The sequence below is a fragment of the Vidua chalybeata genome, chromosome 30 (genome assembly GCF_026979565.1).
Source record: "Vidua chalybeata isolate OUT-0048 chromosome 30, bVidCha1 merged haplotype, whole genome shotgun sequence".
Taxonomy (NCBI): domain Eukaryota; kingdom Metazoa; phylum Chordata; class Aves; order Passeriformes; family Viduidae; genus Vidua; species Vidua chalybeata.
Genome location: NC_071559.1, coordinates 2,327,362 through 2,458,764, shown reverse-complemented (window position 1 = coordinate 2,458,764; position 131,403 = coordinate 2,327,362). Strand labels below are relative to the sequence as shown.

The 131,403-nt window shown below is 61.4% G+C and overlaps 13 protein-coding genes and 2 non-coding genes across 27 annotated transcripts in view; 8 read left to right on the top strand and 7 right to left on the bottom strand.

Annotated features, from left to right (window-relative positions):
* Window positions 1-3,927, bottom strand: part of SLC11A2 (solute carrier family 11 member 2) — a 26,218-nt gene extending 22,291 nt beyond the window's left edge. For 2 of the 3 annotated variants that reach the window (XM_053967516.1, XM_053967520.1), the window contains exons 1-3: window positions 3,530-3,927; window positions 1,543-1,603; window positions 1,277-1,448 (exon numbers count right to left, since the gene is read on the bottom strand). The gene's annotated coding sequence lies outside the window, so the exon portion shown is untranslated. The remainder of the gene's footprint in view (window positions 1-1,276; window positions 1,449-1,542; window positions 1,604-3,529) is intronic. The other variant, XM_053967517.1, reaches the window with a different exon arrangement.
* A 52-nt stretch (window positions 3,928-3,979) lies between these two features.
* On the top strand, window positions 3,980-15,337 carry LETMD1 (LETM1 domain containing 1). Its single transcript, XM_053967602.1, has 9 exons — window positions 3,980-4,167; window positions 4,519-4,697; window positions 5,912-6,027; window positions 7,907-7,989; window positions 8,624-8,810; window positions 10,132-10,233; window positions 11,985-12,137; window positions 12,359-12,455; window positions 13,573-15,337. The coding sequence occupies exons 1-9, from the start codon at window positions 4,058-4,060 to the stop codon at window positions 13,641-13,643; spliced, it is 1,098 nt and encodes a 365-aa protein (XP_053823577.1). The 5' UTR covers window positions 3,980-4,057; the 3' UTR covers window positions 13,644-15,337.
* Window positions 15,338-16,509: 1,172 nt separating this feature from the next.
* On the bottom strand, window positions 16,510-18,973 carry LOC128801580 (forkhead box protein J1-like). The gene is made up of 3 exons (XM_053967577.1): window positions 18,761-18,973; window positions 17,695-18,242; window positions 16,510-17,560 (listed from the first exon to the last, which is right to left on the bottom strand). The coding sequence occupies exons 2-3, from the start codon at window positions 18,184-18,186 to the stop codon at window positions 16,745-16,747; spliced, it is 1,308 nt and encodes a 435-aa protein (XP_053823552.1). The 5' UTR covers window positions 18,187-18,242; window positions 18,761-18,973; the 3' UTR covers window positions 16,510-16,744.
* A 4,677-nt stretch (window positions 18,974-23,650) lies between these two features.
* ANKRD33 (ankyrin repeat domain 33) lies at window positions 23,651-28,243 on the top strand. The gene is made up of 4 exons (XM_053967538.1): window positions 23,651-24,961; window positions 25,237-25,366; window positions 25,995-26,135; window positions 27,174-28,243. The coding sequence occupies exons 1-4, from the start codon at window positions 24,437-24,439 to the stop codon at window positions 27,947-27,949; spliced, it is 1,572 nt and encodes a 523-aa protein (XP_053823513.1). The 5' UTR covers window positions 23,651-24,436; the 3' UTR covers window positions 27,950-28,243.
* Window positions 28,244-32,314: 4,071 nt separating this feature from the next.
* On the top strand, window positions 32,315-42,870 carry ACVRL1 (activin A receptor like type 1). Its single transcript, XM_053967551.1, has 10 exons — window positions 32,315-32,592; window positions 35,463-35,533; window positions 36,743-36,967; window positions 37,232-37,431; window positions 37,530-37,629; window positions 37,912-38,058; window positions 38,594-38,869; window positions 39,681-39,878; window positions 40,937-41,067; window positions 41,153-42,870. Exons 2-10 carry the CDS (start codon window positions 35,464-35,466, stop codon window positions 41,285-41,287), a joined length of 1,482 nt encoding a protein of 493 aa, XP_053823526.1. The 5' UTR covers window positions 32,315-32,592; window position 35,463; the 3' UTR covers window positions 41,288-42,870.
* A 3,809-nt stretch (window positions 42,871-46,679) lies between these two features.
* Window positions 46,680-65,412, top strand: ACVR1B (activin A receptor type 1B). Its single transcript, XM_053967543.1, has 9 exons — window positions 46,680-46,823; window positions 55,743-55,982; window positions 56,909-57,157; window positions 58,227-58,457; window positions 59,075-59,242; window positions 59,752-59,908; window positions 60,350-60,474; window positions 61,080-61,210; window positions 61,781-65,412. The coding sequence occupies exons 1-9, from the start codon at window positions 46,700-46,702 to the stop codon at window positions 61,904-61,906; spliced, it is 1,551 nt and encodes a 516-aa protein (XP_053823518.1). The 5' UTR covers window positions 46,680-46,699; the 3' UTR covers window positions 61,907-65,412.
* Window positions 65,413-67,511: 2,099 nt separating this feature from the next.
* TAMALIN (trafficking regulator and scaffold protein tamalin) lies at window positions 67,512-71,375 on the top strand. The gene is made up of 8 exons (XM_053967618.1): window positions 67,512-67,652; window positions 69,377-69,426; window positions 69,828-69,882; window positions 70,208-70,310; window positions 70,395-70,488; window positions 70,560-70,626; window positions 70,704-70,770; window positions 70,852-71,375. The coding sequence occupies exons 1-8, from the start codon at window positions 67,512-67,514 to the stop codon at window positions 71,274-71,276; spliced, it is 1,002 nt and encodes a 333-aa protein (XP_053823593.1). The 3' UTR covers window positions 71,277-71,375.
* Window positions 71,376-74,843: 3,468 nt separating this feature from the next.
* NR4A1 (nuclear receptor subfamily 4 group A member 1) lies at window positions 74,844-80,621 on the top strand. Its single transcript, XM_053967509.1, has 7 exons — window positions 74,844-74,909; window positions 77,125-77,930; window positions 78,170-78,299; window positions 78,411-78,562; window positions 78,969-79,171; window positions 79,247-79,425; window positions 79,514-80,621. The coding sequence occupies exons 2-7, from the start codon at window positions 77,127-77,129 to the stop codon at window positions 79,768-79,770; spliced, it is 1,725 nt and encodes a 574-aa protein (XP_053823484.1). The 5' UTR covers window positions 74,844-74,909; window positions 77,125-77,126; the 3' UTR covers window positions 79,771-80,621.
* Window positions 80,622-82,731: 2,110 nt separating this feature from the next.
* Window positions 82,732-85,332, top strand: ATG101 (autophagy related 101). 4 transcript variants are annotated; one of them, XM_053967661.1, is made up of 3 exons: window positions 82,732-82,818; window positions 83,654-83,942; window positions 84,498-85,332. In XM_053967661.1, exons 1-3 carry the CDS (start codon window positions 82,772-82,774, stop codon window positions 84,900-84,902), a joined length of 741 nt encoding a protein of 246 aa, XP_053823636.1. In that variant the 5' UTR covers window positions 82,732-82,771; the 3' UTR covers window positions 84,903-85,332. The 4 variants fall into 4 exon arrangements, with proteins under 4 accessions (XP_053823636.1, XP_053823637.1, XP_053823638.1 ...); XM_053967662.1 differs by having other exon boundaries at window positions 82,794-82,818; window positions 83,657-83,942; XM_053967663.1 differs by lacking the exon at window positions 82,732-82,818 and adding an exon at window positions 82,920-83,002.
* Window positions 85,333-87,173: 1,841 nt separating this feature from the next.
* On the bottom strand, window positions 87,174-101,818 carry FMNL3 (formin like 3). The gene is given in 28 exon segments (XM_053967446.1): window positions 87,174-87,731; window positions 88,766-88,865; window positions 88,964-89,075; window positions 89,170-89,259; window positions 89,348-89,449; window positions 90,538-90,698; window positions 90,779-90,908; window positions 90,990-91,070; window positions 91,196-91,264; window positions 91,344-91,578; window positions 92,602-92,804; window positions 92,872-92,996; window positions 93,359-93,427; window positions 93,546-93,600; window positions 93,602-93,790; window positions 93,869-93,970; window positions 94,082-94,231; window positions 94,307-94,417; window positions 94,498-94,572; window positions 95,035-95,128; window positions 95,207-95,283; window positions 95,362-95,470; window positions 97,135-97,287; window positions 97,628-97,711; window positions 98,754-98,830; window positions 98,933-99,013; window positions 99,093-99,176; window positions 101,638-101,818. Coding segments are annotated over 27 exon segments (3,057 nt in total). The 5' UTR covers window positions 101,785-101,818; the 3' UTR covers window positions 87,174-87,731; window positions 88,766-88,773.
* A 321-nt stretch (window positions 101,819-102,139) lies between these two features.
* TMBIM6 (transmembrane BAX inhibitor motif containing 6) lies at window positions 102,140-105,642 on the top strand. The gene is made up of 10 exons (XM_053967647.1): window positions 102,140-102,237; window positions 103,548-103,649; window positions 103,739-103,847; window positions 103,943-104,063; window positions 104,176-104,224; window positions 104,349-104,446; window positions 104,541-104,620; window positions 104,728-104,828; window positions 104,907-104,979; window positions 105,081-105,642. The coding sequence occupies exons 1-10, from the start codon at window positions 102,140-102,142 to the stop codon at window positions 105,102-105,104; spliced, it is 855 nt and encodes a 284-aa protein (XP_053823622.1). The 3' UTR covers window positions 105,105-105,642.
* A 95-nt stretch (window positions 105,643-105,737) lies between these two features.
* Window positions 105,738-114,047, bottom strand: NCKAP5L (NCK associated protein 5 like). 6 transcript variants are annotated; one of them, XM_053967440.1, is made up of 13 exons: window positions 113,974-114,047; window positions 110,873-110,914; window positions 110,672-110,778; window positions 110,265-110,333; window positions 110,118-110,156; window positions 109,915-110,034; window positions 109,714-109,827; window positions 107,544-109,276; window positions 107,315-107,468; window positions 107,159-107,237; window positions 106,791-107,075; window positions 106,529-106,668; window positions 105,738-106,179 (listed from the first exon to the last, which is right to left on the bottom strand). In XM_053967440.1, exons 3-13 carry the CDS (start codon window positions 110,771-110,773, stop codon window positions 105,943-105,945), a joined length of 3,072 nt encoding a protein of 1,023 aa, XP_053823415.1. In that variant the 5' UTR covers window positions 110,774-110,778; window positions 110,873-110,914; window positions 113,974-114,047; the 3' UTR covers window positions 105,738-105,942. The 6 variants fall into 6 exon arrangements, with proteins under 6 accessions (XP_053823415.1, XP_053823418.1, XP_053823417.1 ...); XM_053967443.1 differs by having other exon boundaries at window positions 110,672-110,775; XM_053967442.1 differs by lacking the exon at window positions 113,974-114,047 and adding an exon at window positions 111,445-111,538.
* A 453-nt stretch (window positions 114,048-114,500) lies between these two features.
* On the bottom strand, window positions 114,501-129,308 carry KANSL2 (KAT8 regulatory NSL complex subunit 2). Of its 3 annotated transcripts, none has more exons than XM_053967507.1 (10): window positions 129,256-129,308; window positions 127,450-127,707; window positions 125,237-125,415; window positions 124,254-124,368; window positions 123,019-123,182; window positions 121,454-121,620; window positions 120,532-120,628; window positions 117,496-117,749; window positions 115,607-115,792; window positions 114,501-114,918 (listed from the first exon to the last, which is right to left on the bottom strand). In XM_053967507.1, exons 2-10 carry the CDS (start codon window positions 127,698-127,700, stop codon window positions 114,796-114,798), a joined length of 1,536 nt encoding a protein of 511 aa, XP_053823482.1. In that variant the 5' UTR covers window positions 127,701-127,707; window positions 129,256-129,308; the 3' UTR covers window positions 114,501-114,795. The 3 variants fall into 3 exon arrangements, with proteins under 3 accessions (XP_053823482.1, XP_053823483.1, XP_053823481.1); XM_053967508.1 differs by lacking the exon at window positions 129,256-129,308 and adding an exon at window positions 127,802-128,980; XM_053967506.1 differs by lacking the exon at window positions 129,256-129,308 and having other exon boundaries at window positions 114,507-114,915.
* On the bottom strand, window positions 114,977-115,104 carry LOC128801675 (small nucleolar RNA SNORA2/SNORA34 family). The gene has a single exon (XR_008435230.1). It is a non-coding gene; the product is annotated as a small nucleolar RNA SNORA2/SNORA34 family (small nucleolar RNA).
* Window positions 120,328-120,455, bottom strand: LOC128801674 (small nucleolar RNA SNORA2/SNORA34 family). The gene has a single exon (XR_008435229.1). It is a non-coding gene; the product is annotated as a small nucleolar RNA SNORA2/SNORA34 family (small nucleolar RNA).
* Window positions 129,309-131,403: the final 2,095 nt, after the last annotated feature.

Sequence of the window (131,403 nt, the reverse complement as noted above, 5' to 3'; positions counted from 1 at the left end):
CCCAGTTTGAGTCCCCAGGTCCCAGTTTGATGCCCCAGGTCCCAGTTTGAGTCCCCAGGTCCCAGTTTGATGCCCCAGGTCCCAGTTTGAGGGCCCAGGTCCCAGTTTGAGGCCCAAGTCCCAGTTTGGGGTCCCAGTCCCCCAGTTTGGGGTCCCAGTCCCCCAGTTTGGGGTCCCAGTCCCCCAGTGCAGACCCTGAGCCCTGGAGGGGGGGTTGAGCCCCAGTGAGGCCCCAGGAGGGTCCCCAGACCCCCGCGGTGGGGGGGGCACACCCCAGGGAAGGGCTGGAGCCGGGTCAGGAGAGGTTTAGGGTGGGTATCAGGGAAAGGTTCTTCAGTGCTGGCACTGCCCAGGCTCCCCAGGGAATGGGCACGGCCCCGAGGCTGCCAGGGATGCCCAGGGTGGGATTTTGGGATGCCCAGGGCAGGATTTTGGGATGCCTGTGCAGGGCCAGGAGCTGCCCTGGATCCCCTCGTGGGTCCCTTCCAGCTCAGGGCATCCCTGACTCTCTGATCCCCCCGGCTCCCCACTCCAAGCTTTTCCCAGCAGTGCCTCTTTCCACCCCAAACCGGCCCCACTGGGAGCCCTGGAGCTGTGCTGGGGCCTCGCCTGCCCTGGCACTGCTCCTCGTGCCAAAACCCCAATTCCTCCCTGAGTTTCCTGCTGCAGGGGCCCTGCAGTGCTGCTTTGGTTTGTCTCTGGTGTTCCCAGAGGCAAATGCTGCTCCCTCATCGTGTTCCTCATCCTCATCCTGCCTTTCCCTGGGATAACTGGCTCAACCACCCCTTCCTGAGAGCCAGAGCTGGGATTTAACTGGGAATTGGGGCAGCACTGGGCAGGAGCAGCCTGGCTAAATGGCCAAGTCCTGGGAAAAAAAGTGAGAAATGCAGGAGGTGGGAGACTCCACCAGCCCAGCCCTGACCTGCCAGTGCAGGAATAACCCAAAATAAAAAAAAAATAAATACTCCTAAAAACAGGAACAACCCGACGGGAGGCCTCGCTCCCCACCTGAACCCCGGCGGCAGCAGGAGCTGGGAAACCACCCCAAAGTGCCAAATGTGCTGGGGGCAATGCCAGCTGCTGCCAGCTGCTGCCAGCTGCTGCCGGGGGCTCGGGTACTCACCCAGCTGGCAGGGCAGGGTGGGCACGGCTCCTGCAGCACCCTCGGCATCCCGGGCAGCGTCCCAGGGCTGACCCCTCCCTATTTAAGCGGTGTCCCCCTCCCTGCCCCCTCCCCCCCACCCAGAGCAGAGTTCCCCAGGGAGCTCCGGGGCACCTCAAAGGCTGCGGCGCGTCCCGGTCGTTAATTAATTAAGTGCCCCATTAAGGCGCTTTGATGAAGCGGTCAGGCGGAGCGGCGGGGGCCGGACTCTGCTCGGGCAGCCCCGGGACGTGCGGCCGGGACCGTCCCGGGCCATCGCCCCGGCCTTATCTGCAGCGACGTGCCCCTGTGGAGGGAGTAAACAAGTTACCCTTTGTCCCCTTAAAAAGGAGGAAAGGCCCAGAAGTTTCTCTGCTCAATTCGGTTAAAAGACACCTCACCTTGGGGACTTCGCCTCAAACCTAAGGACACCGAGCTGCAGAGTCCCGCCCGAGCAATTCCCTGCCAAAAGAAGAGAACAAAAGAAGAAAATCGCTTTTGTGAAGTGGTTCAGCAGCAGCAAACTCGGGTTTTTCCCTGTAAAGAGAAACTGAGGCAGCTGAGCCATCAGTGCTTATCTCGGAGAGCTCCTGAGACCTGGCTGGAAGAGAAAAAACATTTCTTATCGGGGTCAGCGCTCACCCAAGAGCACCTGGGCACCGAGTGAGCACCTGGGCACCGGGTGAGCACCTGGGCACCGGGTGAGCACACCTGGGCACCGGGTGAGCACACCTGGGCACCGGGTGAGCACCTGGGCACCGAGTGAGCACACCTGGGCACCGGGTGAGCACACCTGGGCACCGAGTGAACACACCTGGGCACCGGGTGAGCACACCTGGGCACCGGGTGAGCACCTGGGCACCGAGTGAGCACCTGGGCACCGAGTGAGCACACCTGGGCACTGAGTGAGCACACCTGGGCACCGGGTGAGCACCTGGGCACTGAGTGAGCACACCTGGGCACGGGGTGAACACACCTGGGCACTGAGTGAGCACACCTGGGCACCGGGTGAGCACACCTGGGCACCGAGTGAGCACCTGGGCACAGGGTGAGCACCTGGGCACCGAGTGAGCACCTGGGCACAGGGTGAGCACCTGGGCACCGGGTGAGCACCTGGGCACCGAGTGAGCACACCTGGGCACTGAGTGAGCACGGGGGCACAGGGTGAGCACACCTGGGCACAGGTGGGCTGAGCCCTGGCACGTCCCAGGGGCAGCAGGAGCCACCCCGAGGGTCCCCAGAGCTTCCTCACTCACTTTTTAAAACTCTAAAAGTTCAGTAATGATGATAATGATAATAATAATGTGGTTAGAAAAGCAGGCATGCAATTAGAGTAATAAAAGTTTTAGAGTCAGGACAGTTATGGAACAATAAAAAGCAGAGAATTGGGGATGCTCACTTGGTTTTTAACCAATCACTTGGTTTTTAAGATTTTTAAAGTTTAATAATATAAAAATAGTGATACAATTAGAGGAATACAAATTTAGAGTTAGGACAATTAGAAGACAATAAGAAGCAAAGAATTGTGGATGTCCAGATGCTCTCGGGCCCTTCAGCCACGACAAGCCTCGTGAACCAAGGAATCACCTTAAAAGCAAGAGCCTGTTGCATATACAAAACACTTCATGGTTATGCATATATTTTATTAAAAACAAGAAATTCCTCTGGTACTTGTCAAAAAGTTTCTGTTAATCCCCAGGTGCCTTTGAGTCTCAGTCAGGCTTGAAGAAGTTCGTTTCTGTTGATAAGGAAAGGCAAAAATCCCTCTCCTCTGGAAGATTTAGGGGTTTCTGTAATTGATATCCTTGTGCAAAAATTCCTTGATTATCTCATCCCTTTCTTGAGCTGGTTAAAAAGTATCTTACATAGTATAGTTTCTACTTTAACATTGTGTTATAACCTAAAAATACATTCAGCACACTACTGGAGAGAATTAATCCAGCGTAACTTTCCGACATTACACACAGAATATTCATTGTAACTCCTGCGAAAAGCCAATCCCAAAATGTGCATTTTGCACACCCTGGGGCACTGAGCCGTGGCAGGCAGCCTTGTGAACAAAGCAATCACCCTCAGCAGCAAATGAAAAACTTTCCTGGGTTTTGTCAACTTCTTCCCCTTAATCCTGGTGGTTCCATAAAGAGGAAGAAGGTGAATGTTTGTCTTTTCTGATGAGGAGCCTGTAACTCCTCACGGGCCCTCCCTGCCAGCTCTGTGCAGAGTTTCGTGATTATCTCATCTCTTTCCTGAGCTAATCAAAAAAAGCACCTTACACCTGTTCCAACGTTATGTTATAACCTAAAAATACATTAAAAATGCATTTATCACACTACCCAAGAGAATTAATGCAGCGTCACTTTCCAACATTACACACAGAACGTTTAATACTTGCGAAAAGCCGAAGGTAAACCACGGATCTTTCACGGTGAGGAGCTGCGGGAATTCCTGCGCGTTTTCCCGCAGGAGGGCCGCGGGCGTTCCCCGAAAATCCCCGGGCAGGGTTTGCTTCGTCCCGGCGCCTGGAACAAACACGGCCCGCGCGGGGCTCCCCGGGAGGGAGGCGAGGAAGGAGCCACGGACCGGGGGCCTGGGAGAACCGGGAACACCGGGAGAACCGGGAGAACCGGGCTGCGGGTCCCGGCCCCTCCGCGGGGTGTCTGGGCTCCTGCACGGCACTGGGAAAGTTTCAAACCCCGGGGAAACGGGAGGAGGGTCCCGGCTCACCCGCCCGGGCAGCCGGGACAAAACCGGGCCAGAACCGGGGCGAACGGGCCCGGTTGGACCGGGGAAGGCCCGGGGGGAACGGAAATGCGGGGGGCTCAGGCCGGGCCCGGAACCCTCAGCATGGGCACTTCCGGCGCGGCAGCCAATCAGCGCTCGGAGCCGCACGTGATCGCCGCCCTGTGACGCGCCAAGATGGCGCTGTCCAGGGCCGCGGCCCGGGGCGGGCTCTGGCGCCTCGGCGCCGCCGCCCTGAGCCCCCCTCGGGGCCAGATGCAGCCGCAGCTCGCTCTGGGCGTGTCCAGGTGAGCGGGGACCCCCGCGGGGCCGGCCATACCCCGTGGCACCGGCCGGGACGCGCTCCCCTTAGGGAGACCCAAACACCGACGGCAGCCCCCGCTAAACACCGACCGCAATCGTGATTCCTCGCCAAATATCCCTCTCCTTTACCCCCCTCGTCCTCTCCGGCTCCCGCCGGTGCTGGCCGTGTCCCCCCCCGCGCTGTTCCCGAGCCCCCGGCGCGCCCCCGTTATCTCACGCCCTCTCCGTTACCGCGCTGCCGTTCCCTGCCAGTTCCCCCAGTTCTCCCAGTTCCCCTCTCCGGCGGCGCCGGGAGCCTCGAACGGGCGGGAGCTGAGGCGGGGGCGGGGGCGCAGCTCCCCGGTGTGTTCCCAGCTCTGCCGCTCCCAGCTCCGTTCTCTCTCGTCCCGCGCCGCCTCCCGCGCCCTCGTGGCCGCCGCGGCCGCCGCAGCGCGGCGGGTGAGCGCCAGGTACGAGCGGTTCCTGGAGAGGAGCTTCCCCCGCTTCTACCTCCTGCACAGCACCTTCAAAAGTGGTCAGTGCCCGCCGAGGGGTCCCCAAAAAGCGGGGGCTGAAAGAGGGGTCCCGACAGGGGAAAAGAGGGTGGGGTGTCCCAAAAAGAGGGGGGCTGGTGGGGGAGTGCAAACATCGTGGTCCCAAAAGTGGGGTCCCAGCAGGAGGGAGAAAACCCCACTTTTAACGGGGTGTTCTGAAAAGGGGCGTCCCAAGAAAATGGGGTGCTGAGGGGGGAGTGCAAACGTCTGGGTCCCAAATGGTGGGGTCCAAAAAAGGGGGCCTGAAAGAGGGTGGGCTGTTCCAAAAAGGGATATCCCAAAAAAAAAAAAAATGGGGTGCTGATGAGGATGTCCAAACATCTGGGTCCCAAAAGAGGTCCTGAAAAGGGGTCCCAGCAGGTGGGTCCAAAAAAATGGGTCTGAAAACCCCACTTTTTTTGAGGTTTCCCAAAGAAAATGGGGTGCTGAGGGGGGAGTGCAAACGTCTGGGTCCCAAATGGGGTCTCAAATGGGGGGTCCCAGCAGGAGGGTCAAGAAAAGGGGGTCTGAAAACCCCACTTTTTTGGGGCTGTTCCAAAAAGGGGTGCTGATGGGAGGGCCCAAACATCTGGGTCCCAAATGGGGGGGGGGGGTCCCAGCAGGTGGGTCAAGAAAAGGGGGTCTGAAAGAGGGTGGGGTGTTCCAAAAAGCAAAAAGGGGTGTCCCAAGAAAATGGGGTGCTGATGGGGGAGTGCAAACATCTGGGTCCCAAAAGAGGTCCTGAAAAGGGGTCCCAGCAGGTGGGTCCAAAAAAATGGGTCTGAAAACCCCACTTTTTTTGAGGTTTCCCAAAAGGGGTGTCCCAAGAAAATGGGGTGCTGATGGGGGAGTGTAAACATCTGGGTCCCAAATGGGGGCTCAAATGGGGGGTCCCAGCAGGAGGGTCAAGAAAAGGGGGTCTGAAAACCCCACTTTTTTTGGGGTTTCCCAAAAGGGGTGTCCCAAGAAAAGGGGTGCAGATGGGGGTGCCCAAACACCTGGGTCCCAAATGGGGTCCCAAAAGGGGGGTCCCAGCAGATGAGTCCAAGTAAATGGGTCTGAAAACCCCACTTTTTTGGGGGTGTTCCAAAAAGGGGTGCAGATGGGGGTGCCCAAACACCTGGGTCCCCAAAGAGGCCTCAGCTCTGGGAAGGAGGACACGCTTTGCAATCCTGTGCCTGGGGGACGGGCTGCTGAGGGAGCGCTGTCCCTGCAGGAGTGCAGGCGCTGTTCCTGGAGGTGCAGGAGATCAGGAGGATCAGGGCCAGGATGTCCCAGCTGCAGCTGAGCCCTCAGCAGCTCCCGTACCGCGACATGGAGCGCCTGCGCCAGGTCAGCTGGGCTGGGCTGAGCCTGGGCTGGGCTGGGCTGAGCCTGGGCTGAGCCTGGGCTGGGCTGGGCTGGGCCTGGGCTGCGCCAGGTCAGCTGGGCTGGGCTGGGCCTGGGCTGGGCTGGGCTGAGCCTGGGCTGGGCTGGGCTGAGCCTGGGCTGGGCTGGGCTGAGCCTGGGCTGCGCCAGGTCAGCTGGGCTGGGCTGAGCCTGGGCTGGGCTGGGCTGAGCCTGGGCTGAGCCCGGGCTGAGCCAGGCCTGAGCCTGGGCTGAGCCCGGGCTGAGCCAGGCCTGAGCCTGGGCTGAGCCTGGGCTGGGCTGGGCTGAGCCTGGGCTGAGCCTGGACTGAGCCCAGCCTGAGCCTGGCCTGAATCCTGCCTGAGCCCTGCCTGAGCCTGGCCTGAGCCCTGCCTGAACCCTGCCTCACTTCCCTTCTGCCTGAGCCTGGCCTGAGCCCGGCCTGAGCCCTTCCTGAGCCCGGCCTGAGCCCTGCCTCACTTCCCTTCTGCCTGAGCCCGGCCTGAGCCCTGCCTGAGCCTGGCCTGAGCCCTGCCTGAGCCCTGCCTCACTTCCCTTCTGCCTGAGCCCTTCCTGAGCCCAGCCTGAGCCCTGCCTGAGCCTGGGCTGAGCCCGGCCTGAGCCCTGCCTCACTTTCCTTCTGCCTGAGCCCTTCCTGAGCCCGGCCTGAGTCTGGGCTGAGCCCGGCCTGAGCCCTGCCTGAGCCTGGGCTGAGCCCGGCCTGAGCCCTGCCTGAGCCCGGCCTGAGCCTGGCCTGAGCCTGGGCTGAGCCCGGCCTGAGCCCTGCCTCACTTTCCTTCTGCCTGAGCCCTGCCTGAGCCCTTCCTGAGCCCGGCCTGAGCCCTGCCTGAGCCCTGCCTCACTTCCCTTCTGCCTGAGCCCTGCCTGAGCCCGGCCTGAGCCCTGCCTGAGCCTGGCCTGAGCCCTGCCTGAGCCTGGGCTGAGCCCGGCCTGAGCCCTGCCTGAGCCTGGGCTGAGCCCGGCCTGAGCCCTGCCTGAGCCCGGCCTGAGCCTGGCCTGAGCCCTGCCTGAGCCCTGCCTCACTTTCCTTCTGCCTGAGCCCTGCCTGAGCCCTTCCTGAGCCCGGCCTGAGCCCTGCCTGAGCCTGGCCTGAGCCTGGCCTGAGCCCTGCCTGAGCCTGGGCTGAGCCTGGCCTGAGCCCTGCCTCACTTCCCTTCTGCCTGAGCCCGGCCTGAGCCTGGCCTGAGCCCGGCCTGAGCCTGGGCTGAGCCTGGCCTGAGCCCTGCCTCACTTCCCTTCTGCCTGAGCCCGGCCTGAGCCTGGCCTGAGCCCTGCCTGAGCCCTGCCTCACTTTCCTTCTGCCTGAGCCCTGCCTGAGCCCTTCCTGAGCCCGGCCTGAGCCCTGCCTGAGCCTGGCCTGAGCCTGGCCTGAGCCCTGCCTGAGCCTGGGCTGAGCCTGGCCTGAGCCCTGCCTCACTTCCCTTCTGCCTGAGCCCGGCCTGAGCCTGGCCTGAGCCCGGCCTGAGCCTGGGCTGAGCCTGGCCTGAGCCCGGCCTGAGCCTGGGCTGAGCCTGGCCTGAGCCCTGCCTCACTTCCCTTCTGCCTGAGCCCGGCCTGAGCCTGGCCTGAGCCCTGCCCCATCCCTGCCTCCCTTCCCTTCTGCCTCATCTCTGCCTCTCCTCAGCCCCAACTCAGCCCCAACTCTGCCTCCCTTCCCCTCCCCTCTGCCCCATCTCTGCCCCTCCTTTGCCCGCAGGGAACGGCTGCAGCTCCTCTGGGACGCCTTCCCTGCCCAAAACCCGGGGGTGGGAGCTGCAGCCAGCACGGGCAGGGGAATTTTTGGGGTTTTTTGGGTTTTTTTGGGGTCTGGTGCTGACCCTGCTCCCCCTGCCCCCCCGGGCAGTTCCGCAGGGACGTGCTCAAGATCATTCCCATCGGGATCATCGCCATCCCCCCCTTCGCCAACTTCCTGGTCCTGGTCCTGATGTGAGTACCCAGCCCTGGGCTCCCCGAGTCCCACATTCCCTGCAGGGGGGTTTCTGGGGGCAGGAGCCCCTCACTGTAAGAAGGATTATTATGGGAAATCCAGGGCTCCTGAGCAGCTGGCCGGTAGGATGGAGCAGAAGGTGTTTATTGTTTACACTCCACAGGCGTTGGTGGATTCCACGAGCACAGCACGCACTTCTTGCTGGGTGCCTTTGTCTTGTTCCCTCCTTCTCTGCCTGCATTTCTCGGAGGGTGTGGTTGGTTACATCCAGGTGTTTCACAGCCCTCTGTCATCCAGTTCTTGTGGCCTTGCTATTCTCAATTTCTCGGCCTCTTCTTTCTTAATTTAGCACAAATTAGGTCCCAATAGCCTTGATGAATTCCTGAGGCTTTGGTCACAAACTCAGGAGCGGGCTGGCCGGTGCCCACGGTGGCCTGAGCCTTGCAGATGTGTGTCATAAGTGTCCATAAAAGCGATGGGTTCCTCAGTGATGACATTTCTAATGCACAGATTGATCAGCATTAGCTCTGTGCACCGTGGAGTCGATGCTCATCATTACCCAGCCTGGGACGCCCTGCAGCGACACCAAGCAGCCCCCCCTGCCCTGCCTGAACCCCCTCTCTCTGCTCCCAGGTATTTCTTCCCCCGGCAGCTGCTGATCAGGCACTTCTGGACGCCCAGGCAGCAGGTGGAGTTCCTGGGTGCCTACGACTGCCGCCGCAGGGCCTCGTACCCGGCCGTGCTGCGGGGGCTGGCGCGGGCGGCGCGCTCCCTGCCCGAGCCCCAGCCCCGGCAGCTCCTGCTGCAGCTCTGTGCCCAGGTCTGTGCCCACACCCCGTCACTGTGCGCTGCTTTAGAACAGGAGAAAATTTAGGGAAGTAAGGTAAAAGGGTTTTTTGGTTTTTTTTTTTTTTTTTCATTAATAATCTGTTGAGTTGTTGAGGAGCTGAAGACGTCTTTGTGAAAAATATGTGATAAAGATGAAAGAAATTTTTTTTGGGGGGTTAAGAGTGAGGTAATATGGGTGGTCTTTGTTATGGGGTTTGTTGTGGCGGGGGAGAATGGGTTTTTCTTTTGGTTTTTTTTTGCAGGTTTCTTTGGTTGGTTTTTTGGATAAGAGAAGAATTGTTGTGGGGCTGGTCTCGTTCTGGGAAGTTTGTTTATTTTAGCAGTTATTAGGTAGAAAAGTAGGGGAGGCTGTGGAGCTCTGGATGGAGTAGGGAGTGCTGCAGGGCTGGCCCCCGTTAATTTTAAAATTTAAAAAAAAAATCCTAAATTTGCAAATGAAAACCACCACACTTAAAGCATTTGCAGCATGGTGTGGCAAAAGCTGATAGGCCAAGAAATACTTATAGTGTATTGTAATTAAGAAGCTATTAAATTAAGAATTAGTGTGATGACGTCAATTATAACATCTGTATTGTCTCGCCCTTCACATGAGACTGAAAATAAAATTAAAATTCTCAAAATTCCTCTCAGTTACCCCATCTCTGAGTCAGAAAAAAGCTTAACCCAACATGGGAGGTGTTGTCACCTGGATGCCTTGAGAAGGCTGACCTAGAACAGAGACTGGACAGAGCTAAAGAATAAATAGGGATTTATTAAAAGAATATCCTCAATGGATCCACCTTGGGCAGCACAAGAGCCCAGCCAGGGCTGCACCCCAGGTGAACCCAAGATGGTCACAGAATGGACCCAAAATGGTCACAAGATGAGCCCAAAATGGTCACAAAATGAAGCCAGGATGAACACAAAATGAAGCCAGGATGAACCCAAAATGGTCACAAAAATGGACGCCTGGTCACGGGGTCTGTCACTTTGATAAGTTTTGGTTCATTGGCATATTGGGGTTAATTGTCCAATTACAGCTTTAGGTTATCCAGTCCCATCTTTCTTGTTTTTCTCTCTTCAGTCCATGTTGTTTCTGCTCTTGGGCCTGAGATTTCGATCAGTTGTCCTTGGTTCCCAGCTAGAGAAGGAATTGTTTTGTCTCCCTACTCTGTGAACAGAGCTCACCATCCCATAATACGAAGCCCAGACCCACAGAGTAAAGCAGCACAGGATCTGAAGAATAGAAAAGCCAAAGCCTGAGGCAGCAGCCTGTGTGAGGTGTCACCTGTGCTCACCTGGGGCTCTTTCAGGTGCAGGGAGGTGCCCGGCCCCACCTGGCCCAGCTCCTGGCTGTGAGGAGTTCGTTCTCGGGGTCTCTGCTGGTGCTCAACAGGCTCCACGTGGATCATGTGGTGAGTTCAGCTCAGCCCAGGTGTGCTCACCTGCTCAGGTGTGCCCCAAAACCAGCCCAGGTGCGGAGGAGAAGCTGCAGAGGGGTCCTGGGCAGCAGGTGAGGGGGGGCTCAGGTGAGACCCCACCTGCAGTGCTGCCTCCAGCTGTGGGGGGCCCAGCATGGGAAGGATGTGGAGCTGCTGGGAACGAACCCAGAGGAGGATTTGGGGAAGGAATTCCTCCCTGTGCAGGTGGGAGGGCACTGGGAGGGATTTCCCCATCCCTGGAAGTGTTCCAGGCCAGGTTGGAGCCACGTGGGCAGGTGGAAGTGCCTGAATGGGCATTCAGGGTACAATGGGAGCATCAGAATAGGCTTCAGATGATCAGTCAACTTCCAGAACCTTCCATCTGACACTGTTTGGGATTTTTGAAGGACACGCTGCAAACAGCAGGTTTAAAAATCATGTTTCACCCTTTCTGCAGAGATTCACTGCAGTGTGGTTAAGTAACCAAAAGCAGCAAAAAGTGAGGGATACCAGAAACAGATTCATGGCAATTCTCTTGGTTTGCAAAGCCAGGTGTCTGCTGAGGAAGGCAGGAGCCTCCCTTGAAATGGAAAAAATATAAACCCCCCTCCCTCTGAATTGTTACAAATTTGAAATTAAGGAGCTCTCAGGCAGAGATATGGGAGCAGGAATAACAGTTCTTTATTAGGGAAGAAAATAAAGAGATAAAATAAACAATGCAGTGAACCAGAACAACACGGACAGAGTCAGAATACAACCTGACAGGGTGTTGGACAGGGTGCTGGCCACAGCCCAGCTGGAATTGTGGCTGCAGTCTTCCTGCAGTGGAGGAGGCAGCTGCTCCTCTGGGAAATCCAGCGCAGGAAAAGCTGTGCTGGTGTCCCAAAACCCCAGATTGTATCCAGGTAGGAATGCTTGGCTCGTCCCCCTGGGCAGAGCCTCTCCCAGTGGGATGTTCCAGTTCTCCTCAGTCAGGCAGTGACACTCAGTGGCCCCTTAGCAGCAGATGTGTCCCTGGAGGGAGGATTGGTTGGGGAGGAGGTAAGGAGAGCTGCCCTGAACACAAAATAACTGCCACACTATGGCTGTGGCAGCACATTTCTCTTTCTCTCAGGATTTCTTTGTTATAACTATGCTATAATACATTAATTAATATACTATATAAAGGAGGATACTAAAACTACATGCTACTCTCTCTAACTACCATATCTAACTACTCACAACTTGTAACCCTGTTCTCCAGAGCCCAGCCACAGGTGGGTTGGATTGGCCATGAGGCCCAAACAATCCTCACCAGAATCCAACCAAGCAATCACCCCAGGCAAACAATTCTCCAAGCACATTCCACATGAGAAAATAAAGGAGCAGAAATAGAAATTGTTTTCTCTTTCTTTCTCTCTGTTCACCTCTATGAAAAATCCTGAGAGAGAGAGAAATGTGCTGCCACAGGTGGCAAATAGAGTGCATCTTGCCTTTCAGTCTGGGACACTGCCCCACCTAACAGGTAACAGAATCCACACTTACCTTGCAGCCAGGACAGCAGTGTGTCCTTGCCCAGTTGTTTCAGTGGAGGCTGATGAGGGGATTGGGAAATGCAATCAATGCTCAAGTCTCTGCCCCCCTCCCTTTAAACCATGGACAGTGACTCCAGCAAGCTCAGACTGGAACTTTTAGAAACTTTAGAAAGCCAGGCCTGTTTCAGGAGGGCTTGGACACCTCACAGGTGCCCTCCTTGTCCTGCACAGAGAGCCCTGAGCCAGGTGCTGTTCCTGACCCCGCACCTCCCGGCCTTCTTCCTGCGGCACCGCCTGCGCAGCCACGTCCTGGAGATCCGGCACCTGGACCGGGCCCTGCTGCACCTGGGCCTGGGGCAGCTCTCTGAGGAGGAGCTCCGAGCGGTGAGACCCCTCACGTGCCCGTGCCAGGCTGGTGGCACCTCGGCTGGCACCCGCGTGGCCTCGGGGCGCGAGGTTGCTCTTTCCCGGGGAAGCGTTTTCCACGCTGGGGTCACACCTGGGGTGGGGAACGGTTCCTCACTCCTCTTCCCCTCCTGGAGGGGGTCCTGGCGTGGTGCTGGAGGTCTGTGTGTCCTCCCCTGACCGTGTCCGTGTCTCCCCAGGCCTGTTACCTGCGTGGGCTGAACTCCACTCAGCTGGGCCAGGCCGAGTGCCGGGCGTGGCTGGAGCAGTGGCTCAGGCTCTCCTGTGAGCTCCAAGGTACCTGTGCGAGGGGCAGCCACACCCGACAGCCTTCCCTGGCACGGGCACTGTCCCTCCTGGGGAGTTCTGGGGTGGCTTTGTCCCCATCTAGGCTCACCCCCCACACCTGTGCAGAGCCTGTGCCCAGGTGTCCCAGCCCTGCAGAGCTCTGGTGGCACATTGCAGCCCCGAGGAAAGGAAAAAGGAGTGGGATGGAAATGTGGGATCAGGAGCCCAGGGCTCCCCCGTTCCCCTCCCAGTGCTCCCCGTGCCCATCCCAGTGCTCCCCTGTGCCCATCCCAGTGCTCCCCGTGCCCATCCCAGTGCTCCCCTGTGCCCATCCCAGTGCTCCCCGTGCCCATCCCAGTGCTCCCCCGTGCCCATCCCAGTGCTCCCCCCATGCCCATCCCAGTGCTCCCCTGTGCCCATCCCAGTGCTCCTCATGTGCCCATCCCAGTGCTCCCCGTGCCCATCCCAGTGCTCCTCATGTGCCCATCCCAGTGCTCCCCTGTGCCCATCCCAGTGCTCCCCTGTGCCCATCCCAGTGCTCCTCATGTGCCCATCCCAGTGCTCCCAATCTGCCAAGTTCCTATCTCAGTGCTGCCCAGTCCACCCAGAGCCCATCCCATACCCACCCAACACCCCCAGTGCCCCCCCAGTGCCACTCCCATCCCACCCCCAGCTCTCCCAGTGACCCCCAGTGCTGCCCAGTCCACCCAGAGCCCACCCAGTGCCCACCCCAACACCCCCAGTGCCCCCCCAGTGCCACTCCCATCCCAGCCCCAGCTCTTCCAGTGCTCCCCTGTGCCCCTCACAGGGCTCCCAGTGCACCCAGAGCCCACGCAGTGCCCACCCCAGCACCCCCAGTGCCACTCCCATCCCACCCCCAGCTCTCCCAGTGCCCCCCAGTGCTGCCCAGTCCACCCAGTGCCCACCCCAACACCCCCAGTGCCACTCCCATCCCAGCCCCAGCTCTCCCAGTGCCCCCAGTGCCCCCCACAGTGCTGCCCAGTCCACCCAGAGCCCACCCAGTGCCCACCCCAACACCCCCAGTGCCACTCCCATCCCAGCCCCAGCTCTCCCAGTGCCCCCAGTGCCCGTCCCAGTCTCTCACTGTGCTCCTGTGCTCCTGCAGCTTCCGAGGCCTCTCTGCTGGCACACAGCATGGTCCTGCTGTCCCTCAACTGCGGGCAGCCCCCGGAGTGACAGCCCTGAGCCGGGCACGGCGGGCAGCTGCGTGCCCTCCCCGCAGCCCGGGGCTGCCAGGGCTCCCCGAGCCTCTGCCCGGCCCCCCTTGGCAGCCTCGGCGTGCCCAGGAGCGGCGGTGGCTCCCTGCTTGCACTGATTAACTGCAGCTCGTTAATTGCGGGGGAGAGCGAGCGGCTCCTTGAGCTGGGATCTGCTGGATGTTCCCGTGGGATCTTTGGGATGTTCCTGTGGGATCTTCGGGATGTTCCTGTGGGATCTTTGGGATGTTCCTGTGGGATCTTCGGGATGTTCCTGTGGGATCTTTGGGATGTTCCATGGGGTCTCTGGGATGTTCCTGTGGGATCTCTGGGATGTTCCTGTGGGGTCTTTGGGATTTTCCTGTGGGATCTTTGGGATTTTCCTGTGGGATCTTTGGGATGTTCCTGGGAGATCTTTGGGATGTTCCCGTGGGATCTTTGGGATGTTCCTGTGGGATCTTTGGGATGTTCCATGGGGTCTCTGGGATGTTCCCGTGGGGTCTTTGGGATGTTCCTGTGGGATCTTTGGGATGTTCCCGTGGGATCTTTGGGATGTTCCCGTGGGATCTTTGGGATGTTCCTGTAGGATCTTTGGGATGTTCCTGTGGGATCTTTGGGATTTTCCTGTGGGATCTTTGGGATGTTCCCGTGGGATCTTTGGGATGTTCCTGTAGGATCTTTGGGATGTTCCTGTGGGATCTTTGGGATTTTCCTGTGGGATCTTTGGGATGTTCCCGTGGGATCTTTGGGATTTTCCTGTGGGATCTTTGGGATGTTCCATGGGATCTCTGGGATATTCCTGTGGGATCTTTGGGATGTTCCATGGGGTCTCTGGGATGTTCCTGTGGGATCTCTGGGATGTTCCCATGGGATCTGGTGGCCGTGACTCCCTGCTGGAGGGTTTTCCTCTGTTTCTTTTCTCTTCTGAGCAGTCTTAAATGTCCCAGCCCGCCCTCAGGGGTTGGGCAGCGCCCTGGAATTCCCAGCGAGCCTCCCGGATCCCTGTGGGATCTCCCGAGGGCCCCGTGGGGTGCTGGGGAGCAGTGGAGGGGGCTGAGAGGCTGGGAGGGGCCGAGGGGGGGGGTCCCAGGACTGCACCCCCCAAATTCAGCCTCGCTGAAGCCCCTTTGACCTCTCCCCCCCCCTGCATTTCCCACTGGGGGGACTTCGGGGGTTTAACTTTGCCCCCCCCTGCCCGAGGAATTCCTGCTGGCAAAGGGGGATTTGCCCCACGCGTGGGTGGTTTGTTAAAGCCCAGAGGATTTGGTGGCTCCGGAGGTTTTGGGGGTGGCTCTGGTGCCCCCCCCCCGAGGGGACACGGCCCGAGGGGACTCCTGCACAGTTTCCCTTTCCAAGCGTTTTTGGGGTATGAAGGGGTGGGGGCCACCCCCTTCCTGCTGGTTTTTTGTGGATTTCAGAGCCCCCCCCCCCGGAGGATTTCACCGCTGGGGGTGTTTAACCCCTTTTCAGCCACGACTCACATCTAATTTAACCGTTTGTTTTCTTTTTCCACCTAAATGTTCCCCTTAAATACAGCATTATTCAGGAAAAAGGAGCCCATTATTAACGTGCCCATTATTCCTGGGCACGGCTGGGGGGAAAAAAAAAGAATTGTAACGTTGAAGAGAAGCTTTGTATTCACAAAATTTGTGAAAATAAAAACAAAAAAATCCAGTGGGAGCCTGGAGGAATTTATGGGGACATTGGATTTTGGGGGGCAGGGGGACTCAAGCACCGGGATCAACCAGGATCTGGTGGATTAAGTCCAATAAAAATTATATTAAAATGCAAAGATACCCTTGAGTTGCTGCAGGAACATTGAGATCTGGTAAAAGTAAAATCAGTTCTGGTCTTTTGGGGCAGCACCATCCGGCCCAGTTTGCCCAGTGCCCCCCATCCCAGTGTCCCTGGCAGGTGCTGGGCACCCCCGAGGCAGAGGAGTGGGAAGTGCACAAAGGGTTAATGAGCTGAGCTAAGGAGCAGGAGGGGCGGCTCGGCTCGCTGGTGTTTTAAATCAGGAGAAATGATGATTTTCTTTCCTGAGCGCTCCGGGCTGGGCTCTCGGGGCAGGGCTGCTCCCAGAGCGCTGCACCAGAGCAAAGCCCCAGCCGTGCCCCGGGTGGTGGCACATGCTGGAGATCAGGAGTGCTGGAGAAAACTCCTTCACCAGGTACAGCACACTCCCCGTGCAGCTCTTCTCTACTTTATTTTTTAAGCTGTCTCTTAGAAATTGTTAACAACATGAAAAAATCAAAGTGGCCAAGAATCTGTGCGGTTCTTCAGCATCATTTCCCAAGCAAAAAAACACAAAACAGCAGGAAAAGGAAACCTCGTCCATAAAACCACCTGCACCCACCCCCAAAGCCCCTCCAAAGTCCACCTAATCTCATCTAATTTTATCTCATCCATCATCTACCACCTATCATCTATAATCTAAAATCTATCACCCATCAATCGTCTAAAATCTATCATTTATCAATCAGCTATCGTTTACCATCTATCATCCATCGATCACCTACCATCTATCACCGATCGTCCATCGATCACCGATCAATTACCGACCGTCTCTAACGGAGTCGCTGCCCCAGACGGAGCCACGAGGGCCCCGAAGCTCCTCAGAGCATCCCCAGGGCTGGGGTGGGGCCGGGTCAGCCCCAGGGGTGGGGAAGGGGATGGGCAAGGCCCGGAGCAGCTCCCGGGCGTGCGCTGGCTCGTGCCTCAGTTTCCCCCAGGGAATTGCCGTGCAGACATGGGAGGAGCTGAAGCTGCCCTGGGCTGGATGGGCAGGGCTGGGCTGGGCAGATCTCCCCGGCCTCCAGGGCAGAGCCAAGGGTGCTAGAGGGAAATCAGAAGGTGAAACAGGAGTTGTTCTCTGCTTTGTTTTCTTTATTCTATCTCTTAAAAACTGCCAATAAAATGGAAAAAAAATAATAAAATTAAGTGTCCAAGTATCTTCAGCATCATTCCCCAAGCAAAAAATAGAACAGAAAGCAGCAAAAAGAAACCTCACCCATTAAACCATCTACGGCCACCCCTAAAGCCCTTCCTAAATCCATCGAATCAAATCGAATCGAATCGAATCTAATCGAATCTCTTATCTCCCATCTCTAAGAGTCTTAAGTGGGCCAGAGAGTCCCAGCCCATGACATCCCCGCTGGGCAAGGAGGCCGGGAAGTTTCCAGCCCCCTGCTCCGCGGGGATGCAGCTGGAGAGGTTCCCGCTCATCTCGTGCCACGCAGCCTCCAGGAAAGCCGTGGCCACCAGGGTCTCATCCAAGCCCGGCCTGGCGGGGCTGGGCTCGGGGAGGACTTGGGGCCAGCCCAGGTGCTGCCCCCGCGCCCTTGTGGGGTGCAGGGGGAAGGTTCCGGGCTGGGTGGGAGGTGGGAGCTGCCCGGGAGCAGAGAAGTCTCCCTGCTCGGCGGGGGCGTCGAGCAGAGCTTCCCACTCGGTGCTGCCCTTCAGCTCGGTCAGCTCGCCCGGCCCCTCCTGGCTCCCCGAGGCACAGCTGGGAAGCCAAGAGGGCTCGGCCGGGGCCGCGGGCCAGCGCTGCTCGCACTGCTGGCCCGCTCCGTTCTCCGCGGGGCTCCACCTGTGGCTGCTTTCGAACTCCTCGAACTCTCGCAGCAGCCGCTGCAGCTCCGCGCCCAGCTCGAGGCAGCCCCGGGAGCTGCCGGTCACGGCGCCGGGGCTGCGGGCGCGCCGTGCTCCCGCCCGGGCTCTCCTGGCGGCCGCCGGGACGGGCTCCGCGACGGCCCCGTGCCCTTGGAGGGTGCTGCTCTTGAGCCACTCGGCGTGCTGGGGGTGAAGCTTCCAGAAGGCGCCTCTGCCCGGCTCCCCCTTCTTGCGGGGCACCTTGACGAAGCACTTGTTGATGCACAGGTTGTGGCGGATGGAGCTCTGGACGCAAAAGAGAACAAAGCCCGGGGCTGAATCCTGCCGGCGGCACCCAGCACGGCCGCGGGACGCCGCAGCCGGCAGCGGGGCTGTGCCGAGCCCCGGGCGGGCACCGAGGGCTCCAAACCTCCCCCTACCTGCCAGCTGCGATGGGCACGGCGGTAGTAGCAGAAGTTGTCGCTGATCCACTTGCAGATTGCTGCCAGGGTGAGTTTGGGCTGCTCGCTGGCTTCCAGGGCCATGCAGATGAGGGTGGCGTAGGAGTAGGGCGGCTTGACGTGCGCGTTGCTCCCGTAGTCGATGTCCCCCGGGAGCGCGGGGGGCCCGGGCAGGGCCCGGGCCGGGGTCGCGGCCGCCGCCGAGGAGGACGCGGGCGAGCGCGGGATGTCGATGTAGTGGCAGAGCTCCTCGGCGGTCAGGGGAAGGCCCGGGCACTGGAAGTCCACCAGGCTCACCAGATTCTCCCAGATGCTGCAGCGATCCTCGGGGTCCTGGGAGATCGGGGCCAAGCCGATGTGGGCTCCCGTGAGGTCGGCCAGCCACAGCAGGTCGGGCTCGCCACCGCGCCGCTCCTCCTCGCTGGAGCTCGGTGGTCCCTGAGCTCTGGGCACGGGGCTGGAGAACACCATGCCTCCCTCGGCGCTGGGCGTGTTCACCTGAAGGGGAGGCAGTGACGGGGCGGATGCTGCAGGAAGAAGGGGCAGAGGGTTGAGGTTCTGCGAGGTTCTTCTGGCACCTGGACAGGTGTTCCTGGAACACCTGGAACCTGGCTGTTCCCAGCGCCGCTGGGTGACACCAGTCCCTGGGCACTGGGCACGGAGCCGCACGCCTGCCCCGGGGGGTTTTACAGCCCTGAGCCTCGGGGAAATTCCCTCTAAGCCCCCTAAGCCCTCCGGGCTGGCACTGCCCAGTGAGGTTTTGGCCACAGAAACAAGGAAAGAAATCAACATCCCCTCCTGCCCTTAAACAACACAAACCCAGTCCTGCCATCCCACCAAGCGAGGTCGTTCCTCACTCCTGCCGCGGGTAGCAGGAGGGTCCAACACCTCAACACATCTCAGGGTCCAACACCTCGACCCTAAAGACCCTAAAACACTCATCCATCCCCTCCCGCCCCATCCTATCCCGTCTCCATCGCCACCTTCCTTCGGTGTGATGCCATTTGTTTGCCATCTCTCCCTTCCCCTGGCCCCCAGAACCAACCCGGAGCAGGGAGCGCCCCCAGGCACAGCGTCCCTCCGGCTGCTCCGGCCGGCGGGGATGTGGCGCTGCCTCCGGCGCCGGGCTGCAAAGCCGGGATGCGGCGTGGCTTTTGGGCCAGGAGAGAGATGGAGAGAGATGGAGAGAGATGGAGAGAGGGAGAGGGAGCGGCCGGAGAGCAGCGGCGGCCGCTGGCCCGGCTGCGGCGGCGGGAGCGCTGCGGAACCCCCGGCGCGCGGGCGACGCGGCCGTTTGGGGCGGGGGGCTCGCGGGTGGCTCCCAGGAACGGGCATTTACTCGCCCGGCCGCCAAACGGGCTCCTTGGCCCCTTGTCGGGCTCAGCGCAGCGGCGGCACCCGGCCCCGGCAGCGAGGGAGCCGCGGCATCCCCCGAGCGCTCCCTCCTCGCCCGCTCGCCCGCAGCCTCCTCGCCGCAGCCCCGGCAGAGACGAGCGAGGCGCGTTCGCTTCTCCTGCAAATCCACAGCGGCATCGTGTGGTTGTTCTGCCGGGCGCGGACCGTGCCCGGCTGGATCCCAGCGCTTCCCTGGCCCGGCTCGTGTGCGAGCAGCGGCTGCAGCGGCTGCTCCGTGGATCCCGGCTCCCGCACGCTGAACGGATGAGACCCAGCCCGAGGCTGGCAAGGGAGAGGAATCGTCTCCTTGTGGGCTGTGCAGTTCATGGGCTGCGAAAGGAAAGGGAATTCCAGCAGGGCCTCTTTCCCCAGGATCCCTTTTCGGTGGCAGCCTCTCAGGAACGCTCTTTGCTCTGTGGCTGCGCTCCGGGAGGCTGCGGGGGGCTGCGATCAGCCAGGACTGAGCGCACGGAGCTGTGCCTGCTGCACTTTCTGAGCTGCAGGGACACAGGGACACTCAGAAATCTCCCACGGGATGCTGGAATTTTATCAGTCATGCAGGGACACTCATGAACAGGAGATAATGAATAATTAATGGCCCATGAGCAGAAGAGATCTCCTGGAGAGGAGGGAGGATTGGTTGTGGAAGAGATAAACTGCCCAATTAACAGGAGAAAACTGCCCAATTAACAGAAGAAAATTGCCCAATGAACAGAAGAAAATTGCCCAATGAACAGAAGATATCTGCCCCAGCTCTAACAGGTGGCAGTAGAACAGACACTTATCTTCCAACCCAGGACAGGTCTAACTGGCCTTGGCCCCCCAGGGGTGCCTCTGCTGTGCCCCCACGACCACCCCACCGGGGCTTTGGGCTTTCCTTCCTGTGGAAAGGAGGAATCCTTTGCTGCCTGGGGCCAAACGTGGGATCCTGGCTCCAAAATTGCGAATGCCCAAGGATTGCTCCCAGAAAGCTGCCAGGACCAAGAGGTCTGGCTGGCCTTGGCCTCCCGGTGGTCAGGGTTGGGCTTAGGGTCGGTGTTATGATTGGGGTTAGGGTTCAGTGTTTGGTTAGGGTCATGGTTAGGGATTGGGTTTGCTCTTGCTCTGTGCTTTTGTTTTAGCTTTAGTGTTACTGCTTTGGGTTTGGATTCGGATTCACGTTTAGGGATTTTGTTAGGATTATTGGTAGTATTGTCTTTAGGGTTAGATTTTGGGGACAGCTTTGGGTTGTTTTTTTTTATTAGGTTTTTTTTTTTCAGCTTTATAGTTGTGTTTTGGGGATTGGTTTCTGCTTATAGGTTAGGTTAAGGTTAGAGTTTTAGGATTAGGTTATTATTTTTTGGGGATCTGGGTCCTGTTTTCCTGGCAGCTTTTTCTTGGAGCAATCCTTTGATGCATTGAGTTTCGGAGCTGACATTTAAATTTCCTGCCATGAGCTCCTGTAAGAGAATTACTGATCTTTCCCACATAATGAAAGCACTTAACCCCAGCGTTTCGGGTGCAGATTAGGGGCTGCCTATTGTATGTAATAACAGCAAGACCTTTCTGTGCTGCCCCCAGCCCCTGGCACCCACCTGGGCACCCATTTCAGCACCCAGCCCTGTCTTTACATAACTGTCTCAGAGCCTCCTGACTTTTCCAGGCAGCAGATTACGGCACATGGCTCCCAGGGTGACTCCTTAAGCCCTAAATCTGCTCCCCGTCCTTCCCCGAGGTGAGGCAGAGCAGGAGGGTGGCAGGAGGTGTCACAGCAGGGTGACGCCGTGCTGACCATGCCCTGTCTGGGAGCTGCACGTTCAGCATCAGGATTGTGACGTTCAGCATTGGGATCCTCATGGTCAGCACCAGCATCTTTATATTCAGCTCCAGGATTCCCAGCTCGTGCTTCCCAGCGCGGAGGGAACAGCTGGGATCCTTCCTCTGATCCATATTTTCATGTTCAAGGGTGCAGCGAAGTGCCCTCTGCTGCAAACGGGGAGCATGGCCTCCCACGATTTGCCTTGGCACCAAATTCCTGCCTTTTTTGGCAAGAAAATAGCTGATCCAAGGTCTGGGAATGCCCTTTTGCAGATCTCCCAGTCCAGATGGTCCTTGAACTTCAGGAAACGCATAAAAACCTCAACAACATGCAAACAACAACAACAAAAAACCCTTTAAAGCCGCAGAGAAGAGAACAATTGGGCTTCACGTGTAATTTGGGAAACAATTCTGGGCTGAGGCTGCCCTGAGAGCTTTGGAATTCACTCCTAGTGGAGCAGGAGGGATGGAAACTCCAAGGCACCTCTGAGGGGAAATCACAGAGTTTACTGAATGCACGTGTACATTTCAGATGTCCAAGCCTGGAGCAGCAGCTTTATCTGCTCAGCCAATTCACCTGGCTAGAAAGTCAGGTGGAAGGAGTTTCCAGGGTTTCAGCTGAGCCCGTGGGACTGCCCAGGCAGCACTGTCACACCAAAGTGAGACAGGTATAAAAATACAGCCCAGGGCTCCCAGCAGCTCCTCGGCTCAAGACACTAAATCCTGTCCTGATCCTGCTCAGGCTGGATGCAGCCATTTTAAGCAACAGTTTAATTTAAGATCTCTTGGGTAGCTGAGCCCACATCAACGTGCAGGTTGTCACAGCTTTGGTGCCAAAAGGCCACCTCAGGCACAGAGCACAAACCTCTTTTTCCCTGCAGAGGGGACAGAGGGACAATCCATGGCTGCTTGGTGAGTTCTCCCTCCTGGTTGTGGCCGGGATGCTGCCCAGCTGAAGAGGGACCCGCGGGGAAGATCTGAGCAGCCCCAGGGAAGATCCAGGTGAGAGGAACACCCTCCGTGCCCAGAGCCTGCTTGGCAACACCTAAGGGGTGGGGAAGTTTAGTGGAATTTTGAATTTCCCTCCTTTCATGGCGCCCATTAATTAATTAATTGCTGGCTTCTGCTTAGAAGCGAGAGGGTTTGATCCCTGCTGCCAGGCTGAGCCAGGGTGTCGCTGCCCACAGCTCCTGTGCCAGGGTTCTGTGTGCTGGGGGAGCCAGGAGCTGCTGCTCCCCTGGGAAAAGCCTTCTCATCTCCGGGGATGTGCCCGGGCTAAGTGGGGAGGGGGCTGGGAAGGGCTCAGCCCCTGTGGGGCACGGAGGGGAGGACGTGTGCTCCCCTCTGGTGCTCTGCACAGCAGCCCAGCTGCCCCTGCCCCTGCACAGCCCTGTGAACTGAGGTGAAAAACCAAAGCACGACAATTCTGATCGATTTGTGAGGCACGGTATGCATTTTTCATTACAGCGCCGGGCGCATGCGCTAGGATTTCTTTTCAATGGGCGTGAGCGCCCCTGAAAACTCTTGATCTTTTTTTATTTCTCTAATTTATACATTCATAGAATTTCACAATAGGTTCATGCATATTCATTCTGCTGATCTCGAGTTGCACTTACAGCTAGTTACACTTGTACTCAGGTTTTGTCAGAGAGAACTCCTGGGTCACTCTGTGCTGTTTCAAGCTCAGAGGAGTCTTTCTTATCTTTTTTTTTCTCTTTAGCTTGGAAATTCACATTCTTTCTCCTTAGCTGGGGCAGTTTTGCTAGTGCTGCAGTTACCAGACTAAGCAGCATATTTTGTTTATGTTAGCAAGCTCAAAACGGCGCATTTCACCTAAATCTAAATAGATTTCTTACCCTGTTAAATTTTTACTCTGTCTCACCTGGAGCCATTCCCAGCCCCACCGCAGCCCTGGCTTCACTGCCCAGCTGTGCCACACTCACCCACCGTCCGTGAGAGAGGGGGGGAAATGTGGGGAATGGATTTGTAGAGAATCCTCAAAGCCTGGCAGACGGCTCACACAGCTGTATGCAAAGTTTGAAATAAGAAATGCTGACTCAGGAATGCCCTGGAACAGGACAGACATTGCTGAGAGAGAAATGGAACCAGAAACGAGGTTCAAAGGGTGGCCTTGCAAATAAGATTGGATACTTTGGAGAGCTAGAACTGTGAGAGATGCATTGTAGGACCCACAAAGGGCAATTTTAGATGATTGGCTTTATGGCATTTACAGCTTGGTGTGGCTAAAGCTGATAGGCCAAGAAATGTTTATAGTGTATTGTAATTAGGAAATAATTAGCCTCTGATTGTGATGGCGTGAATTGTAACATCTGTATTGCCTCACCCTTCACATGGGACTGAAAATGGAATAAAAGTTTTTTAAACACCCCTCAGCTGCCCCATGTCTGGGTCAGAAAAGGGTTTAGTCCCACAGGGTGTCCCCTGGTTTTCCCACGGTGCCATGGGGGGCTGCTCCCTTCTGGGGGTGTCACAGCTCCCAGACACCCCCTGAGAGGGCTTGCAGGGGGCAGGGGATGGACCCTGGATGGCTGGGCTGAGCTGGGCTGGGCTGAGCCAAACTGGGCTGAGCTGAGCTGGGCTGGGCTGGGCTGAGCCAAACTGGGCTGAGCTGAGCTGGGCTGGGCTGGGCTGAGCCAAACTGGGCTGAGCTGAGCTGGGCTGGGATGTGCTGGGATGAGCTGGGCTGAACTGGGCTGGACTGAGCTGGGATGAGCTGAGCTGGGCTGAGCTGGGATGTGCTGGGCTGGGCTGGACTGAACTGAGCTGGGATGTGCTGGGCTGAACTGGGATTAGCTGAGCTAGGCTGAGCTGGGCTGTGCTGGGCTGAGCTGGGATGTGCTGGGCTGAGCTGGGATGTGCTGGGATGTGCTGGGCTGAGCTGGGATGTGCTGGGATGTGCTGGGCTGAGCTGGGATGTGCTGGGCTGAGCTAGGCTGAGCTGGGCTGTGCTGGGCTGAACTGGGATGTGCTGGGATGTGCTGGGCTGAGCTGAACTGGGCTGTGCTGGGCTGTGCTGGGCTGAGCTGGGATGTGCTGGGCTGAGCTGGGATGTGCTGGGCTGAGCTAGGTTGAGCTGGGCTGTGCTGGGCTGAGCTGGGCTGAGCTGGGCTGTGCTGGGCTGAGCTGGGATGTGCTGGGATGTGCTGGGCTGAGCTGGGATGTGCTGGGCTGAGCTGGGATGTGCTGGGATGTGCTGGGCTGAGCTGAACTGGGCTGAGCTGGGCTGTGCTGGGCTGAGCTGGGCTGTGCTGGGCTGAGCTGGGATGTGCTGGGCTGAGCTAGGTTGAGCTGGGCTGTGCTGGGCTGAGCTGGGATGTGCTGGGATGTGCTGGGCTGAGCTGGGATGTGCTGGGCTGGGCTGGGCTGTGCTGGGCTGGGCTGGGCTGTGCTGGGCTGAGCTGGGCTGTGCTGGGCTGAGCTGAACTGGGCTGTGCTGGGATGTGCTGGGCTGAGCTGGGATGTGCTGGGATGTGCTGGGCTGAGCTGGGCTGTGCTGGGCTGAGCTGGGATGTGCTGGGCTGGGCTGGAGGCTGGGGGGCAGCCGAGGCTCCCCAGCGGGATCGGGGCCGCCGGAGCCCCCCCGGTTCCCATGCCCCCTCTGTGTCTGCACAGGGGCAGTGAGAGCCCCGAGAGCCCCCTCGGCCGCCCGGGAGAGGCTCCGGGCCCCAGGCAGGGCGCGGGGCCAGGCTGGGCTCGCTCCCCCCGCCCGGGCCGGATGACAGATGCCTGCAGTGGAGGAGAACGTGCTGCAGCTCCCACTTCCAGCCTGGATGCCTCCGACCCGGAGCTGCACTATGAGGAGGAGGAGGAGGAGGAGGAGGAGGCGTCAGGATCCTCGGAGCCCTCGGACACCAGCAGCATCTTCTCCGATGACTCTGTCTACCCCTGCTACGAGGTGTCCCCCGAGGCTGGCGGTGCTGGGCTCCTCAGTCTCTACCAGTGCTGTGCCAGGAACGATGCCAAGCTGGTGTGGGAGAGGCTGGAGCGTGGGGTGACCCGGAGCGAGGCCACAGAGCTGGACATCAACGGGAGGGTGAGCGGCTGGGGCGGGTGGGGTGTGCACCCTGCAGAGCAGAACGAGGCTTTTCCAGGAGCAGGCAGATCCTGAGGGCTGGGGGTTGCTAAAGCAGGTGGGGCAGGATGGGTCTCCTGGGATTGATCCAAACCTTGGAGCAGAACCTTGTCTGCTCTCCCATCCTGCACCTGCCTGGTTTGGCTGGGGGGGGGGGGCAATTTGGAAGGGCCATGGTGGCCCACGGTGCTCCCAGCGTGGTGGGAACGTGGTGCTGAGCGTCGTTCCCTCTCCAGAACGGGCTGATGGTCGCCTGCTCCAAGGGCTTTGTGGACCTCGTGCCGCTGCTGCAGAAGTGTCCCTACATCAACATCAACCAGCAGGACAACGATGGCAACACGGCCCTCATGATGGCTGCCCAGGCAGGTCAGCACTGCGCCCGGCCTCGGCACAGGCAGCGCCCTCAAGAAGGGATGTGACCCCCTGTGCTTCCCCCAAAAACCCCAAAACGAGCTGTGGTGAAAGGCGTGCTCCCGAGGGATGTGGCTCACCTCAGCTCTGCTTTGAAAATGGTGGGGAAATGGAGATTCCTGCAGTGGTGCTGCCTCGAGTGGCAGAGCTGGGCTGGAGCTGCCCCTTGTGCCCCGGGAGTCACGGGGCTTTACCTGCCCCAAGGCTCCGAGCTCGGTGTTGCACCCAAACCTCCAGTCTGGCTCCCTCCCCCCGATTTACCAGGAGGGGAAGGAGAATGGTCCCAAAGTGGGATCACCCTTGATTCCCATTTTATCCTTGCTAGAATTCATGATTTTCTGGAGGTTTTTTTTCCATTTTTGGACTCTTTCCTGTGTTCTCCACTAAAGCAGCTGGTTCCTCATCGCCGCTCCCTCCATGCCCAACCCAAATTAAACCCAACCCAAAACAGACCCGAACCCTTTCAATCCTGACCCCTTCGATCTTCCACACCTGCACCCTCACGGGACGTTGTCCGGCCGGCCCCAGCCACGCTCCCTGTTCACGGTGGGAACTCTAACGCAGCTTCTCTCTGGCTCTTAAGGACACATCACCATTGTCAACTACCTCCTCAACTACTACCCCGCCCTCGAGGTGGACCAGCGGGACCCGCGGGGGCTGACGGCGCTGATGAAGGCGGCGGTGCAGGGGCGGCAGGACTGCGTCACCGCCCTGCTCCTGGCAGGTCAGCGGCCCCTGGAGGCTCCCGGGGTTCCTGGGGAGGTCCCGGGGTTCCTGGGGAGGTCCCTGGGGTTCCTGGGGAGGCTCCCGGGGTTCCTGGGGAGGTCCCTGGGGTTCCTGGGGAGGCTCCCGGGGTTCCTGGGGAGGTCCCTGGGGTTCCTGGGGAGGCTCCCGGGGTTCCTGGGGAGGTCCCGGGGATCCTGGGGAGGCTCCCGGGGTTCCTGGGGAGGTCCTGGGGATCCTGGGGAAGCTCCCGGGGTTCCTGGGGAGGCTCCCGGGGTTCCTGGGGAAGCTCCCGGGGTTCCTGGGGAGGTCCCTGGGGGTTCCTGGGGAGGTCCCTGGGGTTCCTGGGGAGGCTCCCGGGGTTCCTGGGGAGGCTCCCGGGGATCCTGGGGAGGCTCCCGGGGTTCCTGGGGAGGTCCCTGGGGTTCCTGGCGAGGTTCCCGGGGTTCCTGGGGAGGCTCCTGGGGTTCCTGGGGAGGTTCCCGGGGTTCCTGGTTCCTGCTGCCCGGGCTGGCACTGCTGCTCAGCCTGCGACAACGTGGTGATGGTGCCCTGGAGTGACAGAGGCTGGACAAGGTCAAAGGACAAGGAATAGACAAAGGTCAAGGACAAAGAATAAAGTGGGTATTTGTTAAAGGCCTTCAATTTACAGTTTCTATTATAAATAGAAACAATCTGGGCAGTCAAAAGCCTCCCAGAGGCTACACCCAAGATGGATGGTGGTCAGGAGTTTTTCAGACAGATGTAAGTTTGGTCCATTTATATATCAGGGGTTAACCCTCCAATTGCCTTCAGGTAATGAAGTCATATTCCCCCAGTTTGCACCCCCTCAATTCACTTTTTTTTATATTTTTGGGGCCTGAGGCTGCTGGGTGTCCTTGACTTTCAGGCCTAGAGGAATTGCTTTGCCTGACCAAAACACGAAGACAGTAGCTAACACTTTATATGGAGTTTCGAGCTATGCACTAACGCAGCAGAGGATCTGAAAAACATAAAATCTAAATTCCTGAGGCGCCACGGTGCTCTCTGCTGTCCCCAGGAGCTGACCTGCAGGCAGTGGATGCCGTGAAGGGGAAGACAGCCAGGGAATGGGCGACTTTCACCAGCCGCTTCGAGACCACCGTGCGCATCCGGAGCCTCCTGCGGCGCCCGCGCGCCGAGCAGTTTGCAGCCCAGTACCGGCCCGAGTGGCCGGCCCTGGCCGGGCTGGTGGCCAAAGCCCTGAGCCCCAAATCCAGGAGCAAGAGGCTCTCGGAGAAGATCCGATCCTTTTTCACCTTCAACATCCCCCGCGACCCCGAGGAGGAGGGCGTGATGGACCACATGGTGAGGATGACCACGTCCCTCGCCAGCCCTTTCGTGGCCACCGCTTGCCAAACCGTCTGCCCCGACAGCCCGCCCGAGGTGGGCAAGCGCAGGCTGTCGGTGCCGGAGATCCTCGGGCAGCACGTGCCGCACCCCGAGGAGGAATCGGAGCCGAACTCGCGGCCCAGCACGGGGGGATCCTCCTGCAACGGCCGGGCCGTGGCCGAGCCCCCCGAGCTGCGGCCGCCGGCGCCGCGGCCCCGCCGCCTGCTGAGCTTCCTGCCGCTGTGGCTGCGGCGCGGGAACAGCGTCTTCCCGGGGGAGCCCGTCCCCAAAATCAAAGTGAGCAAAGCCTCCGGCTCGTCCGCCGGCGAGAGGAAGCCCCGTGTGAAGGACAAGCACCTGCTGCAGCCGCCCCAGTGGAGGTACAAGGTGCTGAAGGAGGAGAGGAAAGCGGCCGAGGAGGCCAAGACGGGGGAGAAGAAGAAGAAAAAGAAAAAGAAAGGCTAAGGCGGGAGGGGTCGGGGTGGGGACAAGGTTCTTGCTGTCCCCTTGGATCTGCTGACTTCTCTGGCACAGGGGTGGTTTTGTTCCCGGTGGATGGGAATGAAATATCCCCGAGGGTTCACGGGCCCCTGCCTGGCCTCTCGTCCTCTCCACCCCAAGGGTGGCCACCAAGCATGGGACATGTCGTGCTGGACACCGATGTCCTGAGACCCTGGACGCAGCTCCAGGAATGCCAGGGAGCAGGACTGTGGCACAAGTCCTTCCTATTTTTCCCTTTTTTTTTTTCCCCTTTTATTTTTTTCTCTTTTTTTTGCCTCTTTGATTTTCCCAAGCTCTCGATTCCAGGGCGTGTGTTGGAATGTGGCTGAGCAAATTAAAATGGAAGTGGTTGCCATGTTAACAGGATTTATTCCATGACTAAAGCTCAGGGTCGCTCTGGGGCTGGCAGGAGTGCCCCCCTTTGCTGCCAGTGTCCCCTGGCCACCCTGTCACCTCCTCAGGGACATCCCCCACTCCTGTGTGTTCCTGTGTGGTGGATTGGACACACCAAGGCTTAGCACAGCTCCATACTGTGGAAGGAGCACCAGCTGCAGGCACAGGCTGGAAATGAAGCTTGGGATGCTCGTGGGCTCCATCCCAGCTGCCTCCAGAGCTCAAACATTGCTGAGCAGCAGCAGCAGGGTGCTGGTGCTCCCATATTTTGACATTCCCTTAAACCCAGCTCCATCCCAGAGCGCAGGAACGTGAGGCTGGGCTGCTGGCTCCTGCAGCGTGGGCAGAGTTTGACTCCAGGAGGGCAGCAGGCAGTGTCACAGTGCTCAGAGCAAAAGTCACCCAGGTCATAATTAATTCGTGGCCAGGTGTGGAGCCCCCTCCCTGCACCACCCCCCTTTTTTGGGGGACAGGAGTCCCCACTCCCCCTTTGAGGCTGCAGCTCTGCCCTTTGTGGGGCACCGGGAGGTTCGGGCTGCGCCACAGGCGGGGAAGGATTCCCGTGGGGAAGGAGCCGCAGCCTCCCCGTCTGTTCCCCTCCATCCCTTGGCTCGCTCGGGCTCCCCGGCACGTGGCTGCCCTCCTTCGCCAGCTCCCTGCCGCTCGCAGCTGAGCCGGGGGCGGGCGGCACATGGAGCAGCCGTGGCATCAGCCGTGCCAGCCTGGCTCCTGCCACGCAGGGGGAAGGGAGAGACGGGCTCCCGCCGGCCCCTCAGCCCCTTGCCATCGTGGGGATGGCTCAGTGAGACCCCAAGGGACGGCTGGGTGCACCTGGGGAGGGTCCGGCTGTGGTCCAGAGAAGTCCCTTCCCTTCCCTTCCCTTCCCTTCCCTTCCCTTCCCTTCCCTTCCCTTCCCTTCCCTTCCCTTCCCTTCCCTTCCCTTCCCTTCCCTTCCCTTCCCTTCCCTTCCCTTCCCTTCCCTTCCCTTCCCTTCCCTTCCCTTCCCTTCCCTTCCCTTCCCTTCCCTTCCCTTCCCTTCCCTTCCCCAGGATGAAATCACAGCCATGAGCGCCGGGATGATGAAGGAAAGTCTCCCTTTGGCCTCAGGGGGTGAGGGGCGGTTGGACCGGGGCTGGCACGGGCCTGCGGGTGGTGCCCAGCCCCGCCGATTCACGCTGTGTGCCCCGGACAAGGGCAGGAAGGGGGGCAGGAGCCTGCGGTGGGTTTGCTTTGCCCATCCCGTGCCTCTGCAGCCAGCCCCGCTCTGGAGGAATTCACTTTCCCGCAGCGACAGCGCCAGAGCTGCGGCCGAGCCCAGGGCTCCCACCCATCCCTGCCCTTCCAGACACCCAGGATTGGGATTTAGGAACTTTTAGGAGTTTTAAAGCAGCGCTTATCCCCTCAGCGATGACTCTGATTTAGAGAAGGAAGGTCTGGAAGGTGGCAGCCAGCAGCTGGAGAGCTGCCTGCCCGCAGCCGTACGAGCAGGATGCCCCGTGTCTGCTCCCATGGAAGGGGCTGCGGGAACCATCCAGGAACAACCCCGGGAGGGGCCAATCCGGCCGGATCGCTGAGAGCCGCCTGCCGGAGCAAAGATGCTCACGGAGATAAGGCGTCTGCAGGCATCGGCTTCCTGCGGGCAGCTCCTATCGGATGGAAACTGCCCGTTTCCCCCGCGCCGCTCCGGCAGAGCCGCGGGTCCCGCACGGGCAAAGCCACCGCCGCAGCTCCTTCATGTTTTATCCTGGTTTTGTGCTTTTGTTTGTTTAAACTTCCGAGATCCCGGCTGATAGGGCTGGCGAGACTCAAAGCTCCGCCGCCGCGGTGCCCCCGGCTCCGGGAGGCTCCGGGCGGGTCCGGGATGAAAGCGGGGCTGGTGGTGCGATGGCAGCGGGGAGGTAAATCAGGTCCTGCCACCTCTGGGGAAAGAGGCTGCGATGCTGGACAGGGTCACCGTGCCAGGCAAACAGCTGGCAGATGCTGGAGTTCTAGATACTGAGGATTTTGGACTCTGTGTGCTAAGTGACTCCCAGGAGAGCACTGCATTGGAAGAGGCTCCCAGAATTGATTGATAGCACTGAGATTACGGGCGTGTAGTTGATTAGAAGTGTGTGATACCACTTTCGTGCCAAAAAAACCGGCAGGCAGAAAGGCAGGGATGGGGCTTGGGACGGCGCTGGGGGGAGAAGCGGGGGGGCTTGACATTGCGGTGGCCCAAAGAGCAGCCCCGAAAGTGGCAAAACGGGAAGCGGCGCTTCCGCTGCCCGGGGTCCCGTGGGGAGCGGGAAGTGCCCGGCCCCGGCCGTGGGAACGGCCCTGCCGGCGGTGTCCCAGTGCCGGCCACCGCGGCGTGCTCTGGGGACAGCGGGGACGTGCCAGCGCAAGGCTCGGAGCGCAGCCCCGTGCCCACCGTGCCCTGCTCCGTGCCCACCGTGCCCTGCCCCGTGCCCACCGTGCCCTGCTCCGTGCCCACTGTGCCCTGCTCCGTGCCCACTGTGCCCTGCCCACCTGCCCACCTGCCCACCGTGCCCACCGTGCCCTGCTCCGTGCCCACCGTGCCCTGCTCCGTGCCCACCGTGCCCTGCTCCGTGCCCACCGTGCCCTGCCCCGTGCCCACAGCGAGGGCTCCACATCTCCCAGCACGCCCTTGTGAGAAGTGCCGCTCACTTCCAGGCTTTAAAAGCTTTACTAAAACCTTGTCAAAAATGCAACAGAAGACTGAGTAGAGGAAATGTTACGGTGCAGGGAGCAGCAGAGGATTTCTCCCACCATGTGCTCACCCACACCATGGAGGTTTTACTTTTTAACCCTTTAGCCCCTCCCAAAGTCCTGTCCACGACTCCAGTGGTGGAATTTACTTCCTTAAATCTCGATTGGAGGTCAGGTGCTGCCACAGTAACGAGCCGACCCTCCCAAAATATCCCGAAGCCAGGCTGTCCCCTGGTAACAACGCAAGGGGAGGTAAAACATAACTATAAATCTATAAAACTTCTCTTAACATATATATATATATATATATAAAATATTTGCCTTTTAATTGTGAGAGTCAACCATCGCATCACTCATCCATCACGCCCTGATGCTGCGTTACACCCCAGGGTGAAATCCTCTCCTGCCTTCCTGATGCCTTTTTGGGCTACCTAAAAACAGAGACCAGGCAAAATTAAGGGAATAAAAAGTGAGATTCATTGGTTATATTCATTGAAGGGCCTTCAGGTACATTTTGGTACAAAATGGATGATGGGTCATGGGTTTTAATTCTTTTATGAGTTTGGTCCATTTTTGGGTGTAGTCCCTGGGGGGGCTTCGTCTGAAATGTACCTGAAGGCCTTAAATAACTAAATAATTAAATAACTAAACAATTAACTAACTAAATAAATAAACAAACAAACAAATGCTTTTTATTCCCTTAATTTTGTCTGGCCTCTGTTTTTGGGTAGCCCAAGAAAGGCATCGTTCAGCACTGCACCCTGGGACCAGCATGGAATAACCAGGGAGCCCCTTGGCTCTGCCACGGTGCTCCATCCCCATGAGGGCCGGAGCAGGTCAAGGTCATTCCCACAGCACATTCTAGAACATTCCCATCCCCATCCCTGCCAAAGCAACCAGCTGTGCTCCAGCTGAAGGCCTTGGGATGCTCAGGGTGAAGTGGTGGTGGCCATGCCCGTACCATGGGGCAGGGTTTGCCATGAAAACTGGGAAATTGGGTGGGAAAGCGCTCGGGGAAGGACGAGGAGGGAGGAACAAGCCAGGGAAAGCAACCAGGATGGAGCTGGGGCCCGGTGAGCGGGAGGAAGGGAGGCTGGTCGTGGCTGTGTGCTCAGCAATAGGAAATGCTTTATTAGCTGGGAGTGGTGGAGAGAAGCCAGGCAGGAAGAGGCAGTAATAAGAAACATTTTTTTTTTTGACTTCTCCCACATCCAGACCACAGAGCAGCTGCCAAGAGGCTGCGTTGGACAGCGGGGTCGCCAAGGGGACCCTGCAGCCAGGGGAAGGGTGACAATCCCTCCCCCAGCGGGACGGAGGCGGCCGTGGGAGCCCCTCGGTGGCAGGATGGGCGCTGGGAGGGGAGCAGATCCATGAAGATCCTCAGAGCTGGGGCTCAGGAGCGAAGCTGCCCCGGCTGAGGCGGATCCAGGAGCGGGATCGTGGCCGGGAGAGCCCCGCCAGGGCCGGGCAGTGCCGTGGGCTCCCGCAGGACCTGGATGCTGGAGGTGAGTGGGGAAGAGCCTCGTGCTCCTGGGGTCTGGGGCTGCACCCAGCTCGGGGCTTCCCCTCCTGGCCGACCCCCGAAATCAGGATTTGGCCCCATTTCCTTTGTGTTCCATGGGACAGCAGGGTTGACATCAGGGTTAGAGAATTTGGGCCAGGGGCACAAGTCAGGGCTCACATCAGTGTGGGGGGAGCAGGATCTGTCCCCAGGTCCTTGCTAAAGAGCTGAAATAATAAGCAGCTGCAGCGGAAAGGCTGGGATCGACGTGGGGAATGGGGAATTTGGGTGTATTTTGAAAAGGAATGGGGAAAAATGGGGGAAGGTTGACAGCTCTGCCAGCGAGGGCTGCAGTGGGCTCCAGCAGCACAGAATGTGCCACCTCAGTGCTCCCCTGCTGCACAGCCACATCCCAGGTCTCTCAGAGGGCAAGGAAGACCCAAATGGTCACTAAAGAGGCTCCATCTCCAAAACCAAGAGAGGAGAGCCCCACCATGGAGCTCCTTCCCAGTGCTGGCCCTGGAGCCCTCTGGGAGGCCGGGACAGCCACGCTGGCCTGTCCCTGCCGTGCAGGAGGAGCCACAGGCCATGCCAGCCCTGCTCCACGGTGGATCTGAGCGGGTTTGGCCGCTCTCTTTGTGTGGTGCACGTTCATGGAGTGGAAATGCCTGCCAGTGAGAGGGGCTGGGCTGGTGGGGCCTGCTGGAGGGTGAGCTCAGCCTTGCTGCATCTGTGACCCACCTGCAGGAAAAGCTCCACCTGTGCCTGCAAGCAGGCTGGAGCCCTGGGGTCCGTGGCGAAGCTGCTGGCAGCTCTGCCCTGGTGTCCATGCAGTCCTTCACCCCTGCAGCTGGCACACGCCTGGCTGGCACCGGCACTGGCAGCGGCACGAGGGGCTGGGCTGTGAAAAGGCAGCACAGGGAACTGAGCCCTGAGCCACATCCCGTGGCTAAAGCCCCTGTCAGCAGCAGGAACTGCAGGGGAAGGAGGAAGAGCTGGGGTTGAGGAGCCTGGCCAAGCTGCCCTGGTAGGAGCAGGGACCCCTGAACCACCCTGCACACCCCGAGGGCTGTGCCCGGCCACCCTTCCCTGGACTCCTCTTGTCTTCTGCTCCATTTTCCCTTTGCTTTTCCCTCCAGGGGGTGGTGGGGAAATTCCCCTTCCCCAGGGTTTGCCCCAGACCCTCGAGCTGCAGCACAGCTGCCTCTTGCCCCCATGTCCCATCCCAGAGGTTCCCTGTGGGGCTTTTTTTTTTTTTTTTTTACTTCTCCTGATGCTACAAATCCCAGAGAATATAGCAGAGCACCCAGGCAGGCAGGGTAAGATGCTCTGGATGTCAGGAGGGCACGTGAGCTGCAGCTCCTGATGAGGAAGGAAGGAAGGGACAGGGATGGCTATGCCAGGACTGCTTGGTGCCATTACTGAAGAACCTGGGATGTTTTTCCTGTGGGATGCCAGGAACAGCTCTTGAATTAAGGTTTGCTCCCAGTAACAACGACAACCCATGGGATGTTTCACATGCAGCAGAGATTTGGGTGAGGCCCTGCCTGCTTTGTGTTTCATGGCAAATGTCCTGCAGCTGTCTGATGGTTCAGGATTTTGGGGAAGTGGCTCCAGGGAAGGAATTCACCACCTGGGAGACTCAGCTTCCCTTTTAAATCATGCATCCTGGAGCTCTCAGGACTGCAAGAAGTGCGGTGCTGGTGGTCAGGAATCAGCAGCCCAGCTCCAGAGGGGTTGAGTTTTAAAATAAAGCAGATCCTAGCCCAGCTCTGGGGGAGTTGGGCTTGTAAAACAAAGCTGATCCTGGCCCCGCGAGGGTCGGATGGATCAGCCTGGCATCACTCCTACCCCGGGCACCAAGGACCTGCCCTCCAGCCCCAGTGACCCCAAGTCACTGTTTCCTCCCCTCGAGCCACAACCAAGTGAGTTATTTTGGGGAGGAAAAGCCCGATTTGCAGCAGGGCTGGAGCCTGCCGGGGTCAGCCACGTCCGTGTGCGCTCCCGAGGGCCGGGCTTGCGTGACTCCGCTTCCCCATCAAGGCCAGAATCTAAACAATCTTGATTCCTGTCCCAGCAGCCCTGGGCTGGGCTCTTCAATTGCAGGAAACGGAGCCTTTGGCATGTTTATGTCGGGAACACGAAGAATGAGCCGAGGAGGGGCCGGGGCCTGCGGCCACGCAGCGAGGCGGGGGGCAGCGGGGGGATCGCCGTGTTTGCCTTGGCAGAAATGTCTCTTTCACAAGGAGAAAAAAAAAAAAAAAAAAAAAAAAAGGAAGATTAAAAATAGCCAAACTTCCCCCAAAGGCTCAGCAAGGAATTTTTGGCTGTCCCAGCACCTCTGTTTGTGTCATTGATAAGCTCCACACAAAAGCACCCCCAGGACTGAGCCCCTGCCCGTGGCCAGTGGCGTGGGGCTGCACGTGGTGTGGGGGCTTTGGGCTCCATCCCACGGTCAGGTCTTCCCAAATCTGGGATCCCCAGCAGTGCCGTGGCATCACCGGGGCTGCCAAGCCCGCAGGGGCTGGGTTTTTAGGGAGCAGGAGCCCTGGGAACAGCGGGAAGTGAGCAAGGCAGGAGCTTGGGCTGCGTGGACGTGGCAAGGGCCAGGTTCCAGCACATTCCTGAGCGCTGTGGGGCCACGAGTGGTGCCCCACGCCACGGCAGGGAGGTCCCCCGAGCTTGGGAGGTCCCGGGATGTGTCCTCAGGAAGGGCTGTGCCCAGGATGTCCGGAGCCAAACTCCCTTGGAGCAGCACATCCCACCTCACTCTGTGCCTGCCCTCGGCAAGGCCCCCTCCCTTCCCAAAGCCCCCACGGCTGGGGATGGGCCCTGGGGGTGCAGGGGCTGCTCTGAGCCCTCCTCTCTCCACAGGATGACGCCGTGTGGGGTTGGTGGCCGGGCAGTGCTGGCACTGATGACCCTGTCCCTCAGCTTCGCCACCGGTGAGTGCCAGTGCAGTGGGGTGACAGCAGGTTAAAATAAACCCTCGGCTTTTCGGGAGCACCTCTGCCCAAAATAAAAGCCAGGGAGGCAGCTGGGCTCCTCAGGGACTGTGCTATGCCCCTGTGGTATGGTGACCCATCCCCCCGGAGAGGATCTCAGCTTAATTAATTGGGGTTGATCAAGCGCTTCGCTGTCAGCGGAGGGGAGGTGGGGAAGGGCTGGTACCGAATAGTGTGGGTTTTCCCAGGGGTGGTGGTGGTGATGATGATGGTGGTGGTGGTGGGAAGCAGGAGGAGCTGCTCAGCATCCCAGGGGAGCAGCAGGTGACCTGGGCACAGATCCAGGCTGGGTGCTCTTGCAGGGAGCTCCAGGATAATGCGGCTGTGCCAGGGAGGAGCAGCAGAGATAACTGGGGGGATGAGTCTCCGCCGAGTCCCTGTCCTGCCCACGGGGCCACCAACCCCAAACCAGCCCCACCACCAGCCCACAGCGCTGGCACCAGGCAGCCTTTGGGGCAGGGGGACAGGGAGCGCAGGATGGCCACCAGAGCCATCCCCTCACTGTCCCCTCACTGTCCCCTCGCTGTCCCCTCACCACCGGATGTCTGGCTGCCCTCACGCCGAACTCACTGATTCCAGGAGGGATATTTTCTGTGCAGAAGGGCAGAGCTAAATTAGGAATTTGGGAGCGTGGCTGCCATCTGAGCCACTCTGGCACCACGGTGCTGGAAAGCGCCTTAGGGGGAGTCAGGAAAAACTCTGGGAAAGACCCTGGGTTTGGCACCCAGCTCCCAAAACACCCACTGGGAAGGCACTGGCTGAGTTTGGGGCTTTTGATCTCACCCCAGGCTCCAATAGGTCCCATGTCCCCTGGGATTTTGCGACCCTGTGTGTTGTAAACCAGTTCATCCCAGTTAATCCCAGCTGCTGGGCTGGATGCACAGTCCATCCCAAAGAGCCTCTTGGGGGTGTGGGAACAGGGCACCCCCAGGTTCAGGGCTGGGACTTGGAGCAGGTGATTTTCTGGGAGGTGTCGGGATGGGCTCCTTGTGCTGAGCACTCACAGCACCCTGCCCCTCCTTCTCTGATGGTCCCAGGCTGCCCATTCTCCAAATTTGGTTCATGTCCCTGTCCCCAAAGCCACCAAAGCTCCCGGGTGGGCACTGGGGTGACCCCATGGCACAACGTGTCCCCTCCTGGTGCCCGCAGAGGAGCTGCTGTGCGCCTGCGATGTGCCCCACTGCAGCCAGCCCAACTGCACGGGCAAGGTGTGCTTCATCAGCAAGAGGAGGGAGGAGGGCACCATCACCCAGCACCGCGGCTGCTTCTCCCAGAACATTCTGGAGCACTGCCACGCGTCCGTCACGGAGCAGTACGGCATGAGGTGCTGCAACTTCCACATGTGCAACGCCCAGCTGGAGATCTTCCTGCAAGGTACACGGCCAAGGGGACGGGGGACGAGCTGCCCACGGGGCTGGAGAGGTGCTTGGGGTCTCAGGATCGTCCCTGTCCTCACTCAGCACCTACGGAGCCACCAAGACGCCCTCAGGTGTCCCTTGTTGGGCTGTGCCTGCAGAGCTGCCATCCGTGGGGTTGATCCCAATGCAGGGACACTGTCCCCAGGTCCAAGCCCAAACCCCAGACCTCCACCCTTCCAGGTCCACCCTCGCGCTTCCATCCCTTGTTTCCCCCACCCAGGAGAAGATGCCCCGGTAGAGACACCTTCCCTACCCAGCCTCCTCCTGATGATCTTCGTGCCACTGCTCTCCCTCCTCATCCTCGCGGCGCTCACGGCACTCTTCTGCTGGAAGGTGGCCCAGCACCGCCACAAGCACAGTGACTTTGGTGACACAGACCTCATGCTGAAGGCATCCATGATGGGAGACAGCACCTTAGAGGTGGGTGGGCTCCGTGAGGGACCCTCAGGTGTCCCCGAGGTGTGTGTGTGTGTGGGGATGGCCACCACGCTGACCCCGTGGCCACCCTGTTTGCACAGGACCTGCTGAACGATGACTGCACCACGGGCAGTGGTTCAGGGCTGCCTTTCCTTGTCCAGAGGACGGTGGCTCGGCAGATCACCCTCATGGAGTGCGTGGGTAAGGAGGCTGCCCCAGCCACCCCCAGCTGGTGCTGGAGTGATGGCACCACAGCCTCAAGCCCAGGAGGGGTTTGGACCCAGCCGTGTCAGCCAAAACCCAGCAGCAACCCCAAGTTCTTCCCCTGTCCTGCTGACTGGGGTGGGAGGGAGGGAGGGAGCAGCTGGGTGGGTGAGGGGATATTGGCCAAGGAACTGCTGCTCCATCGCTCTCCCACACGGGATCCAGGTGCTCACCTGGCTCCTGGGGGCACTGTGTGACACACTGGCACGGCTGTGGCAGGTAAAGGGCGCTACGGCGAGGTGTGGCGAGGCGTGTGGCACGGGGAGAGCGTGGCCGTGAAGATCTTCTCGTCCCGGGACGAGCAGTCGTGGTTCCGTGAGACAGAGATCTACAACACCGTCCTCCTCCGGCACGACAACATCCTGGGTGAGCCAGGAGGGCTGGGGAAGAGGGGGCAGCTGTTTCTCAGGATCCCTGATCCCAGGTGCTTCCTATGATCCATGATCCCAGGTGTTTCCCAGGGTCTCAGGTGGATCCCAGGTGTTTCTCAGGGTCTCAGGTGGATCCCAGGTGTTTCTCCCTGTCCCTGATCCCAGGTGTTTCCCAGGGTCTGTGATCCCAGGTGTTTCTCCCTGTCCCTGATCCCAGGTGTTTCCCAGGGTCTCAGGTGTTTCCCAGGGTCCCTGATCCCAGGTAATTTCCAGGATCCATGATCCCAGGTGTTTCCCAGGGTCTCAGGTGGATCCCAGGTGTTTCTCAGGGTCTCTGACCCCAGGTGTTTCCCAGGTCCTTGATCCCAGGTGTTTCTCCCTGATCCCAGGTGTTTCCCAGGTTCCCTGATCTCAGGAGTTTCTCCCTGTCCCTGATCTCAGGTGTTTCCCAGGGTCCCAGGTGTTTCTCCCTGTCCCCAATCCCAGGTGTTTCCCAGGTTCCCTGACCCCAGGAGTTTCTCCCTGTCCAGGTTTCATCGCCTCTGACATGACATCCAGGAACTCCAGCACGCAGCTCTGGCTCATCACCCACTACCACGAGAACGGCTCCCTCTACGACTACCTGCAGAGGACAGTCCTGGATGTGGACACCTGCCTGGGCTTGGCCTCCTCCATCATCTGTGGCCTCGTCCACCTCCACGTGGAGATTTTTGGCACGCAAGGCAAACCTGCCATCGCCCACCGTGACCTGAAAAGCAGGAACATCCTGGTGAAAAGCAACAGGCAGTGCTGCATCGCAGACCTGGGTGAGATGGAGGGCTGGGATGCGGTGCCCCAGGGATGTGGCACTTAGGGGTGTGAAACCCCGGGGCAGTGGTGCCCAGGGCTGCAGCAGCACCCAAGGGTACCCGGGGGTGTGGTGGCCCAGCGATGAGGTACCCCAGGGACGTGGTACCCCGGGGATGAGATACCCTGGGGATGAGGTACCCTGGGGATGAGGTACCCCGGGGATGAGATATCCCAGTGATGAGGTACCCCAGGGACGTGGTACCCCGGGGATGAGGTATTCAGGGATGTGGTGCCCTGGGGATGAGGTACCCCAGTGATGAGGTACCCTGGGGATGAGATATCCCAGGGATGAGGTACCCCAGGGATGAGATATCCCAGGGATGAGGTATCCCAGGGATGAGGTACCCCAGGGATGAGATATCCCAGTGATGAGGTACCCCAGGGATGTGGTACCCCGAGGATGTGGTACCCCAGTGATGAGGTACCCCGGGGATGAGATATCCCAGTGATGAGGTACCCCAGGGATGTGGTACCCCAGGGATGAGGTACCCCGGGTCTGTGGAGCCCCAGGGACATGGTGCTGCGGGGCTGTGGAACCCCACAGAGGTGATGCTCCAGGAATGTGGTACCCCAGGGATGTAACATTCCAGGGATGTGATGGCGCCACAAGGATGTGGTGTCCTGGAGTTTCGGGGGACCTCATGGATGTTGAGCCTCATGGATGCAGCACCAGCACAGCACTGATCAGGACCGGAATCCCATTATTTTACAGGTGAATTGATGACCTTAAAAGTCATCCCAAATGACTCTATGACCTGTCCCCCCCAGGGCTGGCCGTCATGCACTCCCAGGGCAGCGACTACCTGGACATTGGCAACAACCCCCGGGTGGGCACCAAGCGCTACATGGCCCCGGAGGTGCTGAGCGAGCAGATCCGCACCGACTGCTTCGAGTCCTACAAGAAGACAGACATCTGGGCGTACGGGCTGGTGCTCTGGGAGATCACCCGGCGCACGGTGGTGAACGGTGAGCAGCTCCCGGCCGCCGGCTCCGCTCGCTCCCGGCTCCCCGCGAGGCTCCGCGCCCGTTCCCTCCTTCCCTCCTTTTCTTGTTCCTTTTTTTTTTTTTTTCCTCCTTTCCTTCGCCCAGAAGATTAGCTGTAAATTATAAACACTGTAATCTAGTGTCAGCACCCGGCTCCCTGATTAAAGGGCCCATTAGACTCAATCAGTGCTTTGTTTGTTCAGCGCTGATTAGAAAACAAGCAGCTTCAAGCGCTGCCTGGAAAGCGGCCACGGCCGGGACCTCCGGCCGCCGGGCTTGGCTCGGGAACTCGGGACTGGGGCAAGGGGAAGGGTCCCCCGGCGCTGGGGATGAACCTAATTGGGGCTGCGTGGCCAGGGCTGCTCATCGCGGCAAAGTCCATTTAAGCATTAATTAAATGGTGGGCGCTGGCGGATGGGGCGGGAGGGTCCCCCCAGGCGAAGTCTGGCCGGGATAATCTCATTTATCTCCCCAGCGCTCCCTCAGATTACACATTTACTCCGAATTACCCCAGCCTTGCGTAGGAACGACCTTCAGCCGGCTGGTTTAACCCTTCCAGGATCCCTCACTCTCCAGGACAGCTTCAGGGGATCGGGGATGGGGAACTCCAGGGGACTCTGAGGTTTTGGGGTCACCCCTTGGGGTGCAGGGAGCTGGTGGGGGCTCGAGGCTTCCCGGAGACGTTAAATCCCACGAGGGACAGGGACATTTGCGAGCATTAAACCGAGATTAGCTGGGCCAGCTGGCAGGCTGACCACCAGGTGCTGAGTGGAGGTGGCCACAGTGCCAAGGGTGCTGGAGCTGACGATATTCGTGGTGGGGCTGGCGCTGGACTGGCGCCAGGGCTGCACTTGGTGCTGGAGGCACCGGTGGTGCCAGAGCCAGCTGCCACCGCCCCCGGTGCCCAGGAGAGACACGTCCCACCGGCAATGCTGCAGGGAGCGGCTCGGCTGTGCCGGGACCCTCCAGCGGCCCATGACGGGCAGGATGGGGGGGAACCCCTCGCTCTCCCCCGCCCTCACGCCTCCCCTCTCCCGCAGGCGTCGTGGAGGAGTACCGGCCGCCCTTCTTCGACGCCGTGCCCAGCGACCCCAGCTTCGAGGACATGAAGAAGGTGGTGTGTGTGGACCAGCAGACCCCCGTGATCCCCAACCGCCTCTTCTCCGACTCGGTGAGTCCCGGGGGGACCGCCCCCATCCCACCCCTTTGCTACCCATTCAACCCTTCCGTTTATCCCTCTTTTTGTGCCTCCCCAGGTTCTGTCGGCGCTGGCGAAGGTCATGAAGGAGTGCTGGTACCAGAACCCCTCGGCCCGTCTCACCGCCCTGCGCATTAAAAAGACCTTGAAGAAGCTGAGCAATTCCGTCGAGAAGCCAAAACTGGAGCAGTGAGTGCCGGGAACCGGACACCGGAGCCACTGACGGCTGCACCGGGGACGGGATGGCTCCGGTCACGGAGGGGATTTGCTCACAGCTCCTGCCTCTCCCACTCCTCCTTCGAGCCGGTTGAATTTGCAAGCACGAAAAAAATAGGGGAGAAAAAAAAAAAAACAACAAAAAAACACCCACCAAAGGAGGAATCTTCCACCCGGCCATAAAAATATCCCCTGGATCCGTCATCCGACACCGGCGCGTCTCGCCGTGCCGCCGGGGATGGCAGCTGGTCGCCCACCCCGAGTCCACCCCGGAGAGGGGCACGGGTGGCAGAACCAGCCCCTGCTGCACCCCCAGCCCTCGGGGCACCCACCCAGGGCCGGCTCTAGCCGGGCGCGGAGCTGCCCGGGCCTGCCCGCCCGGCGCTGGCAGCGCGGCAGGAATTCCCCGGCGGAGCCGCGGCGCCCGGCGCGCCTCCCGCTAGAGGAGGGATGGGTTTTTCTGGGAAAGGATGGTCCAAGGGCAGCATCCCCCTGGTTTTTCTGGGAAAGGATGGTCCAAGGGCAGCATCCCCCTGGTTTTTCTGGGAAAGGATGGTCCAAGGGCAGCATCCCCCTGGTTTTTCCAGAAAAGGATGGTCCAAGGGCAGCATCCCCCTGGTTTTTCTGGGAAAGGATGGTCCAAGGGCAGCATCCCTCTGTTTTTTTCTAGGAAAGGATGGTCCAAGGGCAGCATCCCTCTGTTTTTTTCTGGGAAAGGATGGTCCAAGGGCAGCATCCCTCTGGTTTTTCTAGGAAAGGATTGTCCAAGGGCAGCATCCCTCTGGTTTTTCTAGGAAAGGATTGTCCAAGGGCAGCATCCCTCTGGTTTTTCTAGATTTTCTGGGAAAGGATGGTCCAAGGGCAGCACCCTCCTGGTTTTTCTAGGAAAGGATGGTCCAAGGGCAGCATCCCTCTGTTTTTTTCTAGGAAAGGATGGTCCAAGGGCAGCATCCCTCTGTTTTTTTCTAGGAAAGGATGGTCCAAGGGCAGCATCCCTCTGGTTTTTCTAGGAAAGGATGGTCCAAGGGCAGCATCCCCCTGGTTTTTCTAGGAAAGGATGGTCCAAGGGCAGCATCCCTCTGGTTTTTCTAGATTTTCTGGGAAAGGATGGTCCAAGGGCAGCATCCCTCTGTTTTTTTCTAGAAAAGGATGGTCCAAGGGCAGCATCCCTCTGGTTTTTCTGGGAAAGGATTGTCCAAGGGCAGCATCCCCTGGATCCGCACCCTGGATTGTGGGGATCCCAAAAACGAGGAGCTGCTGGCATCCAGTGTGGTGTGAGCGTCAGGATGGGGGTCCCGTGGTGATCCTTCCTTGCCAAGCAGGCAGCATCCCCCTTGCCAAAGAAGTGCCCTCTTGGGTCTTTGCCAATATTTTGGTATTTTCCGAGGTTTTTTTGGCTCGGCCGGCTTCATCCCACGTTGCTCCTCGCCATCCCAAAATCCACCCCATGCTTGGAGATGTTTGGACATGACCAGGATGGGACGTTCAGCAGAACCAGCTTTGCCACATAACTATTTAATTATTAAGATTTAATATATTTAATAAAGTGTAAAGCTATTTTATCACCTAAGAGCTGCCCAACCTGCCATGCTGGGCACTGGGCACCACGGCAGGATGGGCCTGGGCACTCAGCTCCAAAGTGCTCTCAGCACATCACGGCTGCCAGCTTGGTCTGTGCCCAGTTAGAGACTGGGAGGAACTGGGCAGCAAAGGGCGGCTGCTGGTTTTGGGCACGGCGTGAGGTTAGGGAGGGTCTTGGGTGTCTTAATCTGAGCTTGGGGTGCCCTGCCAGGGTTTGGGGTGCTCAGAGGGTGGTTTGGGGTGCCCTGCCAGGGTTTGGGGTGCTCAGCCTCTGGTTTGGGGTGTTCTACCAGGGTTTGGGGTGCTCAGCCTCTGGTTTGGGGTGCCCTGCCAGGGTTTGGGGTGCTCAGCCCGTGGTTTGGGGTGCTATCCCAGGGTCATGCTTGCACACCTGCACACACACCCTGCACACCTGCATACCTGCACACACATCATGCTTGCACACACACCCTGCACACCTGAACACGCATCCTGAACACCCGAACACACACCCTGCACACCTGCACACACACACCCTGCACACCTGCACACCCATCATGCACACCTGAACACACACACCCTGCACACCTGCACACCTGCACACCCATCATGCACACCTGAACACACACACCCTGCACACCTGCATACCTGCACACACATCATGCTTGCACACACACCCTGCACACGCATCATGCACACCTGAACACCCACCCTGCACACCTGAACACACACCCTGCACACCTGCACACGCATCCTGCACACCTGCACACCTGCACACACATCATGCTTGCACACCCACCCTGCACACCCACCCTGCACACGCATCATGCACACCTGAACAAACACCCTGCACACCTGAACACACATCATGCACATCTGAACACCCTGCACACCTGAACACCTGCGCACACACACCCTGCACACCTGCACACACATCACACACACCTGCACATACACATCCTGCACACCTGAACACACATCATGCACACCTGCACACGCACACCCTGCACACCTGCACACCTGCACACACACTGTGCACACACATCACACCTGTGCACACACAAACACCTGAACACACACATCATGCACACCTGAACATACACATCATGCACACCTGCACACCTGAACACACACTGTGCACACACAAACAACACCTGAACACACAGATCACACCTGTGCACAAACACCTGAGCACACAGATCACACCTGTGCACACACAAACACCTGAACACACACAGATCACACCTGTGCACACACAAACACCTGAACACACAGATCACACCTGTGCACACACAAACACCTGAACACACAGGTCACACGTGTGCACACACAAACACCTGAGCACACACATCACACCTGTGCACACACAAACACCTGAACACACAGATCACACCTGTGCACACACAAACACCTGAACACACACAGATCACACCTGTGCACACACAAACACCTGAACACACAGATCACACCTGTGCACACACAAACACCTGAGCACACACATCACACCTGTGCACACACAAACACCTGAACACACAGATCACACCTGTGCACACACAAACACCTGAACACACACAGATCACACCTGTGCACACACAAACACCTGAACACACACAGATCACACCTGTGCACACACAAACACCTGAACACACACAGATCACACCTGTGCACACACAAACACCTGAACACACAGATCACACCTGTGCACACACAAACACCTGAACACACAGGTCACACGTGTGCACACACAAACACCTGAGCACACACATCACACCTGTGCACACACAAACACCTGAACACACAGATCACACCTGTGCACACACAAACACCTGAACACACACAGATCACACCTGTGCACACACAAACACCTGAACACACAGATCACACCTGTGCACACACAAACACCTGAACACACAGGTCACACGTGTGCACACACAAACACCTGAGCACACACAGATCACACCTGTGCACACACAAACACCTGAACACACACAGATCACACCTGTGCACACACAAACACCTGAACACACAGATCACACCTGTGCACACACAAACACCTGAACACACAGGTCACACGTGTGCACACACAAACACCTGAGCACACACATCACACCTGTGCACACACAAACACCTGAGCACACAGATCACACCTGTGCACACACAAACACCTGAGCACACACATCACACCTGTGCACACACAAACACCTGAACGTGCACATCGTGCACACATCACCACACACCACACATGCTTGCACACACACGTCATGCTTGCACACACAACGCGTGTGCGCACACACCATGCAGGCTTGAAAAACGCACAAAGCACTGGTGGACACGGGCGCACAGCTCACACCCAACACACATCACGTGTGCTTGCACAAACACGGCACGGATGTCACAAGCACCCCGCGAGTGCACGGCACGCCTGCTCACAGCACACGTGATCGCACACACACAAACCACGCTCGGAAACACGGATCAGGCAGGCTCGAACACACTCATCGTGCGTGTGCACGCACACCTCACACAAAAATCACACACAAGAATCGCCCAGACATCACACGTGTCACACACACATATCACACACACACACACATGACACAAACACGTGTATCACACATAACACGCACATTACACACGTATCACACACATCTCACACTTATTACACTTATCACACATATCTCACACACATCTTACACACTTATTGCACACATATCTCACACACATCACACCCATATCTCATACCAATATCACACATCTTACACACTTATCACACCCATATCACACACATATATCACACATATCTTACACACTTCTCTCACACACTTGTCTCACACATATCTTACACCCCTACCACACCCATATCTCCCCCCTTCTCCCCCACACCTCCCCCCTATCTCACTCCTATCTCCCCCTATCTCCCCCATATTTCCCCCCTATCTCCCCCATATCTCATACTTATCTTCCCCCTATCTCCCCCTTATCTCCCCCATATTTCCCCCCTATTTCCCCCATATCTCCCCCCCATCTCACTCCTATCTCCCCCATATCTCCCCCCCATTTCCCCCCTATTTCCCCCATATCTCCCCCCTATCTCACCCTTATTTCCCCCCTATATCACCCCTATTTCCCGTCTCCCCCATATCTCCCCCCTATCTCACCCCTATTTCCCCCATATCTCCCCCTATCTCCCCGATATTTCCCCCCTATCTCCCCCATATCTCATACTTATCTCCCACACATTTCCCCCCTATTTCCCCCATATTTCCCCCCTATCTCTCCCCTATTTCCCCCATATCTCCCCCCTATCTCTCCCCTATTTCCCCCATATCTCCCCCCTATCTCACCCCTATTTCCTCCATATTTTCCCCCTTTCTCACCCCTATTTCCTCCATATTTCCCCATATCTCACCCCTATCTCCCCCCTATCTCACCCCTATTTCCCCCATATCTCCCCCATATCCCCCCCTTATCTCGCCCCTATCTCCCCCCTGTCTCCCCCATATCTCCCCCCTATCTCACCCTATTTCCCCCCTGTCTCCCCCATATCTCCCCCCTATCTCTCCCCTATTTCCCCCCTATCTCCCCCCTATCTCTCCCCTATCTCACCCCTATCTCCCCCCTATCTCACCCCTATTTCCCCCATATCTCCCCCATATCTCCCCCTTATCTCGCCCCTATCTCCCCCCAGCCCGCTGTCCCCTCCCGCCCCGTGTGCGCAGGCGCGGGCTCGCCCCGCCCCTCCCCTTGGCCCCGCCCCTGGCCCCGCCCCCGCTCCCCCTCCCGCCGGCGCTGCGGCCGCTCCGCTCCGAGGCCGCGGCGCGTCCCCGCCATGGCCGCCCGGGCCCCCCGCTTCCCTCCGGCCCCTCCCGCCGCCCGCCGCTCCCCGCCGTCCCCCGCCGCCCTCCTGCTCCTCCTGCTCCTGCTCCTGGCCGGGCCGCTCGGCGGGGCCCGCGGTGAGTGAGCGGCGGCGCCGGACCCGGCCCGCACCGGGCACAACATGGCGGCGCCCCCGCCCCCGCCGCCAGGGGAACGGGGAGGACCGGGGAGGGGTCGTGAGGGGGGAGCGAGGGGCGATGCGGGGGAAGCGGGAGGGAGGCGATGCGGGGGGCTGAGGGCAGCGCGGGGGAAGGGCCGGGGCCTGCCCGGGCCTGGGGCGGGGGGCGGCTGCGGGGCGGGGGTGAGGCCGAGGGGAGATTTCAGACGGGCTTGGGGCGGGGGAAAGGGGGTGAGAGGGAGCTGGGGGTGTGAGGAGGCCCTGAGGAGTTTGGGGGCGGGGAGACACAGGGGTGGGTGTTCCAGGGTGGCGAGAAGGACTGGGGTGGGGGCTGGGGGAGGCGAGAGGGTTGCAGGGCCCTGGAGGTGCCCCCGAGGCTGTGAGGAGGCCCCTGAGGGGTTTGGGGTGGTTGGATGGGTGTGGGTGTTTCAGGGTGAAGAGAAGGATTTGGGGTGGGATCCATGGGGTTAGGGGTTTCTGGAAGCAGGGGGGATTCTGAAGGCATCAAGGACGTGTGTTGGATGTTTGGGGGGCTCGCAGGGGTGTGTGGTTTGTGTGAACCGGAGCCGGTTTGGGGCTTTCCCCCACAGAGGGGATGGGGATGTGTCGGGGAGGGGCAGCAGCAGCTGGGGCTGGGGTTGGCCCCCAGTGCCGGGGGATGCTCTGAAGAGGCCTGTGCTCACCTTGGGAGGAGATCTGGGAGCATTCAGCCTGGTTTTGGGAGATAACGATGGAAATTGGGATTTATGGGTTTCACAGAGGATGGACTTGGGGGTCTCAGGGGTGTTTTCTGGGCTTGTCACGGAGGTGTGGATCAGCCCAGGGTGGGAAGTGCCACCGTGTTGTCATGAACCTTCTGGAGTTTGTGGCCTCTTCCCATTATCCTGTGGCCCGTGCCGGGGTGAACTGGGCAGCCCCCCGTGCCCCAGAGGTGGCAGTGTGTCTGTAACATCTGCAGTTTGGGCTTTTAAGGAAACCTTTCCATCCCCTGAGCTTCTGGACTGGAACAACTGTAAATATTTGTTTGGAGGGGAGCTGAGGGAGGAAAAACTCTTTGTGTCGCTTGTTTGTTCCGTGTTAATCCTTTTCCTTTCCCTGGCCTGGTTCTGCCAGGGGAGAAGAGTGAGGGGTCTCAGCTCTGGGTTTGGGAGGAGCAGGAGGCCTCTGCTGCAGGCTTGGGGCAAGCAGAGCATCTCAGCTCCAGTTCAGGAAGGAAATTGATTTGGGATGAACTGGGCCCTTTTCCCCAGAGGAAAGACCTGACCGAGCATCTCCTGGGGACAGAGGACGGGCTGGTGGCCCTGCCTCTGGTGTCCAGGGCTTCCCAGAGCAGTCCAGCTCTGTGGCCATCGGGGTGATCACTGTTGTGTAACTCAGGTACCTGTTCTGACACGTTCCACTGTGGAATATTTTTCTCCTCCCCAACCTCTCACCGTTTGTGTTCTGCATTCCCACCTGACGGTCGGAGGGTAATAACTGTGTGTGTGTGTGTGTGCAGATCTGGGCTTGTTAGAGCACGGAAAATGGCTTCAAACCTCACCTGGGCAGCAGGTGAGGGTTTACCTGGGAGTTCTGGGAACTTGGGAATAGAAATGGGCTTTTGGGAGGAGAGTAGCTGTGTTTTGGTGTAACCTCAGGTAAAGCCCAGCCTTACAAGGGTGTTCCAGCTCCTGTGTGATAAGTGGCAGGGCAGGATCAGATGAGACTCGTGGCACGGCAGTTCTCAGGCTTTCACTTAGCTAAAAGCTGGTGTTTATTAAAAAAAAAATCATAATTAATAAACAGGAAAGGACCAATTGACTGTACAAATCCCCTGGAAACTTGGCGACTCCCGGTGCCTTTGATTTTGGGCTCTATGAGTGACTATTGTTTCCGCTCAGTGTGTGCTGAGGTTTCATTCAGTGCAAGGTGTGAGCTCAGCCTGGGCTGGAGGGAGCTGCACTCATGGAATGAGGTGCAGGATGGCAGGGATCACCCTGGGAATTGTTCTCTGCTCCAGCAGCCATGATGCACGTTTGGTATGCCGGGGCTGCCCTCGCTATTGTGCCTCGTACCGGAGATTTAACAGCTGCTTATTTCGGGAAAGGCTGGAAAAACATCAGAATTTCTGCAGTGCTGGGGAGCTGGGAACCTCTGTGTGCCAGTAAATAGTGCAGACAGCACTCCCCCAGCCCCTTCTTTGAAAAATAAAAAAAGGAAAACAATCAAGGCTCCTTTGCAGAGGGGTCTTGCAGGTCGGCTTTGCTTGAAATAAATCAAAAACTCACCCTGGGGAATAATTTTGGGGCAGCAGATTTTATTATTTATCAAATATTTACCCAGTTAAATCAGGCAAACTCTGCGTGGTCCGTAAGTTATATCCTACAACTTTCCAAGAAAGCCTTTCTCTAACTGGAAATTAAAAACAGTGTCCAACAAGCATTCCTGAACTCGTCCAGCTCCTTGGCCAGACAGCTTGGGTTGTTTTTTTTTTTTCTTTCCCCTGGTTACGCTGCCAGGAGTGGATGCTCCGGAAATGGCTGTTGCGAAAGGAGCGCAGTCAAACGTCAGCTCTCTTAGCAGCAAGCAAAGTTCACTGGGTGGTGACAGGGGGAATGTGTCCTGCCCTGAGCAGAGCAGGCAGGAATTGCTTCTCTGAGGGTTTTACAGGGATGAAATGCTGGCTGGGAGCTCCTTTGTCCTCCTTGTTTAAGCGCCTGGCTCTCAGCTGCCCCGTGCTTCTCATGTGCACCGCTGTTTATTTATTTCTTTTCAGCAGAAAAAGAGCCTTCTCTGCACCTTAAATCCCCTTGATAAAGTCTTGCTGCCTTTTTGTGGCCTTCTTGGAAGTGTGGATTGCTGGATGTGGGAATGTAGACCGCATGTTAAACGATGTATTTCCACTCTGGAAAAGCCAATTGCCTGAGAGAAGCCAGGATGGGTCTGAAGTCTTGGAGCCTTGATAAACCTGGGCATCAGGTGTGCAGGGTGTTCTTCCCCAGCACCAGTGTGTGTGGTCTGTTGGCTCCTGAGCTGGTTTCCTGACGAGTTCAAACACAAAATAGGTGTCAGACCAGAGCCCAGAGAGGGAACGGGGAGCTGTGTGTCCGTGTTCTGGGTGGAAGAGCAACAGCAGAAACATCAAGGCTTCTTCTAATTAACCTCTTAATGATGAGACTCCTGTCAACCCCTTATTTACAATTCATTCAGAAGCTCTTTTGTGTTCCTGGAGTAGATGCAGGGAAAGTTCTGCACTTTAAAGCCACATTCTTCCTGCCTCTTTTTTTTTTTTTTTTTTTTTTTTTTTCCATTTCGTGTGTTTTCTGGTCAGCCGTGCTGCCTTCACGTCAGGTCCAGCCTGTGCCAGGGGACTGCAGCCAGCTCAAAGAAGTTGAGACTCTTACTTCCAGCTTGAAATATCCCAGGATAATGTTAGTTTCTGGATGACTTGCTTTAAAGTGCTTTGTTTTTCATAGTGCTTTGCAGCTAATTTTAACTCCATTTCGTGTAGCAGCAGTGGGTCAGTAGATATCATAAGCACCAGCAAGAAGCAAAAGAGAAATGTTTTGATCCAAAACAGGAGGAGAAATTGGAGGGGAAGTGAGATGTGAGGAAGGTACTCGAGGTGGTGGTGCTGTGTCTGTGGAAGGGCAGACCCCTGCTCGTTTCTCCAGCTCCTTAGTAAGGAAAAGGGCAGTGACAGCATCCAGAACTGGCCCAACACTGGATTTTGGAGGCAGTGGGTGCAGGTGAGCTGGCTCTGGGGTTTGGAGGGGACCCCTGGGGAGTCACTTTGGACTCGAGTGTGTCCCAGCGAGGGGTGGAGGGATCCCTGTTGGGATCCCGACAAAACAGTCGGGGTGGATATGAGTGTGAAGGGCCATCAAGGTGATCAGAGGGATGGAGCACCTCTCCTGGGAGGCAAGGATGGGAGAATTGGGATTGTCCAGCCTGGAGAACAGAAGCTTTGGGGTGACCTGATTGTGGCCTTCCAGTACTGGAAGGGAGTCTGCAAGAAAGAAGAGGGGGAGAATCTTTACAAGGAGTTCCAGGACAAGAGGGAATGGCTTCCCACTGCCAGAAGGCAGGGTTAGATGGGATAATGGGAAGAAATTCTTCCCTGTGAAGGTGGTGAGGCCCTGGCACAGGTTGCCCAGAGAATCTGGGGCTGCTCTTCCCTGGAAGTGCCCCCCTGAAGGGGGCTTGGGCAAAGTGGGATAATGGAAGGTGTCCCTGCCCATGGCAGTGGGGCGGAACAAAATGAATTTTGAGGTCCCTTCCAACCCAAAGCATTCCAGGATTCCATGATAACACAATAGAAAGTAAATCTTGTTTCTTTAAAGCCTTCATCAGTATCCCCTCATCACTGCCTCTGGGAAAGGGAGCTGGTTGTTTCCTTGGAGCTCTGTTCCTTTATCCAGCTGAACAAGGAGCACACAGGGACTCCTGGACACACCTCAGCTCCCTCTCCACGAGGGAATGGATATTCCTATCCCTGTGTGATACAGGTTGCTCTTTATTTTGGCACATCACAGAGCCAGACACTGACAGGTATTTCTTTCTTCCGAGCATGTTTACACACGTCCCTCTTCATTAAAGCATCCGAAGAAGCAGCAGAGCTACAAAGCCAATTGTTCCCCATTTCTGTTGCTAACATTATGCTGCTGCAGCATGAAACTGGTGCTCCCAGAGTGGGGCTCATTAAGTTTGGTGCTGCACAAAGACACAATCAGCTGCAGCTCCTGTTCCAGAGCCTTGGAGAGGCTCAAAGTCAGGGGAATCATTCTTCCAGCCTCGATTCGAACGGTTGAAAAAGAACAGCAGCTACAATCCCTGCAAAAATCTGTTTATCTGGTAAATACGTGGGTGGTTATTGGCAATTTTACCAATGATCATCTTCAGGTTAATTATCCTCATACATATTGAACAGGTAGAGTTCAGCCTTGAGAAAATGGCATCTTTCTTAGGCACAGCTTCGGGAGATGCTGGAAAATGTATTCCAAAAGGTGGTTAACACCATTGCAGGAGATTCTGCTGTGAAACTTTCCCCTGTCTAGCTGCAGAGACATCTTGACACATGCAACTCCGTGTGAGAATAAATATGTGCAAAATGAGCTCGGAGAGTTGCTGGGAAAGGAGGAGAAATGTTCTTTGCCTGTCAGAGCTCAGTGTTTGAGTCTCCCTGGAGCACAGAGCTCAAATCTACAGCCCCCCACCTGTTTGTTTGGATCCATTTTGGGAATACAGGTTGCTTTTAATGGGGGGATTTGGAGGGAGAGAGCCAGCCCTTGCTTTTTTCCTCTTTTCTGTGGTTGATGCAGGGGGATATGGATACCTCTGTGCCCCAGGATCCTTTCAGAGCTGGGGCTGTGACCTGGGAACCTCGTGGGGAGCAGAACCAGCTCTTGGGCTTGAAGGACTCAAACCCTGGGCTGGGATAGTCGAAGATGAGGAGAGGTCACTCAGCACTGCCAATAAACAAATATTTTTTTTATTGTTTATTGTCAGTGCTGAGTGACCTCTGAGGTTTTGGGGAAGAGCAGTGAGACCCGGCCTCGGATCGAATCACAGCAAGGTTTGCTCCAACCTGCTCCATCCCTGCAGTGAGAACAAAGCTTTTCATGCACAGGATGTGCAGCTGAACGTTGGGCTTGTTCAGGCAGTGTCTCTGAAGGGCTGGGCTGGGCTCTGGGTGTCGGTGTGGGGAGCAGATCGAGCGGGCTCTGCTCCAGCTCCAGCTCCTCTTGCACCTTCCACGCAGACGCATCCCCGGGCGCTCCGCGAGGGGGGAACGCGCCGCCCCGGCTCTGGGAACTGCTCTTTGTTTCCCTTCACCCCATCTATTTCCTTCAGCCCAGGCGTTTTTGGTTTTTTTTTTTTTTTTATTAAGTAGATTATATGTTTGGCTCAATAGGAGCTTTTCTTCCCGAAGGAAAAAGAATGCTGTTGGCATGAAAAATCCTTTTATCCACTCCTGTCTCCTGCTTTGCCCCGGCTGCTCTCGAGAGCACCCAGGAGATACCAATGGGGGGCTCTGCTTCCCTGCCCACCTTCTGTCCCCCACCCAAGGGCAAACAACAGTTGCTTTTTCCTGGCTTCTGATAAGTTTGTGACAGAAGAATTTGCCTTTCTGGTTAAGCAAACTGGAGTTACTGGACCCGCATGAGTTGCTCTGTAATTCTCCTCTTTGCCAGGAGCTTCCCAGTGAGCCCCGGTGCAGACAGGCCTTTCCTCCCTGGCACACACAGAAAATTGGAGAGTTCCTGCCTGCAGCCTGGAGGTTCTGGCCAACAATACCTGGAAAGCCCCTCAAGGGTCTGTGATGAGAGGTGGAGAGAAGGACAGTCATGTGCTGAAGGCTCCATTCTCTTTGTTCTAGCTGCTCTCTGATTTTTGGGGTGCAAACATAAGAATTACAGTTAAAAAAGAGCTGTTGTCTGAGAGGGAACAGTGTGAGGTGAAGCCGTGGGGCATCCCCCTCCTTTTGCAGGAAATTTTGGCTTTCTGCACAGAGCAGATAAGGATCTCACTCTGTCTCCAAGCTGGGGCTCTGGTATCATACCTTGCAGGTAAACTGTTTTTTTTGTTGTTTTTTAATCCTACAAATGAGGCTGAGCAGACACGACCTGCTTCTCTGCTTTCACTCTCAAAGGCATGCTCAGTTTCAGGCCAGATAATTCACTCAGAAGTTTACAAAACCAGTTTTATTAGTGCATTGAAGTGTTTTGTTTGCTTTGTAGCTTCTGGAAGCAAAACTGCCACAGCCTAAATCTTGGAATTGAGACCTCAAAAATGAGTCTAACAGGAACAAAGTTCAGTTTTGTTGTATCTAAATCAAACTGAAAAGAACCTACACAGTGAAATGTGTGTGGGTTAAATGTTTTTAATTTGTACCTCGAGCTTTTGATAAGTAATAAGGGAGATGCTTTAAAAGACCATTTCCTTTTAAGTAGACATGAAGGCAGGAATGTGCCCTGGGTGCTCTTTGCCATCTCAGATTTTCATAAAATCTCCTTTATCACCAACCTTTGTTCCCCCAAGTGTATGTATTTTTCAGAATTGTCTTTTCTGCACTCTGCTGACCATGGGAGAACACTGATCTTGGAGCTGTTTGAAGTGCATGTTACGGAGGGTTTTTTTTCCTTTCATTATAACATTTCCTCTCAAAATCTTCAGAATCTGTGGATGTTCTCCACCCTTCTCAACACAGATCAGTCTGACAGTCTTCCCTGTCTGTTTTCTGTCCCGTGTCCCTTTTCACTGGCCTGTGCTGAGCACCTGGTAATTTGCTCGTGATGCTTTTTAAAGGTGTCTCACTCAACAGCTCTTCAGCTTTTGATCACAGAGTTACAGAATCATGAAATGTCCTGAGTTGGAAAGGGTCCACCAGGATCATCCAGTCCAGTTCCTGGTCTTGTGCTGACATCCCAAAATCTCACCCTGGGCATCCCTGGCAGCGCTGTCCAAACGCTCCTGGAGCTCTGGCAGCCTCGGGGCCGTGCCCATTCCCTGGGGAGCCTGGGCAGTGCCAGCACCCTCTGGGGAAGAACCTTTCCCTGATACCCACCCTAAACCTCTCCTGACACAGCTCCAGACGTTCCCTTGGCTCTGGTCACTGGCTTTTCACTGCAGTTTTGAATCTGTGATTCCAAACTAACCAGCACCCACATTCAGCCCATCTGAAACAGCTCACAACAGCAGCTGGAAAAGGAGGAGCAGCGTCCAGGGAGAATTAAGTGAATAGTAATGCAATTACCCTGATTGATTTACCCAGGTCTCTGGGATAAGGGCTAATGGGTGTCTTCCTCCTAAAGGAGCCCTGAGTAAATCAGGACCAGCTTGTTTTTCATTAAGCTTAGGGTAACATGGCCCCACACCACAAGTGTTGAGGGTGACTTTGTGTGTGACTTCACACTGAGAGGATTTAGATCAGCCTGGGCAGAGTTAACTGTGGCACTTGTATCTTTTAAAACCCTTCTTCACAGCCTCCCTACCTGAAAGCCCATTTCTGCAGCGGGTAAGGACATGTTTTGGATTCCCTCTGGGAAGGCTGGGAGAGCTGATGAAAGCTGGTGAAAACCCAGCGTGCTGCTAAACAAGCCCCACCCTTCTTCTTGACATTGTTGGATTCCTCTTTGTTCCCAAGGATGGCAAGGCCTGGGGATTTGCTTATATTTTCAGGCAGCTTGAGAAAAGTACAATGACAGCTGGGAGGTGGAAAAATGTGGGAATCTGCCTCAGAGTTTCTCCTTCTCTTTATCCAAATAATCTTTGTGGAGAGCAGGCAAAAAGCCAGGAATTTATTTGACCCAAGGTAGTGTCTCGGATCAGGAAAGCAGTTATTAAATCAGTGGCTGATCTAGCTGGGTGTGCACGCTTGGCTCCTGCGGTCGGTTGGGATTGGCTTTGGTTTGGCCTCTGCCAGCTGCTCCTTGTCTCCGTGAGCTGGGGTGGTCGTCCCTCGCCAGCCTGGATTAGGCAGCTCCAGGGAGCCTGGACAGTCAGCCCAGGTGGAATCAGGTCAGTCAGTTTGAGTAATTGTTGTTTTTTTGGGTTGAGTCTGACCGAAGGTTGGGCTGGGAGAGGATCTCGGTCGGATCTCGCCCGGTTTGCAGGGATGACTTGGGTCATGGCTGGTGGTGATTGCAACAGGGGCAGGCAAAGGGCTGCCTGGACAGGCACCTCCTGGAAAGGCTCCTCTGCCTCCACAGTCTGTTCCATGCCGAAATTGGATTCTTGCAGGTCTGGAATAGAGAGTATGATTTGTGCTGTTTGCAGAGCCGGTTCTTCCAGAGCTTGAGAAAGGCCCTTCTGAAATGGAGAATTTAAAAAAGGTTTCCTCTCGTTCGAGCTTTTGCTCTCTGTGGGTTTTAAGGAGTTGATCTTGTTTTGATTTCAGCTTTGACATGTCTGTGCTCTGACTGCAAACAAGCCAACTCCACGTGTGAGACGGACGGTGCCTGCATGGTCTCAGTCTTCAACCTGGATGGTGTCAAACACCACGTTCGGACCTGCATTCCTGAGGCAAAATTGATTCCTGCTGGGAAACCCTTCTATTGTCTGAGTTCAGAGGATCTGCGTAATACTCACTGCTGCTACTCCGATTTTTGCAACAAAATTGATTTAATGGTTCCCAGCGGTAAGTAGAGAGTCAGATAAATCATGTGTTTGAAGTGGGAGGAGAGGAGCTGTCTGTTTGGGATTGGCAATTTGGAGTTCTCGGCCCTGTTTGCACTTCTTCCTTTCAGTTGCTGCATGAACTTGAGCACTGGGTTTATTTCCTTCATCTGTAAAGTGGAAATAACAAACTACTTCAAATTCAAATGGGAATGTGTATGTTCCCTTTGTCACTGAGCTGGCCCTGCCTTTATCAGCTGGTGTTGCTTTCCTTCCAAGATTCCAAATCTTTTTAGTGCTGAGCACAAGTAGAGGAACCATTGCAGCAGCTTCAGAGCAAAGTGTGTGGGGAGGAAGGTGCCTGTGTTCAGAACACAGGGGAAGCAGCCCTGCCTCTGAGTGAGGGTGTGGGAAACTTCTGCTTCTCATCCCTGGGACAGAGAGGGCATGTGGTGCTTCCTCACACCTCCTACTTTCTGTTTTGGGCTGGTTTTTAGTGGGTGCTGGGAAGACTGCAGAGTCATTTTCCTTGGGAACAGTGGGGAGGTCTCATCTGTGCTCAAAACAACAAATAATTGTTATCAGGTACAAGTTCACTGGCTGTTGCAGGGCTAAAAGGGAAAGAGGGAGCAGGGAGCCCTGGCTGACTGGTTGAGTTCAAATGGAAGGTGAACTTCAGGCTGTTGTGGAAAATCAGCCCAGAACACACTCCTGTCTAAAAGAGTGAATGAACAACCCACAATCCCTGATCCCACAATTGCAGCTCCATTTTCTTTTTGGGGTTTCAGCTGCATTTTGCCTGCCTGATGATCAGCCCCACATTAATACTCTTTGTGTCCCCAGGCTAAAATTGTCCAGGCTCTGAGGGAGCAGTAAAACACACGAAAGTCCTCGAAGCAAGGGTAATTTTCTCAAAATGTCTGTTTTCATCCTCCCTTTCCTCCCAAGGACACCTGAAAGACAATGAGCCCCCGTCAAGCTGGGGTCCCGTGGAGCTGGTGGCGGTGATCGCCGGGCCCGTCTTCCTCGTGTTTGTCGTCATGATCATCGTGGTCTTTGTGTTCCATCACCACCAACGGGTCTATCACAACCGCCAGCGGCTGGACATGGAGGATCCTTCTTGTGAAATGTGCCTTTCCAAGGACAAGACCTTGCAAGATCTGGTCTATGATCTCTCCACCTCCGGCTCTGGCTCAGGTATTGCAAGATGGTGGGACGTGACCAGTGAGAACCTGCAGTTGTCTCTCTGGGCTAGAGGTTGCCACAGCTTTGCCACGGCAGTGAGGCTGCTGCCTTGGAACTGTTCAGGGGTTCTGTCAGGAGTAACTTGAAGGAATGTTTAAATTCAGTCTCATGTCTGTTCAAGTAAACTCCTCCTTAACTGCAAGGGCAAACAGCTGCATCTGTTCCCAGTTTAGCCTTGGAACAGGATTTGGGTTGGAAACAGCCATTAACTGCTAACCTGTGCATTGTTGGCTTTCAGAGGACAATGCAGGATGTCACCTGCATCAAAGCTGCATGAAAATGGGGAAGATCCCAGCAGATCAACATTTTACAGTGCAAATAGTGCATTTGCACAGCCCATTTCATCCTAAAGAACCCTTGGGTCTTCCCAGGTGGATGATGTGCTTCTGTAGCACTTAAAAGGAATCCCCAGAATAGGTGGAAAGTCACCATTTAGTGGTGGCTTTGAACTAGGAGGGTAGTTGGGTTAAAGAACATAAGGAATTCTGCAGCAGATGGAAACTGTAGGAAAATCCACAGAGGCAGAGAATGTCACAACCTGATATTTGACCAGGGAATAAACCTTCAGCAGCACATCTGCTGCTATATATAAAATATTTGGGATCTCTTCTCTGCATGCTGAGGGCAGGTGAGCTCAGTGCTTTCTATAAGCAATGGCAGCGATGCTGGGACTCCTTTCTTAAGAGAAATTTGGGGAGGTTTCTGCTTTTTAGCAGAAACTGATTTCATCGAGTTCCATTCTTTGCATATTGAGGCTGCAGTTCCTTTCATCTGTCGTGGAGCAGAAGTTCCCCAACTGCTCCAGGCTGGATCCCTGCTTCAAAGCAAAATGCAGATGCTGCCCAAGCAGTGGCACATCCCACACAGGATCTGCCACCAGTTCCTGCTTTGGGTCTTGCTCAGGCTCCCAGTTGTTATCAAGTGTAGAGCCTGCTGGGTTTGAGGACATTCTTCAGGCTCTGGGGTTTCAGGAGGTTTTCTGCTACCACAGGGATTCATTCCTTCCATTCCTTGTCGCCAGGCTTGCCTCTGTTTGTCCAGCGGACCGTGGCTCGGACAATTGTCCTTCAGGAGATCATCGGCAAAGGCCGCTTTGGGGAGGTGTGGCGGGGCAGGTGGCGTGGAGGTGACGTGGCTGTGAAGATCTTCTCGTCGCGTGAGGAGCGTTCCTGGTTCAGGGAGGCAGAGATCTATCAAACCGTGATGCTGCGGCACGAGAACATCCTGGGATTCATTGCTGCAGATAACAAAGGTGGGAAGTGCCTTGGGCCTGAGAGCAGAGGCTTCACCACTGCGCAGCCAGTTCCAGTGCCTCACCACCCTTTCCAAGAAGTTTTCTCTAATATCCAATCTAAACCTTCCCTGGTGTGGCTTCAGGCCATTTCCTCTGGTCCTGTTGCTTGTTACCCCACCTGGCTCCATCCTCCTGTCAAGAAGTTGAACAGCATGAGAAGGTCTCCCCTGAGCCTCCTTTTCTTCAGGTTGAGGCCTCCAGCTTCCTCAGCTGCTCTTCAGAAGTTATCCATACCCTTCCCCAGCTCCATTGCCCACCTCTAGTCACATTCCACCACCTCCACGTCTTTCTTGTCATGGGGGACTGAAGCTGATTAAGTTGTCTTCTCTGGGCCTCTACACTGCCCAAAACTGACTCCAGGATTGGAGCTGCTGCCTCACCAGTGCCTGGCACAGGGGGAAAGTCACTGCTGTGGTCCTGCTGGCCACGCTATGGCTGATTTGAGTCATTTCTTACTTGCCCCTGTTGAGCTGCAGCCTTACGCAGCAGCTCTGCTCTGTCCCAAAAATGTGTGGGATGCTCAGTGGCCATCCCTGCACTGGATCTGCATGAGCTCCATCTCTTTCCTGTTGCAGATAATGGGACGTGGACTCAGCTGTGGCTCGTCTCTGACTACCACGAGCACGGGTCTCTCTTTGACTACCTGAATCGCTACACGGTGACTATCGAGGGCATGATCAAGCTCGCCCTGTCTGCTGCCAGCGGGCTGGCCCACCTGCATATGGAGATCGTGGGCACTCAGGGTAAAAGCTAAGTTGGGAAAGACGTTGGGAATTCTTGAGGGGAGGATAAAGCAGGATTGCTGAAGGGTGCTGATGTGCTGTGCAGCAAACCCTGCCTGAGTCAGCCCGGCTTCATCTGGTGGTTATTGACCAGAAATAGAGCGATTGCTTTGGCTGGCTGCGAAGTGGGTTAACCTGGCGCTCGCTCCCAGGAGTTATATCACCATTTCACATCCCATCCTAAAATTGGCACTGCCTGGGTGGGATGTGAGCACAGGCAGAAGCAGAATCACGGACTGCTGACGTCGGAACCTATGCTGGGATGTGGAGTTTACATCCCTCTTGAGGCCTCTGGGTGCCACTGCATCAGTGGCGCCTCCAAAACACGATTGGAGCCTTTCCCTGCTCCGTTCCTTATGAACCTAAACAGGAAAAAGTGTTGCAACAGCGGGTTTAACGCCCTGAAATCCGGTTCTGCCTCTGTGCCAGTTCCAGCTTGACCCTTGCCGCTTTTTATTTTGCTCTGCTAGGAAAACCTGGGATCGCTCACAGAGACCTGAAATCCAAGAATATTTTGGTGAAGAAGAACGGCACGTGTGCCATCGCTGACCTCGGCCTGGCCGTCCGGCACGACTCCGTCACGGACACGATCGACATCGCACCGAACCAGAGGGTTGGAACCAAACGGTAGGAAAATGGTGGCTGCAAGTGCCTGAGCTGCGGGTTGAGCACTGGGGGAATTCTCTGAATTTAGCGTTTCCCAGCGTCTTGCAGCGTCAGTTTTGTGCCTGAGCTGATGCCAAAGAGATGTTCCGGGTGTCACCAGGCTGGGAGGTGTGGGCCAGCCATGTAAACCTGGCACCAGGAGCTCATTTAATACATAACAACAAGCCTGGCCTCACTAAAGCCTTTGGGACCTTCTGGTGGGAGCCTGATTGTAGTTTTGAGACATTTCTACCTCTTTTCCCAGCTTGCTGTTGTTCTTGAGTTAATTTCTTCATTCTCTTAGATCATGGGGCTCAGTTCTGTTCTGATGGTGGCTGTGCCAAGCAGAGCTTTGTCTGATCATTTACGGTCTTCCAGAGAATTCCCTCTCAGAATGAAAATGTTTTTCCTTTCTCTGTGCAGATACATGGCCCCAGAGGTCTTGGATGAAACCATCAACATGAAGCATTTTGATTCATTTAAATGTGCTGATATCTACGCCTTGGGCTTGGTCTACTGGGAGATTGCCCGAAGGTGCAACGCAGGAGGTGATGTCCTTTGTGTGCCTGGGCCAGTGGCCAGGCTTGCTCCTGGGGGTTCCATTGATCAGGTGTTTGGGAGGTTTGAGGGAGAGCAGGGCTGTGGGAGGACATGTCCCTGTGTGTTGTCACAGAGGGAGGTAACAAAAGTGACCCGTGACTGCTGCTAAGCCCAGGCAGTGTTGGGTCAATGGTGCTGGTGCTCCCAGTGGTGGCTGATGTTCCTTTGGATGGATTTTCAGGAAATGGTGGTGCTGATTGGTGGGGAACTCCCCCAGATCAGTATAAATGTCTTGGCACGTGCAGCTGCAGCATCATCCCACGTGTGACAGTCCCACTGCCATGCAGGTTCAGTGACCCTGGCGCCTTGCTGGGAGGTGTTGATCCCAGCCTGCTGACTCCGTTCCAGTTTAGGCAGCTGCATTTTATTTCCCTGAATTTTTCTTGTTAACTCCAATTCCAGATTCTTCATTTCTGTTCTAAATAACTGCAAAGTGTTGACGCATCTCAGCAGTGAGTCATGGAGCCCAAACCTCCATCCGTCTGCCTTTAGCGAGCGCAGTGGCCGTGCTGCCTATTCCCAGGAATTTGATTTTCCCTGCTCTGCCTTTCAGGCATCCATGAGGAGTATCAGCTTCCCTACTACGACCTTGTACCCTCTGATCCTTCGATTGAGGAGATGCGGAAGGTTGTGTGTGACCAGAAATTACGGCCAAACATCCCAAACTGGTGGCAGAGCTACGAGGTAAGGTCTGCTTTCATCTCTGTGTCCCCTTCCTCTCCTGTGAGGAAAGGTTGAGAGAATTGGGATTGTCCAGCCTGGAAAACAGAAGCTTTGGGGTGACCTGATTGTGGCCTTCCAGTACTTGAAGGGAGCCTGCAAGAAAGAAGAGGGGGAGAATCTTTACAAGGAGTTCCAGGACAAGAGGGAATGGCTTCCCACTGCCAGAAGGCAGGGTTAGATGGGATATTGGGAAGAAATTCTTCCCTGTGAAGGTGGTGAGGCCCTGGCACAGGTTGCCCAGAGAAGCTGGGGCTGCTCTTCCCTGGAAATGCCCCCCTGGAGGGGGCTTGGGCAACGTGGGATAGTGGAAGGTGTCCCTGCCCATGGCAGGGCATGGAATGAGAGGGGCTTTAGGGTCTCTTCCAACTCAAACCATTCCATGATTCCCCCAGGATGAGGTAACAAGTACTGTAACATGCACTGTGATTTTGGGGGATGCGGAGGCTGTGTCAGTGCCCAGGCAGAGCAGCAGCCTGGCAGACCCACAGGGGAAGAGCAGAGCACTGACATTTGCTGTTGTTTCTTGCCCAGGCACTACGGGTGATGGGCAAGATGATGCGAGAGTGCTGGTACGCCAACGGAGCTGCTCGGCTCACTGCCCTCCGCATTAAGAAAACCCTCTCCCAGCTCAGTGTCCAGGAAGATGTGAAAATTTAGGCTCTGAGCCTCAGCAGGAGGAAACTGCACAGGAGCTGCTGTGCTAGAGTAGATATGTGATGGAGGCCTACCTCGTGTTTCAGCCCAACCTACTGCTACAACCAGACAGCGGGACCTGCAGGCTGCTAGGCAGGGGGACGGAGCCTACGGAACCGCTCTCTTCCCTGCTTGGGTATGAAACAATCCAAAACCTTTTGTGATCACCTCCTGAGAGCGTGGACACTTGAGAGGGACTTCACCCGAGGGATCTCAGCCATGATCGTAACTCTTTGTTCCTTTAAAGGAAATCCCTGTAAAGTTCAGTGTGCGTTGAGCACCCATTGGTGGGGTCGGAGCCAGCCCCGGGTGCTCGGTGCCGGGAGTGGGAAGGGAAAGGGAAGGTTTTCTTGCCGTACTCTCGAGGATTTTTCCAGGGACTGGCACGTTAATGCAGAAAAAGCAAAACAAATGGTGCTCTCTTCCAAGAGGCTGAGCCGGAACAGTTGATCAGCTTCACAAAACCGTTCTCCCTCCTTTTCTTAAGCTTGAAAAAGTCCAACTGAGCGTCCCGACGGCCGTCGGGGCGCGGCGGTGTCTGCATGCGCGAGGTGCGCGTGTCCCTGTGCCTGGTCATCTCCTCCATAGCCGTGCGGTGTCTGCCTGTGGGTGGCTCATCTCTGTCCGTGCTTCCTGTGCATGTGCAAATCTCGAGTGTCCCGTTCGTGAGCTGTCGCGCTGGTGCTCTCCGTGCTGAGTCGTGAGCGTCGTGGAGCTTGGACAGGCTGCTGCAGAGCGGATCCCTGGCTCCCCGGTGGGCGGCCACAACGTCCCGTCAGGTTGCCTCACTGCCACCCCTTCCCTTTTTTTAAGACGAAACAAATAAGGAACTGAGAATCCCTCCTGGAATCCAGGTTTTTTTGTCTTGAGCCCCTGGGGTTTGTAATTCTGGGTAGCGGGGAGCTGAGTTGTGTCAGAGGTGGAGCAGGCGCTGTGGCCGGCACGTGGGGAAATGCAGGACTCAGTTCTCCTGGGAACACAGTTCCCAGCTCCAACACCCAGGCAGATTTCTGGGGGCCTGATGATGCAGTGCCACAGGCTGGGGACAGAGTGGCTGGACAGTGGCCAGGCAGAAAGGGACCTGGGGGTACTGGTTGGCACCTGACTGACTATGAGCCAGCAGTGTGCCCTGGTGGCCAAGAAGGCCAATGGCTCCTGGCCTGTGTCAGGAATAGTGTGGCAAGCAGGAGCAGAGAGGTCATCCTTCCCCTGCACTCAGCACTGGTTGGGCAGCACCTCGAGTGCTGTGTCCAGTTCTGGGCCCCTCGGTTTAGGAAGGACCTGGAGGGGCTGGAGCGTGTCCAGAGAAGGGCAAAGAGGCTGGTGAGGGGCTTGGAACACAAGTCCTGTGAGGAATGACTGAGGGAGCTGGGGTTGTTTAGCCTGGGAAAAAAGGAGGCTCAGGGGCAACCTTCTCACTCTCTACAACTCCCTGAAAGGCAGTTGTAGCCAGGTGGGGGGTTGGTCTCTGCTCCCAGACAACCACTGACAGAACAAGAGGACACAGCCTTAGGCTGCCCCAGGGGAAGTCTAGGCTGGACGTCAGGAAAGAATTCTTCACTGAAAGAGTGATTGGGTGCTGGAATCGTCTGCCCAGGGAGGTGCAGGAGTCACCGTCCCTGGACCTGTCTGAAAAAAGACTGGACGTGGCACTCAGTGCCATGGTTTAGTTGATGAGGAGGTGTTAGGTTAGGTCATAGGTTGGACTTGATGATCTCATGGGTCTTTTCCAACCTGGCTCATTCTGTGATTCTGTGAGCTGAGTTCTGGGGGTGCTCTGCACCTCCCAGAGGCGCTGGGCAGGATCTGACAGCGGGTGTGGGTTGGGGAATCAACATCCATCTTTTTAATATAGGTGTATAAATATCTCCTAATGTGGAAGTGGCTGTGTCTCAGTGTGGGGTGGGGGGATCTGCATGGGTTTTCTTTTGATTCAATGCTGAATCCAGGTGAGGGAGAGGTGGGGTGACTACAGAGACTGTGGAAGTGAGAGGGCTGTGGCTGCCCTGATGACTTTGGCAGTCAGGAGGAGCCGTGGTGTGGAGGTCAGGTCAGTGTCTGCAGTAGAGAACTCTGAAGCCATAACTTTTAACTGGAGTGGTTTTGATTATTATTTTTTTAATTATTATTGTTATTATTATTATTATTATTGTTGTTGTTGTTTTCTGGGAGGGTCTGGATTTTAACTTTTTTGAATATTGTTAATTCTTTCTAAGAGCAGAAAAACAATCTCTAATTATTACCTCTTGACCTGTTGGTTTGTAAAGAAATCACTGAAAAAAAAAAAAAAAAAAAAGAGAAACAACCAAATGCACAGCTCGATTTACACTGGAACTGTTTCTACTCTGACCTTGCTCCTGCTCTCTAAGGTGAGGTTTCATCTCTGCTCTGGCTGCCAGGGTTGTCTTTATTTCAGTCCCTCTATTCTTGCTGTCTGTGTCCCTGTCCGTGTGTCCCTCTCCCCGATTCCCTGTGTGTCCGTGACCTTGTACAAAGTGAGGAGTGTGGTTTTGGAATCACATTAGGAGCCATTTTGCATCCCCCAAGGAGTTTTTGGCGGCGTGGATCTGCCGTGGGAGCAGGGATGGGGGTCCCCTGTCCCCTCCCAGCTTGTCCTGAGTCACATCTCAGCCAGTTGCTCGTGTCCCTTAAACCTGCATTTAGAGGGGGGCACTTGCAAGCCCTAAATGCAGATTTAACTCAGTTAAACCTGCTCTTAGAAGCCGAGGGGGGCACTTACAGGCCCTAAGGACTCCCAGGCCATTGGAAGAGGCCCCGGGGCTGGGAGCTGGGGCAGGACAGAGGGGCCATGGCACAGCTGTAGGCACTGCAGGCTCTCCCTTGGGTCTCCCATCCCGGTCCCCACGGGTGCCGGCGGCTCCGGAACTCGCACTGAACTCGCCCCCTCCAACTGTAGCCACACTGCACCTGCCTCAAAAACCAAACCGGGGTCGGCAAGGGATGAGGCAAGGGCACGTCCCTAGCAGCAGGATTTTAGGGAAAGCCTTGTTTCAGGAGAGATGGGGAAGGCGCAGCGGGATCCGCGGCAGGAACGCTGACCATGTAGCATTTACACAGCACTTTCACGCAAACCGGTGCCCGGGGGCGCCAGTGCTTGCCGAGCCCACACGGAGCAGGTGGGAATTGCTGCCTGCCTCCCAAAAGCTGCAGCAGCTCTGGGGAAAAGCAGCATTCCAGGCAGTTCCGAGGGGAGCCCGGTGCAGGACAAGGAGGGGGGGTCCATCAGCGGTACGTGGCTGCAGGACAGAACTCTTGGTACTTCTCTGCCCCTTTTGATTTGTTTGGTTTTGTACATTTTCTTAGCAAAGGACTGTAAGAAAATAGCCACTTAGCCACTTTACCTCTTCAGTATGCAAATGTACATATGGTGTAAGATAGGAAATCTTTTGTTTAATATAAAACCAGGCTGTCGATTTCTGCTGTACATTATTAAAAGTTTGTTTTATTCATGTGAGGTGTTGCAATCTCAGTTCACTGGGAGGGGTGGGAATTGCAGGGCACAGCTCAGTCCCTCAGAGAGGGGTTTGGGCAGGGGGGGGGCTCATTCCTCACAGCTAAAATAATCTCTTAGGAATCCTGGTCAAAACATTTTAATGTTGAATATTCCAATTTTTAGTGAATATGCAGCTTCCAACACCCACCAAGCACTCAGGAGGTGCCACCAGCAAAGTGGAGGTGAGACGAAGAGGTGGCAGGTGGGATTTTCCACCCATGCAGGGATGAGCAGCTGAACTTGGGGCTCCCACTCTGGGGACAGGCACAGAGCAGGAGGGGTCACAGAATAAATACCCTGGAGATCCCCTCAGAGCATCCCTGGGGGTGTGGTGGGTACAGTTGGGCATCTCCCTGGAGCATCTCCGAGTCTCCACATGGACACACAGCTTCAAGGCAAGGTAAATCCCACAGCAAACTACCCTGTGCCCCTACAAAATCCTGTTTGCTCTGAGGGTAAATGGTGCTGCGTGAACTGCCCCTACTAATTCCTTAATTAGAGCCTCCTGCAAATGAGTCTGTTGTGAGCGGATCAAGGGGAAAATCTGCCGAGGCCTGGGGTCCCCCCGGGCTCAGACAAGGTGGGGAGGGGGAGGCACCATCTGGGCTTGTCCTTCCTCGTGCCCAGCTTTGTCTGAAGCTGCTGCTGTGGTCCCCAGGAAAATCCAGCCCCATCCTGGAAACGTGGGCAGCAGTGAGATGAGAGTACGGGGAATTTTTAAGCAAAACCTGTCTGCTCCTCTAGGAGATGGAATGGGAAAACAGTCTGGGGTGGCTGCAGCCGAGGGGCCAAGGTTTTGGGAATAAGACGGGGTGTTCCTCTTCGTTCCCGGTGGTTTGGTGACTCAGGGTCGGCGGTGGGCTCGATCCCATCGTTTCCCCAGCCCTTCCCGCCCGGAGCAGCTCTGCTCCTGGAGCAAACTTGCCTCCTGGTAACCCCAGGCCAGGCTGTGGGCGGGAGGTTTGGGTGGAACGCCAGCGGGATTGTTACGATCTTCATTTTTTTTGGCAAATTTTAAACAAACATTTGGGCAAAGCTCTCAACTCCAGCTGGAAAATTCCCGCTGCCTCCCGCCGGGGAGCAGCGAGGAGCTGCCGGAGCCGCGCGCCGCGTCCGCAGCAGCCACCGCGGCTGCCTCCGGGAATTGTTCTTCCCTCTGTGTCCCAGCTCAGCGCAGCAGAGAATCCTGCAGGAACAGTCTCAGTCCCTCAGCTGCCCCCGCTGGGAGCCGGGCCGGGGGCTGGGGCCACTCCTGCCTCCCATTAAATCCCAAATGCGGCTTTGGCGGCGGGTGGTGGCCCGAGGGTGACGTGGTGGCAGCTGTCGGGGAGCAGCAGAGCGCGGCATTGCTCCTGCTCCCGGAAACCCACCGGTTTCTCCCCAAATCATCCCTGGGGTCATCCCTGGGAACCCTCCTTGGCATCCCACGGTGCCTCCCGTGACATTCCCAGCAGCATCCCACCCTGCACCCTCAGGATACCGCCTCCCCCAGGTTCCACTGCCCCAAGGAGCACCCGGACCTCCACGCTGAACCCCGTGGTGTCCCTGAGGAGGCGCCCACGCAGGATCGACCCTCCCTCTAGACCCCCACGCTGGACTCCCTGTGCAGGATTCATGAAGGGCTCTGCCACTGGACCCCCACGCCAGACCCCACGGGGGGTGAACCCGTGCTGGACCCCCCGAGGGTCACCGAGCAGGACCCCAGGCAGAACCTCCCTGCTGGACCCCCATGGGATCTCTAAGCAGGAACCCGAATAGTTCCGTCCTGCTGGACCCACCCAAGGGGTCCCTGCGGGACCCTCACACCAAACCCCACCCTGGACCTCCATGGGGTGCCCGAGCAGGACCCTCACACCGAACCCCACCCTGGACTCCACGTGGTCCCGACTCGGGGCCCGGAGAGATGCCGGACACAGCCGGACACCGGGCGTGGTCTATCTCCAAAGCCGCGGTTTAACGCCCAAGTGGGTGGGTTCGGCCCCAGGAGGGGCGCGTCCCGCGATGTCCCCGCCCCCGGGGGCCATATAGCGGCGCACGGGACGGCCCGGCCCGGCCATGACCCTGCGGCGGCGGCGGCGGCGGCGGCTCCGGCCGAAGGACGATGCGGCACCGGCGGTGGCCCCGGAGAGCCCCGGGCCCGCCGAGCTGTACCGAGCGCTGGCGGCGGCCGGCGGGACCCTGCCCCGCGTGCGCAAGGTAGGGTTGCGGGGGGAGTGCGGGAGCCGCCCCAGTGCTCCCGGTTGGGCACCGGGGCCGGAGGGGGAAGGGGCGCCGCGGGCGGTAACGGGCTGCGGGAGGAGCGGGGCTGCGCCGTGTCCCCCTCCCGCCCGGCCGCTGGTGCCTGCGCCCCGCGGGTTTGCTCCGGTGTCTCCTCCTGGGCTCTTATCCTGCCCCGGGGGCCCGCCCAAGCTTTCCTCGTGTCCCCATCCTGCTCTGGTGTCCCGATCCTGCCCCGGTGGCCGCCCCCAGCCTCTTGTCCTGCCCCAGCATCTCCTCACCCCTGTCCCATCCTTCTGCAGCATCTTCCCGGTGTCCCCGTCCCGCTTGCTCCCTGTTGTCCCCCCAGGCGTCACATCCTGTCCCGGATCCTGCCTGGTTTTTATTATCGCTGTACCCCCAGCCTGGTTTCCCCCCCAGCCCCACGTCATGTTCGGGTCCCTCCCCACGTTCCCTCAGGTATCTTCCCTGTGCCCCTTTCCCAGTGTCCCCCAAGCCCCACATCCTGTCCTGGTCCCTGTCCATGTCCTGCCCTGCAGCTTGCAGGGCGCAGGGCCAGGCCCCCAGCCCGGTGTTTATGGCTCTGTCACTGGGACAGGCGTGACCCCACGGCCCCCTGGACTCTGGCCTGTGAGAAGGGCAAGGGATCGGCCACCGGCTACCCCAGGACCGGGGTCTGATTTAGGGACAGGTCACAGAGTACCCCGGGTCTGGTTTGGTGGAACACGGGGCCCCTGGAAAAACTCCTCCGTGGTGACGCTGGGACCGCCACCGCCCTGACGCTCCCCCCGGCCCCGTGGTGCTTCCTGAGCGTTGTGGGGAAGCGAGAGCGGAGCCGACATCCGGAGCAGAAGTGGCCTCACGGCTGCGCTGCCACAGCCCAGATATGCACGGTGGCCTGGCTCCCGCTCACCAGGCAAGGCCACCACCAGACATGTCCCTGAGGGGTCCAGGACGTCCTGCGTCACCTTCCCGTCACTGTGGTGACGTGGGGCCCGGCGTGACAGGCGACAGCTTTCCCTTTGGTGAACACACCCAGCTCTGGTGGTTTTGCGCCCGTGGATGCGTTTGGGGCGGTCGGTCGCTATCTGGTGACACCTGCGGGGCTGGTGACACCCATGTGGCAGAGCACAGAGGGAGCCGCTGGCGCCCGGCTGCCACCACGACGTGCCATGTGCCACTCTCAAGGGGCAGCTGATGGTGACGCCGCCTGCAGCGCTGCCAGAGCCCAGCAGCCACAGAGGGGCATTTGGGGACAGCCCTGTCACCTCCTGCCCTGCGGTGAGGGTCCTGTCTTGCCCTGCCAGTCCCTCCGCCCGCCCACGCCTCTGCGCCTGCCACAACAGGGACATTGTCTGGGCCGGGGAGGGGGGTGGATTTTGCACAAAAATCCCGACTTTGTGACCACAACAGGGCCCCTCTGTGCCGGGGCCCCTCGGAGCGCGGCGTGGGGTGGGTGCGGCGCAGCTGACGTCAAAGCGTGGGGCGAGCACGGGGCAGCTCTGAGGGTGCCTTTGAGCCCCGATCAAAGCCCCGTTATGCCCGGGGGGCACCCGGGTGCTGGTTCGGTGCCGGCTTGGCACGGTGCTCCCGCGGGGTTTGGTGCTGTCCCGGTGGCACACGGCGTTGTGGCTGTCCCTGGAGGAGGTGAGGGATGTCCCCTCGGGTGTCCCCTCGGGCTGATGGCTCTTCCTTTGCCGCAGGACACAGGGTTCAAGTGGGCGTCCCCGAGCCAGTCCCCGGAGGAGCACAGGTAGGGGACAGGGGATGCAGGAGTGGGGCTGGGGTCGCTGTCCCAGAGCGTTGGAGCTTGGCCCTGTGACACTGTTCCACTCTGGATACCCCGGGAGGGCTGGAAATGAAGGGGGGTTTATGGGGGAGCTGAGAGCAGCCATGGGGTCACAGCTCCCTGGTGGGCTCAGACACCCCAGACCCTGTGGGCATCCTGCCCGGCACCCACAGGATTCTGGCCAAAGCAAACTGGGAGGGGGTCTCATCCCTGGGGGTGCGGTGGGGGGTGAATCCCATCTCAGGCAGAGGTGTCCTGTCCTTGGGGACACCCAAAGCAGCGTTTTGAGAAGAGCCTGAGGTTTGCAGAGGCGGGTTTGGGTGTGCCGGGGGCTCTGCCTTGCCCCTGATCCCTGTGACCCCCAGGAGGGTGGTGATGCTGGAGAAGAAGGCAGAGGAGTCCTTCGGCTTCGAGATCCAGGTGGGTGTCGAGCCGAGCTGAGCCTGGCCGTGCCCTGCTCCCCGCCTTTCCAACCCGCACCTTGCTTTGCATCGGGGGTATTTTTAAGTTGTCTCTGAGCTGGGGGTTATTTTTAGCGGTGACAGAGTTGCCGTGTTACCGAACCTCCCCCGGCTCTGCCGCTGGGGGGGCACCCTGGGGTGCAGCCATGGGGGGGGGGCTGCGCTGCTGCCCCACTCACCCAGCAGCAATTAAACACTGCATTGCCGCCCCGTGGCTGCTGCCCGGGGGGGGGTTCCTGGGGGTCGGGGTGCCCCCCGTGCCCCTCACCAGACCCCCGTTCCAGACCTACGGGCTGCACCACCAGGACAGCAACAGCGTGGAGATGTTCACCTTCGTGTGCCGCGTGCACGACGGGAGCCCGGCCGAGGCCGCGGGGCTCAAGGCTGGTGAGCACATCCCGGGGGAGCTGGGGAGGGGGCTCTGGCAGCGGGGAGCAGCCCCCCTGAACCCCTGTTCACCCTGTGCCCCAGGGGACACCATCACGGGCGTGAACGGGCTGAACGTGGAGGGCATCCGGCATCGGGAGATCGTGGAGATCATCAAGAGCTCGGGCAATGTTCTCCGGTGAGCTGGGGGGCGCGGGGGGGGCCCGGGTGGCTGCAGCCCCCCCACTGCTGACAGCTGCTGACCCACAGGCTCGACACGCTCTACGGCACGTCCATCCGGAGGGCCGAGCTGGAGGCCCGGCTGCAGTACCTGAAGGTGAGCAGGGGCTGGCAGGGGCCACGGGGGGCTGGGGACCCCTTACCAGGGTCCTCACCCCCTCACCCTCCCCACAGCAAACCCTCTACGAGAAGTGGGGGGAGTTCCGCTCGCTGATGGTGCAGGAGCAGCGGCTGGTGCGGGGTGAGTGGGGGCCGGGGGGGCTGGCGGGAGGGTTTTGGGGCACCAGCCGGCCCCCCCTGACACCCCCGTGTCCCCCATCAGGTGTGGTGGCCAAGGACCCCAGCATCTACGACACGCTGGAGTCCATCCGCTGGTGCCTGCAGGGGGAGGGACTGCCGGGGGGCTCCTCCCGTGCCAGCGGCAGCGATGACTCTCTGTACCAGACCTGCGTCTTCGCCTCTTCCAGCTCCCTGGACGGGGACAAGGATGGCGACAAGGACAAGGACGAGGGCAGCGGCGGTCCCGCGCCCCCCCCACCGCGCCCCCGACCTGCCCTGGCCCGCAGCGCCAGCCTCAAGTGTGCGGGGGGGCCGGGGGCTGCGGGGCGGCTTTGGGCCCGGGCCGGGGACCCTGGGGACGGGGCAGCCGCCCCCCGCAAGAGCCGACACAGCAGCTTCCGCCGGCGGCTGCTCAAGTTCATCCCGGGTCTCAACCGGGCGCTGGAGGAGGAGGAGAGTCACCTCTAAGCCGCCCCAGGACTATTTATTTATTTATTGCAAAGGGGCTTCATTCCCCCGGCCCCCATCCCTGGGGGCTGCAGGAAGGAGGTTTGGGTTGGCCCCAGGGGTTCTGATTTGGCCCCCCCCCCCCCCGGGCCGTGGGGATCGTGACGCTGAGGGACGGACTCGGCACCGAGGGACAGACGTGAGGACCCTCCCGAAGCGGCTCACGGAGCTGGCGCTGCTCTCGGCAGCGGGGCCTTCCTCCCTGGCGGGGAGCACCGGGGGAGCCCCGCACTCCCCAGGCTGGGGGGGGGGCCGTGGGGGTCGCACCCCTGCCCCCCCCCGGGCTGTTGTACCGCGTCAGTGCTCGCCAATACAGAGAGGATTTGCAGCGATGTGTGGCTGTGACTGAGAGGGGACAGAGCCCCGTGGGGACCCCCGTGGGATGGGGGGGTGGGGGCCGCCGGCTGCAGCTCCCCCACAGCCCCCACGCCGCCCCCTTGGGCCTCCCCGCTGGGCTCCGGGCAGGGCGGCCTTGGGGGTGACCAGCTGATGTCACCTTGGACGTGAGTGAGCTCCCGGGGACCCCCTGTGCCCCCCCCCCCGCCTGCTGCAGCCCCCGGTGCCGTCGGCCCCGTCCCGGCGCTGCGGGGCCCCGGCCAGGCCCTTCCTGCCCCGTTTCCTCCGGCAGCCGGCGGGAAGCGGGTCCCACCCCGAGCCCTTCCGCCCGCGGGGGACACGGTGCCCACGCGGGACGGGCACTGGGGTCCCCCACGACCTGCCTCAGTGTCCCCCAGAGCCGCTGAAGCAGCATGCGGAGGAGTTGGGGGGCGCAAAGCACCCCCAGGGCTGGGGGACTGCTGCAGCACCGCTGTGCTGCAAGATTCCCTTGCACAGGTGCTCCGTGGAGCACCGAGAGCCCTCAGCCCTCTGCTCTGTCTCAGTTTCCCCTCTGGCCGGGCTGTTGCATGTCTGGGGAGCCCAACTCTCCCCTTGCCCTCCCCGTCCCCCCCCAGGGGAGCCTGTGGAGATCTGGGGGTGAGAACTGCAGGTGTCTGTGTGTGCCGTGGAGTGGGGGCTGGGGGGCTCAGCTGGCTCCCCCACCCTCTCCTGCCTTGTCCCTGTTCCAGGGCAGCTCCGTGCTGGACATTTATGGTCTGGCTCCCGCAGCCCCGGCGGCTCCCGGCGTCCTCCCGCGTGCTGCCAGGGTCGGAGCATCCCGTTCCTGTCAGAGCCACCCCGGCACCCCCCGTGGCAGCTGCCACCCCACGCGGAGCTTTTTATAGCCCCGACCTGGGTCTGCGTGTGCCCGGAAATGGGCAGATGGCCATGCGACACCGGGGTCACGCGTGGCACCGGCTGAGCTGGGCAGGCCCGGGGGGCCGAGGCTGCGGGGTACGGACCGGGAACGCCCCGGAGCAGCCTGTCATTACCGATAAATATAGGCCCGGGGCAGGGAGCCAGGGCCGGGCACGGGCACCCCGCAAGCCCCAGCGCCCACCCTGGGGCTGCCCGGTGGTCATCCCGTCCCCGTGTCCCCACCTGGGTGTCGGGACGGATCCCTGGGGCTGGTGTGAACAGGGGTCCCCCCTTGCACCCCCGTGGCCTTGCCAGGGTGGCTGGGCTCGGGTTTCCTCCCCCGAAGCCGTCGCAGTCCCCGCGACCTCTCCCGGGGTACAGCTAATCCCGGCTGCGGGGGCTGCCGCTGTCACCCTCCTGCCTCCGGTAACGCCGCCACCAAGCGAGGGATGCGGGCGGCTGCAGCCCCCCCGCTCCGCGGGGCCCCGACAGCTTTGGGACCCCCGACAGCTCTGGGACCCTCCTGTCTGACGTGTCCCGAGGGCCCGCGGCCGTACCCCCGGGCTGGCACCGGCCCTGCCCCTCGTCGCGTGTTGCAGGGACCTCGGCAGGTCCCGCCGGGCCCGGGGGATCCCTCTGGGGGCGGCCCCGGTGGTGCCGCGGGATCCCCAAGACGTCAGTGACCGGTGTGACGTCAGCGGGCAGGTGTGATGTCACGGAATCCCGTCGGGGGCGGGCGACAGCCAGAAGCGGGGCCGGTGCGAGGTAACGGCTCCCGGCCCCGGGCCGCCACCTCCGGTACCCCCCCCCGTGCGCCCTCCGGACCCCTCTGGTGCCGGGCTGCCCCCGCCCCCGCTGCTGCTCACGGGGCCGGGGGTTTCGTGAGGCCAGGCAGGGTCCCGGTACCGGAGGTCCCGGCAGCACCGCCCGGTGCCGGCTGCGGCTCCCGGGGCACCGGGGCACTGGCCCCAGCCCCCCGGTGGGACCGTGCCGGGGGCTCTGCAGGGGCACTAACGGGGGAGCACTAACGGCGCTGTCAACCCCGGGGGCGCTGCCAGCCCGGGCACAGCGGGCCGGCTCCCCCCAGACCCCCGGTTTGTCCCTGGGAGTGGAAACCGGCGGGTACGGTAAGGGACGGGATCGAGCCGCTACCGACGCGTATCGGGTCGGTACCAGGAGATACCGAGGGAGCGCCGGGGGAGTACCGGAGGGTTCCGGCTGGGAAGCTGCGGGGTGCTACCGGAGGGTATCGCGGGAGGTGCTGGAGTCGTACCGAAGGGTACCGGGATGGTACCGGAGGGTATTGAGGGGGTACCGGACCGGCTCCGGAGGGTACTGCGGACTTCTGGGTCCCTTCCGCTCACCCTTCGCCCTCCCGCGGGCCCGGGCCGGCTCCGCACGGGCTGAGCTCATCTTTCCAGCCCGCGGGCGCTGTTCCCGGCGCCGGCGCCCGCCAGCAGCCGCCGCTCTTTCCATCGCCCCGGCCAGGGGCTCCCCGCGGGGACCGGGCGGGGGCGGGACCCCGCGTCACTCCCCCCGCACCCGGCACCGAGCGGGAGGAGCCCGGGGGTACCGGCGCCGCTGAGCACCGGAGATACCCGCACGGGATCTGGGCATAGCGTCACCGGGGGTACGGGAGACCACCGGGGAGAGCGGCATCGGGGGGACACCGGGAATGGGGGCACTGAAGATACCGGCACCGAGGGGGCTCCGGGGATGCCAGCACTGAGGGGACACCGGGGATGATGGTACCGGAGATGCTGGCACCTAGAGGGCACCGAGAATGGGGGCACCAGGGTACCGGCAACGAGGGGACACCGGGGATACCGACACCGAGAGGCTACCGGGGGTGGGGACTGAAGTGATGCCAGCACCGAAGGGGCATCGGGGGTGGGCGCACCGGAGTACCAGCAACGAGGGGACACCGGAAATACCGGCAGCGAGAGAGCGCCGGGGATGGAGGCACCGGGGGACGCCAGCGAGGAAACACCGCGCATACCGAAGGGCCACCGGCTCTGGGGACACCGGGGATACCCCTGACACCGGGGCCTCCCTCCCCCCGCCGGCGGCCCCCGGAGCCCCGGGGGGATGTGTGGGGAAGCGAGGGGCGCCCGAGCTATTTTTAGCCGGGGCCGCGGGGGTATTTTTAGCCGGGGCCGCGGGTGCGTCAATGGAACCCCGCGTGCGTCACGGCCGCGCCCCCGCCGGGGCCGCCCCCCCCGTGCGTCACCGGCCCCGCGCCGCCCCGCGCGTCACCGAGCGCTTAAGAGAAAGTAGTGGCGGGGCCGGAGCCCGGCGGAGCCCGCGGAGCGGCGGTGGCAGGAGCAGGAACCGGAGCGCCGCCGCGCCGGCACCCGGGTACGGGCGGCACCGGGATGCGGGGACCGGGCGGGGGGCACCGGGGGCAGGGGGTCGTGCTGGCAGCGGGGGCGGGCTGCGCGCACCGGGAGGCGCACGGCGTGGGGTGTCCCGGTGGCACCGGGGGAACAGGAACCGTTGTCCGGGGCGGCACCGGAGGGATTCAGATCGGGCGTGTCAGGTGGCGCCGAGGGGATCCCGGTCGGGCATCCCGGTGGCACCGGCGGCTCAGGGCGGTGGGCGTCCTGCAAGGTGGATGGATGTGGTCGGGTGTCCCAGGAGCACCACGGGCAAGCGGGTCGCGCGTCCCGGTGGAGCCGGGGCTCGCGTGTGCGAAGGACACTGTGGAAGGAACCGCCGGTGCCACCGGCGAGAGTCGGGGGTCCCGGTGGAAGGGAACGGACGGTGCGCGCTGTGCGGGACTGCCCCTTGTGGGTATCCGGTGGCACCGGGAGGAACCGAGTCGGGCGTCCCGCGTGGCGCTGGGAGGTGCACGGCACCGGGCGTCCCAGTGGCACCGGCAGGAACTGGGTCAGGAGCGCCGGTAGCACCGGGAAGAGCCGAGGATCGCGCGCCCGGCGGGAGTTGGCAGAGCGAGAGGTCCCGACCCCGGGGGTCCCGGGAAGAGCCCGACACCGCCCTCTCCCCTGTGAGGAGCTGTGCAGGACCGGGAGCCGCTACTTGGGCCACGGGGGACCGGGCTGGTTCCCCCATCACGGCACCCCAACCGGGACCAGCTGCAGGAAGTCCCCGTCTCTGGGAGCCACCCCACACCGGGCATCACCCCGGGAGCCCTGAGCAGAGCGGTCACGGAACCGGAGAGGGCAGCAGCGGGGCAGGCAGGAGCATGCGGGCAGCCCCGGGAGCCCGGCACTGCCAGCAGGGATGTGCAGGCAGCCAGCCCCGTGCAGGCAAAGCCCCCGCTGCCCACGCGGGCCTGGCAGCAGCCGCTGCGGCATTACCGGGCAGCAGGTGCCGGCAGGGATGTGGGCAGCGTGAGCCACCCCCGGTGCCACCGGCTGCTCTCGCCCGCCCGCGGCCCGGGGCCCGGTGCCAGCGACTGCCACCCGCCCGTGCAGGCGGCAGCCTCGGGGCTGGGCACGGGCAGCTGCCTGCGCTGCCGGAGCAGGAATCTGCAAACAGAGCCCGGCCGTGGGCAGCGCAGAGGCTGCTGCGGGAATCTGTGCCCGGTCCCTGGGGGGACAGGGCACGGGGGGACCCCAAATGCTGTCAGCGAGTGGCTGAGAGCAAAAGCCTTCAAACAACCGGGAGCACAGGAAGGGTCGAGGCGTTGCATCTGCCGGGGTTTTCATGCAGGCAGGGAAAACTCCCACTGGCACAGAGAGTGCCCCCCGGGGCGTGTACCCAGCACGGCCTCAGGTCCCCTCGGCTTCATTCGGGGACAGGAGGCAGCTGGGGGGGTCACTGTTCCCTCTGAACCCAGCTGGACACGCACAAACTCCACTGGGACCACCAGCAGGGGGCTGGGGGCTGGTGCCATCCCGTGGGTGCCAGAGCTGGACCCACACTGGATATTTTTAAACCCAGCTCCTGGCGGGTGTCGGCTTTCTTGGTGCCCGAGAGAGCTGCCCAGATTTGGCTGGGGGAATCCGGGGGCTCTGGCAGCAGGGCCGTGCCAGGACATGGCGGGGGGCCAGTGCAGCGTGACCTTTAAAGGTCTGCGAGATGAATTACATTATCGTCTTGCCATTGGGGTCACTTCTGGCTTGGCTTTCAGCTGGACACAGGACTCCGCTTGTCTTATGTCTCACCAGATCCATGCACAGCCCCGGGGGGCTCCAGGGACCAAGGGTGGGCTCCTCTCCCCCTCACCTGGAGGGCTGCCTGCACCGATTTTCCCAAAAATCCCCAAAAGGGGTTACGGGGGAAGCGAGATTCTCAAAATCCAGTTCATCCCAAACTCTGGCTTCCCTTGGCCAGCTCTAGGGCTTGGGAATCTGCTGGCCACATTCCTCCCTCCTTCCCTTTCGGGGGCTTTTGCTAAGCCAGCGTTTTGGGGAATGTCCTTTGCACCCATTGGCTGTGCCGTGACCTTTCCCAGGGACGGTGGTGGCCGCCACCACGCAGCCAGCGACTATGGAGGTGCGGTCCCAGCACGAGGGGAGGTTCCCACGGTTCCCACCCTGTCTCCATCCTCTGCCTGGATGCCGGAGGGTGGCGTCGGGGTCCCGCTGACGCCCCTCTCTCCCCGCAGAGATGCCCTGCATCCAGGCACAGTGCAGCACCACGGGCGCCGGCCCCTGCGAGCGCTGCCCGGCCGAGCTGCTCAGCCCCGAGGGCGGCCGATTCCCCATGGAAGTGGCTGGAGCCGATCTGGCGGCCGCCCCCGCCCTGCCCAGCTTCAGCACCTTCATGGAGGGCTACGCCGGCGAGTTCGACGCCTTCCTCTACCAGCTGCCAGCAAGCGGCCAGTCCAGCGCCGCCACCGCCTTCAAGCTGGAGGACTTCCAGGTGTACGGCTGCTACCCCAGCGCCTTCGGGGGGCAGCCGGACGAGACCCTGTCCTCCAGCGGCTCGGACTGCTACGGGAGCCCCTGCTCCATCCCCTCGCCCGCCACGCCAGGCTTCCAGCCCCCGCAGGCCCCAGGCTGGGAGGGCTCCTTCGGGCCGTACTCACCGCTGCCGAACTATGAGGGTGGGCAGCCCTGGGCTGAGCCAGCCAAGGGCGGGGGGTCACAGCCGCCTTTCTTCGCCTTCGGCCCCCCGGCCACCAGCCCTGGTGGGTCCCCTGCGACCCTGAAGGGGCAGCTTGGCCCCTCGCCCCGTGTGGACCCGCGGCTGCTGGACACGGACGCCTTCCCCCCGGGCCAGGGTCCTGCCAGGGGTTTCGCGGGGCTGCCCCTGGCCCCCTCCTCGCCGCTGCTGGAGGGGCCGGCGCTGGCGCCCGCCAAGGTGCGCAGCCCCGGGGCAGGCGAGGGCCGCTGCGCCGTCTGCGGGGACAACGCGTCGTGCCAGCACTACGGCGTGCGCACCTGCGAGGGCTGCAAGGGCTTCTTCAAGGTAAGGGGGACCCCCAGGTGATCGCTGCTGCCGGGATGTTCCCACAGTGCTCCGCGGCGGCAGGAGGATGCTGCGGGGTGTCCCGGGGAGGGGCAGGGCAGGGAGCACGGCCGCGGAGCCCTCCCCGCGGACACGGAGCCGGATGCTGGGCTGGAGCAGGAGGCAGGGGAGGACAGAAGGGCTTTTGTTTGGAGCTCGGCGCCCCGGGCTGAGCTCGGCCGCTCCTTCCCCACCCGCAGCGCACAGTGCAGAAGAATGCCAAGTACATCTGCCTGGCCAACAAGGACTGCCCTGTGGACAAGCGGCGCAGGAACCGCTGCCAGTTCTGCCGCTTCCAGAAGTGCCTGGCCGTCGGCATGGTCAAAGAAGGTACCAGGGTCCCATCCCGGGTGGGGGTACCCAGCAGGAGCGGGGAGTCCCCTCTCTGCAGCCTTTCTGGCTGCGCTGAGGGCAGACACTCACTGCAAGTCCCAACCGCAGTGGTCCGGACCGACAGCCTGAAGGGGCGGCGGGGCCGTCTCCCCTCCAAGCCCAAGCAGCCGCCGGATGCGTCCCCGGTCAGCCTCATCACCTCGCTGGTGCGGGCACACATTGACTCCATCCCCAGTGCCACCAAGCTCGACTACTCCAAGGTAGGGCTGGTGCCACTCCGTGCCCTGGCCAGGGCCATGCCAGGGCTGGGGCTGGATCCTGACCCATCCCCATCCCAGTTCCTCATCCATGCCCATCCCATTTCCTGATCCAAACTCATCCCTGTTGCTAACCCAACAGTTCCTGACCTGTTCCCATCCCAGATCCTGATCCCATTCCCACCCAGTTCATCACCCATCTTCATCCTAGGTCCTGATCCTATTCCCACACAGTTCCTCACCCATCTTCATCCTAGGTCCCGATCCCGTTCCCACCCCAATTCCTGATCCACCCCTGTCCCAGGTCCTGACCATCCCAATCCCTGACCCATCCCCATCCCAATCCCTGACCCATCCCCATCCCAATCCTGACCCAACCTATCCCAGTCCTGACCCATCCCCATCCCAGTTCCAGGAGTCAGCACCGTGCCCGTTTGAGAAGGAGGACTCGGTGGACGTGCAGCAGTTCTATGACCTGCTCACCGGCTCCATGGACGTCATCCGCAAGTGGGCCGAGAAGATCCAGGGCTTCACCGAGCTGCCCAAGGAGGACCAGGACCTTCTGCTGGAGTCAGCCTTCCTGGAGCTCTTCATCCTGCGCCTGGCATACCGGTGAGCCCCGGGGCAGCGCGGAGCAGGGGGAGCCCGAGCTGTGCCCAGGGGTGACACCTGGGTTTGTGCTGGCAGCTCCAAGCCAGAGGAAGGGAAACTCATCTTCTGCAACGGCGTGGTGCTGCACCGGCAGCAGTGCGTGCGCGGCTTCGGGGAGTGGATTGACGCCATCCTCGAGTTCTCCCAGAGCCTGCACCGCATGAGCGTCGATGTCCCCTCCTTCTCCTGCCTCGCCGCCCTCGTCATCATCACAGGTGAGACCCCCCAGCTCCAGGCCCGTCACTGTCCCCATCCCCAGCTGGTGTCTGTCCCCGCGGTCCCACAGCCTGTGTGTCACCCCAGACCGGCACGGGCTGAAGGAGCCCAAGCGGGTGGAGGAGCTGCAGAACCGCATCGTGGGCTGCCTCAAGGACCACGTGGCAGCAGCAGGGGCTGAGCCCGGCCGCTCCAGCTGCCTCTCCAAGCTGCTGGGGAAGCTGCCCGAGCTGCGCAGCCTCTGCACCCAGGGCCTCCAGCGCATTTTCTACCTCAAGCTGGAGGATCTGGTGCCGCCACCACCCATCGTTGACAAGATCTTCATGGACACTCTGCCTTTCTGAGTCCCAGGCAAGGAGCTGCCATGAGCCCCTGACCTGCCTGGGGACATCTGGGACCCGCCCTGGGCAACCCTGGTTCAGTCCAAGGATGCCTGGGAACCCCCTGGGCACCCCTGGGTCACCCCTGGGATGCCTGGAACATCCCCTGGGTGCCCTAGATCAGCCCTGGGATATTTGGGACCCCCATGGGTGACCCCCAGAATGCCCAGAAACCACCTGGGCATCCCTAGATCACTCCCAGGATGCCTGGAACCTGCCCTGGTCACTCCTGGATCAGTCCTGGGATGCCCGGGACATCCCTGTGGACTCCTGAATGACCTCTGGGACACCTGGGACCCCCCCCCCCCCCGGGCCATTCCCAAGACTTTATGTATACCCCTAGATCACCCCTAGAATGCCTGGAACCCCCCTCCCCGGGTCATCCACAGATGCCTGGGACACCCTGGGCACTCCTAGGTCGCTCCTGGGATGCCTGGGACCACCCCTGCATCACTCCAGGGATGCCTGGGATCCCCTCTGGATCACTCCCAGGATATCTGGGTCCCTCCTCAGATGCCTGAGTCTTCTCGGGGGCACCCTTGGGGGTGCCCCATGTGCCTTCACGGCCCAGGGTGCAGCCTCACCGCAGCCCGGGTGCCGTCTTCCCCGGGGGCATCGCCAGCGCGGTGCCCCCTTCCCCTGTACAAACGCCCCTGATGTAAATAGCGCCGGCCGGGTCCTGTACAGAGCGGGGGGCGCGGGCGGGGGGTGGCTCCGGCCCCCTCAACCTCGGCCCCTTCCCCTTTATATATATTTTTCTGGGTTTCCCTCTTTTTTGGCCATTTTCTGTATATAAACTTGTACGTACAGTGAGAGCCACTGCGCGGGACCTTTGTCCCTTGTGCTCCCCTTTAGTTAATATTCGGGGATTGGGAAGGGGGGACAGAGCAGCGGGGCTGGGGACAGCTGGGACGCTGGAGACGGGGAAAGACGGGATGCTGGAGCTGGGGAGGGTGGCGATGTTGGAGCTGCGGGCAGCCAGAACACCGCGGAGGGGGAGAGCCGGAGGGAACAAACCGGACACGGGAGCTGGGACAGCCGGACTGGGGACAGCCGGACTGGGGACAGCCGGACTGGGGACAGTTAGAGCTGGGGACAGTTAGAGCTGGGGACCGGAGCTGGTGACAGCCGGGGCTCGGGACAGTGTAGATGTCAGAGCTGGGGGCAGCTGGGACGCTTGGGCTGGATAAAAACAGGACGCTGGAGCTGGGAAAAAAAAACCAGCGCACTGGAGCTGGGACAGCCGGGGCGATGGAGCCGGGGACAGCTGGAGCTCCGGAGCCGGGACGCCAGACTGGGGACAGCCGGGCCGGTGGATGTGGGGACAGCTGGGGCACCGGAGCCAGCGACAGCCGGGATGCCAAAGCCGGGGACAGCCGGGGCTCCAGAGCCGGGGACAGCCGGGACGCCGGAGCCGCACGTTGCCCACGCCGCTGCCCTTGAACCGTCACTCACCCCCGGCTGCCGCGGCCCCGCACCTGTCGCCTGCCTGATTTATCCTCCCCAAAATAACCGGGAAGCGTGACCGTGTCCCCCGCTCGTGTTCCTGGGGACGTGGCCATTGGCAGCGCCAGCCCTGGCGGGGGTGGGGGGGTGGCGTTTGTGGTCCCGAGCCCGGAGCTGGGGACAGAGCCGGGGCTTCCGAGGCAGGCGGGTGACACGCGCGGCTGATGTGTCCCCCCGGCTGGTCGCCTTCCTCCTGCCGGGCACAGCCTGGCCCCGGAGCAAACGTTACCGGGGACACCCGGTGCGGAACAAGGGCCACATTGAGGCGCGGGGCCGGGGGCGCCCGCAGTGACACACAACAAGGGTCCCTCTGTCCCCCCCCCCGCCGCCGCCCCCGCCGTGGGGACAGCGCTGACGCACGGTGGGGCCGCGAACGGGAGTCGGGGCGGGGAACAGCGGAGCTGCACGCAGCGGGCACGGTGGGCGCGGGGATGGCACCCGGCACGGCTCAGCACGGCACGGCTCGGCTCTGTCCCCTCGCAGAGCTCAGGGCTGTCCTCTGCCACCATCGCTGTCCCCGTTCCCTCGGCACGGGCTGCTGCGGGAGGGACGGGGCCGGTACCAGCAGGGCCAAGGAAAAGCAGCTCCGCGGAGAGCTCCGGCCACGCCGGCGGTCCCGGGGCTGTGTCGGTGTGTGCGCGGCTCCCCCGCACGGTGACACGCCACGGCCACATTCCTGCTGCGACTGACACCACCCATGGCAGTGTGGCCGATCAGTGCCCCAAACCGCCATGTCCCCGTTCCCTGTGTCCCCATGTCCATCCATCCCCTGCTCCTGTGTCCCCCAAGTCCCCACGTCCCTGCTTCCTCTACACCCTGCGCCCTGTGTCCCCATGTCCATCCCTATCCCCATATCCAGCCATCTCGCTGTCCCTTTGCCCCCCTGGTCTTCATGTCCCGTTATCCAGTGTCGCCCCGCGTCCCCATATCCCCGTGTCACGCTGTCCCTTGTGTCCATCTGTCCCTATGTCCCCCCTTCCTTATTTCCCCATGGTCCTGCTGTCCCATATCCTCGTGTCCCTTCATATCCAGGTGTCCCCCGTGCGGCTGTGGTCCCCGCGAGCCCGGCCCGTGCCCCTGTGGCCCGTGTCCCCACGCGTGTCCCCCCCGTTGTCGCCTTGTCCCCGCAGGGGTCAGCGGGGGACACCGCCCCGCCCGCCCCGCTGCAGTACCGCCGCGGAGCCTCCAGCACAGGGGGCGCAGTGGAGCCGGTGAGCCGCTCTGGGCTGCGGCATTGCAGCTCTATGGTCCTTTGGGAACGAACCAAGCCGAGGAGAGGGGAATCCGCGGACTCGGAACGGCGATTCCGTCCCCGGCGACGCCCCGCGGCCGGGAACGGCACGGAAGGGGCAAAATCAAATTGACAGAATCAGGTTCAGAGTGATGAAACGCGCTGGTCATGGCCGGAAGGGCCGCTGCGGTGGGCGGTGGTGTGCTCCGACCCCCCCGCGCAGATGGGATGGTCCACTTCCCTCCTCCGTGCCGTCAGATGGTCGGGCCCGGGCGGTGAGTGGGGACCGGGGCTGGGGTCGGGACCGGGGCTGGGGGCGCCCAGGGACCGAGGGGGATCCGGGGCCTCGAGAGAACCTGAGGCGCTCCGTGGGAGCCTGAGGTGGGCTCGGGCCGGGACGTCTGGATCTGTGTTGGTGTTTTGGGGGGGCCCAACCGGGACCCCCCGAGCCCCTGTGAGGTGAGGGTGGGCCCGTACCGGGACACCCGGGTCCCTCCGGGCTGTTGGATTCCTGAGGGGACCTGACCAGGAAATTTGGGTCCCTCTGGGGTATTGCAGAGCCCGTACCGGGACTCCTGGCGTCCGTGTGTGCTGGCGGGGGAGCCAGGCTGGGGTGTGAGGGGACCGGGCCAGGACATCTGCGCTTCTCTGGGCTGTTAGAGGCTCAATCCAGGACAGCTGGCTCCCTGTGGGATATTGAGGGGCTGTACTGGGACCACACTGGGTGGGCGGGCACGCACTGGGACACCGCCCTGGAGTGTGAGGGGACCAGACCGGGATATTTGGGGGCCCGCCCATCCTGGGACGCCCGGATCCCTTTGGGGCACCCAGTCCTGGACCCTCCCGATCTTCTGCGGGGTGTGTGGGATGTGAGGGACTTCAGCCAAGCCCGTCTCTGTGGGGCTGCGGGGGGCCTATACCGAGGGTGCCTGGATCCCTGTGGCGTGTGGGGGACTCAGATCAGGACATCTGGCTCCCCGTGGGTGACCGGGAGGGCCACACCGGCTCCCTGTGGGCGCCTGGGCCACCGGCATGCAGGGGCTCGGCAGAGGGGCTGTCACCCAAGCCGGGCTGCAGCCAACGCCCCCCTGCACCCTCGTGTCCCCTCAGCAGCCGCTGCTGTGGCCCCTCCGGCGCCGCCCCTGCCATGAACTGCCGCGCCGAGGTGCTGGAGGTGTCGGTGGAGGGGCGGCAGGTGGAGGAGGCCATGCTGGCCGTGCTCCACACCATCCTGCTGCACCGCAGCACCGGCAAGTTCCACTACAAGAAGGAGGGCACCTACTCCATCGGCACCGTGGGCACCCAGGACGTGGACTGCGACTTCATCGACTTCGCCTACGTCCGTGTCTCCTCCGAGGAGCTCGACCGGGCCCTCCGCAAGGCTGTCGGGGAGTTCAAGGTGAGGAGGGGCCGACAGGGATGAACATGGGAGCATCAAAGGCATTAAAGGGAAGCCAGACATCTCCAAGGGTCCCCCAGGATGGAGCAGGGGGCTCGTGTGGGTGGGTTAAAAGGAGCAGCTGAGGGCATTAGGTCTGTTCAGCTGGAGGAGACTGAGAGGAGACTCGTCAGCTTCATCCCTAGGGCAGCTCGGATCTCTGCTCCCTGGGACAGCGACAGGACTGAGGGGATGGATAGAGCTGTGGCAGGGAAGGGGTGGGCTGGATACTGGGAGAAGGTTCTTCCCCCAGAGGGTGATTGGGCACTGGAAGTGCTCCCCAGGGTGTGGTCATGGCCCCAAGGCTGCCAGAGCTCGCGGAGTGTTTGGACACCGCTCTCAGGCACAGGGTGGGATTGTGGGGGTGTCCTGTGCAGGGCCAGGAGTTTGCCTGGATGATCCTTGGGGGTCTCTTCCAGCTCAGGATATTCTGTGATTCCGTAAAGCCCAGTGGGATGTGCCCGAGGAGGGGTCGGTCAGCCCCCGTTCCCCCGTGAGCCCCGTGCTGTCACGCAGGACGCGCTGCGCGGCTCCGGCTCCGACGGCATGGGGCAGATCTCCCTGGAGTTCTACCAGAAGAAGAAGTCACGGTGGCCCTTCTCGGACGAGTGCATTCCCTGGGAGCTCTGGACCATCAAGGTGAACGTGGTGAACCTGGCGAACGAGCAGGAGCGGCAGATCTGCCGCGAGAAGGTGGGTGAGAAGCTCTGCGAGAAGATCATCAACATCGTGGAGGTGATGAACCGCCACGAGTACCTGCCCAAGATGCCCACCCAGTCCGAGGTGGACAACGTCTTCGACACCAGCCTGAAGGACGTGCAGCCCTACCTGTACAAGATCTCCTACCAGATCACGGACTCCCTGGGCACCTCAGTCACCACCACCATGCGCCGGCTCATCAAGGACACGCTGGCGCTGTAGGGCTGCTGTCACCCAGGCAGGGTCATCGTGGGCCGTGGCACTTTTGGGACAGTGACTCTGCTTGGATCCCCTCCCTCACCTCCAGAAAGCCTCTGGGAAGAGCTTGGCTTGGCCTGGCCTGTAATTTGGGGGTTGCTGCTCCTTGGTTTATGCCATGGGGCTTTGTCCATCCTGGAGAACTGGCTCAGTGGCTCCGGCCTGGCTGATGACCGGGGTGAGTCCTCAGGGCACGTGTGGCACCAGCTCCAAGTGGTGCTGGGGGCCTGGCAGAGCGTTCTGGGGATCTGGGTGACACCTGAACCCCACCCCTCTGCAGCACACTTGGTGCCACACAACCAGTGCTGGCCGTGTCCCTTATCACCTGTCCCCCAGTGTCACTCCTGTCCCTGGAGGGGCCAGAGCTGCCCCAAAAATAAAGTTTCTGCTTTCACATGGAGCCTGGTCACATCCTGGGGGCCATGGGAGGGGGGGAAGTGGATGCTGAGGCTGAGCTGGTGGTCCCCATCACATCCAAAACCAAGGGGCTGAGCTGGGAGGTCCCCACTGCACCCCTGTGCTGTGGAGCTGAGCTGGGGGACCCCAGTGTAATGGAGCTGAGCTGGGGGTCCCCATTGCACCCCAGTGCTGTGGGGCTGAGTGGCTGCAGTGAGGACAGGCAGAATGGGCACTTAGACAGCCCCAGCTGCCCCCCCAAGGCACCTAGGGAGGGAGCTGGGGTGACTCCCCCTTCCTTGCAGGACCCTGCACCCCTCCAGGGGGGCTCCAGGGTGGAGCAAAGCTGCTGCCCCTTGCCGGGGGGGGCACCCAGCGCCAGGGAGCGTGAGGGGGGCCGTGGAGGGAGGATAAGACAGCCCTTGACATCACTTAAACCCTCCCGTCTGTCACCGCCACACTCGGCTCCCGGGAGGAAGACGAGGAGGAGGAGGAGGAGGGGGACATGAACACTACCCGCGAGGACACGGGGGTGAGCGAGGCTGCCCAGATCGCCGTGGTCCTGGTGCTCTGCCTCGCCGTCACCTTTGCCATCCTCTTCCTCGGCTGCAACCTGCTCCTGCAGGCCGAGAGCCTGGCAGCGCCCGCGGCCCAGGGTGAGCGACGCCTGTCCGAGCCTGACGGTGGCACCGAGGGCACGTAGGGACCGGCTGGAGCCTCGCGGATGGACAGATGGACACATGGACAGATGGACGGGACGGGCACGGCTGGATGTGGATGGACAGCGGTGTCCTTGCCCGCAGCACCTCCGAAGGCGTGGGACGGCGCTGGGGGCTTGTGTGGGTGGATGTCACCGAGCTCATGTAGGGACTGGGCAATGAGCCCAGTGGACGGACAGATGGACGGATGGACACGGATCAGCACGGATGGACACGGCTGGGCAGCAGCGTCCTTGCCTGCAGCATCTCCAGTGACCCTCGGGAATGGAGCGGGATGTGCACTGGGATCCTGCCCTGAGCACTGGGGACTCAGGGGGCTGGATGTCACTGAGGGCAGGTGAGACCTGCCTAAGCCTGGCGGATGGATGGATGGATGGATGGATGGATGGATGGATGGATGGATGGATGGATGGATGGATGGATGGATGGATGGACACAGCTGGACAGCAGCATCTTTGCCCACAGCATCTCCGAGGGTCCCCCAGGATGAAGCAGGGGCCTCGTGTGGGTGGATTTAAAGGTCCCAGGTCAGCAGCAGCGCTGGGTGGGGGCTGAGGCCGGGCCAGATCCCACCCTGGGTGTGGCAGTGCTGGTAATCCCCCCAAGAGGATTAGGGGAAACTTTTATTCCCCGTTTCAGGGCTAATCCCTGGGCTGGTGGGGCTCAGCAAGGGAGGCCAGGACCTTGTGCAGCTGCTGAGGGGCTGGGGTCCCATCCTGCCCCCTCCCAGCCCCTCACACCCCCATGGCCACATTCCACCCCCACAAGCCCCTCCACTCCCTTTGGGACCTCATCCTGCTCCCCCTGCAGCCCCTCCCAGCCTCCAATCTGTTCCCAGTCCCCCACAGCCACCAAAAGTGGGGTGAACTGGGACCACCCCACACTGGAGTGGGGCTGGGGATGCAGGGGGCTCCCAGTTCCTCCCCAAAGCAGGTCCCCCTCTCCTTGATCCCACAGCTTTAATAACAGCACTGCAAAGCTCTGCCAAATGTCTGGTCCCTGCAGATCTCTGTGCCCCCTCCCTGACCCCCCCGGACACAGAACCTCTGGCCTGGGGAGGCTCCCCAGTCTCCTGGGCTGCCTCTGTGCCCCCACCACGTCCCCCAAATCAGGCACTGGCCATGTAAAAGACTCCATATATTTCACATGTACAAAAAGTCACTGCGGGGGGAGGGGCGGGGGGGGTCCTGGGGTGGGGGGCACCATCCTGCCCCTCTCCCGGTGCCCCCCCAGCTTGGCTTTGGTCCCTTTTTTTTTTTTTTTGGCACTTAGTGTTCACATCAGTGGTCAAAGTGTCGAGCGCGGCGTGGAGGGGTCCCTCTGGTCCCTGTAGTGGGGCTGGGGGCTCTGGGGCAGCGAGCCCCCCGGGGATAAGGGGACCCTGACGGGGAGGGAGCACCCCACGGGTCAGCTCCTGCTGCTGGGGCCCCACCACAGATGGGTGGGCAGGGAGTGGACTGGCTGCAGGGTCTCCCCGGGCACAGGGATGTCACCCGTGACGATGGTGGCACGGGGACATTTTGGCCCTGTTCCACGTGGTGTCAGGGCAGGACGGAGCCTCACTGGGCACTTGGGGGGCAGAGGGGGGGTGAGGAGGGACTGAGACAGCCCCAGTCCTCCCCTGCCCCCCAGTCGGGCTCCTTAGCCTTGCTTGGCTACAGGCGGATCCACCTTCGGGCTGTGGGATGGAAGGGACAGTCAGGGACAGAGCCAGGGACACCTGGCCTGGCCTGAGGGGGTGCCCAGGTGACCCCCCCAGAGTACAGGCACCAGAGGGTGAGTCCTCCAGGCACTGGCCTAGGACCCAGTATGCACTGGGATCCCCACTCTGGCCTCCAGCAGGGCACTGGGACCATACCCTGGCACCCAGTTTTGCACTGGGACCCTGCCCAGAACCCAGTAATGCACTGGGACCTTGTCCTGGGACCCAGTAGTGCACTGGGATACCAGCTTGGGATCCAGTACTGTGCTGGGATCCCATCTTGAGACCCGGTAGTGCACTGGGATCCTGCCCTGGGATCCAGTGATGCACTAAGACCCCACTCTGGGATCCAGTATTGCAGTAGGATCTGTGCTGGAATCCAGCCTTGCTCCAGGGTCCAGTGCTGGGATCCTGTGCCAGGGCCCAGCCTTACATGAGGATCCAGTACTGGGATCTTGTGCTGGGACCCAGCCTTACATCAGGATCCTGGACTGGAATCCTGTGCCAGGACTCCATGCTGGGTAGCAACATTTCATGGGGATCCAGTGCCAGGATCCAGCTCCGTTGGGATCCTGTGCTGGGATCCAGCCCTGCACGGGGATCCTGTGCTGGATCCAGCCCTGCACTGGGATCTTGTGCCAGGATCCTGTGCTGGGATCCAGCTCTGTGTTGGGATCCTGTGCTGGGATCCAGCCTTGCACTGTCTTTGGATCCTGTACTGAGATCCAGCTCTGTCTTTGGATCCTGTACTGGGATCCAGCCTTGCACCAAGATCCTGTGTTGGGATCCTGTGCTGGGATCCAGCCTTGCACCAGGATCCTGTGTTGGGATCCTGTGCTGGGATCCAGCCTTGCATTAAGATCCTGCCCCGATCCGAAGACTGGGGCACACCAGACACCCTGGGGTGACAACATGCAGGGAGGGGGGGTGCAGAAGGGGGCATGCGGGGTCAGGGGGAACCCAGGGGGATCCAGGTGGGATCCAAGGGGATCCAGGCATGCAGGTGGTACCTGGGCTCTTAACAGCCGGACTCGTCGTGGTGGGATGGGTCGCAGAAGAAGCGGGAGCCCCGCTTGGCCGTGCGGGCAGTGAAGGGGACGCTCTTCAGCGCTGCGGGGGCACGGGCAGGGGACAGGGGGGACAGGGACATGTCAGCCCCCATGACTGGCAGGGCCAGGGCGGGGGGCCAGGGGCCAAGGGGGCCGTACCGGTGATGATGTCCTCGATGGTGCCATCCTTGCCCTCGTACATGGGCCGGTGGTCCTTGGCCTGGCGCCGCCGCAGCTCCGCGATCAGCTCCTGCTGCTGCCACTTGTTCCGCTGCGAGGGAGGCACAGGGGGTCCGGGTTAGGAGCACAGGGGTCCCCTCTGTGCCCCCCTAACCCCAGCCCACCCCGTGCCTGCCTCCACTAACCTTCTCCTGCTTTTTAGCCTCCTGTGCCAGCAGCTTCTCCCGCATCACCTCCTCCTGCTTCTTCCGTGTCTCGTTTTCCTGCTCTGCGTCCTGCCGGGGCACACGGGTGGGGGGTGTCAGCTTTCCCCCACCATGGTGTCACTCGCCTGCAGGGTGTCCCCTCCCGGCCCCACCTCACCTTGTAAGAGTGGATGAACCGGACAAAGACCGGGAAGAAGACAGACGGGGGGGTGGTCTTGGGGCTCTCGCCGAAATACCGCACCACGGCGTTGTAGGCGTCCTGGCACGGGACCGGTGGTCAGGCACGGGCAGTGTCCGGCACAGGGGGAGTGCAAGGCATGGCGGGCATCACGCGTGGGCAAAGCAGGGCAGGAGAGCACACGGAGCGTGCACAGCAAGGTGTGTGTGACGAGGAATGCACACAGAGAATGCAAAGGAAGGCAGGAGTGCACAAGGGCCATGCAGAGCAAGGTGTGGGTGACCAGGTGTGCACGAGGAGTGTGCAGAGCCAGGAGCAGAACCAGGTGTGCAGAGGAGTGTGCAGAGCCAGGAGCAGAACCAGGTGTGCAGAGGAGTGTGCAGAGCCAGGAGCAGAACCAGGTGTGCACGAGGAGTGTGCAGAGCCAGGAGCAGAACCAGGTGTGCACGAGGAGTGTGCAGAGCCAGGAGCAGAACCAGGTGTGCAGAGGAGTGTGCAGAGCCAGGAGCAGAACCAGGTGTGCAGAGGAGTGTGCAGAGCCAGGAGCAGAACCAGGTGTGCACGAGGAGTGTGCAGAGCCAGGAGCAGAACCAGGTGTGCACGAGGAGCATGCAAGACAAGGTGTGGATGATGAAGAATGACATGGAGCATGCAAAGGAAAGCATGAGTGCACAAGGAGCATGCAAAAAAAAGGTGTGGATGGCCAGGTGTGCACAAGGACCATGGAGGACAAGGTGTGGATGAGCAGATGTGCATGAGGAGTGTGCAAAGCAAGATGTCTGCACAAGGACTGCATAGAGCAAGGTGTGGATGACGAAGAACGACATGGAGCATGCAGAGGAAAGCAGGAGTGCAAGAGGAGCGTGCAGAGCAAGGTGTGCATGGCTGGGTGTGCACAAGGACCGTGCAAGACAAGGTGTGGGTGACCAGGTGTGCACAAGGAGCATGCAAGGCAAGGTGTGGATGACGAAGAACGACATGGAGCATGCAGAGGAAAGCAGGAGTGCAAGAGGAGCGTGCAGAGCAAGGTGTGCACGGCCGGGTGTGCACAAGGACCGTGCAAGACAAGGCGTGGATGAGCAGCTGTGCACGAGGAGTTTGCAGAGCCAGGTGTGGCTGAGCAGGTGGTGCCCGTGGCTGGTGCCAGGCCGGGCGTGAGCAGCCCTCACCTCGGCCGTGCGCGCGTCGCGCTGCAGCCGCTCGAGCTGCCCCTCGCTGCCACCCAGGAAGCCGCGCAGCACCGCGCTCTCGTGCTGCCCGCACTCCCGCCGCAGCAGCTCCATGCCCCGGCCCAGCTCCTTCACATCCAGCAGCACGTTCTCCAGGGACACTGCAGGGACACGGGATGGGTCAGCGGCTGTGTGGGGCCGGGACAGCGAGGTGGGGCCACGGGCACAGGTTGAGGGGCACCTGCCGCAGCCTTCTCCACAAAGTGCAGCTCCTGCCAGAAGGTCGCCAGCTCTGGGTACTTCTCCCGCACCGTCAGCGCGATGAAGTGCAGCAGCGTCATCTTCCTGTCTGTTGACTTGGTGTCCAGGAGCTGCAGGAGGATTTGGGGAGGGGGTCAGGGCTGTGGGATGGAAACCTCGGGGTCCAAGGGAGCCAGGGAGGGGCTGCCCACCAGGTCCAGGCTCTGCAGTTTGAAGCCGTAGACCGCACCGCGTTTGCTGCTGTTCATGTAGTTGCCCAGCGCCAAGATGATCTGCAGGGGCAACGCAGCAGGATTGGAGGGTCAGGAGGGAGCGAGACCCCCACAGGATCCCCCTCAGCCAGCTACAGTGAGGCTGGAGTGAAGGACCCCCACCCAGCCCGTCCTCACATCCCCACCTCCAACATGTGCTTCAGCTTCTGGGACGACTTAACAGAGGCCGAGGCCGCGATGATGGCGTTGAGCTGCTGCAGGGGGACAGCACAGGGGGGCTCAGTTGGGGTTCAGGGTGCGGCGGGCCTGGTATCCCCCTCCCCAGCTCCATACCGGCGTCAGCATCTGGATGTTCTCGGCGAAGTTGCCGAGGAAGGCCATGATGGCCATGCGCTGCGGCAGCCGCTCCACCTTGCTGAACTGCAGCATGAACCTGTCCTCGTCCGCCAGCTCCTCCAGCGGCTTCCGCTCACGCTCGTACTGCCGCAGCGCCTTGGCCTCCGCCTCCGTGGGCAGGAACCGCATCAGGCACTCCACAAAATCCACCGGCAGCGTCGCCAGGTCGAACCTGCCCCGCACCGCAGTGTTGGGGGGGCAGCTCCCAGCGGTGCCCAGTCTGGGAACCCCGGATCCCAGCCTGGCTCCCTGCCACCTGCTTGGTCACCCTGAAGCACAGCCAGAGCCCCTGCACCCTGCCTGAACCTCTGTACCCTGCCTGTCCCTCCTGCATCCCAACCAGGCCTGCTGCACCCTGCCTGCACCCTCTGGACCCCAACAAGCCCCCCCTGCACCCCAACCAGTGGCCCTGTACCCTGCCTGGGCCTCCCGAACCCCAGTCAGACCACGTGCCCCCCAGCCAAGTCCTCTGCACCCCAACAAGCCCTTCTGCACCTTGCCTGGCTCTCCTGTCGATCCCCCTCCCTCTGGCCAGACCCCCTGCCACCCAGCAAGCCCCTCTGCATTCTAGACAGTCTCTCTGCACCCTGCCTGGCACCCCTGAACCCCAAACAACTCCGGCTGCACCTCTGCCAAGACCCCCTGTACTCTGCCTAGGTCCCCTGAACCCCAAGCAGCCACCCTGCCCCCCAGCCAGCCCTCTTGAACCCTGCCTGTCTCTCTTGCATCCCAACCAGGCCTGCTGCACCCTTCCTGCACCCTCTGGACCCCAACAAGCCCCCCCTGCACCCCAACCAGTGGCCCTGTACCCTGTCTGGCCCTCCTGAACCCCAACCCGACCACTTGCCCCCCAGCCAGTCCCCTTGAAGCCTGCCTGGTCCCTCTGCACCCCAGCTGGCTCCCCTGTGTCCCAACTGTTCCCACTGTACCCCAACCAAGGCCCCGTACCCTGCCTGAAACCCCCACACCCCATCCAGACCCCCCTGCACTCTGAGCCACTAGAACCTCAGCCAGACCCCCTGTCCCTGCTAGCCCCTCTACCCCTTGCCTGGCCCCTCTGCACCCCAACCAACCCCCTTGCACCCCTACCAGCCCCCTTGAGCCCTGTCTACCCCCTGCACCCCATTCCTGACCCTCCCTGCCCCATTTCTGGCCCCCCACCAGACCCTGTCCCCCCCCCCAGCGCAGCCCATACGTGTGGATGGCCCGGCAGATCTCGTCGGCGCTGCGCCCGGCCTTGCGCAGGGTGATGGCCAAGTTCTTGGCACGGTTGGCCTCCAGCAGTGTCACCTTGGTGGCCACTTTCTGCGCCGCCTTGCTCTTGGCACACACCAGGTCCAGCGCCGGGCCCTGCGCCTTGGTCTTGAACAGCTCCTCGAAGCGCTCCAGGTCCAGGTCCTGGGGGGACGAGGGGGGTCAGAAATGGGGCTGGGGGTGCCCACGTGGGGAGGGGTCCTGGGCTCACCTCCAGCACGCGCTCGTCGTCCAGCTCGCTGAACACCGTCCCGCTGATCTGGCTGGGCTTCAGCGCCGTCCAGTTGAACACAGGCAACCGGAATTTGGTCTTGATGGGCTTCTTGATCCGGATGGCTGCCAGCGGGGTGGGAGCCAGCTCAGCACCCCCGGCGCACGGGGACATGTCCTGAGCCCACCCTGAGCCACCCAATCCCCATGCTGGGGTCCCTGAGCGGGTGTTCCTTGAGGATTGCAACCCCAGCACCCTGGTGCCTGCAACCCTTCCCCATCCCTTGTCCCTGTCCCCACAGTTCCTCCCTGTCCACACAGTCCCTACACCATCCCTGTCCCCACGGTCCCCACAGCCTTCCTGTCCCCTGTCCTTGTCCCCACTGTCCCTGCACTGTCCCAGTCCCCACGTCCTCCCTGTTCCCTGTCCTTACAGCGCCCACACCCTCCCTGTCCCCGTCCCATGGTCCCCCCTCATCCCCACGTACCTGAGAGCCCCACGGTGAGGGCGATGGAGGGTGAAGCCCCGGGCAGCGGCGGGGCCGGGGGACACTTCCCTGTGGAGCCATCAGAGGGTGAGACCCCAGTTCTGGGGACCACCCAGCACCAGGGACCTCCCTGCCTGGGAGCCCTCCCACCCCTGGGGACACCCCGCTTTGGGTGCCCCCTCCTCACCTGGGAGCGGGGGCGCGGGGGGCGGCAGAGGGGGAGGCGGGGGCGGCGGGGGGGGCCGCGGCTTCCACGGGGGGCAGGACCGGGGGTCGCGGGGTCTCCTCCGAGGGCTCCGGCTGCGGAGGCGGCGGCTCGGCGCTGGGAACCGGGGGCGGCTCGGACCCGTAGTGCCGCCGGAAAGCCTCGTCCTTCTCCTTGATCATCCTGCGCAGCGTGTGCACCTGGTGGCTCGTGTGCTCGTAGGTCTCCTGGGGACAGCGAGCGTCAGCCCAGGGGGATCGGGACCCTTCCCCGCTCCCGACAGCCCCTACGGCCCCCCAGCACACCTTGACCACCTCCAGCTCCTTCTCTCGCTGCAGCAGCTGCTTCTCCAGCTCCGCCACCCGCATCATGTTCTCGTTCTCCAGGTCCAGCAGCTTCTCCGTTAGCTGGGGAGAGGGACACGGCTGTGACAGCAGCTCAGGGACGGCCCTGGTGTCACCACTGATCTCCCTGGGACCCAGCAAGGAACATCCCCGCATCCCCCCGTGCTCACATACGTGGGACAGGTGCTCCTCCAGCTCCTCCACCTTCTCCAGGGCCACATTCTTGGTCTCGGCATCCTCCAGCAGCCCCCCAACGTCGAAGACGTTGTCCAGGTACGCCTGGATCTGCACCTGCAGCTTCTCGCTCTCCGTGTGCCTCGACTTCTGTGGGCACGAAGGCAGCGTCAAGGATGGGGGGGCCCCCCAACACAGTTCCCCTGACCCTCGACCCCCCCGTACCTGCAGGAACTCCTCCAGCCCCAGTTTGGTGAACTCATACTGGAGATGGACGCGGAAGTTCATGTCCTCCACCGAGTGCACCACGATGTTGATGAACTGCATGCAGGCCACCTGCAGGCAGGGCTGGTGTCACCAGGAGTCCTCCTGTCCCCCCAGAGAGCCTCCCCCTCGCCCAGGACAGGGTGTCCCACCATGAAGTCGATGCTGCTGTCCTCGTTGCGGAAGTATTCCATCAGCCGCTCAAAGCGGTGTTTCTCCTTGCACACCTGAGCAGGCAGAAATGGGGTTAACCTGGCGTGGCCCCCCCAGCCACTGACCCCCCCCCCCATCTCCTGGACTCCACTACCCTAATCCCAGTCTGGTCCTGGTGTTCCCAGACCCCCCATTCCTCATCTTCCCTGATCCCTCCATCCCTTGCACTCCAGACTCCCCTTTCCAGCCTGGTCCTGGGAACCCTAGTGCCCCCATCCCAGCCTTCTTTTGTCTCTTGGGGTTCCCCTCATCCCAGATTGCTCCTGGGGACCCTGGTGCCCCCATCCCAGCCTTCTCCTGGGATTTCTCCCATCCCAGATTGCTCCTGGGGTCCCCAGTTCCTCCATTCCTGGTGTCCTGCTCCCCAGTCCCAGCCTGATTCTGGTGCTCTCCATTCCCCCCATCCCAACCTGGTCCTGTCTCCCTCTAATTCCCCCCATCCCAGCCCAGACCCGCTGTTCCCACTCCCCTCGTACCTCCTTGAAGTTGTCGAAGGCCGCAAGGATGATCTCGTGGCCGCCCCTCACCAGGCAGACAGCCGCCAGCAGCTCCAGCACCAGCGCCTTCATCCTGGCCACAGCGTCACCATCAGTGTCACCCCCAGCCAGCTCCAGGACCCCCGTCCCACCCTGCCAGACCCTCCCTCACCTCGGGTTCTTGTTATTGAGGCTCAGGGCGATCTCATTGACAGCGTGGGGGTGAGACATGACCAGGTTGAAGCCGTACTGTGGGGATGGAGAGAAAACGGTGTCAGCTGTGGTGGCACCGGTGACAACGGTGTCCCCACCGTGAGGTGACAGTACCTGGTAGTTCATGATGGCCCGAAGACACATGATGCAGAGGTGGACGTCATCCTTCTGGCTCACCAGGCGCGAGTTCTTCAGTGCCCTGCGGCTGGGCAGCGTCCCGTAGCTGCAGGACAGGGCACACGGTGAGCGGGACCGTCACCCACCGGCGCTGCACCGATGGGGGGAACGGAGGGACGGCGTGGGGACGGCGTGGGGACGGCGTGGGGCCGGCGTGGGGACGGCGTGGGGACAGTGTGGGGAAAGCCGGGATTCCGGAGGGGCAAAGGCAGAGAGAAGCGGTCGGAGGGCGACAGGGACAGAGTCGGCAGAGGCGGAGCGAAGCCGCCGCGAGCGCTGGGCTGGCCCCGGGCAGCCGGTACTTACCCGGCCGGCGGGCGAGCGGCGAGGCGGGCACGGAGGAGAGAGAGAGAGAGCACAGCCAGAGAGGGGCACCCCGGCCCTGGAAGCAGAGACGGGGTGCATTACCCCGGGGCGCGGGGGCAGAGCCAGAGCAGGGTGAGCGGAGCCGCGGGGGCAGAGGACAGGCAGGACGGCAATGGTGACACAGCGATGGCAGTGCCAGGGCTGCATGGGCTGGCAGGGCGGGCACAGCGCGCGAGGCAGAACAGGACGTGGCACGCGTGGCACGTGCCGTGGCACAGCCACACCAAGGGAGAGGCACGGCCTGAGCTCCAGGCACCGCGTTTGTGCCATGCAGGCGATGGGCATGGCACGGGACAGGGCGGTGAGCGGCACCAGGCACGATGGCACGAGCCGTGGGAGGACAGCGCTTGGCACGGCACACACCACGGCACACCAGAACACACCATGGGACACAGTACACACCACGGCACACCAGAACACACCATGGGACACAGTACACACCACGGCACACCAGAACACACCATGGGACACAGTACACACCATGGCACACCAGAACACACCATGGGACACAGTACACACCATGGCACACACCACAGCACACTGGCACACACCATGGGACACAGTACACACCATGGCACACACCACAGCACACTGGCACACACCATGGGACACAGCACAGCACACAGCACACACCACGGCACACAGCACACACCACGGCACACAGCACACACCATGGCACACACCACGGCACACTGGCACACACTGTGGCACACACCGTGGCACACCAGCACACACCATGGCACACAGCACACACCATGGCACACACCATGGCACACTGGCACACACCATGGCACACACCATGGCACACACTGTGGCACACACTGTGGCACACTGGCACACACCATGGCACACACCATGGCACACAGCACACACCATGGCACACAGCACAGCACACAGCACACACCGTGGCACACAGCACACACCATGGCACACAGCACACACCATGGCACACAGCACACACCATGGCACACACCATGGCACACACCATGGCACACAGCACACACCATGGCACACAGCACACACCATGGCACACACCATGGCACACACCGTGGCACACCAGCACACACCATGGCACACAGCACAGCACACAGCACACACCATGGCACACACCGTGGCACACCAGCACACACCATGGCACACAGCACACACCATGGCACACACCATGGCACACACCGTGGCACACCAGCACACACCATGGCACACAGCACACACCATGGCACACACCATGGCACACAGCACAGCAGGCAGCAAGCAGCAGCACCGTGGCCAGCCCGAGCCCTGCGGCAGGACGTACCCCCATGGCAGGACGTCCCCCCACAGTGGGACATCCCCCCGGGCACGTACCGTAGGGCGGTCTGGCGGGCAGAGCGGGCCAGGCTGCTGGTGAAGGGGGCGGGCAGGGCGCTGGGGTGCTGCAGATCCTCGATGGACCTGCTCCAGGAGCGCAGCCTCTCCAGTGCGCCATCCTCGCCGCCTTCCAGGCCCTCAAAATCCAACCTGGTGGGGGGACACGCGCGCAGCGGGGGGCACACTGCTTTGGCGGGGGGCACACGGCTCCAGCACAGATGCAAGCACTGAGGCAGGGGGCAAGTGGGTGGTTGCGGGGTGGGGAGAGGCACGAGGGTGGCCCTGGAATTCCTAGAGCAGGCAGGGAGGGTCTGAAAGCCCCGCGTCCCTCAGCAGCCCGATGTGGACAGGCCCCTGCCTTAGGGGTGATAAGGGACCGAGCAGTATCAGCCGTTGGCAGCAGGGAGCTGCCCCAGCCACCTGGAACTTCCACACTCCCCAAGGACTCCCTGGATCCCCCCTCACCCGGGGACCCCCCGACCCCACTCACATGACGGCGCACTGGGCGAAGGACAGGTAGTTCACCAGCACGTCCAGCCCCTTGTTCTCATCATTGAGGAACTCCCGCACCCACCTGCGGCACCAGGCACCCGTCAGAGCCCGCAGGAGTCGGGGACCCCCCCCCAGCACAACCCCCTCCACCATGGAGACCCCCGTCCTGGCACAGGGGCGGTGAGGGGACGGCGGGGGCACTGCAGTGATGGGTGCAGCCCCTCCGCTATCAGCGGTGCCAGCGCCAGCGCGGGGTTATCTGAGGAGTGCAGGGCAGGGAGGGCTCGGGGTGGGTGGGAAACGGCGCTGCACCCCCACCCTGGGAACCTCGCGGGGAAAGGAGGGGATTTCGGGATGCCCCGACCCTTGGGAGGGAGTTGGGGCGCACTGGCGAGGTGCTGTGCCCAGGGGCAAGGACGGGGTGGGGGTGCGCGGGGTGGGGGGCTCACCCAGGAGCACCGGGGGTCCCCAGGACTGCCCACAGCCGTGCGTCAGGGAGCCACGGGGGCCGCGGCCGCCCCTTTCCTGCCGCCGCCAGCCCCTCGCCTCAGCCCGTTTCCTGTCTCCGGCTGCTGCTATTTTGGGTCCGTGGGCTGGGACGAGCGGGGCCGGCGGCGGGGAACAGCCGGCACGTGCACGAGCCACCCCGGGCACGACTGTGCCACCGGGCACCCGCCGCTGGTGTCCCCAACGCCCCCGGGACGGCCCCGTCCCGCCCGAACCCCCCCCCCACCCCCCCGCCCCGCGCGGCTCCGGGGCATCCCGGGGCGGGTCGCGGTGTCACCGGCTCGGGGACGGTGCCGACCGAGCCCTCCGGTCGGTCGGGAGGAGCCGGCCAGGATCTGGCCACGCTGCCTCGTTCAGGGCGTCATCGCCGGCCCATCCGCCCCGGCATCCGCCCCCGGGACCTGCCCGCGGGCCGGGGCAGGAACCGGCCCAGTTCCTGCAGCGCCTCCGGCTTCCCCTGCAGCTGTGTGGGGCTGGAGAAAGGACCCCGCAGCCCCCCCGGGACCCCGCGCGCCATCCGGAACTCTGCACCCCACTCCACGGCTCTGCGCCCCCAGCCTGGACCCCACAACCCCTCCCTGGGACCCCACAGCCCCTCCCCAGGACCCCACACTCACCCAATGTGGTTCGTCCTCAGGCTGATCTCCAGCTCACGCAGCACCTTGGTGGACTCCTGCACCCTCCTCCTGAACTTCTGGGGGCAGAGGAAGGCTGAGCCGTGCCCCCCCGGACTCCCCAAACCCCCCAAGGCTCCCCCAAAGCCCCCAAGGCTCCCCCAAAGCCCCCAGCCCCTCACCTTCCGTGTGACACCCGGCTCCAGGAAGCTGCGCAGCTTCTGGATGTAGGCATGGGGTGGGCTCTTCACCTGGAACCGCTCCTGGGGGCGACAGAAGGCTGGTGGTGACACTGGGACAGCAGCAGAGCCCCCAGAACCCCTGTGGGCCACCCAGCCCCACCTGGTCACAGATGAGGTCCCACTTCTTCTCGTTGTCATACTGGCGCAGCAGCCGGGCTTTGTCCGGGGGCAGGTTCATGGAGCTCTGGGGACAGAGGGGGGGGGTGTCACCCTGAGGGACATGGGGACAGTGCCCCCCAAGGGGCACCGAGACCCATGGTACAGCCTGGGTGGCCCCAAAAAGCACCCACAGCACAGCCAGGGTCCCCTCTAAGGGCACCCTGACCCGTGACATAGCCAGAGTCCCTGGCACCAGGATGCACCAGCAGGCACAGATGTGGCACGGGCACAGCAGTGCCACTGGGGCCACGCGCCAACCACCAGCGGCACCAAATCTCCCCATCCCTGACGCATCCTTCCTGTCTGCACCCGCTTCCGTGCCACAACCGCAGACTCCGCTCCCGACCGTGGCACGGGGCCAGGCACCGGTGCCAGCTCCCCAGGACACCGGACACGAGGCCCGGCACCGGTGCCAGCTCCCCAGGACACCGGACACGAGGCCCGGCACTGGTGGCTGCTCACTGGGACACCGGGCACAAGGCCAGGCTCCGGTGCTGGCCCAGGGAAGACCCCGGGATCCTCAGTGCGGGATGTGGCACAGGACAAATGGGGTGCCACAGTGGGCACCAGGGATGCCAGAGGGCCTGGGACTGCCCTGGTGGGCAATGCCACCCCGGGGAGAGATGCCAGCTCATGTGGGCGATGTCACCCTAGTGGGAGATGCCACAGCAGTGGGTGATGTCACCCTGGTGGGTGCTGCCAGCCCAGCTGATGATGCCACCCTGGTGGGAGATGCCCCCCCCAGTGACGCAGCTCGGGGTAGCCCCATTATCGGGAGCCGTCACCGTGGCTGCTCCACCCCCCCCATGTCAGCACGGCCCTCCCTGCTCATCCCGATCCCACGGGAAACCGGGACAGAGCCTGGGCGAGGCCAAGCGCCCCTGGGCAAGGGGTCCCGCAGGTTCCCACGAGACTGACCACCAGCAGAGACTGACCACCAGCACGGTGCCACCAAAACTGCCCCCAGAGGGGCACCATGCCCTCCCCAGAGGGCTGCGGATATTCCCCTTTGGCCACCAGTAAAATCCCGGGCCTCCCTGGGAATGGAGGCGGGAAGGACGCACAGAGACCCCGGGTGGGGGCGAGGGGCGCCCGCGGGGGGCTTTGAAGCGCGGCCGCCCGTCCCGGCGTTCCCGCCGCTCCGTTTCCTGCCTTTGTGGTGGGAGCGCGGCCGCTCCCGGCCGGGCACTTCCTCCGCCGTCCGCCCCACCGGGAGCCCCCATGGCTATCCCGGGGCTGAATCCCACCGGGAAACCGCGGTACCGGGGCTGGAGTCCGCCTCCGGGGCTGGGGGGCTCCGGGGCGGATCCTCGCCTCCGGGGCCGCCGGACCTCCATCACATGATGGAATCTTTTCCGCCCCCGGCAGCAGCCGGGACGGCACCGGGCGCTGCCGACGGCCGCGGGGACATTTTGGGGGAGGCAGGTGCCGCCACCCTGCAAAGTGACCCCCCCCCCCCCCCCCCCCCCCTCCCGGCACCGGTGTCGCCCGGCAGGACGTGTCCCCCTCCCCCGGCACAGGCCCCGCGGAGACCGGCGGCCGCATCCGCCCCGCGTGGGATGCGGGACGGGCAGCGCTCGTCACCGGCGGGACGCGCCCACGCCGGGGCTGCCGGTGCCCCCCGGTGCCCCCGATTTCGGCTTCCAGAGCCCCGTGGGACCACACTCGGCATTTCCTGCCCGCCTGCGGCTTCCGCTGGCGGTGGCTCCCACCGGGATGGCGGGGCCGGTTGCCGGGGGGCACCGGTGTCACCCCGCCAGGGTGTCCTCGCGGTGTTCCCCTCCCAAAACAAAGCCGGCGCCGCGGAGGGACCACCGGGACGGCTCGTGGGCCACCCAAGCGCCGGTGGGACGCCTCCGCGGTGTTGGTGGTCCCGGTGGCACCGGGGGCACTGCCGAGCCACGTCCCGGGGCCGCGGTGGCAGCAGGGTGGCCACCGCCCCGGCTGTGACAGCGGACTGGGAACCGCGCAGGGCACCCGCGCCCACCGGGAACCACTTCATCCACCGGGAAACCGGGAACCCCCGCACCCAGCGGGGAATCCCAGCCCTGCGGTGCCCCGCAGCCGCGGAGGAACCCGACTGCAGCCCCGCGCGGTGCCCCGACCGGACTTTCTCGGCTTTCAAAGAGTCCCCGGGGCCTCAGGGGCTCCCGCGGTGGCACCGGGAGTGGCGTCACCCCCGGGGCTGTCCCGGGTGGGGTGTTCCCCGCGGCCCCGCGGCCACTGCCCATCCCCGCGGGCACCGGCGCTCCCCGCCCGCCCCTGGCGGCTCCGGGCGGCGGTGCCGTCCCGGCGGTGCCCGGTGCCCGCCAAGTGGTCCGGGAGAGCGCATGAAGAGGAGTCCCGGGGAGGGATGAACCGGGAGGGGGGGTGGGGGGCTCAGCGGGAACACCGACGGAGCGAACGGGCGAAGTGCACCGGGGGCACATCGGGAACGGAGGGAGAGCACCGGGAACTGGGGAGCGCGGCGGGGGTCGGCCTCTCACCAGCACTAGGGCGAAGCGCTCCTCCAGCTCGCAGGGCTCCGGCATCGGCATCTTGCCCGGGGCGAACAGTCCGGCTCCCCCCGGGGCCGCCGGTGTTCCCGGGCCCCGGGGCAGCGCCTCCCCGTCCGCGCTCTCCACGTTCCCCATCCCCGGCCCAGGCACCGGGGGGCGGTGGGGGAGGTTCAGCCCGTCGTGTCCGGCGCTGCCACCGCCTCCCGGTCCCGCCCCGCCCGCCCCGCCCGGTCCCGCCCAGCGCTGCCCGTGCGCGGCGGCGCCGCCAGGGGGCGCCCTCCGGGGCGGCGGCGCCACCGGAGGGCGCCCGAAGGCCGGCAGCCAGCGGGGCGCTCCGATTGGCCGCGCCGCGCCCGCGCTGACCAATCAGCGCCGCGCTCGCGCGCGGGGGCGGGCTCTGCTCGTCCAACGGCGGCGCTCGGGCGCGGCCCGGGCCGTGACGGCGGCTCGAGATCAGCCCCGCCCCCGGGCGATGACGAGAGCCAATGGAATGAGGCGGGAGGCGGGACCATGCGGGGTTTCAGCCAATGAGCGGCGGGGGCGTGGCGCAGAGCTCGCGGCCTGGCACGGACGGCGGACGCGGCGCAGGTGCGGGCGGGGGGCGCGGGCGGGGCGGGCCCGGGGCGGCCCCGGGGGAGCCCCGGGGGTCCCAGGGCGGCTGCGGACCCCGGGCGACCCCCCACAACACCCCCGGAACCCGCCCCGAGCGGCCCGCGGGGGTCCCGCCCCCACCAGGCCCCGTGGAGGGGGAAGGGGGGGGGGGGGGGGGCCCGCGCACGGGTTGGGCCCCGGGGGTCTCGGCCCGGTTCTAACGGGAGGATCGAGGGGGATCCGAGGGGCGGCGGGGCGGGGGAAGGGCCGGGGCAGCGCCGGGGCAGCGGATGGGTAAAGGTCGCTTGGAGCCGACAGGGGCGGCAGCAGCGAAAGCGGCGCTGGGGGCGGGGAGGGCGGCTCGGGGCCCGGGACCGGCACGCAGCGGGCCCTGCCTGCTGAAAGCGCCGGTCACTGGGGCCGGAGGGGCTCACCCCGGGAAGTGGGGGGCTGTCACACGCCGGTCACACACAGCCCCGCCGCCACACCCCGCCGGGGACTGTCCCCATGGCCGCAGCTCCTCCTCTGCCTTGCCCTCTGCCCTGGGGCTTCCCCAGGGCCGGGTGGCACCGGCCCGGGGGTGGCAGCGGTCCAGTGCCGCCCTGTGTCACTGTCCCGGTGCTGAGGTGCGCCCTGTGCCCCCCTGGGCCGTGCCGGTGTGGCACCACGGGGCCCTTCTCCTGCGCCCTCCTCTCCGCCAGCGCGGCTGCTTGGAGCGTCCAGCCCGCTCCCTGTGGGCCCTGCTCTGTCCCCTCCATCCCTTGGGGACAGCTGGCTCATGCCACCGGCTGGGCAGGTCTGGCTCCAGCAGGTGCCAGAGGGGACAGAGCCGGCCGAGCCGGCTGGACCAGGAGGAGGAGGGCGAGGAAGATGAGGAGGAGGAGGAGGAGGAGGCCCTGCCGGGAGCCTCCCGCTGCCAGAGCCACCTCTGGGGACGTCATTACGGGCACTAATTGTCACCTGGCACAAAGAGGTTTCCAGCTGCCGGCAGCGCTCCCAGGGCTCTTCAGGAGCTCCCCTGGCCTCGGAGCAGCCCCGCTGCAGGATCCCTGCGGGCTGCCCTGGCCTCGCAACAGCCCTGCAACAGCCCAGGGCCCCCTGGCCTCGCAACAGCCCTGCAACAGCCCAGGGCCCCCTGGCCTCGCAACAGCCGGCAGCGCTTGCACCAGCTGGACAAGGAAAGCTCCGGAGCCCCGGCAGCTCCTGCCGCTCTCTCCGCAGCTCCTGGGCTCTCACTCGGCTCCTGGGGGAAGTTTGGGAGCTTTGGGTGGGCTCCAGATCCTTCCTGACCCCGCTTCCCCTCGCAGCTTGCAGCCCTGTGGAGCGGCCGTGGGCCCATCCCAGCCTGGCACCATGAACGTCTTCGAGCGCAGCATCAACTTTGATGCCCTCTTCAAGTTCTCCCACATGTGAGTGGCACACAGGCAGGGCAGGGGGCTCGGGGGGGGGGCTGTGCCAGCCCTCCCTGCCCACCTCACCACCCCCTCCTCACCCACAGCTCAGCCTCCACCCAGGAGCACCTGAAGAGGGTCTATGGCAGCTTTGCCATCTGTATGTTCGTGGCAGCTGCGGGCGCCTACATCAACGTGGTGACCCACCTTTTCCAGGTGAGGGACCTTTGAAGGGCTGCAGGTGGCACCCCCAGCCCTGCAGCACCCGGGTGAGGCGATGCCCAGCCCTCACCTGTCTGTCCCTCTCCCAGTTTGGGCTCCTGACTGGCCTGGGCGCACTGGGGCTGATGGTTTGGCTCACGGCCACCCCTCACAGCCGTGAGACCGAGCAGAAGAGGCTGGGGATGCTGGTTGGCTTCGCCTTCCTCACGGGTAGGTGGGCACTGGGACTACCCCCACATCCCATGGGACCCCAGATCCTGCAGAGGGGCTGGATGAAGCCCCCCCAGAATGGCTCTGGTGACACCCACTTCTGTCCTTCCAGGCATCAATCTGGGACCCCTCCTGCAAATGTGCATCTCCATCAACCCCAGGTAGGGGAGACCCCCCCACAGACCCCAATCCCCCACCTCCAGCTGCCACTACAGACCCTGTTCCCCCCTCCAATGCCCCCCAGCTGCCCCCAAAACCCTCTGACCCCCTTCTCTTTGCCCCCAGCATCATCCCCACTGCCTTCCTGGGCACTGCCACCATCTTCGCCTGCTTCTCGCTGAGCGCCCTGTACGCCCGGCGCCGCAGCTACCTCTACCTAGGAGGTGAGAGGGGCTTTGGGGAGGGCTCCTGGGGGGCTGGGGACCCCCTGTTGGGGTGGCTCTCCCCACACCTGGCCCTGACTCCCTCGCCCTGCAGGTTTCCTGCTCTCTGGCCTCACCCTGATGCTTCTCTCCTCTCTGATTAACGCCTTTGTGAGATCCACCTGGCTCTTCACGGTGAGTCCCCTTGCAGCTGCCGCCCCACGTGCTGAGGGTGGACAGACAGACGGGTGACGCCAGCAGGGAGGGGACTGTCCCCACCTGATGCCGCTCTACCCCCACAGGCCAACCTGTACGTGGCTCTGATGATCATGTGCGGCTTCGTGCTCTTCGACACGCAGCTCATCATTGAGAAGGCGGAGAGCGGGGACAAGGATTACATCTGGTGGGTGCTGGGGACACGGGGGGGGTGACACAGGGGACAGGGTGGCCCCCACTGAGCATCCAGCCCTCCCTCTCCCAGGCACTGTGTTGATCTCTTCCTCGACTTCATCAACATCTTCCGGGAGCTCCTGATGATCCTGGGCATGGCCGAGGTAGGTGAGGGGCCCTGGGCAGGGCAGGGGGACGGAGCTGCCCCGTGGCGTGGGGGACAGGGACAGAGCCCATGGTGACCGTGGCCACTCTCCTCTTGCAGAACAAGAAGAAGGAGAAGAAGTGAAGCGGCTCTGGGCCGAGGCGGAGCCACCCCTGTGTCCCCATGTCCCCTCCTGTCCCTCTCTGTCATTAAAGGGGCTGTGCTTTGCTGCTGAGGAAGCAGCCAGAAGCTTTCGCACCTCGTGGGTTTTTCTCTCGTTCAGCTTTTTTTTTTTTTTTTTTTTTTTTTTTTTTAAATTAAAAACCAGCCAATCTGTGGATCCTGCTGGACTTTGGCTCCCCCTGGTTTCCCCCGGCCTGTGGCCCTTGGAGTGGTCACCCATGTGTCCTCTTTCCTCGGAGGTTTGTCCAGCCCCACCTGGGGTGTTACCCTTCCCCGGGAGGCCGTGAGGCCCCAAAACCAGCCCCCGGGGGGTTGTTGGTGGGACCCCCCCCTCAGCCAAACTCATTGGTGGAGCCTCCCCTTCAGCACCAGTGCCAAGAAACGAAGGTGTGCTGGGAGGGGGCCGTGGGGACACGGCATTCCCAGCGCTCCCAGTCCCGCCATCTCCGCTCTTTGTACACCGGGATGATTCAATAAATCGCTCAGACTCCAAACTCTCGTCCCCCGTGTCCGTCCGTCCATCTCACCCTCCATCCTCACATCCCCCCGTCCCTCCCCGGGGGCACGGGGACACAGCGGCTGCACCACCACGTATATAAATAACCCGGGCTGGGGGGGCGGCTTTATTGAGTTAAAAACCCATGGGCGGGGGGGGCTGTACAGGGCCATAGCACCATCGGAGAGAGCCGGGAGAGGGAGCGGCACACACCGGACACTCCCAGCCCGGGCAGCACCGTCAGAGCAGGAGCGGGAGCAGCGGGGAGGGGGTGGAAGACGTGGGAGCAGGGCCGGGGGCGGCTCAGCCCTGGCTGCCGCAGGAGGAGAGGCTGTCGTAGAGCGAGTCGCTGAGGGACTCGGAGTGTTCCAGCCCGGCGGGGCCGTGCCCCCCGTCCCGGGACCGCGCCTCCGTGCTGCCCTCGTCCCCCACGTCTGAGGCGCTGGGGGTCCGGCTGCTGCTAGTGCTCAGGGCGGGGGGCAGCGGCGGGGGAGCCTCCGGGGATGCCCCCCGATGCCCCGCCGGGCTGCACACGGGGGTCTGGGGAGGGACAGCGTGGGCAGGGGGGGCTGCCTGTGGCACACAGCCGCATCTATCCCTCCCCCGTGGCGGGGAACCTCTGCGACCCTCCAGGGCCACTTTAAATCCCCCCACCCTCACCGCGGGGCACATGAGGCAAATGATCACAGAACTCTGGTGAGTGTTCCCCCCTCATCCTCTCCCCATGGCTTCATCCCCACAGCATGGGCAGGAGGGTCTGGGGTCCCTCTGCCGGGGTTTTGGGGCCCTGCTCCAGAGTTTCAGCGTCCTTACTCTGGAGTTTTGGGGACCCCACCCCAAGGTTTTGGGGTACTCCAAGATTTCGGGGGTCCCCATAACCAGCCCTTACCTGCACAGGCCGATGCAGCCCCTCCAGCCCCCCGGGGGGGCACACGAAGGGGTCAGCAGCACCGCAGGCTTTGGCGTTGGGGAAGGTCCAGTTCTTGCTCTGCTGGACGCGCCGCGGCTTCCGGGCGTCATCCCCGGTGTCTGCGGGAACAACGGGGGGCAGCGCTGACCTGCAGGGCCCCCACGCCCCCCATCTCCCCACCGCGAGCCCCCGCTGCACCTTGACGAGGGCGCACACCGGGCACGGAGGGGGCGACACCCACCTTGGGGTGCGGCGCGGTGGCCGTGCGAGCTGGGGGGGCCCGGGAGGCGGCAGCCCGGAGCGCTCCGGTGTTTTCCCGGCACCAGCAGCTCCTCGGCGCTGGGCACCTCCCGCTCCAGCGTCCGGGCCTTGCGCGGCACTTTGGTGACGGCGGCCGGCACGGCCCCGGGCAGCGGCTCGGGGCGGCCCCGCGGTTTGGGGGTGCTCTTGGCGGGCACCCCCCCGTAGTCGGGGGGCGGGAAGGTCCCGATCCCGCTGTCCAGTGTCCGCGTCAGAGACCCGCAGGCTGCGGCATAACGGGAGGGGTCAGTGCCGGGGAGCCCACTCTGGTGCCCCCTCCCCGCCCTAACCTCCCCGTCACCCCCTCACCGGCGAAGTGCTGCGCCGTCCCCGACTCGGACAAGCTCTCGTCGGACGGCAGCTCATCCCGGAGCCCCACGTCAGGCACCTGCGGGGATGCAGAGGCTGAACGGCTGCGGGGTCCCCCCCCGAGCGGAGGCCTGCGGGACGCGGCGGGGTCCTCACCTTGTCCGAGGGCTCCCGCAGGTGTCCCACGATGCCGTTGCGGGGCGGGCGGCAGAGCCGGGGTTCTTTGGCGTCGGGGGGGACCCTCCGGAGGTCACAAAGCTCCCGCTTGTGCTCCAGGCGGGTCTCGTAGGGGACGTCCTTGCCGTCCACCCTGAGGGGGAGGCAGCGATCAGGGGGACACCCCACCCTCAGCCCCCACCCCGAGGGGACCCAGGTGGGAGCTCACCTGTCCAGCAGCTGCTGCATGAAGGTCTCGGCCGTCACCTCCTGGTACATGACAGGGAGGGGGCCGGGGCCTCGCGGGGGCCCGCGGGGCCGCCCCTTCTCCAGCGCCAGTCCCTGCAGGAACGCGTGCTCCTCCCGCAGCGCCTTCCGCAGATCCTCCGCCTTCTCCATCAGCTTCGAGATGTTGAGACTCTCGGCTTCCAGCTTGCGGGCGGCCAACTTGACCTCTCGGCGAAGGGGCGCGGGGGTCCCAGCCCACTCTCGCCCTCGCCCGCCGTCCCCGCGCCGGCTCAGCGCCGGCAGCTTGCTCCGCCGCAGCCCGAACCAGCTCGCCAGCCCCGCTGCCTTGCCCTTGGCCTCGGCGCCCGGCGCCCGCTCCTGCCCCTGCAGCCGCAGCACGTTCTCCTCGATGCCCTTCATCACCTTCTCCTCGATGGCCGAGTGCCCCGCGGCGCTCGGCGCCGGCCCCGTGGGCTCCGCGGGGTCTGCGGGGGTTTTGTGGGGACCCCCGGCCGCCTTGGCGCCCGCTGCCTCCTCGCCCCGCGGTGCCCCGGCTTTGCCCGCCTTGGTGGGCAGCTTGGTGGGGCTGCCGTGAGGGCTGCGGGAGGCCTTGGCAGGGGGCGTGGGGGGGGTCCGAGAGGGGGTCCGGCCGGTGCTGGGGCGGCCCTTGCCCCCCGCCTTGCCGGGGTCCCCCATGGAGCCGGAGGAGTAGCAGCGGGCCAGGGGCTCCGCGCCGTGCGCTGGCTCGGGGTGCTTCAGGCTGCCCCCCAAACCCCCCCGGGGCGGGGGGCGTAGCTCGGCCCCATAGCCCCGTTCGGGCCGCCCTGGGCCGGGCGGCTCGCGGCCCTCAGCCCCCCGCAGCTTGCCCAGGGCGGCCAGGCGCTCCTTGAAGGGCAGGTAGCCCGCTTCGGGGGGCTTCTTGCCAGGGCGGCGGCAGGGGGCCGAGCCCCCCGTGCCACGGCGAGAGCTGGGGGGGGAAGCGGCCGCCCGCTCCCCGCCGGCCACGGGTCCCGGTGGCCCAGGGGGCTGCTCGACCGCCTCGAAGGTGCGGGGGTGGGGGAAGGCGGGGGGCTCGGTGGAGCCGGGCTCCGGGGCGGCATCGGGGGATGGGCGGCGGCTGAGCACCGGCGAGGCCTCGGGGTGGGCGCCGCGACAGGGGATCTTGGAGGGGTGGGCGAGCTGGGGGCTGAGGCGCAGCCCCCCGGGGGGGGGCGGCAGTTTGAGCACCTTTGTTGGGGAGGGCAGGGGGTTGGGGACCCCGCCGGGTGAGAGCGGGGTGAAGCCCCCCTCGGGGCTCTCCTCGCCCGGCGCGTAGAGTCCCAGGAAAGCGGGGTGCTCCCCGCGCCGCTGCCGGGGGGGTCCCCCGGGGGCTTCCCCATTGCGCCGGCAGCAGCCCCCCCCCTCACCTCGCAGCAGCCGCTCGGCCAAGGCGCTGAGCAGAGCCCCCCGCGGCGGCCCCCCTTCCTCGGGAGAGGAGCAGGGGCTGCCCTCGGTGCCCCGCCAGCCCCCTGCAGCCCCCGGCCCCCGCAGCGGGCAAGGGGGCCAACCCAGGGCAGCGCAGGGCTCGGGGGAGCCGGGGGAGGCCGGGGCGGGTCCCAGCAGCGGGTCTGTCTCCTCCAGCTTGCGCAGCACCTCCAGGATTTGGGCTTTCTTTTTGAAGAATGGGGACAGGGCATCCAGGGGCGGGGCACCGGGGCTGAGCCCAGGGCTGCCCGATGGCACTGGTGGCAGCACCTGTGGGGAGGGGGTACCATCACCTCACCAGGTGAGCGCCTGGCACTGAGCCCTCTGGTACCAGAGGGGGACACTGGAAACACAGAGAAGGACCCAACAGGCTTTGGGATGGGGACATAATGGGGACAGGGACATCTGGGGCAATGGGTTTTGGAGCCAGAGACATCGCAGATGGAGGGGCTTGGGGAGGTGGACACCATGGACTTGGAGAGGTGACACCACAGGGACCACAGGGACCCTGCTGAAAGTGCCATAGGCACTTGGATGGGGACACCACAGATCCGGGGAAGGGGACAGAACAGGACACCGTGGGCCTGGGGAGCCACGTCACAGGCCTGGTGACACCACACACTGGGAATAGACAATGGGGAAGGGGGTGACACTGCCCAGAGAGGGGGACGCCAGGACAGGAATGGGTTGGGAACACCGGTACCCACCTCAGGCAGGGACAGACAGAGGCCAGGGAGCAGCGGGGGGGGCTCTTGCTCAGCAGAGCCTGGCTGGGGGGTGACCGGGACATCCGGGGGCGCTGGCACCGGGTGCAGCGGCAGCTGGAGAGGAGAGAGGTGCTGGGTTAAGCTCTGGGGGGGCTCTGCCCCATGCCCGCCCCCCCAGCCCCGATGCAGCCCCAGGCACACCTGGGGGAGGGACCCAGTGGAGAGCTGCAGCTTCTGCTGGAACAGGTCGCTCAGCACCTGGTTCTGCCGCTCCAGCTCGAAGACGCGTTTCTTCAGCTTGATGCACTCCTCACGCAGGTCCTGGCCGGGGTGTGGGGGGTCAGCCGGGACCCCCGGAGCCCCTCAGCATCCTCCCAGCCCCCTGACTCCCTCCTGACACCCACCTTCTGGTTGAGCAGTGCCTGCACCACGTGGTTGGCAACCTGGGGAGGAGAGGGGAGGTCTGGGGTGGGGCACAGGGCACACGCAGCCTCCTGGCCCAGCACACACGTGGGCACACGTGTCCTGCGTGCGTGGCTGCTCTCCAGTACCTCGTCCAGGCAGCGTTCATATGTCTCCCGCTGGTTCTCATTGGCCTGGGCCAGGGCTGAGTTCTCTGCCTAGAACAGAGCAAGGACAGCTCAGGGCACAGCTCAGAGGACAGCTCAGGGGACACAGCGGACACCCCCGTGGCACCAAGCAGACCCTCTGTCTCCTGGTGGGACTCAGGGCCACACATGGCAGGATGGGGCTACCCCAGGAGCAGAGGCACACGAGGGCCATGCAAAACTGGGAAGTGCAACCCACCACCATGGTGTCCAGACTGTGGCTCCGTGGCACTGGCCACGGCTGGCTCTTGGCACTGGCTGCACGGTGGCTTCAGTGGCCACGGCGGCCTGGTGGCACCAGCCACAGCTGCCCGGTGGTCCCGTGTCCCGGTGGTCCCATTCCTGCATACCTCCAGCTCCCGCAGGCGCTGCAGCAGCTCGTGGCTGGTGCCCGTCTCGCCCAGCGCCGCCGGGCTCCCGGCTCCCGGCGCCTCGGCCACGCTCTCCGACATCGCTGCTGCGGGGGACACGCATCACCACGGGGTCCCTGCTGGCCCCTGGCCGGTGGCACCCAGCCCGAGGCACCCCTGCACAGCCAGGCCCTCTCTTACCTGGCTTTGGATGTCCCCAGCCCCGAACCTGTGCGGTGTCACCTGCCAGGGAGAACGGGGCTGAGCAGGGGATGGAGCCTCCAGGGCCGAGTCCTGACCCCTCCGCACCAGGAGCCGCCGGGACCCCTCCTGCTGCCCCCTCCCCGGTGGCACTGATCAGCCCCGGGATGCACAGCATGCCCGGGACCGGGACCAGGACCAGCCCTGGGGCACCGGGATGTGCAGCACCACTGGGACCGGGACCGGCATCAGCCCCGGGGCACCGGTGTGCCCCAAGGACCGGGACCGCCACCGGCACAGGGTCACGAGGATGCGCAGGACCACCGGGACCGGAATCGGCACGAGCCCCGGGGCACCGGGATGTGCAGCACCTCCGGGCTACCGGGATACGCAGCATCCCCGGGGCTGACCCCGGCCCCGGGGCACCGGGATGCGCAGCCCCGGTGCACAGGACCCCCGGCGTTCAGACGGGCCCCCCCCCCCAAACGCCGCACACCCCCCGCTCCACCCCGGGCTTCCCCCGCCGCCGGTGCCACTGCGTCCCTGCGCTGAGCGCCGGCCCCGGCCCGTACTCACGCCCGGGGCTCCCGGTGGCGCCGCCGGTCTCGGCTCAGAGCGGCCCTGGGGCCGGTCCCGGCGACGGCGGCGTTTCCATCCCGGCCCGGCCCGGCCGCGCTATTGTTGGGAGGCGGCGGCGGCGGCTCCGCCTTCCCGCCGCGGCCGGGGAGGAGCTGGGATGGAGCCGCCGCCTCCCCCGGTGCGCGGCTCCGCCAGCGCCAGCCCCGGGGAACCGGCGCTGGGGCCCCCGGGAGCCACGGCACCGGCACACCGGGAATCACCCCGGGAGAGGAAGCACAGGGAATCCCCCCGCGGCACCGGGCGCCGCCGGAGGGACAGGGCAGAGCACGGAGGGATCCCCGCAGGGCATCCCGCACCCTCTGGAGGGACAGCCCGGAGCCCCGGGACCCCTCCGGGAGCCCCCCGGGGCGGCAGGCGCGGAGCCGAGCCGTGACCCCCGGCCGTGGCCTCCACCCCCCCCGCCCCTCGAGGGTGAGGTTTGGGGTTTTGGGGTTCACGCGGGGCCGCGCGTCCCCGGTTCACCCGGACCCCACGGCACCGCGGCGGGGAGGGGCGGGGGGCTCGGCAGGACGAGGGAGACCGGAGGGGACAAGAGGAGGGTTTGGGGGTGATGCGGGGGGACAAGAAGAGGGTCCGGGGGTGATGGAGGGACAAGGGGAAGGTGTGGGGGGGGCACGGCCAGACCTCGCACGTGCTGTCCCCGTCCCCTGCAGCCCGTGGGGCGAAGCCACGCGGGTCCCTGTGGTCCCCATTGTCCCTGAGGTGCCCGTGGGCCCCTCGCCTGCCCCCCGCGCAGGAAGCGGCCCCGGGGCCGGCGGCTCCGGCTGCGTCACGGGGGGAAGTGAGGCTCTGTCTGGAGGGGAAGAGCAGCCCGCGGCCCCCCCAAGCCCCCGGCGGGTACAGCCGGGGGGGGGCCTCGACAGATGGACAGCGCGGCCATCCCCTCCCCCAGCGTGGGGCCCCGCGGGGGCAGCGCGAGGGTCCCTGTGGGGAGGGGGACACGGCTCCGGCACAGCCAGGGCCACCCGTGTCCCCTCCCCAGTACCCCCAGTCACTCTGTCCCCGCTGCCCCGGGCACGGTGGGGACAAGGCACGTGCCCAAAGCCCCAAACCGCAGCCCAGGACGTGCCAGCGTGGCTGTGACGGGCTGGCCCTGGCCTGCCCCATACCAGGGCCCCTATGACGAGCCCAGGGACAGGGGTGACAGCCCCGAGTGTCCCCAACCCTGCTGAGCTGTCCTGGGGACAGCCAGGATGCACTGGGCATAGCCCAAGGACATGGAGTGACAGCCCCGAGTGTCCCCAACCCTGCTGAGCTCTTCTGGGGACGGTCCAGGGACAGCCAGGATGCACCAGGGACAGCAAGGACACCCTGGGGACAGCCGGGATACACCGGGGACAAGTGGGATGTGCTAGAGAAATGGCCTCGGGGTGCGGGGACACATCGAGGACAGCTGGGACTCGCCAGGGACACGCAGGGACAGCCAGGGATGCGGTGGGGACACGAGGGACAGTCAGGATGTGGTGGGGACAACAGAGACACACGCAGGGGACAGCTGGGGTGTACTGGGGACACTGGGGACCAGCGGGTGGGATGAAAGACAGTGAGGGACACCCCAGGGACACCCGGGATGCAGTGGGGACACTGAGGACACCGCAGGGAGAGTCAGGATGCAGCGGGGACATCAGGAATGCCTCAGGGAGAGTCAGGATGCACTGGGGACACCGGGGACACCCCAGGGACAGTCCGGGTGCAATGGGGACACTGGGGACACCCCAGGGACAGTCCGGGTGCAATGGGGACACTGGGGACACCCCAGGGACAGTCCGGGTGCAATGGGGACACTGGGGACACCCCAGGGACAGTCCGGGTGCAATGGGGACACCCCAGGGACAGTCCGGGTGCAATGGGGACACCGTGGGACACTGGGGACACCCCAGGGACAGCCGGGGTGCAATGGGGACACTGGTGACACCCCAGGGACAGCTGGGGTGCAATGGGGACACCCCAGGGACAGTCCGGGTGCAATGGGGACACTGGGGACACCACAGGGAGAGTCAGGATTCACTGGTGACCCTGGGGACAGCTGGAATGCACTGGGGACACCCCAGGGACAGCTGGGGTGCAATGGGGACACTGAGGACACCGCAGGGACAGCCGGGGTGCAATGGGGACACTGGGGACACCCCAGGGACAGCCGGAATGCACTGGGGACACCCCCAGGGACAGCCAGGACGCAGTGGGGACACCTCAGAGACAGCCGGGATGCTCTGGGGACAGCGGGGACACCCCAGGATGCACCGGGGACAGCGGGGAGAGCCGAGGACACCGCGGGGATGCACCGGGGACGTGCGGAACACCACCGAGCGGGCCACCCCCGCCGCTCCCCCGGGCTCAACCCCCACCCTCCCACGGCACGATCCGGTGCCCGGAGGCCACGGATGCCCCCCCCCCCCGCCTCCGGTGCTCCCGAGGAGCGGCCCGACCCCCCGGTCCCCCCGCCGCGGAGCGACCGGACTCACCGGGGGCTACGGCGGGGCCAGGGCCGGGGCCGGGGCGGCATGGCCGGGGCTGGGACCGGGACCGGGGCGGGACCGGCGGCGGCGGTGACGTCATGGCTCCACCGGGCCGGCCCCGCCCTGCGCCCCCGCCGCCGCCAATCCGCGCCCCGGGCACCCCCCCGAATCCCCCCTTCCCGTGAGCCCCGGAACCGCCCGAAACGGAGCCGGTACCCCCGCCCCTCCTTCCTGCCGGCGGGAATCGGTACCGAGCACACGATGGCGGCTGCCCCGGGATGGGACCGGCCCCCCCCCCCCCGCACCCCACGGAGCCCCCCCGAGTGCGTCCCCCCCGCCACGGCAACCGAGACCGAAATAAAGGGTGACCCCAAAAGGGCATCCCCGGCAGGAGGAGTGGGGGTCTGGCAGCAGCAGGGTGCCCCCCTCCCCGGGAGGACACCCAGCCCCCCCCGGGCACCCCCCAATCCCAGGGCTCATCCACACGACACAGGGACACCGAGCACCCACCTCCATCACTTTATTGTGGGGGACCCCGCGGGACGGACCCTCTGTGCCCCCAAAACCTCACGGGGCCACATCCCCCCCCCCCCAGGGTGTGGCAGAGCCCCTCAGAAATTCCGTGATTTCCCTCCCCAGTCTCCCGTGGCTACTCCACCCCCACAGAGGACAGGAGGGTCTGGAGCCCCATCCTGGGGTCTCAGGGGTCCCCGTGGCTCCAGGAATCGGCAGAGGAGCCGGAGCTGCAGCTCATCCCGGCGCTGGAGCAGGACTCCAGTCCCCCCAGGTCCCACGGCGAGGGTCCCCCAGGTGTGGGGACCCCCGGGCTCAGCCCACAGCCCCCGGCTCCAGGCTCCCGTTGGCAGCTGCTCCCCGGGCCGGGCTGGACGAGGCCGTGTCCTGTGGCTGCTGCTGCTCCCGGGGCCCCGGCTGGAACGGGAGGTGACTCTGCTGGGACACGACAGGGAGCAGGGCTGGGGTGTTGGCCGTGCTGGGACACAGCCTGGGACAGTGTCGCTCCCACACGAATTGGTCATTCCACAGGATGGGAGCGCCAACAGACCGGGAGAATTTTCCTCTGGGCTCCTGCTTGAAACCAACAGCTACAGCAAACTGGGGGTCTTCAGTCAGAGCCTGGGCTGTGGCACCCCCCACCCCAAAACTTGGCCTTCACCCCAGGAGCCACGACAGGAGAGTGGGTGACATCACCTGTCCCTGTGGGGACACCCCAAAGACGCCCCAGGCTCCAGACAGGATGACAGGAACAAATTTCGGTTATCCCAGTGAAAATTAAAGACTCCAAGGAAGAAAGGAGAACCCCTGGCCTGGGAAACAACTCCCCTAAAAAGCCCCAGCTGCGATTAAGAGGTTCCAACAGCAGGCAACCCCTTGGCCAGACATCCCCAGGACAAGGGTGGCACCGAGCCACCCACAGAGCCACCTCGGGGGCCAGCCTGTGGCTGCCACCCCCGCCCACCCTGGCGCTCCTAATGCCATCCAGACCATGGGCACACCCAGGCTCTGGAGCTGCTGTGTGGGAGAGGAGCCCCTGGGCTTGGTGGGAGGAAGAGGGGGGGGGGGGTTCCTGCTGGGAAAAACCCATCCCGGGGTGGGGGGGATCAGTCCCACCCGGCCGTACCTGCGCTGGCCCCTCGGCCGGAGGGACGAGCGGGGTGGAGGAGCTGCCCCTGTCCGGCTCCTCCAGCGCCAGGATGTCGATGGGAGCCTCGGCCATGTCCCGCAGGGACGGATCGAGGGTCACGGAAGGGTCAAAGAGCAGAGGGGATGGGGGGCACTGCATCCCATCACCCACCACGTCCAGGTCCTGGCAGGGGAAACAGCGGAGCGGCTGGTCAGGAGGGGGCTGAGGAGGCTGCAGTGCTCTGAAGCAGCAGGAAAGGGAGGAGAAAGGCTGGGAGGAGGAGGAGGAGTGGGCACCATGGCAGGGGGACCCCCAGCCAGCAGCCAGAACACACCCCAGGAACCCCCTCCTCCTCCTCCTCTTGGAATGCCATGATCACAGCTGGCATTGCTGAGGACAAGGTGTGGCACACACCACCGGCAGCCCAGCGTGATGGGCTGTTCCCAAAGTGTCCTTCCAGCACCTGGAATGGCTTTGACAGGGTCCAATCACACCCTTCTGGGGACCCCCAGAGCAATCCCTCTTCTCCAGGATGTCACACACACTCCTGGGGACCCCCAGAGCAATCCCTGCTCCCTCCAGGATGTCACACACATTCCAGAGGACACCTGGAACATCCCCACCCTCTCCCAGGATGTCACACCTCCTCTGTTTGCCCTGACAGCACAGATGGGGCTGGACAGGCTCTGAGCACTCCTCCATCTGCCCTCCCTGACAAGGGGAGAGGCTGGGATTCGGGAGAGGCTGGGGTTTGTTTTGGCTCTGAAGGGGGTTTGACACGAGGGTGAGATTCCCGTGACTCACGAGTGGCACTTCCCCAGCCTGGCACGACGTGAGACACAACACAGATGCCCCCCGGCAGCTTCCATCAATCTGCAGAGCTCCAGAGGGAGCTCAGAACCCTCTCAAATGACAGCATCAGGGAAAACAGTCCTGTTTTTCCTTTCTAACCCAAAAAATCCCTCCTGTTTGCACAGAAAGGGGCTGGGATCTGATCTGAGCCCCTCCCCGCCTGACCCCGCTTGCTCTCCCGCCTCCTGCTGCTGGGATCCCTCCTCCATCACCAAACTCCAAAGCACAGCCGAGCTCTGCCTCCAGCAGCAGAGCTCAGCAGCCTCGGGAGCACCCAGACACCGAGGGCACCTCGCTCACAGCAGCAGCTCCCGTGGATCCTGCTGCTTTGGTTTTGCCTCAACGCATCCCTGAGCCTTTGAACGGTGTTGCTTTAAATGCATGATGCCACAAGGATCCGGGGATTAAAATCTTCATGCTTTCCTCATGCCAGACAAAATGGGGGTGTGCAGGGGAAATCCTCTTTTTAAGAGGCCCCCAAAGGCATTTAAATGAGTACAGCCATTCCAGAGGAGCAGCCACCAACCCTGGAATAGCTCCCTAACCTTCCACATTCCTGCATTTTCACAATCCCAGGATGCTTTGGATTGGGAGGGAATGTAAAGATCATCCAGTCCCACCCCTGCCATGGGCAGGGACACCTTCCACTATCCCAGGTGGCTCCAAGCCCCGTCCAGCCTGGCCTTGGACACTGCCAGGGAGTCAGGGGCTTCTCTGGGAAATCCATTCCAGGGCCTCCCCAGCCTGACAGGGAGAGATTTGTTCCAAATATCCCATCTAACCCTGCCTCTGGCACTGGAAGCCATTCCCCCTTGTCCTGGCACTCCATCCGTTGTCCCTGCAAGGGGCTCTAAGGTGCCCCTGGATCCTTCTCCTCTCCAAGCTGGACATCCCCAGCCTGGCTCCAGAGTTGTTCCAGCCCTTGTCCTCCGTGGCCTCGCTCCAGCAGCTCTTCCTGTGCTGAGGATCCCAGACCTGGATGCAGCATTCCAGGTGGGCTCTCAGCTGGGCAGAGGGGCAGCTTTCCCACTTACATCGCTGAATTCCAGGGGCAAACTCTCCGTGGGCTGGAGCTCGGCCGCGCTCAGGTACAGATCCGTGGGAGCAGCCCCCAGCTCCTGGGGCACGGCCAGGACCTGCTCTGGGACGTACATCTGGGGGGGCAGCCGGAGGTGCAGGGGGCAGCACGGCTCCTCAGACAGGCTCACGGGCACGGGCTTGTTGCAGGGAACTTCCTCCGAGCCCTGGCACGGCTTGAACAGTGTCTGGTTTGTATCCTGGCAGATATCTTGGAAGAGGAGGTCAAGGAAAGCAGCAGAGGTATTGCCAGAGACACATCCAGAGGGAGAAACGCCGAGAAAGGCTCCCAATTCCCCCACAAACGGTGTTAAACCCACCCCCATTTCTCCCAGATCAGGAATCCAGAGGCTAGAGCTGCACCCCAACTGCCCAGGGATGTGGGTGACACAATTTCCATGATGGGAAACTGGGACAACAGCCACAGCCCCCCCCCCTCCGTGGGGGCTGGGAGATGTGGCTGGATCCCTGGAAACCACTCACAGATACTCAGCTGGATGTCACAAAGGCACAGGATTAACTTTTGTTTGCAGACATCCATGGAAAACGATCAGCTCCAGCCCCACAGGCAGGGAGATCCCAGCACACACAATGCCTTTTCCACAGCCAGGACTTTAGTTATGGTATTTCTATCCTCCCACTGCATTTTCCTTCCCAGTGGAAAACCTGCTCCTGCCAGAGGTGTAAATGGGATTTCCTGCCTTTAATCCCAAACAGAAACTCTGCTTCAATTGCATCACACTTGCAGAGCCATCCAGAGGCAAAAGAGCTACAGATCACAACCCAGCCTGCTCTGAACCCATCACCTTCCAACCCTTTCCTCCTCTTCCCACATCCATCCTCTTCTTCCAAGCCCTATTCTGATCCCATCCTCTTCCAACTCCTTCCTCCTCTTTCAACTCCATCCTCTTCTGACTCCATTCCTCCTCTTTCAATCTCTTTCTCTTCTTCCCACCCCTTCCTCTTTCTCAATCCCCATTCACTTCTTCCAGCCTTTCCTTCCAAACCTTTCCTCCTCTTCCATCCCTCTTTATCCTCTTCCATTCCCTTCCAACCAGGATCACCTCAACTGCAATTTCCTCACACACACCAGTGTGAGAGGGAGGGAAAAAATCCCCAACCCACACAAAACTGGGAAAAGATACCAAGTTTAAGCCAGTTTCTTAAGCTGGCTAGGTTTGAGATTCACCCTTCCCTCCTCTCCTCCCTACTCCAAGGATTTCTCAGGAATCCACTTCCTGGCAGGCCGTGGGGAGCCACTATCTGGGCTGGCAGCAGTGTCAGAGCCCAGCCCAAGAGAGAAGGACCTGGGACACCCAAGGGAAGAAGATGTGGTGAGGGAACAGGGGGTGGGGAAAGCAGATTTTCATCTCCTGGAGCAACTCCCAGCTCCAGCACTGACTTTACTGGTAGCCAAAAGCACAGATTGCCAAGAGGACGAAAATCCCAGGCTCCATCTGGAGCCTCCCAGCCTTCCCCCATCCCTTTAGTGCCCTGTCACAAACAATCCAGCTCCTGGAAGCAAAGAGAGCCCAAGAGCCTCCCGAAAAGCTGCAGATGTTATCAGATGTTATCGGCTGCCCAAGGAAAAGCTTGTTTGTGTCACTGAGAGTCAGCTGAGAGCTCCCGCCAGACCCAGCTCTTCCCTCCCTCCCGGGAGCGCCAGCTGCCAACAGCAGCTTCTCTGGCTGTTTTATGGGATTTCTCCTCTCTTTATTTTGAGGTCTGTGGTGGTTAGAGAGAAACAAAGGCAGCTTCCAGCTCCTGCTCCCTGCACGGGGCTGGGGGAGTCTGACAACTCCAGGGAGACAGCAAACCCAGGGGCTCTCAAAAATCCAGAATCTCCCAAGAAATCTGAAAACCTCTCAAGACCCAAGAGCTCCCAAAAACTCACAAGCTCCTGCAGACCCAGGAGCTCCCACAAATCCAGAAATTCCCACAAACTCAGGAGTTCCCACAGACCCAGAACTCTGATAAACCCAAGAGCTCACACAAACCCAGCACCTCCCACAAATCCAAGATCTCCCACAGATGCAGAAGCTCCTCCTCACCCAGCCCTGGGACTCAGTGCCAGAACTTGCCCTGACTCACCCCACTGCTCCCTCCTGCAGCTCCAGCCTGATCCAAACATGGACACATCCACCCCCTCCCAGAAGAGTGGATGGAGCAGATGCAATGCTGAGGTCATGGACTGGGGGTCATCCCTGAGCTGGGGAATCCTTGATCCCATACTGGGGGTCATCCCCGAGTTGGGGAATCCTTGATCCCATACTGGGGGTCATCCCTGAGCTGGGGGATCCCAGTGGAACTTTCAGTGCTGGCTCTCCAATAGCTGAGGCCAGTTTGGGAAGTGGAACAGCTCAAGGCTGCTCACACACACACAAGAACCTTTTAAAGGGTCATAGAGACTGAACTGGGCCACAGCAGCTCCAAACAGGTTGGAACTACCCCGCCAGATCCTCCCAAAAATCAAGGTCATGCTCTGTGGGGACAGGCTCTGTTCCCAAGGAACAAGGGACAGGACAAGAGGGAAGAGCCTCAAGCTTTGTCAGGGCAGGTTCAGGAATTTCTGAATTCATCAGGAGGAATTTCTTCCACGGAAAGGGTGGTCAGACACTGGAAGGGCTGCTCAAGGAGGTGGTGGAATCCCCATCCCTGGAGGGGATCCATGCACATCCCTCACAGCTCAGGCCTGCCTGGGTTCTCTGCTTCCAAGTGAAATGCCCAGCCTGTTTGGATGCTCTGGAGCCAGGAGGCCACGACAGGAGCACCCTGGGAGCAGCCCAGCCCTTTGTTGCTCCCATACGAATTGGCTGTTCCACGGGATGGGAGCACCAACAGACAGGGAGACATTTCCTCTGGGCTCCTGCTTGAAACCAACGGCTACAGCAAACCGAGGGCCTTGATTCAGGGCCAGGGAGGGAGAAAGGGGCAACCAGCCACGGGGCAAACTGCTGGCCAACACTCAGGAAGAGTGTGGGATGAAAGGATACGTGTGAGGCAGTGCCGGGTCATCGGCAGGGACGGGTTGGAGCAGCGGACATCATCGACAAAGGCCAAGCAGCGCTGGCTGGAGCGGGTGGTGTGAGCCTGAAATCATGGAATGGTTTGGGTTGGGAGAGACCTTGAGGCTCCTTAAGCTCCTCTTCCCACGGGCAAGGACACCTTCCACTGTCCCACGGTGCTCTAAGCCACATCTGACCTGGCCTTGGGCACTTCCAGGGATGGGGCAGCCCCAGTTTCTCTGGGCACTCCTGTGCCAGGGCCTCCCCACCCTCACAGGGAGGAATTTGTTCCAATATCCACCCGCACCTCTCATCTCTTAAGTTTAAAACCATTCCCTCTTGTCCTGTCACTGCCTGTCTATTTACAACTCCCTCTCCCTTTTTTTACTGAGCCTCTTTTAGGCACTGGAATGGACTCACTCAGACCCAAGAGCTCCCAAAAACCTGAGAGCCATGACAAACCCATGAGCTCCCACAACCCATGAGCTCCTAAAAATCCCCAAGCCTCCAAATACCCCGAGCCCTCTTTTCTCCAGGATGAGCCCCCCCACTTCCTTCATCTCCTCAGGAATTTTCCAGACTCTTCTTGTGCTCCAGTCCCTTTCCCAGCTCCATTTCCTTCTCTGGACTTGACCCTCAGTGTCTTTGTTGCTGCAAAGAGCCCAAAACTAACCGCAGCATTTACGGTGTGGACACCAAGAGCTCCCCCAGACCCGACAGCTCTTGCAGTCACAGGAGCCACCACAGATCCAGAAGCTCCCCACAAACCTCAACAAACCCAGGAGCTTCTCCAAACCCAGGAGGGTGGCAGCCTTGCAGGAAGGGTGCTACATGGGGCATCCTGCCAGGGCCTGGGGTCACTCCCAGAAAGACACGAGAGGAGAGAGCCATCCAGGGTGTCCCCACGGACCTGCTGGGCCGCGCCGTCGGTGGCCAGGACCCTGCGCTCCCGGAGCTGCCGGTGCAGCAGAGCCTCCACCCCGTAGCGCTGCCGGTAGCGCCGGAGGCACTTGAGCCGCTTCAGATTCTCCCTCTCCTTGGCCATCAGCCCCTCTGGCCCTGTCAGGAGGCTGCTCCCTGCAGGAATAAAGGAAGAGTCAGGCATCTCCACCCACCTGTTTTTTTGGCAGGTCAGCCGTGAGGGCTGCATCCACAGGAGCAGCAGAAGCGCAGCTCTGGGTGACGCCTGGCGTCGCGGGGTCCATCCCAAAATTTATCCTGACCTCTCCGCACGCGCCAGGAACGCTTGGGCCCACAGAGTATTTTTAAAATCTCCTTTAAAAATAATGCGGCCGCTCCCGTCCATTGTGATTTCAGCAGCAGAATAGAAACTTGTCAAATTCCAGGTCACTCCTGTGCGAGTTCTGGAAGCTTCCCGCCAGCATTCCTGGTGTAATTACAGGGCAACGCTCAGGATCTGCTTTTCTCTGACTCGTTTGCTAAAAAGAGTTCTGCAAAATTGGTATGTACCAAACTCCTGGTTATTTTTACTTGAGCCTGAGCTGAATTATGGCGTTTTCCAGGATGAGCTATTAAAGGATGATGCTGGAAAAAAGAGTCCTTTGCTCTGCAATGCTTGGGATCAGTTACACAACTCGGTTTTGCCTCTGTTGAACTGGGAATTCCTGCTTCCAAGAGCAGACTCTGCACAGAGAGAATGTCTGCAGAGGCAGAGGGAAAGCTGCATCCCTGCTAAAGAGGAATATGCCAGTACAGCAGCACTGGTGTTACTGGAACCAACTCCTGTCCACACACCAAGGGCCTTACAGACGAGTATTTTTTGTTCGTAAAAGGAAAAAACAGGAAATCCCAGTACAAAATAAGCACTTTTGTCTCAGAATTAACATTATAGCTCATTTCCTGCCAACGCTGCAAGCTCTGAAGAGCAAAGAAATGCAAAAGCTTTGGAACTGTGATAGGGATCTCTGGGCACAGGACCAGCACAGAATCATGGAATCACTCAGGCTGGAAGAGCTCTCCAGGATCAGAGTCCAACCTCTGACTGATCCCTACCTTGCCAACCAGACCAGGGCACTGAGTGCAATGTCCAGTTGTTCCCTGAACACCTCTGGGGACAGGAACTCCACCATCTCCGTGGGCAGTTCCAACACCTGACCACCTTTCCCATACAGAAATCCACCTGATGCCCACCCCAAACCTCCCTGGCACAGTTTGAGGCCATTTCCTCTTGTCTCACTGTTCCATGGGAGCAAATTCTGATCCCCACCAGGCTGCACCCTCCTGCCAGGGAGTTACCGAGAGTGAGATGGTCCCACCTGAGCTCCCTTTTCTCCAGGCTCAGCCCCTCTCCAGCTCCCTCAGTTCTCCAGACCCTTCCCCATCTCCAGACATGCTCCAGCCCCTCAGTGAAACACCTCCCCTTACCCTGCTCTGAAATCTGCCTCTAGAAAGGCCCCAAACCCCCCTTTTTAGCAGATTTCTGTGCATGCCCTCAGGCAGGAGGTCTGGGCTCACCGATGGCCTCGTGCTCTCCCTTCCTGCTGTGCAGGAACCGGCGCTTCTTCTCCTTCAGCAGGTGCTGGAGCCGCTTGAACTGGTCGATGTAGAGGGACTGGAGGCGGATCAGCTTCTCCCTCATGATCAGAGCCACCTCCTCGGCCGTGTACACGCCAGCGTGCCTGGAAAACCCAGGGAACAGGGCCTGTTTGGGAGGGTCCCTGGAGACTGTTCCCCCCCAAAGGCTGTGGGGGCCCCTCGGGGCTGATCCCCGAAGGGTCTGGGGATCCCATGGGTTTTTTTTTCTGCTGAAGAGTCTCAGGGGTCCCTCATGGATGAAGCTTCAAAAGGTGTGGGGGTCCCTCAGGACTGTTCTCCAAAAGGGTGTGAGGGTCTCTCAAGGCTGAGCCCCCCAAAGGTTGGGGGGAATTCTCTCAGGATTATTCTTCCAAAGGGTTTGGGGGTGCCTCAGGGTTGATCTCCCAAAGGATTGTGTGGTTCTCTCAGGATTATTATTCTGTGGGGGTCCCTCTGGGCTGTCCCCCCCCCAAACAACACTGATGTTATTTTGAACACTCTGGGTTACACCATCAACAAGTGATGAGCTGAAATACTCAATTTCAGGCTTTTTTTTTTTTTTTTTTAAGAGTCAGGATCACCCAGAGAAGCTGCTGAGAGATCCACTCCACTCTGGAAGAGGATGAGCAGCAAGTGCTTGCCAGAAACCACCAGCTCCAGGACCTGAGTGAATCCACAGCCAACAAACCACGTAGGCACAAATCCACAAAAAACCATTGATACAGTCACGTTTTTGACACAACCACTGTCCCCTGGAGCCACACTGAGCCCAGAACATGGAACATGTGTGCAGCAGGCAGCAGCCACCACAGAACCCCAGAGTCCCAGAGGCTGGAAAAGCTCTCCAGGATTGAGTCCAACCTGTCACTGCTCCCCACCAGAGCCCTGACTGCCACATCTAGTCATTCCTTGGACACCTCCAGAGATGGGGACTCCAGCATCTTCCTGGGCAGTTCCAATGCCTGTCAAGTCCTTCCATGAAGGAATTCCTCCTGATGTCCAACCTGAACCTCACCTGGCACAGACTGAGGCCGTTTCCCCTTGTCCTGTCCCTTTTCATGGGAGCAGAGCCAGGCCCCACCTGGGAGTTGTGGAGAACCAGAATGTCCCCCCCTGAGCCTTTTTTCCAGGCTGAGCCCCCCAAAAATGGAAATTTAACTACTCCCCCAACCTACTTGAGGGGATCCTCCTGGTCGCTGTCGATGCTGTCAGCTTCACTGTCAGGGTCCCCACGCCACGTCTGCTCCACGGTGACAGGGTCCTGCTCGCAGTCACTCCAGCTGTCCTCCTCTGCAAGACACAGCACCAGAGTCACAGGACACTGTCCCACATCCCACGATGGCCAGGGACACCCTGGAGCTCAGCCCCCATGGACCTGAGCAGGCTCTGCCTCATGCCAAGAGGGAACTCTCCACCCCAAAACTCTGAGTGAGGGACGTGGAGGAGGAAACAACAGGAAACCTCCCAGCTTGGAGCAGCCAGAACACACGGGGAATGATGCTTCAGCCCTCCCAGGAACCACAGAATTCCAGTGGTATTATTTCCATGCTAAACCTGCAGGGTCTGGGTATGGCAGCGTGAGACACACCAGGCTTTACAAAACCCCAGCTTTTCCTCCCAGACCACAGGGTCTTTTTCCCACTGGACTGAAGAAGGGATGTTGTTGGCTTTCCCCCACAGGAACAGAGCAGCCTGGCACAGCCTTTGGGTTTGATTCCTTGGAGTGGCTGCCTAGAACAGAGGCTAGACAAGCTTAAGATAATAAAGTGGGTATTTATTAAAGGCCTTCAACAGATACAATTTGGGCAGTCAAAAGCCTCCCAGAGGCTACACCCAAGATGGATGATGGTCAGGAGTTTTTCAGACAGATGTAAGTTTGGTCCATTTATATATCAGGGGTTAACCCTCCAATTGCCTTCAGGTAATGAAGTCATATTCCCCCAGTTTGCACCCCCTCAATTCGCTTTTTTTTATATTTTTCAGGGCCTGAGGCTGTCGGGTGTCCTTGACTTTCAGGCCTAGAGGAATTGCTTTGCCTGACCAAAACACAAAGACAGTAGCTAACACTTTATATGGAGTTTCGAGCTATGCACTAACGCAGCAGAGGATCTGAAAAGCACAGAGGCCAAAACCCACAGGCACGGGGGGCAGTGCTCACCCAGGATGCGGCTGGCCTCGCTGCGGCTGCTCTCGGCGCTCTGCGAGCCCAGCTCTGCCCGGGCGTAGGAGCTCAGCTGGCACAGGAGGGTCTCGCCCACGGGCCCGGGGTTGGATTTCTTCACCTGAGCCTGGAGCGCCAGCGCGTTGCGTCGGGCGTGCTCCGCGCAGAACGAGGTGCTGCGGGACAGAGCACGGGCTCAGCAGCGCGCAGCAACCGGCGTAGGAAGAACCTAAAGGCTGATCTGAGCTCCCCCTCCCCAGCCTGACCCCGCTTGCTCTCCCGCCTCCTGCTGCTGGGATCCCTCCTCCATCACCAAACTCCAAAGCACAGCCGAGCTCTGCCTCCAGCAGCAGAGCTCAGCAGCCTCGGGAGCACCCAGACACCGAGGGCACCTCGCTCACAGCAGCAGCTCCCGTGGATCCTGCTGCTTTGGTTTTGCCTCAACGCATCCCTGAGCCTTTGAACGGTGTTGCTTTAAATGCACGATGCCACAATGAGCCGGGGATTAAAATCTTCATGCTTTCCTCATGCCAGACAAAATGGGGGTGTGCAGGGGAAATCCTCTTTTTAAGAGGCCCCCAAAGGCATTTAAATGAGTACAGCCATTCCAGAGGAGCAGCCACCAACCCTGGAATAGCTCCCTAACCTTCCACATTCCTGCATTTTCACAATCCCAGGATGCTTTGGATTGGGAGGGAATGTAAAGATCATCCAGTCCCACCCCTGCCATGGGCAGGGACACCTTCCACTATCCCAGGTGGCTCCAAGCCCCGTCCAGCCTGGCCTTGGACACTGCCAGGGAGTCAGGGGCTTCTCTGGGAAATCCATTCCAGGGCCTCCCCAGCCTGACAGGGAGAAATTTGTTCCAAATATCCCACCTAACCCCACCCTCTGGCAGTGGGAAGCCATGCCCTCTTGTCCTGGCACTCCACCCCTTGTAAATAAGTCTCTCCATCATTCCTGCAGCTCCTTCAGGCACTTTAAGGTCACAGTTAGGTCACCTCTGAGCTTCTCTCCTCCAGAACAATCCCAATTCTCTCTCAGCCTTTCCTTCTATGAGAGCTGCTCCATCCCTCTGCTCATGTCAGTGCCTCTCTGGACTCACTCCAAATGTTCCATGTTTTTCCTGAGCTGGGGGCAGGGAAAACAGCTCTGGATGCAGGGTTTCACCTGAGCAGGGCAGAAGGGCAGGGAACGAGCCCTGGCACCTGGAATCTCTCGCAGGGAGCTGGCTGCAGGTCCAGCCTGGTGTCCTGGCTTGTAAAATAAGCATATATTCTATTTGCCATCTGTTGGGCAGTTTTCTTATGCTGAGAGCCCACCCACCACGGAGGGAATGTCATCTCTGGCACCAGCAGCAGGGAGCAAAAAGAGCTTTCAGTTAAAGCCAGTGAGGTGGGTGAGTTTTTGAGCTCTTCTGCTTCCAAACGTTCTCACTGGACTCTGCCTTCCCCACACTTGATGGCACAGGGATCAGGGTGGGGACAACAACTGTCCACGTCCCAGTAAATCCTGGAAGCAACACTCCCGTGAGGAATCTGTGCTCTGTCATCCATAACTGTTCCACCCCTTCCATCCCCAGCACTCGAGCATTTTAAAGGCCTAAGGGAAGCAGCAGCACAACCAGGCCAAAGCTCCAGAGGGATCTGAGTGGCTGCTCTGGGGATTATCTGGCACAGGCACGGGATGTGCTGGGATGAGGGAGGGACTGCACACACAGATCCAGTGCAGGGCCTGGAGCACTGCAGCCACCTTCTGCTGGGCCAGGGCGCAGCCCACAGTCCCCAGATAACTCCACGGAGTCTTTCTCCAGCTAAAAAACATTTTGGGAAAAGGGAGCTGCTCCTCAGAGGTTACCCAAATGCAGCAGCTGAAAGAGAAGAATCATGGAATATCCTGAAAGGGACCCACAAGGATCACCAAGTCCAACTCCTGGCCTTAAACAGGACATCCCAAAATCCCACCATGCTCCTGGGTGCATTATCCAAACACTCCCTGGGCTCTGTCAGGGCTGTGAATGTGACCAATGTCCTGAGGAGCTGCTCAAGTGCTCAACTGGGGAAGAACCTTTCCCCAAAATCCAGTGTAAATCTCCCCTGACACAGCTCCAGCCATTCCTTCAAAAGGGAAGACAAAGAGAAAAACCTCCCCCTGCCTATTTTAGTCCCATAGAGTTTGGAACTGGAAAACCAGGAGGAAGAGCCACTCACCCATCCTTCTTCTCGGGTTTGGGAGCAGCATTGGGACAACGCTTCCCGTTCTTCGTGGACACGTAGCTGCACTGTTTGAAGGGAGCATTCCTGTCCTCGAGGATGTGCTTGATGCAGAATTCCTGCCCTTCCAGGCGGGGCTGGGAGCAGGGCCGGGGGGCGAAGGCGCAGGCCAGGGGCTCCTGCGGCCGCGGCACCGGGGTCAGGCGGCCTCGGCTCGTCGGCAGCACGTGAATCCGGATCCTGTTCATGCCGACGCTGCAGGAGGGATGCAGAGCAAGGAAAAGGAGTGGAACAAAACGCCGATACAATGAAAAGTAGCAGCGGGAGAGAATCTGAATCGAAATCTGACGCCTTCAGCAGAAGATGAGGCTGCTCCTATGGAGGTAATTCCAAATAATGCTCGAGGGAACTTTTAGCCCTGCAGGAATCCGCGGGGGATCCTCTTCTCACAGGGCATCTCCTCGGTGCTCCCAGTGCCCATCGCTGCCTCTATCCCGATGTATCCCGGTGACTCGCCCTGCTAGCTGTGTCCATGCACGCCTCCGCTCCGGTGCATCCCCGCTGCCCATCCAGCCTCAAGCACGAACTGTCCCCGGCCTTTTCTGCTGCTCATCCCGCTCTAGTCCCGCCTCCATACCGGTACCCCCAGTGTGTATCCCGGTCTATCCCCGGGTTTATCCCGGTGCCCATCCTGATCTATCCCCGTCTCTGTCCCGGTATATCCCGGTCCATCCCCGTCTCTCTCCCGGTCCATCCAAGCCTCTCTCCCGGTGCCCATCCTGAGCTATCCACGCCTCTATCCCGGTATATCCCGGTCCATCCCAGTCTCTCTCCCGGTATATCCCGGTCCATCCCAGCCTCTCTCCCGGTGCCCGTCCCGGTCCATCCCAGCCTCTCTCCCGGTGCCCGTCCCGGTCCATCCCAGTCTCTCTCCCGGTATATCCCGGTCCATCCCAGTCTCTCTCCCGGTATATCCCGGTCCATCCCAGCCTCTCTCCCGGTGCCCGTCCCGGTCCATCCAGTCTCTGTCCCGGTATATCCCGGTCCATCCCAGCCTCTCTCCCGGTGCCCGTCCCGGTCCATCCCAGCCTCTCTCCCGGTATATCCCGGTCCATCCCAGTCTCTCTCCCGGTATATCCCGGTCCATCCCAGCCTCTCTCCCGGTGCCCGTCCCGGTCCATCCAGTCTCTGTCCCGGTATATCCCGGTCCATCCCAGCCTCTCTCCCGGTGCCCGTCCCGGTCCATCCCAGTCTCTCTCCCGGTATATCCCGGTCCATCCCAGCCTCTCTCCCGGTGCCCGTCCCGGTCCATCCCAGCCTCTCTCCCGGTATATCCCGGTCCATCCCAGTCTCTCTCCCGGTGCCCGTCCCGGTCCATCCAGTCTCTGTCCCGGTATATCCCGGTCCATCCCAGCCTCTCTCCCGGTGCCCGTCCCGGTCCATCCCAGCCTCTCTCCCGGTGCCCGTCCCGGTCCATCCCAGCCTCTCTCCCGGTATATCCCGGTCCATCCCAGCCTCTCTCCCGGTGTCCGTCCCGGCGCTCTCCCACCCGCGCACGTGCTCTGCCGCCGCGCTCCCGCGCATGCGCGCTCCTGCCGCCCAGGAGCCGCCATTTTGTCCGCGGGCGGCGGGCGTGAGGGGCACCCCAGAGGGGCGGCCAGGCAGCGCTGCCGGAGCGGAGAGTGAGAGGAGGCCAGCCCCCGGGACGGTGCTGGACGGAGGAGCCCTGGAGAAGAAGTCGGGGGCCGCGCTGAGGGGCACACCGGGCCCCATTGTGAGCAGGAGGCGGCGCCGCCATCTTACCTCTCTGCCGCCGCGGCCTCCGCGCTGCCGCGCCGTGCGCCCGCCCCGCCTCCTCACTGGCCCGCCCGCCCGCCAATCAACGGCCAGCACGGGGGCGCTCCCGTGTGTGATTGGCTGATCTGGCAGTCACTCACGCAGGGAGCGACCACGCCCTCCTAGGGTCACGTGGAGGCGGTGCGGCGGGAACGCGACACGTGGGGGCGGCGGGACCGGGGAGGGATCCCGGGCCAGGACAGCGGGAACGGTCACGGGACAGGACAGCGGGGCCGGGGTCCCGGGCCAGGACAGCGGGAATGGTCACGCGACAGGACAGCGGGGCCGGGGTCCCGGGCCAGGACAGCGGGAATGGTCACGGGACAGGACAGCGGGGAGGGATCCCGGGCCAGGACAGCGGGAACGGTCACGGGACAGGACAGCGGGGCCGGGGTCCCGGGCCAGGACAGCGGGAACGGTCCCGGGCCAGGACAACGGGGAGGGTCCCGGGCCAGGACAGCGGGAACGGTCCCAGGACAGGACAACGGGGAGGGTCCCGGGCCAGGACAGCGGGAACGGTCCCGGGACAGGACAACGGGGAGGGTCCCGGGCCAGGACAGCGGGAATGGTCATGGGACAGGACAACGGGGCCGGGGTCCCGGGACAGGACACCGGGAACGGTCACGGGACAGGACAACGGGGCCGGGGTCCCGGGACAGGACACCGGGAACGGTCACGGGACAGGACAGCGGGGCCGGGGTCCCGGGCCAGGACAGCGGGAATGGTCACGGGACAGGACAGCGGGGCCGGGGTCCCGGGCCAGGACAGCGGGAATGGTCACGGGACAGGACAGCGGGGCCGGGGTCCCGGGCCAGGACAGCGGGAATGGTCACGGGACAGGACAGCGGGGAGGGATCCCGGGCCAGGACAGCGGGAACGGTCACGGGACAGGACAGCGGGGCCGGGGTCCCGGGCCAGGACAGCGGGAACGGTCACGGGACAGGACAGCGGGGCCGGGGTCCCGGGCCAGGACAGCGGGAACGGTCCCGGGACAGGACAACGGGGAGGGTCCCGGGCCAGGACAGCGGGAACGGTCCCAGGACAGGACAACGGGGAGGGTCCCGGGCCAGGACAGCGGGAACGGTCCCGGGACAGGACAACGGGGAGGGTCCCGGGCCAGGACAGCGGGAATGGTCATGGGACAGGACAACGGGGCCGGGGTCCCGGGCCAGGACACCGGGAACGGTCACGGGACAGGACAACGGGGCCGGGGTCCCGGGACAGGACACCGGGAACGGTCACGGGACAGGACACCGGGGAGGGTCCCGGGCCAGGACAGCGGGAACGGTCCCGGGACAGGACAGCGGAAATGGTCCCGGGACAGGACAGCGGGGCCGGGGTCCCGGGACAGGACACCGGGAACGGTCACGGGACAGGACACTGGGTGGGGAATCCCGGGCCAGGACAGCGGGTGGGGGGTCACGGGCCAGCACCCGGGGCGGGTTCCCGGGACAGAACACCGGGGGTATCCCAGGACAGGACACAGGGGCAGGGGTCCTGGGGATTCACCGACCCCAAAACCGAGGGGGAGGGCAGGGGTCGAGTCGGGACCCGGTGTGGGTTTTGGTTCCGGGTCAGGAGATGCTCGCGGTAGACCCGGCTTGGTCCCAGAGCACCACCCTGGGCCCCCCACCGGCATCACTCGGTCCCCTCCCGGTTTCCCGAGCCGGCCATGAACCGACACTGCTCCCCACCGGGAAGGGCAGAGCCTCGACATCCCGGGAGGAGCTGCCTCCAAGAGGGGCTCCAAAAAAGGCAAGGGAAGCAAGGGATGGGCTTTGCCCAGAGCCTGAAATCTAAGAATTGGTCCCAAAACTGGACCAAAATGGTCCCCAAATCATTGGAGAGGCTTTGGCAGCAGCAATTCCTCCTAAAAACAAGCTCGACGTGGAACAAGAGTTTCCCAAAACCATCCAGAGACCACCCATTTATTGAAGGTCAGAAAAGTCAAGTCTAAAAAAGAAAGGAAATAGGGCTTTCCCAAATATTCAACCCAAACCCTGGCAGGTCCCCTGGCCCTGGGCTGAAGATCCAGGAGAAGCTGCTTCCAGCTCAGCTGGGAACAGCCACGTGCCAATGTGATTCCCTGAAGAGCTGCCCCGGGCATGGTGCCTG

What these genes read in the sequence shown, in the direction of transcription:
- LOC128801580 (XM_053967577.1), bottom strand. Translation starts at nt 18,186, where the DNA reads ATGGTGTTCTCCAGCCCCGTGCCCAGAGCTCAGGGACCACCGAGCTCC. An exon ending in GTGCCCATCGCAGCTGGCAG is followed by an intron (nt 17,561 to 17,694) that starts GTAGGGGGAGGT and finishes TTTTGCGTCCAG; the next exon opens with AGCTCCATCCGCCACAACCT.
- NCKAP5L (XM_053967440.1), bottom strand. Translation starts at nt 110,773, where the DNA reads ATGTCGGAGAGCGTGGCCGAGGCGCCGGGAGCCGGGAGCCCGGCGGCG. An exon ending in ATGAACGCTGCCTGGACGAG is followed by an intron (nt 110,157 to 110,264) that starts GTACTGGAGAGC and finishes TCTCCTCCCCAG; the next exon opens with GTTGCCAACCACGTGGTGCA. An exon ending in CCACCGCGCCGCACCCCAAG is followed by an intron (nt 106,669 to 106,790) that starts GTGGGTGTCGCC and finishes TTGTTCCCGCAG; the next exon opens with ACACCGGGGATGACGCCCGG.
- NR4A1 (XM_053967509.1), top strand. Translation starts at nt 77,127, where the DNA reads ATGCCCTGCATCCAGGCACAGTGCAGCACCACGGGCGCCGGCCCCTGC. An exon ending in ATCCTGCGCCTGGCATACCG is followed by an intron (nt 79,172 to 79,246) that starts GTGAGCCCCGGG and finishes TTGTGCTGGCAG; the next exon opens with CTCCAAGCCAGAGGAAGGGA. An exon ending in CGCCCTCGTCATCATCACAG is followed by an intron (nt 79,426 to 79,513) that starts GTGAGACCCCCC and finishes GTGTCACCCCAG; the next exon opens with ACCGGCACGGGCTGAAGGAG.
- ACVR1B (XM_053967543.1), top strand. Translation starts at nt 46,700, where the DNA reads ATGGCCGCCCGGGCCCCCCGCTTCCCTCCGGCCCCTCCCGCCGCCCGC. An exon ending in TGATTTAATGGTTCCCAGCG is followed by an intron (nt 55,983 to 56,908) that starts GTAAGTAGAGAG and finishes TTTCCTCCCAAG; the next exon opens with GACACCTGAAAGACAATGAG. An exon ending in CAGAGGGTTGGAACCAAACG is followed by an intron (nt 59,909 to 60,349) that starts GTAGGAAAATGG and finishes TTCTCTGTGCAG; the next exon opens with ATACATGGCCCCAGAGGTCT.
- ATG101 (XM_053967661.1), top strand. Translation starts at nt 82,772, where the DNA reads ATGGTCCACTTCCCTCCTCCGTGCCGTCAGATGGTCGGGCCCGGGCG. An exon ending in CAGATGGTCGGGCCCGGGCG is followed by an intron (nt 82,819 to 83,653) that starts GTGAGTGGGGAC and finishes GTGTCCCCTCAG; the next exon opens with CAGCCGCTGCTGTGGCCCCT. An exon ending in AGGCTGTCGGGGAGTTCAAG is followed by an intron (nt 83,943 to 84,497) that starts GTGAGGAGGGGC and finishes GCTGTCACGCAG; the next exon opens with GACGCGCTGCGCGGCTCCGG.
- KANSL2 (XM_053967507.1), bottom strand. Translation starts at nt 127,700, where the DNA reads ATGAACAGGATCCGGATTCACGTGCTGCCGACGAGCCGAGGCCGCCTG. An exon ending in CGAGGCCAGCCGCATCCTGG is followed by an intron (nt 124,369 to 125,236) that starts GTGAGCACTGCC and finishes TGTGTCTTGCAG; the next exon opens with AGGAGGACAGCTGGAGTGAC. An exon ending in GGGAGAGCACGAGGCCATCG is followed by an intron (nt 121,621 to 123,018) that starts GTGAGCCCAGAC and finishes TTATTCCTGCAG; the next exon opens with GGAGCAGCCTCCTGACAGGG.
- TMBIM6 (XM_053967647.1), top strand. Translation starts at nt 102,140, where the DNA reads ATGAGGCGGGAGGCGGGACCATGCGGGGTTTCAGCCAATGAGCGGCGG. An exon ending in CTCTTCAAGTTCTCCCACAT is followed by an intron (nt 103,650 to 103,738) that starts GTGAGTGGCACA and finishes CCTCACCCACAG; the next exon opens with CTCAGCCTCCACCCAGGAGC. An exon ending in CAGCTACCTCTACCTAGGAG is followed by an intron (nt 104,447 to 104,540) that starts GTGAGAGGGGCT and finishes CTCGCCCTGCAG; the next exon opens with GTTTCCTGCTCTCTGGCCTC.
- TAMALIN (XM_053967618.1), top strand. Translation starts at nt 67,512, where the DNA reads ATGACCCTGCGGCGGCGGCGGCGGCGGCGGCTCCGGCCGAAGGACGAT. An exon ending in CCTTCGGCTTCGAGATCCAG is followed by an intron (nt 69,883 to 70,207) that starts GTGGGTGTCGAG and finishes CCCCCGTTCCAG; the next exon opens with ACCTACGGGCTGCACCACCA. An exon ending in GGAGCAGCGGCTGGTGCGGG is followed by an intron (nt 70,771 to 70,851) that starts GTGAGTGGGGGC and finishes GTCCCCCATCAG; the next exon opens with GTGTGGTGGCCAAGGACCCC.
- ANKRD33 (XM_053967538.1), top strand. Translation starts at nt 24,437, where the DNA reads ATGTGCTGGGCTGGGCTGGAGGCTGGGGGGCAGCCGAGGCTCCCCAGC. An exon ending in AGCTGGACATCAACGGGAGG is followed by an intron (nt 24,962 to 25,236) that starts GTGAGCGGCTGG and finishes TTCCCTCTCCAG; the next exon opens with AACGGGCTGATGGTCGCCTG. An exon ending in CACCGCCCTGCTCCTGGCAG is followed by an intron (nt 26,136 to 27,173) that starts GTCAGCGGCCCC and finishes TGCTGTCCCCAG; the next exon opens with GAGCTGACCTGCAGGCAGTG.
- ACVRL1 (XM_053967551.1), top strand. Translation starts at nt 35,464, where the DNA reads ATGACGCCGTGTGGGGTTGGTGGCCGGGCAGTGCTGGCACTGATGACC. An exon ending in GCTGGAGATCTTCCTGCAAG is followed by an intron (nt 36,968 to 37,231) that starts GTACACGGCCAA and finishes TCCCCCACCCAG; the next exon opens with GAGAAGATGCCCCGGTAGAG. An exon ending in CCGGCACGACAACATCCTGG is followed by an intron (nt 38,059 to 38,593) that starts GTGAGCCAGGAG and finishes CTCCCTGTCCAG; the next exon opens with GTTTCATCGCCTCTGACATG.
- LETMD1 (XM_053967602.1), top strand. Translation starts at nt 4,058, where the DNA reads ATGGCGCTGTCCAGGGCCGCGGCCCGGGGCGGGCTCTGGCGCCTCGGC. An exon ending in TTCCTGGTCCTGGTCCTGAT is followed by an intron (nt 7,990 to 8,623) that starts GTGAGTACCCAG and finishes CTCTGCTCCCAG; the next exon opens with GTATTTCTTCCCCCGGCAGC. An exon ending in CTGAGGAGGAGCTCCGAGCG is followed by an intron (nt 12,138 to 12,358) that starts GTGAGACCCCTC and finishes GTGTCTCCCCAG; the next exon opens with GCCTGTTACCTGCGTGGGCT.